Genomic DNA, 144,179 nt, shown 5'->3' with positions numbered 1-144,179 from the left:
TCAAAAAATACTGAACTAGATATATGTTAACCTATCTTTTAGCAAATTTCTAAGGCTCTATTCATAAATTTGAATGTTGGGGCATAAATACACTTTGACCCGCACATAGTCCTTTGTACATGACCTGTTTGATGTTGAAGGCAATTTTATAAGCCTTGAATCGCTCAAAATCACAAATGTTTAGACCAATTTCTTTTTAAGAATTCACAGATTTGAAAGAGGCAAATTTAGAGTTACTGAAAACCTCAAATAAAAAAAAGTAGAATATGGACCATTTATTCTGAATTCTTTCAATATGTTTTACAAACAAAACAAAGGATGTAAGGATATGTACGGTGTACTTATCAAAAGAAAATCAATCAATTCGGCCAAATGAAAGTGGATAAACACTAGTGCAGGCTTTGTGAATAGAGAAATAGATTACAATCATATTTTTGAACTTTCATTGAAAACCTTAAAAGAATCAAAGTTTCAATAGTTGCAATTCAAGACTTTACATAGGATTTTGATAACAAATGAATACCCTTTTTAACTCAAAATAATTCATTAACTATCATGCTCATTCTGTAACCATCATATAGAATCAATAAAACATTTGTTTGTTGGCTGTTTTCGTGTCAAAGAAATATGGTACTGTTTGGGAGAATGGTTAAGATGCAAGTTTAATTTTTTCATGACTTTTAATAAACTAACTATACTTTTTGGTATTTTTGGTAAGTTCAACACAGAAATATGAATAGAATACAAACCATTTTCATACAAACGAAAACAAGAGGCCCATGTGCTACATCGCTCACCTGAGGAACAATAGGTATGATAAAATCAGCTTAATGGAGTCATAATACAAACTATCTGGACAATGTACAATAATACATGTAGATCCTGTATAAATAAAATCCATTTTCCCCTGGATATCCTTATGTTTATAATCATTAGTCCCTTTTCTAACAGGATGATTTTATAGTCATATCATATGTTGAGTATTGCAGTTCTCAAAAAGATCCTTAACAATAGTCTATATATACGGGATATAAACGTACATCAAACTCTGAACCTTCTCGTGAGGCCAAAGAATTGTCCTGGGGCCAAAGTCTTAACAATTATAAAGAATCATCTGGCTGATTAGTTTCTGAAATTTTTTTTAAAGATTTACCCTATATATTCCTTTGTTAAACTTTGACCCCCCCCCCATTGTGGCCCCACCCTACCCCTGAGGATCATGATTTTCACAACCTTGAATTTACACTACCTGAGGATGCTTTCATACAAGTTTCAGCTTTCCTGGCTGATTAGTTTCTGAGAAGAAGATTTTTAAAGATTTACTCTGTTTATTCCTATGTAAAACATCGACCTCCCATTTGGCCCAAACCTACCCCCAGGGGTCATGATTTTCACAAATTTGAATCTACACTACCTGAGGATTTTTCAACACAAGTTTCAGCTTTCCTGGCTAATTAGTTTCTGAGAAGAAGATTTTTAAAGATTTACTCAATATAATCATATGTTAAACTTCGACCCCCCATTGTGGCCCCAACCTACCCCCAGGGGTTATTATTTTCACAACTTTGAATCAACACTACCTGAGGATGCTTCCACACAAGTTTCAGCTTTGCCGGCTGATTAGTTTCTGAGAAGAAGATTTTCAAAGATTTACTTTATATATTCATATGTTAAACTTCGACCCCCCCCCCATTGGGGCCCCACCATACCCCTGGGGGTCATGATTTTCACAACTTTGAATCAACACTACCTGAGAATGCTTCCACACAAGTGTCAGCTTTCCTGGCCGATTAGTTTCTGAGAAGAAGTTTTTTAAAGATTTACTCTATATATTCATTTGTTAAACTTCGACCCCCCAATTTGGCCCCACCCTCAGGTGAGCTAAACAGATTAAGTTTACAATACAATAAGTTGTTAAAGTTGGTTTCTGGAAGAACAGACTTCGAAAATTTTCTTAGTAAATATTGACGAATTTTTTACTTTTTTAATCTTTAGTTTTTAAGATCTGTGTACAAACATAGAATTGGGAGCAAATCTTTGTATCTTGCTTATAATTCGAAGCTTAACACTCAAATATGGTTAGTAAATAGAAATTGTAAACAATTAAACACAAGAAACATGCACTACATGTATAACAAACAAAGAACACAATTTATTTTTTTCGAAATGAATCATATATATACAAGTATATACCTACATTAATTCCGTCAGCGATATCAAACTCTATTTAAACTGAATAAACTCGAGAAAATGTCGAGCATCTCAACAAAACCTATTGCATTAATCTACCGTTACGCAAAAAATAATGCCGAATGACCGATAGAATGAATTGTATTTCAGTACCCCTACATTAGATTTTGCTTAATTTGCGCAGGTAAACAGTTAACTGCTTGATTTACCGAAGTATCTGTTTGATTTGATACGTAAAAATCACGAAATACAGACGATATTTCAAGGTTACAAAGCGTAAATAATGAAAACGAAACGAAAATCAGAACAAGCTAACACCAACGTCATGTGTGAAAACTGTCAACGCATTGAAATATTTAGCCTCAATTTACTTCACAAAATCGGCACCAATATATTTTGCATGTTTCAAAATTTCCCTTCATACGCGAACTGTTGCACAACAAGCAGATTCATCATAGTCAGATCGACCCTTTTTCGTATAAGGTCATGGCTGCTTTAAACAAAGAACCTCGTTTTAGAAGTATGGAATACGAGTCTTGGTAAAAGTGGTATGCAAACCCGGGCCGTGGCAAAGTTAAAGCCGGGGCAGATCGACAATCGTCAATTCCAAATACGCATTATTTTGCAACAATATTTACAGCGAATACAAATATACTAGTCCATCAAATATCCTGAAATTTTAATGAGATTGGCAGATTAATAACTGCCAATCTTTTGTTTTGCCCAGGCCAAGTCTTGCCTACCCATTTTACCGGATGCCGAACCCGAAGCTATTAAATTGATTGAAACACGCCTTTTCTTTATCATTATTTTCGTAATAACTCAGATTTGAAACAGAATTACCCCTTAATTTTTGCAATTTATTTTTTCCTTCCCATAAGGATAATTTATGCTAAACTACGTTGAATTTGCCTCGGTAGTTCTTGAGAAGAAGATTTTTAAAAATGCACCCCCCTGTTTCTACAGTTTCAAGGTTTTCTTCGCTTTGAATACAGATCGGACTTTTATTTCTGCAATTTATATTTGCCCTCCCATAAGGATGCTTTGTGCCAAATTTGGTTGAAATTGGATAAGCGGTTTTAGAGAAGAAGTTCAAAATGTAAAAAGTTTACAGACGGACAGACGGACGACGGACAAAATGTGATCAGAATAGCTCACTTGAGCTTTCAGCTCAGGTGAGCTAAAAAACCAATTCATTTTTTCCATTAATACATATAAGAATGTTCCAAAACTCTCTATTTCCATGTTTAAAAGCACACTAATTGGTAGAATACATATTAAGAAACTGTGTATTACTTAAAAACTGTGAATTTGCTGAGTATGAAAAGCAGTGACAACAATTTCCTTGTAGCTTTTCTGTACACATTATGACATATCATAATATTGTTATAATGTGTCCATGAAAGCTGCAAGGAAATTGCAAGCAAAGTATTTATTTAAAAATGAAATTATCAGTTTATATATATATATATATATATATATATATATATATATATATATATATATATATATATATATATATATATATATATGTGTGTGTGTGTGTGTGTGTGTGTGTGTGTGTGTTTGTGTATATATATAAACAATTTTTTGTAAAACGTCTTAGGAAGAAATGAATGCGCTTATATATATAATTTCGTTTATTTATTTCTTTCATCTTTGTTTACTTTTTTACTGTCTCTCTTTTTCCCTCTTTCATCCACTCTATCTATCTCTCTAACTAAAAAATATTTGAACTTTCACAGGAATAGAGTTAATAGCGAAATTATTTGACAGTGTTTGTACATGTACACTATATAAGTGGTGATTTATGCTTTTTGGACACTAGTTATGCAGTAACTGAAAACCACGTTAAATATTCCGCTCCCTCCCCGCACGTGTTGTAAATAAAACTTAGGAACTTTAGAGTGGTAAATCACGCTTCGGTGCATTCCCACGCGCATTGTTTCACCATTGAGAAACGAGCACTTAGCCACAGGTTTAAAATGCCACGTTTACAATATGTTTTTGTTGGTCTATATACTTGTCTGTACTTCTGCAAGGTGTGTGGCTGTGTGTGTCTCTGACTGTAATGAAGTGAATATGTAAGCATATATATGCAATGTCTAGAAAAAGGTTTGATATTACAATAATGAATGAATATTAAGAATATGAAAGTTAAGATAAAAATAAACATATTTCCATCGTATGTTATAATACCTTTATATCTTGTAACTGAAGATATTCATTCAAAATGATTTTGGTTTCCTTTTCCATATCTTCCTCTGTAAGCTCCTTGGCAGTGGATAATGATGATTTGCTGTTGTTCTGAACTTCTAATTTATTAAGTTTACGCTCCCTTCGCCTTTCTCTGATCTGATCCCTATCACAAATCAATGTTAATTTAAAAAAAATAAAACTACTTTAATAAAATAAAATCCAAAACAACAACAATATAACCTAAACACACGAAAAATATGTTAATGTAAACCTAAAATCTCACCTGACAGCTGCAAGGGCTTCTTCTTTTTCTTGCTCCTTTGAAGACATGGGAGTGATACCTCGACTTTGTAGGTGGCCAAATCCACCAGAACCCCGGACCCTGCTATCCCCACGAGCTGGGACAGTGCCAAATCTATCCCTACTATTATCTCCAGGCTTACTAAATGCAGAAAACCTAGAAACAAAACAGTTTGTTCTTCAAAAATCCTGAAACAAATTTATTATCTTCATGGCAAGAAAAGAAGAACGTCAAATCTAATCACATCAACATTATTTACCTGTTGCTTGGTGTGCTTTGTTTTTCTTGTTCCGTGAAATTTCTTGCTCTTTCTCCAGTGCTTCCTCTTTGCAGTTCAGAGAATTTGGTTGTGCCTGCAACAGGACCAAGTTGAATGTTGGACTTATCCAAGTTTTGCTGAAAATGTTAAAAAATATATCAGTGAGCTTTTTATCTCCACATCGCCTAAATAGTTAACATTTCGATTTTGATTATCTAGTACCTTGGTGAGTTTAAGCCTTGATGGGTCATTTGACTGTCTCTCCACTCGTATATTTGCTTTGCCAGTAGAGGTCAATCTATCATTATCTCCCATTCCAGTTCCAGGATCTTTTGACCCTTTTTCATAAACTAGAGATAATAAATCTGCCTTCAAACCCTTTTTTAAGAATATAAACTACTTCATATAACTGAAGTTACCTGGAAAATTTTCTTCACGCGTAGTCCACTATCATCGATTGTTACATCAAGTTCTAGTAACAATTAATTCTTTAATTTGTAAGTTTTTCTTTAAATGAATAGTAAAACAGACCTCGAGCTATGCGCCCTCCTCGTACATTTTGAACACCAGGAAACTGAGTCTTGGTCTTAGAATTTGTATTTTTGCTGTTTGAAATCCATTTGCACTGCAAATCGAACCACAAAATACGAGATAAAAAGATTTCACATATTTTTCTATATTTGTCGACAGCAAAAAACTTTACCCTCACCTTTCTGAGATCAATGACATCTTGTAACATGAATCTCACTCTTGAAGATGTCTTCTTTTCTTGTATTATCTTATCCATCTGATTGAAATACTGGTCCATTCTTGGCTATAGAAGAAAAAAGTAAATGAATGATTTATCTTATTTTTTATGCATGATGAATCCACGTTGTGAAATCAAAGTATAAAGAAACAATGAGTGTCATTCCTGTTTTTTTCAGTCTAATTATAATAAACCCCTTCCAAGTCCAATCGTTGCACAAATGACATCCTACATTGACCGTTTATTAACAAGTTTTGACCATCTACATGATAGTTAGTGATTCCTTAAGTGTTTCAGTGACTGTAGCTTTTCAATAATTTACAGAATGAAATAGATACAATAAAGACAAATGCGACACAAAAGATGATACAAACAAATGTAAGATGGAAAGCAACAATAAGATGATTTTATAACAAGTTATAAAGAAGCGAGATAATGCATGCATTCTGTAACCTAAATTTGCAAACGCGTTTTGTTTTTGTCACGGACACATGTACATGTAATAGCTTTGTTTTTAGATTACATATGCAATAGCTTTAAACTGGGGTTGGTTCTTGAAAGCCTTAAAATGATTATGTATGCATAGCTGAGAGACAATGAAAACAGACATACAAAATCATGCAGAGTGGTTTTTTTTGTAAATATATCAAAGGAGTCATTGGATTGGTTGACTATAAAACCTGCCAGAAAATACGACGTTAACTAGATGGCAGATATTTGTCATATAGTAGCATAGTTCTGCCAATACTTGTCAAATAGTTATGTCGATTATTCAAATTTTTATACTGTCTTGTCAGATCTGTTTGCCGAATTGTTACTTATAAACGTGTCTTGATATTTTAAACAAAAACGTGCACATCTCCTACATATGCCACCTAGTTAAATCATATTTTTCCGACAGGTCGACAATAGCATCTGACAAGACAAAATTAAGATATGAATATAAACATCAAAAATCGAAAAGTCATCACGTCAGATAATAATGGATATTGTTGAACACCTATATCGACTTGTCAGATATAATGATATTGAAAAAAAAATGATTATAGTCTTTAATCGATAAGTTGACTTGTCAGATCTTTATTATGTGTTGTCAGATCTTACTGTTGTCTTGTTAGATCTTAATGTCTACTTGTCCGATATCATGATAACAATTAGATGATAGTAAGTGGCAAAGCCCTTTTTAATATCATAATATCAATTTTTTTGCCCTGATGATCATTTTTTGACAAGTTGACATGAAGATCTGACAAGCTGACATTTATATCTGACAAGTCGGCTTTTAAATCTGACAAATCAACATGACTATCTGACAAGTGGTGGAATAACTAAACTAACTTCAGGCATGTACACGCTTAAGACACGTGAATAAGTATTAAGTCTGATCTGGTCAGACAGTATGAAAATCTAAAAATCGACATAACTCTCTGACAAGTGGTGGTAGAGTAAGAAAAAGGCAGACAACACATGAAATATTTAAATATATAGGAATGAATACTAAGATTTGCAAATATGTCAAGAGTATTAAAGTAAATTTAAAAACAATTCTAAATGTCTTTAGAGTATAACTGATACATTTTAACTTTTCTATATTTAAGTACACTGGACTCCCTTTCAGAGTTATTTTTAATTTAAGTAGTGCAAAAAAAAGTTCAAAATTTGAGTTAACTAAAGATATCTAAATATATCTATATGAATGATGATCAATCTTTTGCAGTTGCGAATGTTTATAGAGCATTAGAGAGAATATATTCAATATTTATTGTATAACATTGAAATCCAAATGTTTGTATCAAAAGTAAAAATTATGGATCTTTCACGCCATTTAAACAATTTCATAAAAAAATGATGGATCTTAAATTTGTATTTTTCACAACAAATAAGGATTCGGAAAAGGTTTACTTTTAAAAATCTGTTTCCCCAAGCGAATATACAAGTAGAAAATACAACATAAGTTGAGGAAGACATTCCTGATCCTGTTTTATTCACGTAGAAGTTTTTTTTAAATCAATTTTATCTAAACGCCAACTTTTCCCAAAACTCAAAAAAAATTAAAAAAAATGACATCTTTTATTTGATTAATTGACCATTTTTGTCGTGAAAACTTTTCATTGAACGATTTGAAACACTTCATTTTTGAAATATATACCATTTTGATTTGTCCTTTGGAAACTCATTTTGAATGATTTTTCAGAATTTATGAAATTAATATGAACAATTAAGTCTGAACTTCAATTGCTATGCTCACATTTAAAAAATATTGCATATGAGGGCTTATATCAACCTATCTAAATACCCCATTGTCAATGTTCAAAAGAGAGGTACGTCCTATTGAATTAGAAGCAGTGAGTACCGTTTTTTCACGTGATGCCCATATTTGGGACAACTTTAGTAAAATGTGCGTTGATATCTTCTTCAGGGACATTCATCAGAATGCTTTACGGACAAAATACTATATGCTGCATAGCTTGCGCTTCTGCGTTTGTATATTTATGCATTTCTACTACCGTGGCTATTCACGTATGTTGAAAATGTACAGATACCTGTATTTATTTCTAGAGCACAATTTTAAAGTCACTAATACACAATTGTGCAGTTTTTCTTATCAAAATCAGTTTGTACTTGTATGCGTATGGTTGTCAGTCGTTTGATACTGATCATTTTTTGAAGCAACAATTGATCAACTAAAACAACAGTATTTTTCAATGTGAGCATGGAACAAAGTTAATGGTTAATCTTTCCTTTTTTACCTTCTAAAGTAAAAATCAAGATGTACAAACATTCCGGCAAGCAATTAAATATCGTGAATAAAACAGACAAAAACCACGTGCGTTTGTTGAATCGTAAACACGTTGTGCATTGCAACTCATTCACTGGATCGGAGAATCTGTTTGACGTTAATACTGCATGTCATGTGTTAAATAATGTTATCCATATAAGGTAGTGTACCCGACCTGTTTATAATATAAGAAATCACATTAACGAGGAAAGTTACCAAACAACATTTATTTTCTTTTTTATAAAGTATCGTCATAACCTTAGCTCTCTCTGTGTCCAACGTTTTCCCAAATCTTAAGAAAAGTTCGCAAACACTTTTCAATCTTTCTTCATCCTTAGTTTTCAGGAGGTTGAATAAGCAATCATGCATGATTTTTTCAGTCAACATCTTCAGATCGAACAGCTCTCCAATAAACCTTAAGAAAACCTTACTCATGAAACAACATTTTGAAATGTAAAATATTGGATAGAATAAAAGATTTAAACTAATTTCATATGACCTGATATTTCCTATTGAACGATTTCTTGCTTTGACTTCGACCATTTTCAACTCCTCACACAATTCTTCACGTTTCTGTGGGTCCTCAAAAACACAAAAATGCATATCATACTTAAACTATAAATACTTATATATGTTTTGAGATTAGCTTACGATTATTTTCATTTCATTTTTGTAATAAATTTAGATGAAAAATACCTGGGTTTCGGCAATGACTTTTCTCATTTCCTCCATCTCCTTCACTGAATCCTTGTCAAACTCTTTCTGACATCTCGTCAACAATATTGCACGAAAATTTACATACTCTCCTTGTTTGGAAGTGGAAGCTACTTTGATCTATAACACAAATAATATTGCAGTAAGATATTCATACTAAGATTTTTACATTTTGTATCAATATTATTGCACCATTAGTGATGTATGTACTCACCATAGCTAAATAACGGCACATACTGGCGTATGCTACACAGAAGCAAGGTTCGCTAATAGCCTTCAAAGGGAATAATCAGTTTAATACAACGATTTATGAAAATGGAATCCCGAAAATCAATTATGATTCTGATAAGGACTACTATAATTCATTATTTCTAATTTCCTCTGTAGTTAACTTTAAGTACTTTTTAATCACTTGCCCTTTCAAATATCAGATCAGCAACACCTTGTAGTCTTTCCTCAGTGTTGATTTCCATTTCAGAAACCTGCTTTACCAGAGTTTGAAATTTCTTTGGTGCTAATTTGTTGAGAGTACTGCGTATTTTCTTGTAGAATTCCTTTTTCATGAAACATGGTATTTTAAAGGGTTTACAAGTTATAAACATTTTAAAACTTTTTTTAATTCAAAAATTGGCTTCCGCAGGATCTTTCAGAAGATAATTCTTTATAAAAATTATATGTCTATTGATTTTTTTTTACTGAGTACCAGGCATATTAAAGTGAATAACCTCTGTTATGTTAATAGTTTTATCAGTCTCTTGCATTCTTTTAGGCTTCCATGCTGACTCTGCTTTGTGTAAGGTAACATCCTGTGAAATAGAAGTTATATGAATTACCTTTATTGAAGTCACTTTACACTCTCAGGTCCCTCGATTGTTAGTAGAGAGTGATCGCTGTTTTTCTTAATATTTACCCTCTGAGGTTCGAGTCCTTTGCTGCTTTCTCTGCTTTGGCATGGTTTAGATAGATATCCAACCACGTCTCTTTTTAATAAAAAAAAAGTTAATACCATTATTCAACAAATTGCCTATGCAAGCTCACATAATTTCTATTTTCAAATGGTTATGCAAACATTGGTCTTATCAAAACACAAATTGATTCTTATATTATATAGCAAACAAAGATTGAAGAACACGACAAAACATCACCTGTAAACGTTTGTTCATCTTATAAAGAGTGTATTTTATGATTTTACTAACTCCATGACATTTCTGTTCAAGGTTAGCAAACGTGAAAAGATGGGACAAATCTCTTTCGCTTTACATAATTTATTTACCTTCTAGTTATTATTTACCTGTTTGGTGCATTAGAATTATCTTGTTCCATAGAGTTTCAGTTCCAGATTTTCCTCTTTGTCAGCTTAATTAAGAATCAATTTGCACCCTACCTAGACTAAGCTCGTCTAAGTTTTGCTGAAATAAATCTATTAAATTATAGTAAAAAAATTCTACATCATTCTATAAAGTTCTCCTACTTATTTTGATTTAAGATAAATACAAAAGGTCTTTGGATCGAACAACGCTCACCTGAGCAACAAAAATTACAAAAAAATTAAAAAAAGAAGTGGTAAGTTTCACCTCATCAAAAACAGTTCAATACAAAAACACATTGAAATGAACATTAGTTTCATGCAAACATTAAAATTATTTTCTGTTTTACGTTATTTTACCATACTTTGTCGTGCAATCTTGCTATCTGGTGAGATTTATTTGAAGAAAGATCGCTATAACAATCTGAAGAAAAAAATTATTTGTAATTCTATATATAAATACGAACATTTCTGTGTCCTCTATTTCTGTAATACGGAAATCACGCATTAAAAATATTACTTTTAATGATAACTTTTATTGATAACTAACAGGGTGATGCCCAGTTTGACTCACTATTACTCTTTATTATAGGAAAGGTAATTTATAAAGCTAATTAAAAAATAAAAAGGGAAAATGCTTGATTAAATATACACATAAAAACAGCTAGGATTGCAAACAAACAACCAAACACAATCCAATCATCCATTCTGAAAATGTAACAAGTTAAAGATCAGAAAAAAACCCATTCCTAATTAATGCGACATAACAAATCAATAAAATAGTATCGTGACCAGAATCAACATATCAGAAGTGATGATTTGGCAAGTAGTTTCGATAAAAAAAAAGTTATAGAAAAGGTTTATATTATTATTATAATTATGGACCCGTTTCAATCTAGTGTATCAGGAATCTAGTTACGTGGCATTAAATGAATGCCATAAAACCTTTCCACACTTGCTTTCTTGCAATGTTTAGAAATATTTAAAAATTTCCATGATTACTTAGAAGACATTCTACCACTCTAAAGTTTATCCGTTTCGACCCAATTTCAAGCCAGTTGGTCGTCGTCAAAACCCAAATTGAAAAATGTTTTTTTTTTCCTGATTCCATAAATAAGACTTAAAACCTCCTTTTCTAAAATTTAATTTATGGTGACCACATTGGTTCCCCTACTCAATTCCTTGAGGTCTAAATTTGTATACTTTTAAATCAACCAATTGTAAACTTATTATAAAGCTTAATATTGTTTTTGAACAATCCCTTAATTTGAACTTAATTCAAGTCCCTTAATTCCCTTCGAATGTCAGACAAACGATAGAACAAGGTGATCCTTATAAGTTGCCAATAGAGAATTTTACTTGTTGTACATGTATATACGCCTCTCCGATTTTTTGTCATTTAACAATCAACAAGTGTGTAATGGAATGGTACGTAATAATTTGGTTTCTTTCGTCCGTGTCGATTTGTACATAACAAAGATAAAAACAGTCATTTTACCCACTTTTTTTCTGAAAGACAGATATGCATGACACATCAAATTAAAGAGTATTAGGAACAGTCAAGATGAACATAAGGTGTAGCCACATGTGACTTTCTGTTTCGAATACATGTAATACCAACCAAAGATTGTAGCTAAATCTTGATTACAACTAATTGTGCTAATTTTCTTTTGCTGCAATATAAGCTATCTTCAACATTGGGAAATGAATCTACAAAAACATTCACTACATATTGAGAGTTTCTCCATCTCCTATTGAATGTAAATTAGAGACATCTATTTATTACAATTCTTGTGATCAGTAGTGGAGGAAATACTTCCCGATTTTTTTATGGAAAAGGAAGGCAAGAATACTCTTTATCAAGAGATTTGAGATTTTAATATGTGTTTAAAACAGAGAGTCTACCAACAACCTGCGTTTATACACTAAGACCTATGAGGTAGATTTGTTTTCGTTTTAGAGAAATAAAACTTGAGTATTTGAGCATCCTGTCTAATAGGCTATTCTGCGATCGCATCGACATGAACTGAAAGATTCATATAATATAACATAATAAATTAGTTAGTTATCTACAATTATCAATAATTTATAAAATAAAAATAAATCATTCAATGAACATTCTATACCTTCAGCCAATGTCATGACATACAAGGTAGTTTTGCTTTCGTTTTCAGAGAAAACCGAGTGGGGTCCATTGTGCCTACACGCAAATGTGACAGTTGGAATATCAGAGCAATGGATTCCGAATTGTTTTTCTATAGTAATTATGATTGTAAGAATTATGCAAATAGAAAAGTTGAATACAACATCCCATTGTGTGAATATTAAAAAAAAAATTGCAGAGATATCAAATCTCCTGTATGGTACGCCATGTTAGCCAAAATGTAACACATTTAGCAGGCGTATTGAAAGTCGATGTCCAGAGTCTTTAAGAAGAAATCATTCTCATTTCTAAGCATATATCCGATGTATGAATTGCCATAAATTCTTAAGAGTGATATTTACAGTAGATTAAACGTCTAGGTAAATCAGATACAGGATGTAAAGGACTGTTCCAAGTAAAAGAACGAAAAAAAAAACCCAACAAAATTTCTCTTTAATTTTGCATGTACTTAAAGGGACAAGGTGACTCACAAACACATGGTTAAGCAAATATCGAATTTTTACACGATTTCCACATATTTTATATATCATATGGAAATATGAACTTTTGAAAAATTACGGTGTTCCAAAGGATATAAATGAAATTAAAAAGAGAAAAATAGAATTTCGCGTTTGGCCAACACATAAATATTGAGTTTTCCTTCCGTTTTATAGCCATGCAAGCGTAGGGGAATGTAAACACTGCAGCGTTGCATACATCATGAGCCAGAAGCCTCTCGTTGAAACATAAGAGAGCTATATGTTTAGTAATATGCATTCTCTATTAATGCATATTTTTTATCACAGACATCGAATAGCTTCAAATTCAAATTCTTTTTTCAGTGTGTCAATCCCATTGTAACAATATTTAGACAGAAATCGCAATCACGTGACGCTAAACCAATGTCCAAAACAACTCGGTTAGTTTACATGTGCAATTTCTAGATGAGTTTTAATGACCTGTAAATTGATAGGTTATGACTTATGATGCATGAAACCTTCGGTATGATGAAATTTCGAGTACCTCTTTTTATTTCCGTTGTCATAATCAAAAAGTGAAACATCTATTTTGAGTCACCGTGTCTTTTTAAATTCGAGGTGTGTACCTTCACAGAATGCACTTTTTATCCAATACACTTTCATTTGTGATAAAGGGGTACATTTATTTCGTACAATCTCTGATTGACGTAAGTCTAACCACTACGTTATAATAGAGGAACATGCATCGTCACGATTTGAGTAAATAGATGTATTTTCAAAGTTTCTTTTCGAATTTATTTTTCAGTGATTCTTTTGTTACAAATGCATGACATAACTTTGATAACATAATGGAGAATTGTGAGAACTTTTATTTTCTAGTATCTGAGCCTTATCATTGTAATACTAATACTATTACTCAAAATGGATGGTAAGATCAACAAAATCCTTAACACTGAGCCTTCACGAGTTCCAATAATCCCAAAGTTTCTGTCAATGTTGCCTGCAATGTACTTCGTAGAGCTAGAATCAGAGTAAGGTGACACGCCATTACTACTCCCGCCCATTCATTTGTTAGCAATATTTTCGCATTATGTTTTCAAGATATGAATTCATTTTTATGGAAATATACATATAATGTGTACATTTACATTGTTCTATGTAATTATCTCTTTCTCGATATCACTAAAACTCATTCTTATTTTATTATTTTTTAACCCAATATTTTGCCAAGTATTGACTTAGCAGATAGCAAAAAAAAACTTATTAATCATAGTAAGAAAATTTAAATTATGTAAACTCACCCCAGTACAATGCAAAATATTTGCATTAATAAAACGACACAATTCATGTAGATTTTAAGTCGATATGACGATAAAAAAGTACGACAATGTATAAGTTATAACACAACAACTGTAAGCCCCGATACGCTTCCGTACATACCAAGCTTACACTCCTCGGATTCCTCCAACGGGTCAAGTGAACTCAACACGTTGTGTTTTCTTTTTTGCCAAATACATATATATTAAACAAATATTTTACTAATCAATTTAAGAATATGTTTTTATATATCACATTATTAGAGAAAAATTGATAAATCCATATCATTTTCAACAGATTCATCTGAAATTATAGTCAGGAAATATACAAAAACGTTGATCATAGACAATTTACTTTTTATTCTATTTTAGGTTGTAGGTCTTTAAAGTAAAATGAATAGATAATAATAATGAATTGCACGAAAAACTGCAATATTTAACAAACATACACAACATTCGTTCTTTTATTGTTTGTTAATTACCAAATGGTTGGTTTAATCTGCCTATGAGAGAGTCCAGAAAAATTTGATAGCTCCATAGATTTATCATAAATCGGTATATATAGACATTATCAATCATGCATTCATTCATTCATACACTTTTTTTTTTAGAAAACAACCAACAAATTAGATAAATAATGAGCTGTTTTTTACTGCAATAAAAAGATACAGTTTGCCCAGCTTTCATGCATGTGGGTTTTGGTTAACCATTGTTTATTTTTAATAATCATAAAAGGTTTGAAAATTAATACTCATTTATTTGAAAACAACCTGTGATAACATGATTATGAGCATATACGAATTTTAAAAAATGGTAAGATCACCATGTATGAAATATAGGCTAATGAAATACGTTGTACTTTTTTCATATTCGTTGCATATGATTTTTTAAGTAAATTTCTTTGTTAAGTCGATACACAAAAAGGTTTTTATTGAAGTGAAATGCCTGATTACTTATTCTATTGACAAAACCATTGATCAGAAATATACGCTCAAATTTCGCTAAATAAAAGAAAATTGATGTCCACTAATATCAATGAAATCAAGAAAATCGTTCCAAGAAAATGAAATCTACAAGAAACATTCGTTTTCACTTAATTATCACATGATTAATTAAAATATATAATCGTATTTAAATGAATTCCACTCTTCTCCATTTCTTCAAGATCTATGATTAAATTATCCTCAGCTGTCTTTGATATCATCCTCAGCTTCACGAAGCCAGGTGAAGAACTGTACAACTTGTTTCATTGCTACACCTTTTCCTTCTTGTTCATTAGGGTCTTTGCTTTTCTCCCACTGATTAAATCCATCCTCAGAAATAATGTCTTCATCATACAGTGTATCAAACAGTGTGCGCAATACTCCTGCAAAGGATAAAACAACCGTTAGCCTTTTTTCAAAGCAGACATATCTTAAAAAATTGAAATATTTTGTATTTGATAACTAAACTAAAACATATGTAGACAAAAAATACCTTGTGGATGTCCCAACTTGTGCACCAGGGATTGTATTGCATAAAGTGCTTGCAATTCCGATTCTGCTCGGTGGTCCAAGTATTTATGAAGCAAATCTCCTCTGTTCTTGATAACATCAGGTAACACACGTGCACTGCTTCCAAAGCCTATGTATAATGCAATCAATATCATTAGTAAGCAGACACTCTAAAGTATTTGTAGTGCTTCAAATAAATAAATAGGGAGAATTGATCACATACCTGTTATTGCACTTTCACAGACAGATGTCATCAAAGCACGGATAAACGTGTTGCTATTCTTCGTTGGATCATCAACACTCTCCTTTAAACAAAATAAAAAATAGCTTACATTGCATTCAAATCATTAAAGCCAAAATACAAATCATTCACTTTAGACATGGTGCTTTACCTCAATCCAGTCAAATATCTCTTCATTTTCAGCTTTTTCCTTGAAGAGGAGTTGATGCAGTTTGTCCCGAATAGTTTCCATGGATATGGAAACTATGGGGATGCTTGGTTGACTGTCATCTCCAGCAGTAAACTCAACTTTCTGTAATTCAGGAGCAATACGAACATGCAAATTAATTTGTTGAGTGAATTGTCAAATACATTTTATTAAAATGTATTATTTTGGGTCTTTTTTTTCAGGAAAGCTGAATTCTTCCAATTACTTTGTCAATAATGTATTTTGTCAATTTCTTCACATCACCAGCAGACATAAAGTATTCCCATTGTAGACCAGATTGTCTCCACAGGGATTCAACATTTTTCTGGCCCTAAATTGAAAAAAAAAATATTTATTAAACAAAAGATGTTTGTGAAACATTTTTGCCCCTCCCTTGAAAACATCTATGAAGAAAATGAACGGAAACTGCAACTAATTGGAATACAAAGAGTATAACTCTGTCAAATTTTGCTCGATCGGGTCCAAAATTGAACTTGACCTGAACAAAATAAACAGAAACTGCAAATCATTGGAATTTGTCTATGTCCCATAGGCATAAGTGTGTCAAAAATTGCTTGGTCGTACCTAAAATCAAATTTAATCTAGATATTATTATGATAAATCTGTATACCAAATTTTGTTTCAACATGTGCAACCTCTTCGAAGAAAATAAACTTCTTCGAAGGGGGCATAAAACTGAAAACAATTACAAAATATATGATATGTGACAATATGTCGACAACTAAATTATCAAAATTTAACTAAGACTTATGTAATATACAACTTCATGAACGAGGAAAACGTCCTCATCTGCATCAGAGTAAATAATGACTCATCACTAGTTTGATGTTATTGAACAAGAATACAAATCACTTCAATAGTAAAAATGTCACAAGGCATACCTCTCTATGGCTAGCAGCATGTAAAACCTCAGCAACTAAAAGTCCAGCTTTGTTGTTTTCTTTCAGAGGTTCGGCAACCTTGCGAAGGAAGTTTAGAGGAACACTTCCATTTTGAACCATTGGACCAATCAGCTCACCAAAATACTGCCAGATTTTTGGAATCCCAATTTCCATGTCTTCAGCATACTGAATTACTTCAGTAAGACTACAAAACAGAACAGAGTAAGAGTAACATTTCCCCAATATCAGATGTACAATTCTTTTTTCCTAGAATCAATGTTTTGAGTTTTCTCCCATGAGAAGTTAGTCAAGCTTACGCTTGAATATACACTGGGACAGATAAAACATTCTTTTTGACTAGATCATTCAATAAAAGGCCAGTCTGGTTCCTTGTTATGTCGGATCTCTCCAAGACATAGTTCACTGCTGAACTAACAAAGGTGTGCATCACAGATGGGGATTTCAGCTCCTCAACACAGAAAATGGCCTCCTGAATACAGAGAGATGATATTTAGAGATCAGACAAGAAATTCATTAGATATTCAAGAAAGTCTTATGAAATTTTCTATATTATAAACTGTTACCTTGATATCTTGTAAATGTAAATATTCATCCAAAATAGTTTTGGTTTTCTTTTCCATCTCTTCATCAGTAAGCTCTTTGGCAGTGGGTTGAGCTGGCTCGCTACTCTTTTCAATCTTCACTCTAGCTCCACTTTTTTTTGTTTAGGTTTGTGCAGTGCCTTTAATTGTTGCGAGAATATTTGCCTTTTTTGCTCTTCTTCCTGGACTTCTTTGTGGATCTGATCAATAGTCTTTGGAATGTTTTCAGCTCTCCTTGGAATCCATTTACACTGTGAAAGGACACATCACTTTTATAAGATGATTAGATTTCAACTTAATGCAGTTTTCAGATATTATACATTTATTGCATAATGGTGAAGGAAATGTGAAGAGTTTTTCCTCCAAGAAAAATTATATTTCCTGGGGGCTTTGTCCGAGAAAAATTTCATTCTTCGGGGGGAATAAATCTTCATATTTCCCAAACATTCATGCAATAAATTTTTTTATTATACCGAACAACATATGATCGAACAATTTAGATTTTTGACTTTTTAAAAGCGTCGACCTTTCCATTAAGGTGGAATAACACACCTGGAAATAGTCACTCAAATTAACAGGACATTTTTTGATAATGAAAGATATAATAATAAATAAACTGTACAAATTTCAAATAAGCGAAAAATTTGCAGTTTTGGGATAAAAAAGGAATATCTAAAATAATAAATACAGTAAGTAACAACAAAAGCTCCTGCAGGATTCGAACTCGGAAAGTATGGATCACAAGTCCGACATTTTATCCACTCGGCTATGGAGTAAGTTATATGCTTCAGTCCATAAAATCCTTTTAATAAAACGAAATGTCGTTTCGATCAGCGGTTAGCCTTTGTGTGATGATGTGTTATTCCACCTTAATTTGGAATGAAAAAATATCGAGATTTCCAAAGAGGCGGAATATGACATTTGGGTATATCCCTCTAACTATTTTTAGAATCGGTAGGACAACAAAGTAGTGCCTTTAAGCAAAATAGTTCCTATACGTTCAGAGTGTATATATACATTTATTGGGACATTTTAAATCAGAATGCTTGACACATGTCAGAAAAGAGGATATTCAATTTTAAAAACAAGTGTCAAAATTGAATTATCATTTGAAGAAAAGAAATGAAATTGTTTGATGTACACCCTTTCCTAAACTGAGAAAATCCCTACTTTTTCTTTCATTTTTATAGTTTTTCAATACAGACGCATTTTGTCGGAAAACGAATCTGACTTCAAACCACGAAATTTTAACAGGAAAGAGACAATTTGATGAGCTTTCATTCAAGAGGTCCCTCGTTGCTGAACGAAAATTAGGGCCGGAGCTATGAACCCTAACGTTAACATTACCGCCTTATATGGAAAATGCATTAGTGGACTTTACACATTTATTCCGGGAGACACAACGCTTTGTTCGCCCTGTCACGTGACTTTCTTGATCAATCAGATGACGCGTTATATAGAATAATCATATTGAAGTATAAAAAATTCTGTTACAGCCCGTATTATACTAAAAATAGAAAATGTATACACCTCCCTATACTCAAAATAGATTTTCATGACAAAATATGCGACATTGTTACGTCATAATAGCGAAAACAACACCTATACATTGCGAACAAAATTTATTTCTGTTAACCTATACGCTTGAAGAGAATGAATAAAATTAGTCTATGATTTATTATAATAAAGCAGTTATAGCCTTTTGATATCGGCCAATACATGGTTTTATAGATCTAACAAAAGTATATAAACTTTGGACTTTGTCCTTAGTCGATATACTCTCATCAGGTCTATACAACTTTATATTGACCTCAACAAAAGGTTACAATTGTATATTATTATAATTTAATTCTGGTTGTAGCGCTTTATTTAGTTGGCGAAATAAAGTCATATACATAAATTTACATCTAACATGTTTAATTTCCTCTCTTTCTTACGGAAAAATATAGTCAATTCATAGCTCTATAGAAACAGCCACACTGAAATTTACACGCCCCATTTATCGATTGGTCGAAATCTACAGCGGCTGAAAGTGACAGGACTGAAATTGACACGCCCTGTTTATCGATTGGTCTGAATTTACAGCGACCTAAGTAAACTCACGGACTGCACGAAATAATCATGATAATGCCAGACTCAAAGTCTCACAAGACACGATTTGGCTGTTTCTTTTAGCTAACGTACTATGCACATTAACAGGAGTTTAGTGAATTTTATTAGCTTTTCATAATCAATTTATTCATTAGTTAAAGAAAGATGTGAATATAAACAATAAAATGCTTTCTTTGATGATTCATGCAAGTTATGAAGGTAATGATCATTGCAGGAAAAATTAACATAACCCGCTTATAACGCTGGTTATGTATTTTTCCTGCAATGTCGCTACCTTCATATCCCGAATGAATCACCAAAGAAAGCATTTTATTGTTTAAGTATATTGTATAAAATAAATTGTCTAGTCATAATACGGCGCGCATGCAGAGTATTAATCCGCTTGTCATTTCGTTTCTACTTTTTCAAATTAACCTCATTTTAATAAAAAAAAAAATGGGCCTCATTTTCTAATTTAAGAAGTATAAGGAATAAATTTAATATAAACCTACTAAGTATGTTATACGAGTATAATATAACTTTGTACAGTTTCCACTTTTTTATAAACTGATTCGCGATTATTAGAGTAAGCTGTTCCTAGCTATGTTATATCTTATAGAATAGTTAAAAATTAAATTCATTCCTTAAATAATATTGTATTATTCCCAAGGATATGCTTAGTCGATCGCTGTCGGGTGATCGTGCTATAAATTCTGTAAAATTCTATAAAAACCTTTGTATACTAAAAATAGAAAATTTATAGACCTGACTATATAAATTTTTCATAACTAAACACAGGTATTGGTATGTTTGACATTGTGATGTCACAACAGCGAAATCGGTGCCTATATATTAAGAACCAAATATTTTACTATTATAGTTCGTTTTACATTCAATAAAATTAAACAATTTCAGACTTCGTCCTCAGTCGACATACTTTCATCAGGTCTATAAACCCATGTATTGACCTCTTCAAAAGGCTATAATTATATTAAGTTTAGCTAACAGAAAGAATTCTGGAAAAAATGACTCATCCATACCTTTCTGAGATCGATGACATCTTGCAATATGAATCTCACTCTTGAAGATGTCTTCTTCTCTTGTACAATCTTATCTATCTGATTGAAGTACTGTTCCATTCTAAGCTATAAAAGGGGAAAACATTAACGAGTGATAAATATTATTGATTATACACGATGAATACAAAACCTTATATGTATCATACTTAAAGATTCCAATCTTATTTAATTTACACCCTTCCCTCCTCCCCCAAAAATCCTATCATCGGTAGAATCTGTCAAATACTGCTTAAATGTAATTCTCAATTGACCATGTTTAATAAAGGTTTAATTTGTACTTACCGATTTCTAGTGTTACTATTAAAATTAAGCGGAAGTCTCAATGTCCTCAATATTATCAAAACGTCAACTTTTTAAAAATGTCTCCCTTTTAAAGCTCTGTAGTGGTTTTTATGATGAAAATCGAAATGTGTTAGTGGGAAAACCTTACATTTTTGCGTTGAAACTTTTCTTTTTATTTATACACTACATGTTTGATAGGAAATTGTTAGCAAGCATTATTAGCCTTCGTGCCGCCGAAGCTTTACATTACGTTATATATTTGAAATCTTAAATGTAATTCTCAATTGACCGTGTATAATTAGGTTTGTATTTACCCATTTCTAGTGTTACTGTTCAAATTAAGCGGAAGTTTCATTGTCCACAATATTATTAAAACGAAATTACATTTTTTTATTGATATTGACTGACATTAAGAAAACTTTTGTTATAGTAGCTGTCACCGCAAAAAAGTAAAGTGTTCTTGCATCTTTCTTTTAACATAATGTAGTTTACTCCACAGTTCTAAACTGCCGCTACATTCACAATCACATCATAATGCAATAGAGCAAATGTTTGTAGATTATGAATTCAAATTCATTTACAAAATGCATTGCACAGAAGTTCCTTTGTTTTTTTGCTCATTCTTTTTTATTTATCTACAAGGTGCAATTCTAACCCTGGCTTTGTCTGTGTCCAATTCTTTTCCAATGATTGAAAGAAGCCAGCAAACACACTCTAATCTTTCTTCATCCTTAGCCTTCAGAAATTTGAACACGCAACCATACATGATGTTTTCAGATAACATCTTTAGGTTGAACAGTTCACCAATAAATCTTTAATGCAAAATAAAATCATATCACAAATAAATTCAAAAGAAGAGCTGCCATTAAAGAAAACAAGACTTCACATGTGTCTTTTACCTGATATTTCCCAACGCACGATTTTTTTCTTTGATTTCTGAGATTTCCAATTCCTTACATAATTCTTCACGTTTCTCTTGGTCCTCAAAACAACAGAAAAACTTAATAAATACCATCCTTAAAATATAAACATTTATCTATGTTTTGCAATAAGTTAAGGTTGAAATCATTTTTTTTAAATTCTATATTGAATAAACCATACCTGTGTTTCTTCAATGACTTCTTTCCTTTTCTTCATCTCTTTTTCTAAATCTTTGTCTTTTTCGAACTCTTTCTGACATTTCATCAATAATATTGCACGAAAATTTACATACTCTCCTTGCTTAGAAGTGAAATTAACATTGATCTGTAACACAAACTTAATTATGCTTTAAGGCTTTTAAAACTAAGAGTTTGTATCACCATCATGCAACAAGTGATGTAGTTTTTGAACTCACCATAGCTAAATAACGGCACATACTGGCGTATGCAACACAGTAGCAAGGCTCACTAATATCGATAGCCTTCAATGTTTAAAAGAAAAATTACGAGAAATTAGATAAAATTAGAATATGCTTATGTTTCTGATACAGATAACTATAATTCATTATTTCTATTCACTTTTGTGCTGACTAACCCTATTTAAGGTACCTCACTACACCTAGACTTATACCTTTTTAGACACTACGTCACACGATGGCGATTTAAACGTTTTGTCAAACTGTTTATATCGTTCCAATGTGTTGTAAAACGTCGTAGCTCAGTGGTTAAAACATTGGGCTTCTGAACGCAGATCACGAGTTCGAATCATTCATTTTTACTGAATTAAATTTTCGAAAATGTATTTTTCATCCAAAATTGCACATTTTTTTGCTTATTGGACTGAAATACGTCTTATCCATTATGATATCTATCTTAATCAAGTAATTTTCTGCTGATTTGAGAAAATATTTTAAGGTGTAGTGAGACACCTTAATCACTTACTCTTTCAAATATCAGATCAGTAACTCCTTTTAGTCTTTCTTCAGTTAATTTCCATTTCAGAAAGCTGCTTCACCAGAGTTTGGAATTTCTGTGGTGCAAGTTTGTTGAGAATATTGCGCACTCTTTTGAAGATCTCCTTTTGATAAAATAGTTTACATGTAATAAAACATTTTGTACCTTTTTAAAAATACAAATAAATACTATTACCACATCTTCAGAAATATGCATTCTCTGCATCATGTCTTTTAGGTTTTTTTTCACCATCTTAGTACTAGACAAACATAAATGTAAATCACCGCTGTGTTTTTGGTAACTTCATCAATTTCTGTCTGATCCTGCTTTCTTTTAGGTTTCCACGGTGACTCTGCCTTGTGTAGGATGACATCCTGTGGGATACTACAAAAAGTGGCCTTTCTTTTACCTTTAAGCATTGCCCTTTGAGGTTTATGACCTTTACTGCCCTTTCTGGTTTGGTTGTGGTGTGTTGTAGTTGGATCATCAACACCGTGCACATCCCTTTAGAATTAAAACAGAAAACATTTATGAACTTATTCAACTTATCACTCTGCGAAATACACTTATTTTAATTTTACAACTAATTAAGTAAGCAGTGGCCTTTATCAGAACACGAAAAGAAAAAATTGAAGAACAGTACAAAACACTGTGGTGTCAACTTTCATTTTCCTTACGAACAACATAATTATATCAATAGAGCAAAAAACGAATGTTAACATCAACATTATTTACCTGTTACTAGGAGCATTTGAATTTTCTTGTTCCATAGAGTTTCTGATCCCACTTCTAGATCTTCCTCGTTTTCAGATTTTAAATCAATTTGCTCTGTATCCGGACTAAGTTCACCTAGTTTTTGTAATAATTAGTCTTATTAATTTATCTTTGTTAGATGATAATTACATTTCTCTTATTATTTAATCGTATGAGTATGCATTTAACATGTTATTCCTATCCGAAAAACTTCAGTTCGAAAACGTATCATTCCTATTCTGAAAATAACGTTCAAGGGCAACAAAAGTCCAGTTAAGGAGACAGAAATCTGAATACCAGGAAAAAAATAACTATGCATACAGGTACATACGAAAATGATAATACAGATCTATATAGAGATAACAATTCAAATTTAGTACTCTCTTTTCGTAGTATTTTGTGTTCTAAACCTCCAAGAAAAGAATGGTCTGCTTTGCAATCGCTCTGTAGATTCAACATAGAACAGTTGAATGAAAGATTCATATGATAATATATGATAACACGGTACTAGTAAGTTATGTTGTAAAACAGTAATAACACGTTCAAAAAACACAAAAACGAAATTCTCTACCTTCTGCAAATGTAAAGAAATACAAGTTAGTTTTGCTTTCGTTTTCACAGATAAGTAAGTGGGTCTATTACAGTAGCTAGCTGACATCTACGATAATATTATGACTGTACCCACACACAAATGTAAAAATTAAAAATTCCGAATTGTTAAATGTTTGTAACTGCAAGTCATTTGATTAACATACCCAATGTGTAAAACAAAAAGCAGAGATATTGCATGAAACGCCGTGTTAGCAAACATGTACACACTTACAAGCAAGGAAAATCGATACTCAAATATTAATCTCATTTCTAATCATAAATCCGATGTATGAATCACCATTATTGCTTAATAGTAACAAAACTACAATAGTTATTCAAACATCTAGGTAAACAATATGCAATACTTTTTTGTTTCATTTTATACTTAAATTTGATATGGATACACCATTTATCCAAAACACTTTCATTTATTATCGGATGTATTGTTTCTATAAAATCTCCGTATCTATGAAATGACTGACAAAATAACAGAAAAAAATTACCTAAAATCAGTTCATAATGCTTGTGTTATTGAATTCCATTCTTCAAGGAAGTGACAATCGGTTACTTATTTATGCGAAAAGGGGGTTTGTATAGGCTACACCTGTTTCCAAATCCTTATTGATATTTTTTAGTAAAACTACACAACAGTTTCAGTAAATATTGTACAATAAGCTGAATTAATCAGGTATCAATTGGTCGGCAATCATCCATTACCCATGTGTGACTTAATATCCTAATCCTATCCTTAGCGCCGTAGGGACACAACCTTTTTGCAAACCAGACAACTTTCAGACACCTTGCGCTGAACCCCGTCCCCCCGATCCCCCTTTAGATCTGCCAATGAACAACACCTCTACCCGGTCAAATTGACACACAGACATGTATAGACATTTTACATACTGCTTGCAAGAATATTGCATTTATTTTTAAAAGAAATATTTTACATATGAAAGCATAGTCATAAGCACAAAAAATCTTAGAATCTATTAGTTTAAAAAGCAAGCGTAGTACTTAATTATTGGGTATGTTAAAATATCACTCAAATCATCACTAAACAAGTTTTAATTATACCTTTTAAATAAATTGACATGAACTCAAAAAGTACATTGCCTTCCTGTCAACTGTCAGGGTTTTTTTATCTCATCAATTTTTGCTGAAAGAAACAGTAGTGTTATTTGTCATCAAACGTCGACGTCATTTCAGGGTCGGAGCCAATCAGTCAGCATTAAAAAAAATCAAAATATAAAAAGCAAAATAAGTTGTATTAATGCCAATATATCATCAAATACACAAAACGTCTTTGCGTTATGCGTATTTTTTTATTATTTGACTGAGGCCCTCTGAAATCTTGCGACGGTCTTTTATAGCTCAAGTCTGGAAACTCTGCCTCAATTATGCATTGATAGGAAATATCAGATTTCAGAAAAATGTTAAAAAATAGTGGTTACAATTTGTTAAATCAAAAGAGGAAAAGCAAACATTTGGTTTAGAGCTATTCTACAGAATCTACAAGGAATACACAAAGGCCGCAATTGCAGATGAGCCCGATTTTAATAATAGAATAATAATATCAATGTAGAACAAAATCAAAGGGGAAAAAAGCGTAAACTGTTGGTTTAAATTTCGTGGTTGTATTTACCTTGGCATATGTATGGGGCATAAACTTATCTATATAAGTCAATGCGTAGAAAAATTTTCTTCTAAAAATTATCTTTTTATGAAACATGAAGGAAGCAAGTGTGAAGAAGCATAACAAACACTTACTTTAACGGAAATTAAAATCAAAATGAAGTTCATGTTTGCAAGAAATTTAGACATGTCATTGTTAAAAGCGACTAGATGTTAACAATATATTCCGACAATCAGACAAGTGTTGCTTGAACATATTTTATTCAGTAAATCAAACCAGAAGATATTTGCAGGGTAATTACTATAGCGCTTGGTAACAAAAGTTGTAGGTACAGCAGGTTATCAGTTTTAAGAAGCAGATTCGAGCTGTATTGATATTCATTACTGTAATCACTTTATCGAGCTATAATCGACTGTTACGTTGATTACAATATCAAACTTTGTTAATTATTTACACACCTGTACACTCTACAAATATTGAATGGTAGTGAGATATTGTAAAATTTGAAGAAATATTTCCGAATGGATATTTGAGTAAAGTTTACAAAGTGATGTTTTATATAAGATGAATTTCTCATTTTGATTAATGACCATCGCATTTAGCATAAAATAGCTACAATAATGTAGCCCTCTCCGATTTTTTTGAATATCTGATGTTTACTGGAGAAGGCTACAATTAAATAGTGTCTCCGTAATGGTGCAAAATTAATTTTTTTTGCGGCTCACTTCGGTCTGAAAAAATCGTTTTCATATTTGACTTCTTTTAGATAAAATGATTTTTAATTCAGGTGGAACAAACTAACCGTATACAAATCAAAACCAGAAAAAACAAATCAGCATGTTTACCAGTAGTCTTTTTAGCAGCCATGACAGTTCTCGCGTGATGTTATGGGATTTGTGCTTGAAGATTTGATGGACTTGATAGCGTGATAGCGTGAATGTCAGTGTAAATAAGCGATCTAACCTCGTTTTATCACTAAAACACCATTCAAGGCAATGATATATTAATGGAAAATTCATATTTACCGCGTTAACTATGTTTAAAATAGGGGAATTCCTATATGCAGTTCAAGATCCGCTCCTTAATTCTCATTGGCTGTCCCAAAATAAAACCGATCAAGGTTAGTAAGCATGGCGGACAAATTCAAACTGCGTTGTTGACATACACGAAAAATAACCGATATATGGACTATACTTGATATTTTGGATTAATTTATGCCATACACAACTACAATGTTTGAGGTTAGGTTAAAAATGCAAATGTTATTGTCATTTATATACGATTTGAGCCGAAATCGTTGCGGGAGTGAATCACACCCATACTTGCAACACTACAGAGATCAAATGGAGTTATAGCCCTTTCCCAAAAAATAAAATCGGGCGAGGGTTACTTTATTGCAGTTTAGTATAAACAAGAGTAAATAAAGTATGTGTATTACATCTACATCACAAAACCAATACATGTGTATTATTCCGTAGAATATTATCAAAACCGATTTGGTTTGACTTTTCCTATAGCGTCACGATCATTTCTGTCAGCTACGTCATGCATAAATTATACACGCCGCCGGTGTGAAAACTATATGATTGGTTAACTCCTATTTTTAGGCCGAGTTATCAGTATACGCTTATGCAATGCCAGCGCTGATGGATTTCTCAGAACAGTTTATTTCCCCCCAATATTATTCATTCAAAATCGACTATCCCGTATGTTTAAATTCTGTGCTAAACTCTCTCTCTCTCTCTCTCTCTCTCTCTCTCTCTCTCTCTCTCTCTCTCTCTCTCTCTCTCTGTGCAAACGGGCGTTAAACCATAGCCTCAAGCTACGGTCCAGAGTACGGCGTTATAAAAAATATAATATTTAAAAGTTGCATGTGCTAAGCGTTCATTTCATGTAAATACCGTAAATGTATAATGCACATGTATTACCTACTAACTTGCCAGTCAAAGTGATAGGTATGAATTCCTCGATTTCTACACCTTTCGATCGGCAATCGACAGTCAATAAAAGTATTGAACGATGGTGTGAAAGAACGAGACGGAAGTGGAGAGTGCAAGGAGGTTTGTACATGTGCGTCTTCATTAGGCAAGTGTCCGATTCGTTTCTCTTCTGATGCCCTATCACTTTCGGTGTAAATATATATACTAAAATATTCACAAACCATTTACTGCAGATTTCTTTATTTTACCTGTCTCTGAACCCCCGTTCACCCGCTCCATACATGAACACTGGTTTGTTTACATACATAAAAAATACAGTTCTTGATCCGCTTTCCGAGTACGGTTAAAGGTTGTTTAATAGGAGAAAGTTTGGCCGGGTAAAGCTACAATTATTAACAGTAGTAAACTGAATGAAGAATTATTTAAATGGATTATTTGCACAAAATGTGGTATGGTATGATGTAAATATTTTTAAAAAATAGTGTTATTTTTATACGCGGTAAATTGCCGTAAAGTTTTTTTGTACATGTAAGTATTGTATGCACTGTAGCTTTATATTTTCTAACCCAAAATTTATACACAGAGCTACAGCTATATATGTTATGTACCGTATGTATTGTTTTGTCACAAGTGTACACTTTCGAAAAATAGCCCAATTTCGACAGTCACGAGTACCCATGTGAATTTTTCATTCTCTGATATGTTGTTGTTCTGTCCGTGCATAATTTAGTCTTAGTTAACCAGCAGCCAATCAGCGGTAAGCTGAATCCACCAATAAAAAAAACTGTGGTTAAGGTGCGGGTATTGTTTATGTATGACGTAGCTGAAAAAGTTGAACGCGACGCGATCGGAAAAGTCAAACCAAATCGGTTTTAGTAATATATTCTTGTTATTATCGATGTCCGTACTCATTTACCATAATTTGACTTTGACTTTAAACCAGCCATTATATCCCTCTTCTGTTGAATTCAGTGATTGCCAGTCTATAAATGACTTGGATCCCCAGCCTAGTTCACCTTTTGTGAAGAGATGGTGAAAGGTTCTTACAATGTCCTTTTTCCTGTCAACTTGGTTTATAAGGCTTAGCTCGAATGATATGTCAAGTGGCCAATCAGAATTTTCACTGGATACGAAGTTCAAATAAATTCCCAAGTTATTATTCATCATCTGCCATTTAATGTTCCATTTTGATTGAGACTTTGGATACAGAAATGGGGGACTGACCTGTACTGTGTGTTCCGAAGAGAAGAAGTGTTGAAACACTGTGTAACCTTTGAAACAACCTAACGAGCATAGAGTTTTGTTTATGTCTGCTAAAGGGTCATCTGCGTGTTGAGAATTCAGGGAAGCTAGTTTTGACCAGCTTTGCACATTTTTCAGATTATCTTCGAAATCTAAGACATAATGTGTACCAATTTCAGAAAAGCTGAATGCCAAACGAAGCCTTTCAAAGTGTTTTTCAATTGCCATCTTTGTCGTCTCCATTGTGACAAGTTTTTGTTTCACGCTTCTATGCTCCTCAACTGCTTCAGCTATTTTTTGACTGTGTATCAACATTTTCTTAAAAGCAGTCATGCATTCAATACCATATTGTTGACTCTGTTCAGTGTTTGTAAACGTCTTTTCTATCGATCCCTTTAGTTCTTCATGCAAGGTGTCCAAATGAGACTTGGTCTTGGTAATGGTGTCAGCTAAAGACTGCAGCATCGATTTTTTTCATCCTCAAGGTGTGTTAGCGTTTCATTTGCTTCTTTTAGAGCTATTGAAGTTCTGTTTTTAGCCCAATAAATTGTGTTTACAAAATTATCTACGTCAATGCTTTCTTCCTCGTTCTTTGCAATTTCATCCAAAGTTTTCACAACATCACAAGTTCTGTGTTCATTCGCAAAACAGATACTACAACAATTCTTTCTATGATCAAAACAAAAAACTTCCAGGACTTTGTTGATATGAAGAGGACACGGTTCATCCATTTCAAGAGGCTTCAGATCTGTATCGGGGGTGATACTTGACACAGAGTGCATGCAATTGTCTCTTTTACGCTTATGTGAATAGTTGTAGCATTGATCACACGTGCATTCCTTGCAATCTTTACAGTGATATGTTGCTACGTTTTTCTCGTTGGCATACTTACATGGCTCACAAAAATTTCCTTAGGTTTGGAATTGTTTGATATACGGTCAAGAAGAGACGTTATCAAATAATCGTTTGGCAGCTTCTGTGACCATTCTATACCAGACAGGTTTGTAAAGCCAGTCTCCAATCAGCACAGAGAACACCGAAAGAATCCAGTGTTTTCCTCCTCGGTTGCTGTCTTTTGTACTTGTACATAGCTTTGAATGCAAAGTTCGCAAAATGTATGTAAACAAGGCGACTTTTTAGGATTGTTGAACTTTCCTAAACAAATTGGACAGCTCAACTCAGAGTTCTCACCTTCAACGGTCGCCATTATTAGAGTCACGAAGTTTCGTTTTAGTTTTTCTGAAAAATAAAGAACGGCAACTCTTTTCCTTTTTATAACATGATCAATGGAATTTTGTTGTTTTATAAGATATTTAATAATTATGTCTTTTCTGTATGTTTTGTCCGAATTTCCATCTACTTAAACCCAAACTATTGTACTGTCGGTCAGTAGACTGCAATCTATTGAACCACCAGTCCAGTACTGGAATGGCAACTTATTTCGGGAAAACCGATCGGGATTCGAATTAACACGTAAATTTGTGCAGACGTCAGTATTAAATAAAATTGCTTTGATTTTGAATGTTAAGTTGCAGGCTAAATCGAGTGAATAATGTTTGTCACGTACAAGTCTTCAAATAAATTCTGCTTCATATGAATACAAAAATAGGCCAGCTAGCACTGGGGTGCAATTGGTACCTATAGGAATTCCAACAGAATGTTGGAAGACTTGATTTTCAATAGCTACAATCCGAATGGTTTTTAACAAAACTGTTTTGTATATGACTGAAGAGAAAGCAAGTAAATTTACGTGATCTATTTTTTTTTATTGAAAAAGCAGCTATCAATGATGTCAAAAAGCCTGGACTTTAATTCATTGGGGGATGCATAAAATGTAGAAAAGTCGTAAGTTGATGCTATTAATTTGGTAAAATTTGAGGGTTTTAAATTTTCTAAAAGTTCCTAGAAATTTTTAAGTATCCACATCTGATATAAACAGATTCTTGGATATACTGTTGCACAGTACTCTGAAGTTTACATTACTGCTGTTAATGATTTGGTAAGGAGTAAAGAAAGAAGTTTGAAGAACATTTACTGTAACCCGCTATATATCTTTCTTTGTAAGGATTTTTATCCTTAAGTTTTGGTATACAATATAGGTAGGGTAATTTAAATTGATTTTGGTTGTTGGGAACATTGAAAATATTTAAACTGACATATGATTTTGAAGACATTCCTCCTTAGAACGAGAACAATAAGTAAAAGTTGAATTGCCACTTGCAGAATTAAATTTATATATATAATTTACATTATAATTTATAATCTACAAACAAAGACAACATTGTTTCCTGCTTTCTCAACAGGGACCAGTACAAACTGGTCGTGAAATCCATCTTGTTCTTTTTTCACCTTTAAATTATCAAATATAAAAGCATATGATGTTTTTATACTTTAATCGCATAATGCAAGATTTTAACACGCATCGAACACTTTTATTCCATACTGACAACCTGTCGAGTCATTTTTCATGTTTGGCCAATCGTTTTGCGCATTCCTCTACAGAATTTATAATGTGTATGAAATTAGAATGCCAATTGAAAATCAGGGTTTCCTAAATTGTGGACCTTCAAGATTAAGTGATTTAAGGTCATCATTATTTACCATATTTACGTCACCAATAACGACATGTCCAGCAGGACTATAGTTAAAGGGCAAAGAAGAACAAGAACACGTTAGAGGACAACCTTTCAGATGCTCGATGTCGAGGCATTCTAGAGTTTTCTTGTAATTGAATAATTTGGATTCAATTATCCATGCATAATATAAGAAATACAAGGAGTAGACTTTAATCAAAATATGGTGTAATGTAAGACTGGACTTTTTTGTGTTTGAGGATATTGCTGATATTTACTACGTCAATGCCTTTGCTGACATGTTGAAGTTTAAAGAACAAACTTGGTTGTTAAGCTGTTTCTTTTTCACGTGGCAGTTTAAAAAGTATATGGTTAGCAATATTCATAACCACCGAACGGATTCTGTATTTCAAACTTAAAATATGACTTTACTAATGAAAAATATTTTATTCAGTAAAGCAAAGCAGAAGATATGTACAAGGTGATTACTCGAGTCTAAGTAACAAAAATTGTAGCCACATCAGGTATATCATTTTTAAAAGCAGAATCAAACTGTTTTGCTGTTCATTGCTGCAATCATAAACACAATATGGAACCATGGTCGATTGTTTAGTTGATTACTCTATCAAATATTATTAATCATTTACACATCTGTGCATTTACAAAATTCTAAATAGAGGCGTGATTATTGTAACATTAAAAAAATACTGGTATTTTCGAAATGATATTTGAGTAAAATATACAAAGTAATGTTACAGTCAAGGTAGGTTTCTCATTTTGATTGGCAATCGCATGCGTATACAAGGGTAAATTAAGCATGTGTATTACATCAATATCACAGAACGAATATTTCACAAAATATTTCACAAAATGATTATTTATTTATTAAAATGTGTCATTGTGAATGTACCTTCTCACTCACCATAATCTAACCTTGATTTTAAACCAACCATCGGAATTATATCCCATTTCTTTTGATTTCAGTGTTTGCAAGTCTATAAATGATTTGTATCCCCTACCAACATCACCTTCTGTAAAACCATAGTGAAATGTTCTAACAATGTCTTTTTTCCTGTCAACTTGGTTAATGAGGCTTAGTTCAACAGATACATCCAGTGGCGAGTCAGAATTTTCATTAGATTCGCACTTCATATAAATACCCATGTTATTATTCATGAGCTGACATGTAATGCTCCATTTCGATTGTGACTTTGGAAGCAAAAATGGGGGACTGACCTGTACTGTGTGTTCCAAAGCGAAATAGTGTTGAAACACTGTGTAATCTTTGAAACAACCCAACGAGCATAGAGTTTTGTTTATGTCTGCTAAAGAGTCATCTGATTGTTGAGAATTCAGGGAAGCTAGTTTTGACCAGTTTTGGACGTTCATCAGATTATCTTCGAAATCTAAAACATATTGTGTACTAGTTTCAGATACGTTGAATGCCAAACGAAGCCTTTCAAAGTGTTTTTCAATTGCCATCTTTGTCGTTTCCATAGTGACAAATTTCTGTTTTTCGCTGCCATGCTCCTCAACTGCTTCAGCTATTTTTTGACTGTGTATCAACATTTTCTTAAAAGCAGTCATGCATTCAATACCAAACTGTTGACTCTGTTCAGTGTTTGAAAACGTCTTTTCTATTGATACTTTTAGTTCTTCATGCAAGGTGTCCAAATGAGACTTGGTCTTTTCAATGATGTCAACTAAAGACTGCAACATCATTTTTTTATTATCATCAAGGTGTGTTAGCTTTACATTTGCTTCGTTAAGGGCTGTTGAAGTACTGTCTTTAGCACAAGATATTGTGTATACAAAATCATCTACATCAATTATTTCTTCTTCGTTCATTTCAACTTCATCCAAAGATTTTACAATATCACAGGTTCTGTGTTCTGTTGCAAAGCAGATGCTACAACAAATCTTTCTATGATCAAAACAAAAAACTTCCAGGACTTTGTTGATATGAACGGGACACGGTTCATACGATTCAAGAGGCTTCAAATCTGTATCGGGGGTGATACTTGTCACTAGGTGCATGTGATTGTTTCTTTTACGTTTGTGTGAATAGTTGTAGCATTGATCGCACATGCATTCCTTGCAATCTCTGCAGAGGTATGTTGCTACGTTTTTCTCGTTGGCATATTTGCACGGCTCACAGTATATTTCATTAGAGTTGGGGTCATTTGATTTACGGTCAAGAAGAGACGTTATCAAATAATCGTTTGGCAGCTTCTGTGACCATTCTACACCAGACAGGTTTGTAAAGTAAGTCTCAAATCGGCACAGAGGACACCGAAAGAATGCGGTGTTCTCTTCTTCGGTTGCTGACTTTTGTACTTGTACATAGCTTTGAATGCAAAGTTCGCAAAATGTATGTAAACAAGGCAACTTTTTAGGATTGTTGAACTTTTCTAAACAAATTGGACAGCTCAACTCAGGGGTCTCACCTTCAACGGTCGCCATTATCAGAGCCAAGAAGTTTCGTTTTAATTTCTCTGAAAAATAAAGAACAGCAACTCTGCTTTTTTTTTCATTACCTAATCAATAAAATATTGTTGTTTAGTGTTTTTCTCTTCTGTATGTATAGTCAGAATTCCTATCTATTTAAACCCGAACTATTGAACTGTTTGGGTCAATAGACTGCGATCCATGCCATTTGAATGGAAATTTATTATTATTTTTTAAATGATTCGATTTACACGTAACTTTTCGCCGACATCAGTAGTAAAGAATGGCGTTGGTTCTTCTGTTAGAAATGTTTTCATTTTAATAAGGGCTGTCAACTTTACTCGTTTGGTTTAGTCGATTAGTTGGAGCTTTAGTCGAGCGATAGTCGAGTACTCGATAATTGATTTGAAACTGTGAATCCTTTTCAAATCAAATAATGCTACTCTCACATACATCTTATCTTAAACTAAAGATAATTATATTTAAAAACTTATGATAATATATACTCAATGTATTTGATTTAAAATAAATTGAAAAGTATTTTTTTAAATCCGTTAGAAAATGTCCTGCCTTTTCCATTTCTTCCTGTGACGCTTACACATACGCAGTTGAGCTGCATATCAAATGAGACCTGTTCCACGGTAAGTCAATTTCATTTGTCCGTGACAAATCAACAATAAGTGATTATTGATTAAGAGAACAAATGCCTTCAGATACTTATTGATATGAATAATTTTTTTATTAAACAAACATCTAATCCAATAAATGACTCATTAGAAGAAATACAAATTGTTCTCAAGAACATGTCTGCTTAAGAAAACCAATTGAGATCAATTCCAGTATCATAATTCCATACCCATTGATACCTGGATGAAGTCGAACAAGTGCCATTGCGTTCTATGTGTTTATATCTATAAGTCAATAAATGGACATTTATCCTTGAGTAGACTCGGTCTTCATAGAATCTGAGTTCATACTGCCGGAAGTCCAAGCTCTTGTTTAAACAGCTCTATGTCTCAAAACGAACGCCAAAGTAAATTAAACCATAAAATTAAATTCATTAATATATACTTCAGAATTATTTTTTTCCTTGACTGCATTTTTACATTTTCATTTACTCAGTTTTAAAAATGTTTGTACCACTGAGAGGGATATTTCATGTTTTTTGTTAGGTGTTGATCTTTTTTCACAGGGACTTCTTCATTCAGGGCACATGCAGCAGCTTCCTGTGGAGTGTGCAGTCCGGTGTAATGAAGAATAATGACCCCCGTAGAATAATGACCGGGTGTCATTTTTCGACGTAAAATAATGACCCCCCGGTCATTATTCATCGCAGAAAAATGACCCCCGGTCATTATTCAACGTTGAAAAATGACCCCTTTGCCTGAAGAATAAGTGTCATTTTCATAAAAATGAGCACACTCCACATAAAGAAAAGTGACCCCGGTAGAATAATGACTCCCTCGTAGATTAAAGTTTTTCAGTATAGTTTTTAGTATTTGTGAAATAGTCTTTACAATATTGTAATTTTTACTGCTGCAGTTTATAGAAAGTAACAGAAATTATAATTCATATTCAAATAAACCTAAAGTGAAAGAAGGGGTATAGCTTAGAAAATAAAAATCCTTCCGTTATAACAAGACATTGACGTATTGCATCGGGGTATGGTTGTCATCTTAAAGGGGCATGGTCACGATTTTAGTCAAAAAAAATTCCGATCTTATTGTTCACAATGCTTTAGTAAGGCATTTTAATAGGCAACCAAAATTTGAGTGTCATTCGTTACATTTTGAATGTTGAAGTGAAAATTCTAATTTTAGACCTAATGAATGTGTTAAACGTAAGGAACTGTTTATTTATGCTTAAAATGAATAAGAAGATAGACAAATCAGCTTGAAAAAGATTTTTACTGGTATATTAAACCTATGTAAACAACAACAGGGCACGAGCCTTGTTTGCATGACAAAGAATTGTGAGCCCTGTATCTTGCTTATAACTTTACAACTGACCCTCAAATTTCATTTGATCAGTAGAAATGCTTTCATTAAGCATTGTAAATAATGAAAACAGAAAAATAGAATTTGACCAAAATCGTGACCATGCCCCTTTAACAATTACATTTACATATATCTATGGTGTTCCGATAGGGCCACTCTGACCTTAATATAGGGCGAAGATGCGAAGTTGCAAAGGCGATAGTGCGAAGGCGAAGGAGCAAAAGTGCGAAGATGCGACGACGAAGCGCGAAGATGTGATGCCTAAAGTGCGAAGGCGAAGGAGCGATACTACTATCGGATCTTCCCAACTTTGCACTCTTGCTAGCGCATCTTCGCACTTTCGACTTGGATTACATAGAATTTAATGCAGGCACCGTACTCGCCAAGGTTTTTCGATTAATCCAGGCTATTATTGGTACGCATGCACTAGGCTATCGCGCTTACTATGAATGTTTATAAATATTTTAATCTGTACATCAGACATATATGTTTACCAGTGCTGGCTATGCCTAATCATTATATACTCCACACAAAATTTAATGTCCACCATAATGTGTACATACATGTATGCACTTCCAGACTCCTATCACTTACCAGCCGTCTATTTACCGTGGACCAAACACAGTAACATTCTAATTTCATTATGCGACACTCCTTGCTCATGCATGGATCTAGAGGGGGGAGAGGGGGTCCGTCCCCCGGGAAAATTCAATATTTATAATTTCACGCAGAAAAAGGGGAGAGGGGGTCCGGACCCTATCCCCCTGAATAATTTAATATTATTAATTTTATAAAAATAAAATTTCCAAAAATGCCTTGAACCCTTAAACGATAGAGAGCTCCGCAATTATAAAACATAGGTAATAACAGATTACAAAGCTCACCGAGACGAGGCATCACCTTTATGAGGCATCACCTTTATGAGACCACCTTTATCATATTATATGAAAACCATCCTTTATGATCTTGGATATTCATGGATTCTGTTTTGACACATTATCATATATCATCTGTTAAAAAATTGTATGATAATCATATGATCATATGTTAATCAATACAATAATATAAAATTGAAAATTGCATCCTATCATACTTACAATATATATCATATAATACCATAAAATACCGTACAAAAATTGTGAGATATGGTATTGTAACGTATGATATGACATTGCATTTTGTTATCGGTATTGTATTTGATCAAGTAATACAATATCATAAAACATGATACAATATAGTATTATATGAAACAATATCATATTGCAATAATACATCATAACATTGAAACATGTGTTATTATATTGTATAATATATTATATGATATTGTATTGTATGATACTGTATCATATTTGATAAATAATATGATATTGTATTATATGATACAATATAACTTGATACAACATTGTATCATATCAAATTATACAATATCGTGGAATAAAATAAATATTATATAATACAATTATATTATACATGTTGTATCATATGAAACAATAATATATATAACAACATCATAAAATACAATTTCATGTAATATGATAATATATCATATAAACCAATATCATATTATACAATATCGCATGATACGATATTTTATAATATTACAATATCACATATACAATTTCATTTGATGTAATTCTATATTACAGAAACCAATATTATATCATACAATACTGTTTGATACAATATAATAGAATATACAATATCATATCATAGGATGCAATATCATATATTGCAATTTCATATGTAATAGTATAATGTGATTAAATATCTAATTAATAAAACAATATAACATTATACAATATTGTATCATAATATACAATTCTATACAGAACAATATCATGATACAATATCATATCATAAAATATTTAAAAAATGATACAATATTATATCGTATCATATAACGTTTTACAATATAACATATGGTATTATATTGTATTCTATTAAACAATAGTGTTTCATATCATACAATACTATATCATAGGAATCATGTTATATCATTTAACAACAACTACATCTATCTATCAAGCAGGTTTGAGTGAGGTAGAAGATTTCTTTAGCATCCTTGATGATGGAGATCACGCTCTGCATCTGAAGCAACCTTTGGGTTTCATTTATAATTTAGTTAAATCAACTATGCAAGCTATCGTCTATAAAACATGTGACCTGTTCCAAAAAAATCAACCTCATCAAGCATCATAAACCTATGGCTCAGATTCAGCATTCAAGTTGTCAGGTGCATCAGTGACGCACCTTCAATGCTTCAATGAAGTTGGGACCAGTAATAAGTAAGATATCATCATCAGAGGGCACCAGCAATTCAAACCTGTACCTCCTCAAGCATCCCCAACCTATGGCTCTGATTCAGCATCCATGCCTGTCAGGTGCATCGGTATCATAAGACTCACCATCCATTCAGGTTAGGTGAAGTAGTAATAGCTTAGATACAGGACCTGCACCAAAAACTTTAACCAGCTCTGGACGCCAACGCCGGGCTCCCCTTGACTTCTTTTCGGTAAGCTAAAAAGGCGAAAGCGCGAAGATTCGAAGGCGAGAGTGCGAAGTTCCAAAGGCAAAGAAGCGATAGTAGTATCACTTCTTCGCCTTCGCAACTTGGCACTTTCGTCTTCGCATCTTCGCGCTTCGCCGTCGCATCTTTTATATTCTTCCTATTGTTCATGAATTATACTTGCATTGAGGATTTCCACTATTACAAACTGCTGGGTATGCAAGTGCATCACGCGGAATTAATGATGGAACCAAAATTAACAAAAGTTTACTCCACTGTTAGGCATTATAACCGAGCTGAAGTTAGTTGGCACTGACAGCAGCCATTACGCCAGTAGAGGTTAAGGTCAGACGACACGTTCCTCAATTTTATATAACTTTTTCCAGGAATTTGTTGATGGTTTACTACTACTTTGACAAGCTTTCTTGCAAAAAAGTAGGGTACCTTACCAGGCATTTCTGCAAAATACTAGAGTATGCAATTTCCTACATAATCTTCTTGAAAATACACTTGAATTGTTGATATAAAAATAAATACATATACAGCACAACAAAATTCACTATATCGGAACTTTATCTATTGGGGCGGGGCTTTGAACTCACGACCTCTAGAACGTATACGCTTCTGACAGTGACCGGCCACGGTTCTAACGACTTGGCCATCTAGACACATAACCACATCCAATTAAATTTTAATCATTTTTAAAATGATTATAAAATTAATATTTTTTTATTGGAACTCTTTATTAAGAGGAGATACAAAAAAGATTCTCAATGAACGTGTCGTCTGACCTTAATTAACAGCCAATAAGGAAAATCGTCAAAGTACTGAGAGTACTCGTACAGAAAATATATTTTACTTTATCGTCAGCATACTTTAGTAAATTTAGTTAATATCAAGATGATTAATGCATCAATAGTTTGTATGAGCATTGGTAACTTTGGATACAATAAAGATCGTGTGATCAAAATCAAGGGGGATATAAACCCCTAACATGGGCCATAACCTCTTATCAACGCTTTTAGAAACAACCTTTTCATATTATAATCGATCAGTGTTTATTATCTATTAAGATTTACTATAGTCAGGTACTCTTCACACATTTTCTCTAAAAGAATAAAGTCTATTAATGATCACAAATACAACATTACAACAAATGTTTAGAATATTGATGTTCATGTATCACGTAGAAGAAAACAAAACTAACGCAAAATGATTTTTTAAAAATCACTTTCCTCAAGAAATGTAAATAAGAAGAATTCATATTCCTACGTTACTTGTCCCCATAGTCTTTTTCCATAAAGATATATAAATTTGTTTTCCCTTGGACTGAAATGTCACACTTTCATTGGTTTAAACATAGCACGTGATTGCCTCACATATCTCTTTATTTGTTCGGTGAGAAATAATATTAGGCAATATGGCCGTCATTGGCCGACGCCTCGCTTACTCATTTCGACATTTCATAGAATTTAATACATAAACCACATGCCGTAGGTTCTTAAAGTATTTGGAGTAGTTCCCCTTTGAAATTCTTTAAAATTAGAGAAGTTGCCCTTAGAATTATGACGTCACATTGTTTTGTCTGGATCAGAACAAAATGGCAGCGTCGAAATTTGCTCAAATCTCTGCAGAGAAAGGGAGACATCATTTAAAATTGAATAGCAACAAAACATTGTAAGTAAACATGGGTGAAGCAAAGATTTTTTAAAGAGTTTTTGAAAGGTGAGATTGAAAAATATGAAGAGTTTAAATGAGTTAAATTGGACGAGATGTTAGGCATCTTGTACATGGCTTAGCGTAGATCATCGCTATTTGTGAATATACATGTCGCTTGATAGTCCTTGGGAAAAACAAAACACATATTAGGTAAGTTACTGACTCACTAACCTAATAAGTAATAGTATCATTCTAAGATTAACAATTCCTTCACCAGTGAATATTGCTTATATTATTACAACAATAATTCTTTCATGATTATTGTTCGTTAATTTTCACACAATATCCTCATTGTGTATGAATCTGTCTTTATTTGCGTCATTTCCCGCCGTATGTCTACGAGAGAAGTGACGTAACTGTTAACAATCAATTTGTGGCAATATAAGAGTGTTTTGTGTGTGCCTGCTACGAATATGAAAAACTATATACAGCAATTTATTTACAAATTCGGTGTTTATAACTTCTAAAGCAGTTGAACAGAGTGAAAAATTAAGGAAATTTCAAAGTCATTTCTTGGATACAGTGTAACCAATTTCTATTCATGTTTATGGGGGGGGGGGTCATTTTTATATGGGGGTCATTTTTCTTCAGAAAAATCCAATTATTCTTCAGCTAGGGGGGTCATTATTCTACGTCGAAAAATGACCCCCGGCCATTATTCTACGGGGGTCATTATTCTTCATTACACCGGAAAACACGTGGTTTTGAGGGTAGACCTATTTGGAGCTAGATATTTTGAGAAAATGCCGTATCGCTTGCCCTTTTTATGGTGTTAGCTGATGAGATAGGTAACAAATAACATTTCCTCCGAATATTTTGTCATGAGAAATAGAAACTGATTTTTAAGATTTTTTCCCCTCTATAGTGCTATTTAGTGAAAATAATTACCGATGTGATACCTTTACTTTGGCGTGCGTATTGAGACAAAGAGTTGTTTTTTTAAAACAAGAGCTTGGACTTCTGGCAGTATGAATTCAGATTCTATGAAGACAGACTCTACTCGTGGATAAATGTCCAGTCATTGACATATATATATAAACACATTAAAAGCAATGACACTTGTTCGACTTTTTCTAGGTACATTGTATGTTTACTTCAGTTGAAACAGATGTTGACAAAAAACTTGCAGACTTTGACACTGAGTCTATGAATAATAATGAGCTTCTCTTAGCAAATTTAAAGAAAAGAAGTAAACAATTAACATCTCTTTTGATGAACAAAATAGTAACATTCTACCGGAAGTCCAATCAATTGTAAATACGATTCTAATTTATCTTTTTCAATCGATGCGCTGATAAATTATCTTTTAAAAATATACTTTTATATGTTAATATTTTTTTTATGAAACATGAAGGAAACAAGGATGAATTACCATAACAAGAACTTACTTTGACGAATTTATGTTTGAAATTAAGACACATCATTGTTAAAATATGTTCAAAGTTGCAATAAACAACTGTTAGACAAGTATTTCTCAGGTAGTAGCCTCCAGTTTATATATTTTGATAGTTCATCGTCAACTATCAGACGTTGTTTGTCTATAGCATGTAAGTTTCAATAAAATTTGACTCCAACAATGAAACCTAGCTACTTACACATTTTATTCTGTAAAGCAAATAAGAAGATAGATACAGAGTTATCAAACCAGCGTTTAATAACAAAAGTTGAAGCTACATCAAATGTATGATTTTAAAACGCGGACTCACGTTGTATTGATATTTTTACAGCAATCACTTGCCCTCTATCGAGCCATGGTCGATTGTTACGGTGATTACTAAATCAAAATTGGCTAATTATTTACGCACCTGTACACTCTAAGATCTTGGTAGTAAAATAATGTAACAATATAAGAAACGTTTCCGAAATGATATTTGAATTAAATGTTTCATTCTAGCTGACCATCGCACTTGGCATATGCAAGCGTAAATAAAGTATGTCTACCACATCGACGTCACAAAACGAATAATTTTCATCAAAATGGACTACTTGTCGTCAGTGTACGTTTTTCACCATAACCTGGCTTTGATTTTCATCCAGCCGTTAGAATTGTATCCCTTTTCTGTGGAGCTTAGTGATTGCCAGTCTATAATTGGCTTGAATCCTCTACCTAATTCACCTTTTGTAAAGAGATGTTGAAATGTTCTTACAATGTCTTTTTTCCTGTCGACTTGATTTACAAGGCTTAGCTCAACAGAAACATCCAGTGGCCAGTCAGAATTATCACTGGATATGCAGTTCACATAAATACCTAGGTTATTATTTATAACATGGAATTCAATCCTCCATTTTGATTGTGACTTTGGAAGCAAAAAGGGGGGAGAGACCTGAAGTGCGTACCCCAAAGAGAAAGAGTATTGAAATACTGTGTAATCATTGAAGCAACCTAACCAGCACAGTGTTGTTTTGATGTCTGTAAGAGGGTCCTCATCTGATTGTTGAAAATTCAACGAACTTATTTTTGACCAATTTAAAACATTTTTTAGTTTATCTTCGATATGCAAGTCATAACGTTTACTAGTTTCGGAAAAGTTGAATGTCGAACAAAGCCTCTCAAAGTCATTCTCAATAACCATTCTTGTTTTTTCCACGTTGACAAATTTTTCTTTTCTGCTTCCATGTTCCTGAACAGCTTCAGCTAATTTTTGACTCTGCGTCAAATTTGGCAAATTTGCACGGATCACAGTGTATTTCTTTTTGTTTATCGTCGTTTGTTTTACGATCAAGAAGAGATGTAATCAAATAATTTGTTGGTAGTTTTTTTGTCCATTCCGTTGCAGAAAGGTTTATTAAGTCAGTCTTCATGCGGCACAAAGGGCATTGGAAAAAGCTGGTGTTTTCTTCCTGCACAATTTTGTACATAGCTTTGGATACTAGGTTCACAAAATGTGTGTAAACATGACAGTATTTTAGGAAGATTGAACTTCTCTAAGCAAATCGTACACCTTAACTCGGGATCCTTACATACAGCAGTCGCCATCGCAAGGATTCTTATCTCTAAAAAAAGAAATAATCTCACGATTTTTAAATCAATAAAAATATGTGGTTTCAGACAGAGAGCAAGATAAAATATGTTTTTTTGTAAAATATAAAAGGCGAAGTTCCTAATTAAGGATGATGTTAACTCAGAGGGAAAAAATTCCGCTTATGATAATGAAAGCGGTGTCAGTAGAATAAAACTCAGACAGTGGTCACATGTTCACTTCGTCAGGTCTAGTACAATTACTAGATTTAGCTACGTTGCTTGAATTACCTACAAAGCTTTACTTACCTACCTTAAGTAGGTTTATTTAGCTAAATATACTCAATCATAATTTTGTCTTATTTGGGTTTTTGTACTAAAAGTACTCAGTCGCAGCAATAAATTTCAACTTTTAACTGATCTGAAAACAATTCTTAAAAATGCTGCCCTTTTTGCGCAAATGCAGTCAAAGTTCCATAAGTTTTGGGGCTATGTATAACTGTTTATGCGTCCAAACAGTTACTTCTTAAATGGAATAACGAAGAAGAACAGGTCTGGTTACCATGATGATTGATTGGTAATAATTCAGCACAATGTGAACTAATCACACTTATCCATGCCTCATCGCACACAAGGTGTCATACATAGAAAGCATGTTTTCCTTAAAACTGCTCAAAAGCAGCGATGTTTTAGCTATTTTTGCTCTGGGTTGCTTTTCTAAAACTACACAGTACAAATATAGGTTGACAGTTCCTTGCGACTTCTTGTCTGTCAGGTAAATATTGCTTTGTAGGTAATTCGAGCTACAGAGCTAAATCTAGTAATTGTACTGGCCATGCTAAAGTGTACTTGTTACTTTCAGCCAACACAGAATATAAACTTTCTAATAAAAAATACTCCAATATCGTATAAAATAGTGTAGGGAATATATATCTTTCTCTGAAAAACGAAACCATATTCGTGAACTCATAATTTAAACATAGTCAGGTAATAACAAATAAGCTTGCATTTCAACATATAACCTATTTAAGATAAACCATTTTTTTTTGTTTGGCAAGATGAAATAGTTTATTTTGTTATTTTGGTTGTAGTTTTTCTATATAGATATTTATCGCTTGATACATTTCATAATACAAAAGTATTTACAGTGTTCACATTCAATTATGTACAACGCTTACCATTTTACTGTGAGGTGTAATCACTCGATAGGTAACTTAATTACTAAATCAGTAAAATCGCCAAATAACCAACAATAAATCATACACGACAATACTCGGTCAGTCGAGGGATGAACTATGTAGGAGGAAGAAGTCAATGTGCAGATTTAAAAACTAAAACCAAACATAATAGTAATACATACCACTGGTCTTTGTCAAACACGGAGCGGGTTCAAAACACGTCCGACCGCCTCTTACTCCACCACGTGTTATAGTACAATCTTCAACAATGTTCGATAACTCCTAAAGTTCCCGGGGTTTATTTTTTTGTCTGTTCGGTGTTTTTTGTTTGTTTGTTTGTTTTTGTGTATCATTTATACCGATTTTATGAAGAAAAAGAAACTTTTATCCATTAGTATTTAAAGAAACTTATATTGATTTATTATCTTAGTTATTGATATCAATAATGACATTAGCTCATTAGTAATGCGTAATACATTCAGGTACTGGAAATCGAATGCTAATGAAACTTCATACTTTTGGCACACTCTTTCTGCAGAGTAACTATTTCCTTTGACTTCATTTTATATACGCTTATCAACACTTTACAAAAGTTGTGTCCCTTGGCTGTCATCTTTTGGGGTAAACCAATAGATTTCTCATTGTAGCCTTTGTAATTATATAAATAGGCACTATTCACTTTATTATACTGAATGTCTTAAATTCAAAGAAAACTTAACTGTTTTTATATAGAAATGACGTGAATTTTATGGCGAACCGTACGCGCATAATTTACGCGCACGTAACAATTCGTTGTGTTACCCGTTGCCATGGGTGTTGCTAACGCTGAGGGTGATAGAACGGATTATCAACTGCGTCTTCACCAATCAGATTGGATTTTTGTTATGTATTTTATAATTTCCCCAAGATGGGACACATCAATTGAATTGCTTTGGTGATTGATGCGGGATATGAGGGTGAGGACATTGCTGAAAAATTACATAACCCGTGTTAGCGGGTCATGTATAAAAAATTCGATTGCTGAATGATTGCTACTTTCATGACCCGCATGAAATATTGAAGAATGCATTTGGTTGTTTAAATATACTTTCTTTTAATAGATTAATGAATTGAAAGTAAAGAGTAAGTAAAATTAACTGAATTATTGTTATTGTACATCAGTACATTAAATAAAATAAATAACCATATACGGTATATTTAATTCACTGATAATACTCAAACATTCTATCAATTTAATGTGTATAACTAGATCTGAATATTATAATGTAGATCCTCATATATTATTATAGCTCTGTGATTCACAAATGATATACTTATGTTATTATTCAAATACATGATTATAGTTTCATATGTATATTTAAACATCACTACTTTTATAACCTGCAGGAATCATCAAAGAGAGCATTTTATTGCTTATATTAACATCTCTCTTTTAACTAATTAATAAATTGATTATGAAAAATAAGTAAAAATCACTCAATTACTTTTAATGTACATAAGTACGTAAGCTAGCAGGAACAGCCAAATCGTCTCCTGTGGGACTTTGAGTCTGACATCATCATGATTACTTCGTGCAGTCCGTGATATTTTGTAGGTCGCTGAAGGTTTAGACCAATTGATAAACAGGGCGTGTCAATTTCAGACCTGTCAATATCTTCTCAGTTTCAACTGCTGTAGATTTCGACCAATCGATAAACGGGGCATGTATATTTCAGTCTGGCTGTTTCTATAGAGCTATGAATTAACTACAAGTTTTCGTAAGAAATAGAGGGAATAATACTTGGTAGATGTAAATATTATCCTATATACTTTTAAAAATTTATGTAACTTGACCAATTATACAAGGAGAGGATATACATTGGCTATGCCTGTTGTCCAATCCTATTGAATTTATTCAGTAAAATATGTTTAAAACGAAAGAAATAGCCAATTTGTCTTAAATGAGAACTTCAGTCTGGTATTATTGTGATTATTTCTTGCAGTCCGTGATTTTGTTCAAGTAGATGAAGGTTTTGACCAATTAATGGAAGAGGCGTGTAGATTTCAGTCCTGTCAATTTCTACAGAGCTATGAAATAGAGGGATTTTTACTCAGTGTATACTTGTAAATATAAGTATATGTAATATAAGTAATTTGTGCGATTGGTCTTAATCTTGATTTAAATGTAAGCGCCCTCGGAACTTTTTCTTTTTGTTTTATAGTAATGCGTGTTTTATACGCAGATAGTGGGGTTAAATCAAAACTTTATTTATACGTTTACTGCCTCGTTTTTTGCACTTTCATGACTGGACTTGGACAACCTTACATTAAAAGTTTTATCGGTACTTGAAAACATAATTTTGGTGCAAAAATACCTTTTTTTATTTTCTTGCGATTTATAATCGTGATTTGAATATCTAGTACATAGAAAACGAAAATAAAAAACACGGACATGAAATGGTCAATGAATTTGATATTAAAGTAGAGCATTTTACCAACTTCTTTTTCGTAAAAAAAAAATTAAACTTTACTAGACTCCTAATCTTTTTAAAAAGATAAGTTTGTACTAGTGTTCAGATTAATTTGATCAATTGGTTAACATTTTATAGAAATATAAGCTTTGAACAGCACACAAAGATTCCAACGAAGTTATAAAATAAGCACTTATTTAGTAGTTTTCGGCTCCAAACGGATGCGTAAATCTTTATATAACGATTACGGAAATACTTATAAAAATTGATACCATATCCAGGACCTTCGGTATCTCCAGATCAAAGGTGTGTTTACTATAACAAAGAGGAACTGCAAGGTTACGAGGGGAATCGACAAAATAAGAATGACTTGAACATATAATTATTAAACTCTACTTACGTAAAAAAGATATTCAATATGTTTACTAATAAGTGCCATACCTATACTTATTAATTAAACATTGTGTTATGCGCTAGTAGTTATAATTATGAAACATCTCATCCCCTCTTAGGGCCTTTTATTTCGTTTACTAGAAATGTTCTTATCTTTTGTAACTCTTCCATTGATGGAACTTTGCAAACACGTGATTTCGTGGGAGAGGCGATATATAAGGGAATGAAATAATTTTGAACCTCATTTCGTTCAGAAGGATTATGCGGCACGTCGCTGTTCTTCTGTTTTTCGTTACCGCCAGTAAGGCGGTGACATTTTCGAAAAGGGCATCCGGAGGTAGGTGTGACCTTTTAACATTTGAACTTTGAACTGATGAAGATGCAACGCAAACACGTGATTAAACCACTTTAGAACAAATGGAATTGTGTGAATTACCCAATCCCTAAAAATCGGTTGAAGTAATGTCAATGAAATCATTTTACTGAGAACTTTCATAAAAAATACGTACTTGTTAAATAAAATCAAATGTTTATACTGTTACATGAGAACACATTGCAAACAGACAGCTGCGTTGTTATAATTTGAATTGTTCACGCTGATCGTAGATAGGAACTTTTGTTTTTATTACAAAATAAATGATGGAGAACAATAATGTTTCAATATTGATCAACAACAGCATTTAATGTTAACATATAATTTGAGTATCCTAAATTATCTTCAACTAATCTGTTAATATTTCATTCTTAGTCTTCTAATTTTAGAAAGGTCATCTTTTTGCTTATCTAATCTTTGTTGAAGACCATGTACTTTAATGAATACTGTATTTTCGGTCACTGAAACTAAGAAAAGAGATTAATAAGCACAGCAAATGAGCAAAAATTGACAGTGTTCAATCCTTTTTATAGCTTTTGCGAGAAATCGTTTAATAGCAAGACCGGCGTATCTCGAAGAGTTTTCAAATTTGACCTTTGACCTTTGCTAGGCACCCAGAGTTTTTTAACAAAAAGATTCCTAGTTACATGTATGTAAACGCCCATTGCAAGATGGAAGTTACATGTTTACAACTAAAGTTCACAATTGTCGAGAATTGCCATTACTCTTCTCGCTCCACTGAAGTCTGTTATCAATTCAATTTCAGTATTTAATTTATCAAGGATATAATGCAGTTATTACATACCAGTAAACTTCCTTTTAAAAAATACTAAACTGATGTCTCCAATGAGACTTAGAATTGTGATGAACAGATTGTCAATGCCATATTCTTACAACAATCTTTAAAAAAAAACCCCAAAACAGGAAAATTACTAAATAGAGATTGCTTACAAATTGTATAGTGATATACAATAACTATATCTCATTGTCATGTAAGGAATGTTATCCGGCGGTGTTGATCGCGATTTACGCAACGAATATTGTTCAATGTCGTGACTTACCGACGCGGTAGAGAAATCCAAGGTGTTTTTTCATGTACTTGTACTCAGTTGTTATTTTATTGTTAGTCGATTGATATGCAGCTTGCACTCATGATCAAGTGATATGCAAAATGAAATAAAGGATAATTTCTAGAGTGATATTTTGCCCCTACCCTTCCACCTATCCGTAATCTCATTCTAATTCTTTCGAAATTATGAAAAATCTGAACGCATTTGGAAAATAATTGAATTATGGATATATATTCTTATTTGAATTCATATTCTGAAGTCTTTCTTTTGCAAATATTACGGTATCAGGTATTGAGCAATTTTATTGACATACAGAAAATGTTCTGTCTGACTCTCATCAACACACAATTACTTCGATATTAACTAAACTGAGCTAAAAAATTTATAGGTCTAAATTCTTTAACAACTAAACTAGTTTGAACGTAAACGTCTTTAGTGCATTTATTAAGGCAGCAATTTCTATATATATAGAGAGAGAGAGAGAGAGAGAGAGAGAGAGAGAGAGAGAGAGAGAGAGAGAGAGAGAGCACGATGGCAGAACTGATTGAAGCGACCAATTTGGACACACTATTCTTTTAACCTGTTAAAGATTCTCATTTAAAAACCACCCGCGCTTGATCGTCAGGTTTTTTTTAGATCTTACAACGTTTGACTTTCATTACCTCTGTACGTACAAGAGAGACACAGATATCGAGCAGGACCTTGTGCCAAATGATAAATGAAGGTTTCCAAAGGCTTAAAAATATCACGATCATTGTTGCTGTACATATACCAAAACTGAATTACACGTACTTTTATATTAATATTGGTTATTCGAATGTTATTTACCTGAGCAATTGAGTGGCTCAAATATTCGAGCAATTTTTATTGGGTTTGCATTTCGAAAGAGGTGTAAATTTTTTAGACAAAATTCAATACTTACTACAAGACAGATAAAATTGTCAGCAACATCAATGTACATATTAGGAACGGACCTAAATTCTTTATGTGATAATATAATCATATATAAAAGATTGAAGGAAATAAGAATAGCGGATATCCATCACCTTTTCGACCTTATCATTGACTTTGGGAACTTGTTCATCTGTTTAATCGTATATTGGGAGTGACTAAACAGAGAAATTCAGGCTAGGAGATAGGACATGTCATTCTTAGAGAATCATTACTTTCACTCTGTGTAATTCAGAAACATTAATTATATACCTCAAATGCTAGAAAAGTATGCCTTGCAAGGCATTTGGATGTGAATGGTCAACATTGTTAAGATTGCCATTGACATCGTATACATACTATGTATATATCTCCTTGGCATATGTATGATACCTTTTCTATATGGTTTTCTTAGAATAGCAAAGAATCCTTTTTAAGACGATTTTTTTTGTTTTAGGATGCGACACACAAGCAGACGTTACATTTTTGTTAGATTCGTCCGATACAGTTGGACCAGACAATTTTAAAAAACAGTTAGAATTCATCAAAAGCACAGTGAACAACTTACAAATAGCTCCAGATAAAACACATGTGAGTGTTGTGACGTTTAGCAATGGCGTATACAACCAGTTCTTCCTAAATCAGTATTCTACGAAATCGGACATTATTAATGCCATTTCTGGAATACCATACCGAGGAGGGAGAACGCATACTGCTGACGCAATACGTTACGTCACACAGACGACGTACAACCCCATCCATGGTGCCAGGGGAAGTGTGCCCCATGTTGCTGTGCTTGTTACTAATGGAAGGTCTACCACACCCGACATTACAAAAGTTCAGGCACAGACCGCTAAGGACAACAACGTGATTCTGTATGGAGTTGGCGTTGGATCGGGAGTCAATATGCAGGAATTAACTTCAGTTACCAGTGATCCTGATTCAAGATACGTTCTGAAGGCCGATAGTTATGGCTCTTTAGATGCTCTTTCCAATGGCTTGTCCACCAAAATCTGCAATGGTAAATGCCAAGCAAGATAATCAATTATGAAGATTTGTTGAAAGATGAAAATTTAAAATTTTTAACAAAAAAAATGCTTCTTTTTGCCTTTTAGAACTCCCGCCAAACCCAAATCAATTACCTCCACCCAACAGTAAGTTATCTTTCTGAAAATAAGAACTTGAGAAAAACTCCAAACACTAATATTCTCTCCAAAATCAGAATCCTCATTTTGTTTCAGCCAATTGAATAACATATACGATATTTTTATACAGGTTGCTTGCAGAAGGCTGACCTTGCTTTCCTGGTCGATTCCTCTGCCAGTGTTGGTCCCGGCAATTTCCAGAAACTGGAAACATTCCTGAAAGGTGCCATAACGCGACTAGACGTTGGTGCGGATAAAGTTCATGTTGGCCTCATGCAATATGGAAGCTATCCATCCATAGCGTTTCCTTTAGACATGTACAGCAACAGAGGGGATGCTCTGAAAGCTGTGGAGAAAATGAACTTCATGGGCGGCAGCAGTGATGCTGCCGGGGCAATCCAGTACATGACTGACAAGATGTTTGGTTCCAGCAGTGGAGCACGAGGCAACGTCCCGCGCATTGCTATCGTTTTGACGGACGGGAATTCGAACAACGACGCCAGCACCACCAGCGCTGCTGATAAAGCCAGACAATCCAACATTGGGTTGATTGCCGTCGGCGCTGGACCAAATATTCAGACCTACCAGCTGAACCACATTGCTGACTCCCCAGACAAAGTCATCACCGTGAGCGACGTCAACAACATCGACTCAGTCATCGACCAAGTCCTGCAAAAGGCGTGTCAAAGTACGTGGGTTTCCCAACCATGATTTGTTATATTCTTATTTAAGACACAACATGAAAAGATAGCGATTGAAATGTTTTAAGCCATATTAGTCGGTTTAGTTTATTAGGTTGTTTAGCTATGGGACACCTATCAGTATTGATGTGGATTAAACTACTATAGTACATTGATATAATTAAAATACTTTTTCCGTTTTAATTTAAAAAAAATTTTTAACAACATTTGACCCCCAAATTTTTTTTTAAAGTTATTTGTTCATATTTACTGAATTAAATTTTTTGAAAATCATAATCATTTTTTATCCAAAATTGCATATTTTTCGCTTTTCACTTAGTTTTTATGCATCATGGTATTTTTAATTATCAATTAATATTCTGCTGAATTGAGAAACATTTCAAGAATAGAAAAAATATATTGAAAATATATTGAAAGTAATGTCCATCGCTTTCACACAAACAATTGAGCAAACAACAAGGTAACAAAATGTGTTAAATCGTTGTAGTACAAGCCACAATTCCACCCGTGACGACTTCGGCTCCAGGTGCAACCTCATCTCCTGACAACTGCAAGGACATGGTCAACAACTGCAGACAGTACGGACAGCAAGTGTGCACGAACTACAAGCCCTGGGCAAGAGACAACTGTGCTCTCTTCTGTGGTTTCTGCCAACGTAAGTATAATTATATATTTTCTAAATCACATTTCGTTATAAATTAGTTTATCCCAAAAGACAATTACATGTATGTACAGTGTATTACAATGCGGGAACCTTCATAGCAGAAACAAGCACCTTTGTATTAGAATTTAAATGACTTTTTAACACCCTCTTTTCATTGTAAGTTTCTTGTTCAAATGCAAGATTAAATAGGAAAAGCATTTATTTTTAAGCTCAACTTGTGACATGCAGTGACAAAATGAACAATTGTGCTGCCTATGGCCAGGGCGTATGTACGTCTTATGGCGAATGGGCACATGATAACTGCCAGCAATTCTGTGGATTTTGCGGTAAGATATATACATTCTTAAAAGCCGCGTAAGATATATACATTCTTTAAAGCCGCGGCAAATTGATTTTTAATGAATTTCATCTTGGACTATTTTAATCATGCATGTAAATGTTTGTATTTTTTAGGACCAACAACAACCTCCAACGGATTTTGTAAGTTTACCTTGGTTCTGGTACTTGTAGTTTACCGGAAGTGAAAATTTCGCGCCATCTTTCAAAGATGTAAAAGAAAATGCAGGTCCAATGAATTTCAAAAACTAATTATTACAAAAACTAATAAAGAAAAATATGTATTATTTATCGTAGATGGCAAATGTTCATACAAAGGAAATTCTTACCAGACCGGAGAAAGTTGGAAAGATGGCTGCGATTATGAGTGTGTTTGTGAGGATGGACAAGCAGGAAAATACAGATGTTTTAACAAGTAGGTGTCCTGAAATGCGTCGTGTTTAGTTTTTAGCTATTCGAAAAATAAGCAAAGAGAAATTTATGTGCTACTATATGCTTAAGTGTCAAGTACATGAATGCAGGTGAATATTCGTTCGATCTCGGTCTGATCGATTGAATATAATTTAATGTACGGTAAATTAATGATTTATTGTTTTGATTTTGTGTAGATGCCCAGTTTACTACAACCTGCCCACAGACTGTACCCTGGTTAGACAGACAGGAGAATGCTGTTTGAAACCAGTTTGTAACTTCCATCAAAAAATTGTTGCAACTGAAAGCAGTGGAAAAGGATCTACACCTAGTGGAATAAGTAAGAATTCTGGGTAACAATTCATGACTGGATTGGAAGGGGGTAGTGCAAAGTCCAGTCCACAAGCACCTGAGTAATTATTTACACCTTCTTTGGATGTTTAACTGAATAGTACGAAACAAAAAACTCTGTAATAGGAATTAAAGGAGGAATATTGAAAACATATGGCTGGACCTGGAATCGAACCTGGGACCCGTTTAACTCTAGTCAGGAGCTCTACCACTGAGCTATCGAGTCCATTTTTCCTTTCTTTTTTTGATTGCATTTTGTTATGAATTTATGATATATTTGGTTTGCTTGCCAACACAATGTGGATAAATTAACTCTGATTTATTTTGTCTATACCCTTGATATACTAATATATGACAAGAAAGCTACTCAATAAAGATAATGACCACCAGACAGTCGAAAAAGTCAGGCATTTGAAAGATTGCGTATATCCAGGCACATACTCTTTCTTTTAACAGTTATATATAGTTGATAGAATTTCCATTGTCTTGTGTGATTCACATCAAAAACATTAAGAAAGCTGAATTTAACAAAAGATATTAACTTTACTGTATACCAAATTTATTTGTTTGCTAGAAAAAAATGGAAATGTTCATGAGGACCTTGATGTTGAGACTATAATATTTCTTCCTGCAAAACAGTCAATTTATGTCCCTTAATTTAATGCTTTAAAATTTGTTCATTGTGAAAATATCTTGGCACTTGCCATTTTATTACTAATCAATCTTAAAAAAGTTGTCAGAAAGAAAAGTAAGATTACAGTATCAGATATACATTTATCATTTTTTTTTCCAGAGGTGTGTGTCTACAAGAACAAACAATACTTCCAGGGACAAACTTGGCGAGATGATTGTGATAAACAGTGCACATGTACTAACTCCACTGAAGGATTGTACAGATGTGAAACAATGTAAGATATGTCAAAATATGTGTCCTTATACACCATAATAAAACAATTAAGGATTGATTGCAATTTGCATGTCTTTTAATGGGGCACCTGCTTTACATATTAGTGCTTTAAAACTCTTTCCTACTCCATGCAGCTGTCCAGTCTACACTTCCATTCCAACATACTGTAAGCTGAAGAAAGAGCCAGGAGAGTGTTGTGAGAAACCAGTGTGTGAGTTCAGTCAGCAGCATGGCTCCTTCACAGGAACCGGCTCTACCAGTGGAAAGGGAACCGGTATGTAATTACCCACTTGCCAACTATCCAAAAAGATGAAGAGCCGTAACTTTTGTACATACCGGTACATGCAGTTGAACTTTGGTATCTTGAACACTGATATCTCGAATACAATGGATATGTCGAAGTGATTTGTAAGGCCCAACCTCCTATACTTTAAATATTTTACAATTGATATCGCAAGTACATGTACTTGGATATCTCGAAGCTTATAACCAGTCCCATCTAGTTCGAGATAACAAGGTTTTACTGTATATACAAATACTAAAACATGTATTTGTGTGTTTTTTATGATTCTTAAATTCATTTTGACCCATAGACAGTTAATTTAGGTTTTAAAGTAATGGTTTTAGATAAAAATAACTTCATTTATTTCCAAGATTTTGGCCATTTTAATAAATGTACATGTAACTCTTAGGTATGGCCCCTTCAACTCCCAAGCCATGTGTGGATCGTTTGAATGTGTGTGAAAATTATGGAAAACAGGTCTGCGTTGATTACAGAGAATGGGCTGGTGACAACTGTGCCAAATATTGTGGAATCTGCTGTATGTATTTCTGTGGCTGTTTTTTTTTTTTTTATAAATCTCTAAATGTTTAGATATGTTTTGAGCTTGGGTTGCATTATTTATCAAAGTATATCAATGTACTTTATTCACCTCATATTGATGAAATCAAATTTGATTCTTTACCAAAAGATCTTAATTATAAATTTTTGATATTTAATAAAAATGTTTAATTCAATTCCATTCAATAGCTATATATATATGTTGATTGTATAAGTACTATTGTGTTATAGGCACATCAAGATTTTGTCATTGAACCTTATTTTAATTTGTTTCAACAGCTTCCACACAAGCAACACCAGGTCCAAATGGTAAGACACTCACTGTATCTATGTTATTACACTGAAATAATAGTTTAAGTCTCATTTGATTGAAAGAATAAAATTTTCATGAAAATAGAAGATAAATTACTGTTTTCTTTTGATTGTAACTTTCTTCATTTCTGCTGTGTAGATGTGTGTTTGTATGAAGGAACAACTTATAAACAGGATGCCGTGTGGAATGTTGGCTGTGATGCCAAATGTACCTGTGAAAATGCCATATATGGTTACTACAGATGTGTTAGCAAGTATGTTTACCATGACAAGAAAATACATAACAGTAATTGTTGTGTGTGTGTATGTGTGTGTCTGAGAGAGAGAGAGCAAGAGAGAACTGTACTCATGTAGTTTTAAAAATAATAATGTACTGCAGGTGATTGTAGAAGGGAGGATGATAAAAGTAAGCTATTGACTTATTTACTATATAAACTCTTTGCTACCTTCATCTCTTATTTAAATCAAATTTCGCAGTTGTCCAACCTACAACAATTTACCAACTGGCTGTTACCTTATGAAGAAAGCAGGAGAATGCTGTAAAGTGGTGGAGTGTGACAGTGGAACATTCGTTAGTTCTACCACCAATCTGAACTCCCTGGCCAATGGAGGAGGAATTTACATCAAGAATCCCAATGGAGGCAGCCAGTTTGTTACTCCAACCATGCCCTCCGGAGGAACCCCAGCCCCTGGTTCAGGAGGCACTGGAAATAAGGCTCCCACCCTTAGTATGTGTTCACGATCATTGTTTTCAATTTTCAATTTTCTACATTTTGGGCCATTTAAAGTCTCATCACTGTCCGAATTATGTATCATTTTGCTTCAACAGAATATGTTAATTTTCCTCAATTCTCATAACCCCAGAACCTGAAAAGTATTTTTTTTTGTGTGTGGTATGTATTCGTAATTGAATGTAACACCCTTTACAGCATGTTCCTGTGTATTACAAAATTGTAAAATAGAAATTAAGAAATAAAAGCTTATTGCAAATCTACAGAAACTAAAATAGGATGAGTTTGAATGGATAAAGAATTTCTTAATATGCCCTTAAAGTGGTGTGTATTTTCCGTATTTTAATGGGCCTGGTCCCCTCCCTCTCTTTCCCAGTACCAAAATGGGGTGTGATGGCACTGGTTTGGCCATATGGTGTATTAACAATACCAGACTGTGGAAATTTAAACAAAAATTCACAATGTTATAGCTTTGAATCTATGAGTAATTTGAATTTGAGTTTGCATTTTTACAAGTAATATCTTGTTCAAATTTGACAAATAATTTAATAATTTCTGTTCTTTAAGAAGTTAATGTCAGATTTCATGTTATCAAATTTTTCCTGCACAGTTATTGATATATTGCAGATGGATGCTTGTACAAAGGAAAATTATATGTCAAGGATCAGACTTGGGAAGATGGATGTGAATTTTCTTGTATTTGTACTGATGAAAGTACTGGAGCTTACACTTGCAGACAAAAGTAAGGTTAACTCTATGATGCCATAAACATGTATGTGTAAAGTAAACTTACATATAAAGTAATTTTGTTGTTAATTTCCCCAGATCCATCTTGCATTATATTTCATCATATTTAGTCCTGTAAAGTGTATGTTAGTTTATAGAAAATTTATCAGTATTGTGAAAGTATGTAGTTTACATATTGCAGTGTATTTTACCATTGTTTTCTTAGATGTCCAAGCTATGCTCAGATTCCCACGTCCTGTCATATGGAGGCTGACCCTAACGACCCCTGCTGCCGCAAACCGGTCTGCCACTACGATCCTATCACTGGCCAGACCTATGTCCCTATCCCCGCTTTCGCTCCCGCTGTGACCGGTAAAGGAGTGGTGGAACCTCCCACCAGCTCTGACCTGTTAAACAACACACAGTACACTGCCACAGTGGCTCTCTTCCAGACAGGGTTCACGCCCGTTCCCCCCACAGTTCAATCAAACATCACAGGAGGAATTGGTAAGTGAAGGTGGTGAAGGATTGTAGGACATACGAATTGCAACAATTCTTTTTCTGAACATGAAATTGTTTGACAAATGTGCATCTGTGCCCACAGGCTACTGCGTGTACAAGGGAAAGCAATACACACAGTCGCAGAGATGGGATGATGGGTGTACATTTACTTGTGTATGTGAGGATTCTAGGATTGGAAAATACAGATGTTTTGAAAAGTGAGTCTGTACATGCATATTTATAATAATTTGTGCTTTGATGTTGACATGTAAATTCAAATGCTTGATAAAAATTTTCTTTTGCTGGCAGGGTTATTTTTGGGGCTTTATGTGGTTTCTAATTTTTTAGAAATAAAATTGAAAAAAGGGCTCAATATTGATACAAGTACATTTAGTACATTGTATATATTTGTTGTTTTTAGCTCACCTGAACCGAAGGTTCAAGTGAGCTTTTCTGATCACCCGTTGTCCGTTGTCCGTCGTCCGTCCGTCCGTCCGTCCGTCCGTCTGTCTGTCCGTCCGTCTGTAAACTTTTCACATTTTCAACTTCTTCTCAAAAACCACTGGACCAAATTTAACCAAATTTGGTACAAAGTATCCTTATGGAAAGGGGATTATAAATTGTTAAAATAAAGGGCACAGCCCTTTTCAAAAGGGAGATAATTGCGAAACAGTGAGTATAGGGTGCATGTCTTTAAAAATCTTCTTCTCAAGAACCACTGCATCAGAAATGCCAATATTTACACAAAAGCTTGTATATATAGTGAAGATTCTAAATTGTAAAAATCGTGACCCTCGGACCAAAACTGGGGCCCCAGGCGGGGTTCAAAGTTTAACATAGAAATACATAGGAAAATGTTTAAAAAATCTTCTTCTCAAGAACCACTGCACCAGAAATGCCAATATTTACACAAAAGCTTGTATATATAGTGAAGATTCTAAATTGTAAAAATCGTGACCCTCGGACCAAAACTGGGGCCCCAGGCGGGGTTCAAAGTTTAACATATATAGAAATACATAGGAAAATGTTTAAAAAATCTTCTTCTCAAGAACCACTGCACCAGAAATGCCAATATTTACACAAAAGCTTGTATACATAGTGAAGATTCTAAATTGTAAAAATCGTGACCCTCTGACCAAAACTGGGGCCCCAGGCGGGGTTCAAAGTTTAACATAGAAATACATAGGAAAATGTTTAAAAAATCTTCTTCTCAAGAACCACTGCACCAGAAATGCCAATATTTACACAAAAGCTTGTATACAAAGTGAAGATTCTAAATTGTAAAAATCGTGACCCTCGGACCAAAACTGGGGCCCCAGGCGGGGTTCAAAGTTTAACATAGAAATACATAGGAAAATGTTTTAAAAATCTTCTTCTCAAGAACCACTGCACCAGAAATGCCAATATTTACACAAAAGCTTGTATATATAGTGAAGATTCTAAATTGTAAAAATCGTGACCCTCGGACCAAAACTGGGGCCCCAGGCGGGGTTCAAAGTTTAACATAGAAATACATAGGAAAATGTTTAAAAAATCTTCTTCTCAAGAACCACTGCACCAGAAATGCCAATATTTACACAAAAGCTTGTATACATAGTGAAGATTCTAAATTGTAAAAATCGTGACCCTCGGACCAAAACTGGGGCCCCAGGCGGGGTTCAAAGTTTAACATATATAGAAATACATAGGAAAATGTTTAAAAAATCTTCTTCTCAAGAACCACTGCACCAGAAATGCCAATATTTACACAAAAGCTTGTATACATAGTGAAGATTCTAAATTGTAAAAATCGTGACCCTCGGACCAAAACTGGGGCCCCAGGCGGGGTTCAAAGTTTAACATAGAAATACATAGGAAAATGTTTAAAAAATCTTCTTCTCAAGAACCACTTCACCAAAAATGCCAATACATACACAAAAGGTTGTATATATAGTGAAGATTGTAAAAATCGTGACCCCCGAACAAAAGTGGGGCCCCAGGAGGGGTTTAGATATTAACATATATAGGAAAATGTTTTAAAAACTTCTCAAGAACCATCGTGCAACTGTTTGGGATATTACTATGCATACATGTACATCCTTAAATAATGTAGATTCAAAAAATTGTAACTCCCGGACAATTGATGGGCACCAAGAGGGGTTCAAAATTTAAACATTTTAAAAAACAAAGGAAAAGTTTAAAAATTTTCTTCTCAAGAACTACAATGTTTTAGTTAGTGGAATATCTATGCATGCATCCTTCGCTTATGTAGATTCCTAATTCGTAAAATCGTGACCCCCGGACCAATAATGGGGCCCCAAGATGGGGTCAAAGTTTATTATAGAAATATAAAGGTAACAGGTTAAAAAATCTTCTTCTCGAGAACTACAATGCTTCAATTTGTGAGATTACTATCATGCATACAACCTTGGATAATGAAGGTTCGACAGTTTTAAAATAGTGACCCCTGGACTAATACTAGGGACCCAAGATGGGTTTAAAGTTAAATGTAGAAGTACCGTTATATATGGAAAATGTTTAAAAATCTTCTTTTCGAGAACTACAATGCATCAATTTGTCAGATAACTACGTAAGCACCCTCAAATAGTGTAGATTCGAAATTATAAAAGCCGAGACCTCAATCTAATACTGGGGCCCAAAGAGGTGTTCAAAGTTTAGCATAGAAATATAGAGGGAAAATGTTGAAAAATCTTTTTCTAGGGAACTATAATGCTTCAGCTTGTGAGATAACTATGCAAGCATCCTTAAATAATGTAGATTCCAAATAATTAAAACTTTAGCACTGGACTAATACTGTGGCCCCAAAAGGGGTTCAAAGTTTAACATAGAAAGATATATTGAAAATGTTTTTAAATAGTTCTTCTCGAGAACTATAATGCTACAGTTTGTGAGATTACTATGCAAGGATCCTCAAATTGTGTAAACTCTAATGTAGTGGAACCAAGAGTTATCTTTCTTAATGTTCTGTACAGTCTGAGAGTTATTCCTCTTGAAGTGGAACTCTTCTACGTTCAGTTTTTCAGGTTGTGTACGTGCGATTCCACCGCAGTGCTGCACATTTTCATTCCTATGTTACTATTTATGTTGTTCAAGCCAACCATAAACCTTGGACCATTACTGGGTCCCCAGAAAGGGGTTCAATGTTTAAAATAGAAAAAGCATATGCTACGAAATGTAATGTTACAAGGAACTGCTGTTCAGGTGAGCGATGTGGCCCATGGGCCTCTTGTTTATTATTCAATACACAAAACAGTTGTATAAAGACCTACTCTTCATACCTAACTTAAATTTAAGCAATCTTTCATTGTCAGAAAATGCATCTAGATTGCTTTCTTTGTATGGACAGAACTATGTTATGAATAGATCTTTATTTGTTTTTATATTCATTTGTCTATTACAAAGATCCAAAGAACATTTGTCTAAGTGTAGCATGTCTATTCTGAATCTCACAGGTGTGTAAGATATGACAACCTTCCCCAGCCCTATTGTTTCTTGGAAAACGATCCTGATAATCCTTGTTGTCAGCGACCTAAATGTGTCTTCCCTGTCAATTACATAACCAACGTCGGAGAAATCACCACACCTATCCCAAAAACAGGTAGAAACCAATAATATTTTTTTTAGAAATAACAGCTAATGTAAAGTATGAAGTTGATTAAAAAAAATCATGCCGTTTAAAAAGAAATCAGATGTATTAATATTGCATGATTATCACTTGTCAATGTTGCTTGAACCGTCAATGTTTTAGACTACTGTGAATACCATGGACAGCACTACCAACAAGGACAGTCTTGGTATGATGGCTGTAGCTACAAGTGTACCTGTGAGGATGCTTTGGGAGGGAAATACAGATGCATTGAGAGGTGGGAAATACTCAGATGCCAGTAGTGTGTTGTGATTATACTTGGAAGTGAATGCTTCAGTGTTTCGTAACATGTTGATCTTCTTTTTTTATTATCAGACTGCAATTATTGCTTACTAAAGCATTTGCTATAAAAACCAAACCTTTACCTGAATGAGCCCATGGTCTACACATTTTTTAATAAATATATTTGGCTATATCTAGACCAAAAGGTGAAACAATCTAGTCCCTCAGAAATCATACTCATATTCATGTTTTAGTTGTATTATTTCATTATCTGGTCACCTGAAAGGTGTAGGCTAGGAATAAATGTGTGTTATGAAGGTGGTTTTTTGTTAGGGCAATATGTTAAATAGTGTTCTAGATTGAGTTAGCTTTATTGTACAAATATTGACTGTTTGTTTTTTAAGTTTTTTATATTAACTATGATATGTATCCTCACCAGATGCCCCTCCTATGCTAACATTCCCCCTACCTGCAAATTCGTGACTGACCCCGATGACCCCACCTGTTGTCAGATACCTCAGTGCCCCCAAAACAACACCTCAATCAATCAAGTGCCCACTCCTGCCCCATCCGGTGTATACTCAGGAGTGGATGGACGCAATGGTTTGTATTAATGTCTGAAAAGGATTTATTTTCCAGTTTGTATAACATGTTTTCATTTTTTACCAAAAATAAATGGTGCATGTATAAATCTTACAGTTTTCTCTGTGTGATGCAAATTTTGAGAAAATGAAGTTAATCTGTAATGTTTGGGCGTGTCTTTTTTTTCTTCATTTTGAAGGTTCATATTTTTATAGAACACAATTATTTAGAAATTTTCAGTATAATTTTTCAGATTATAAATTAATACCGTTTTAGAAACAACAGCGCTACATGGAATATGTTGCAAATATTGTAGGTCAGTGCGTGTACAAAGGTGTGTTGTATGGTCAGGACCAGCGATGGGAGGATGGCTGTGAGTTGAACTGTGTGTGTACAGATGCCATGCAGGGACTGTACCAATGTACAGACAAGTGAGTCTGTGATTATACTGTCAATCTAGAATCTTATTGTAAGAGTAAGAGAATGTGGAGTGAGCAGAAGATTTAACGCATTAAAAATCTTAAATTATTATAAAATTGTATCTGTGGACCATTAATTATTTCCATTAGTTGTCACTCATTGTGGGTCAGTAATTTGAAAATTTTTCTTTAGGTAGCCATGTACAGCTGTATCAGAATTGCTATTATATAGTGAGATAAAATGACGATGACAAAATTCTGTCAAATTTAAATGAAATGGAAACATCTTTTAATCTTTACACAAGTTTGATTGGCATATGAAGCAACTCTTTCAAAAGTTTTTTGTAATTTAAACAACCTTTTCATTCCTGGTTATTGTTGAACCATTGTAAGAGAAATAAGGAGTGTCTGATATCTTGACAGGTGCCCCAAGTACACCAACCTACCCCCCAACTGTCAGCTGGTCAGTGATTTCACCAATCCGTGCTGTAAGAAACCTCAGTGTGACTTCTCAGCCACCACAGCCAGCATCTCTGGGACAGGACCTACCAGCAAGCCTGATGTCATCCCAACCCTAGCACCTGATCAGAGTAAGGCTCAAACCCATGTATTAAATTAAATAAACAGTTATGTCACTGATGAATTTATACACTCATCTGGTTCAAGGAAATTGATGTGAAAGGAGCACACACATTTAATTTGCTAGACAGTTTCATGTGTCTATATTCATGTTTATAACATGCCATGGAAGCTAAACAAGAGTCCCATTAGGTAATTGACTAAAATTCAAAGGAAAATTTGGTTTAACAAAGATGCAAGATCTTATAGCTGATTGTGTTCATTCCTTTGTAATGTACATTTTATTGATTGTTTATCATTTTATGATGCCTTGCTGATTTGAAATAATTCATAAATAATTAATAACCTTGCTGGTTGAAAATAGTTCATAAGTGATTAATAACTGGCCTTGTTTATTAAGGGTACTGTGTATACCAGGGTGCCACTTACGTTCAAGGCCAGACATGGGATGATGGATGTCAGTTCCGATGCAGATGTGACGATGCTTCCCGTGGACTTTACATCTGTAACGACAGGTAGATTGTCCTTACAGCCACTGTGCTAAAGCTAAATATATGCACTATCAATTTTAATTAGATAGAAAGCTTTTATCAAAATGAACATGAATTCTATTAATAGATGTCCCAAATACGACAACCTGCCAGCTGAATGTAAACTTGCGTCTGACCCCAATGACCCCTGCTGCTTGGCCCCGAAGTGTAACATCACTGACCCCAACAAGATCCCCACCGCCGCACCTGGAGTGATCAGTGGAATCTTTAACATCCCAACCCCAGCTCCCATCCCTGGTGGACCGACCCTGGCACCAAAACTCTATAGTAAGTATGAAAGAAAAAAATCAAATTCATTGTTTACTTTTTTTATTTTTAAGTCCAGAATATGGTGTGTACAGTTCCCTTTACTAGTATTTTATCTAGAATAACATTTATGTGAACTTCCACATTCTGTTTCATCCAGAATTATATTTTTCTCCTTAGAATGTGTGTTTACAATTTAAAGCTGAAGATTTTCTTGATTCATGGTGATAAAATTTATTTTGCATCAGAATTTTTTGTTCCATAGCTGTTGCAATGTTTTCCTTTTCTTGCAGATTTCTGCGAGTACAAGGGCATGAGATACATACAGAACCAGACGTGGGAAGATGGTTGTGAATACAACTGTAAATGTGTGGATGCTGCGATGGGAAAATATGAGTGCACAGAAAAGTATTAATAAAGCTGTTCATTATCATAGATAAAGCATGAAAAGGAATATTGGTTACTATGTATGTACTATGTAAAGTACATGATTCAACTTGTAAAGCAGATTCAAAATTTAAGTTCAAACTGGCAAAAGCAAGATGCACAATGGGGAAGAATGAATTTTAAAAAGCACAGAATTTTAACTTTTTAAACTCATAAAAACTCAGAAAATCTGATTATAAATGAAAGAATAAATAAGACAAGATATACATGTATTAACAAAGAATCCATATTGAAGTTTATGCAGTTTGAGCTGTTTTATTTTCAAGGTGCCAGAAATACCTCAGTTTGCCAGCAGGGTGCATCCTGACCAAAGATCCCTCCAACCCTTGTTGTAAAGTGCCAAACTGTGACTCCCCCACACAAGCTCCTAACCTCACCCCTATAGCCCCAACCCCAGCCCTGCCTGGAGGACCCACTCTCCAGCCCCAGCTGCCAACACAAGCACCCCAGCCAAAAGGTGGGTTCTGTTAACTTTAACACACTCAGATTAAGTAATTGCTCTCATATTGCTTATTTTTTTTTTATAAAGTAATATAATTGAAGCTGAAATTGGACGATTTATGCTGGAAATAATGCAAAAATATACTACAGATAACTTTAACATTTACCATAATCAACCTATTTATTGGGGCTTTTTGTACCAGATGTGTGCATGTACAAGGGCCAGACTTACACCACGGGACAGAAGTGGTATGATGGCTGTGACTTCTCATGTATCTGTGAAGATGGAAAGAAAGGAGTCTATAGGTGTAGCCAAAGGTAGGGGCTATCTTTTTATAATCAATTATTCCTTGCTCATATATACATGTTTATATATTATAACTTCTTTGTCTTATCAAATATGTACTGTAATTATTGGGTTTACCTTTAGCAAAAGTGACAAAATGCTTAAATGAAACTATTAGTAATTATTATCAATTTTTTAAAATGCTACTGGTATTAAAGGCTTCACAAAGCATCCTTTTTCCTATAAATTTTTGTTCCTATAAAACGTCATGGAAAAAATACCAATATAACACTTATATAACATGTTTATCACTTTGTAATACTATGGTAAAGTTTAATATCTCATTTCAAATTTCTGTTTTAGTTTTTTCTATTTTTAGTGCTTGAAATTTTATATATACCACTTACTCAGGACATGGTTAAATGTCTTGAACAGAGACTGAATTATTTCTCTCTAATTAAAACTTCAGATGTCCAACCTACCCTCCTGTGGCCTCCACCTGCACTATGCAGCCTGACCCCAAGGACCCGATCTGCTGCAAGGTGCCCTATTGTAATGGGGTAGCTGTGCCAGGAACCATCAGTGGTGGAAGTGTTATCCCCACCCCTGCACCTAGCCTCAGCCCCACAGCATCCCCCACCCCAGGGTCCAATGTTGCCACACCCACTCCTGCTCCGACATTACCAGGTATGTCTTGAACAAGTTGTTTTATTTTTTATATCCAACTTTGTGGTAGTTTGAGAGAGGAAAACAGTCTAAAAGGATATTTAGAGATTTTTAATTTTTTTCTTTGCAGAAGTTTGTGTTTACAAAGGAAAGCAATATCAACAGGATCAGAAGTGGACAGACGGCTGCGATTATAACTGTGTGTGTGTTGATGCTAAGGCAGGAATCTACCAGTGCACAGAGAGGTTAGCATATCTTTAACATTTTTATGATTATGCTCTTTTTTAAACATCTTTAGCATACACCAGAGAACTTTAAGAGACATTGCTTTTGCCAAAGTTATTGTTAAGCAAAAAGGGACACTTTAATTTTAAACAGCTCATCAAAATTTTTGTTTTCTAAGTAAATATTTATAGACTGTCAGTTTTATTTTGTGCAAAATGTGTCAATATATAAAAACTGAAAATGATTAAAGATAAGGAATGTTCATAAGACCATGTTTAAATTTTCTTTCTTAGATATTTTAAGTTTGTTAGTATCTTTCAAAAATTACAATCCCTCCTCTGACCTGTTAAGAATTTTAAGCCAAAATGTTTCATATAACTTGTAAGCCCATCCTTTAAGTCAAGGAACTATTTTTATTAAAATGGACCACTTTCTAGTCCCACCAATACTTAAGATAGGCAAGGGTCAGAAGTGAAATGCTTATGACAATTGACAGACAGGTGTGAAATGACAAATATATGCACATGCTAATTTTGTTTCCATTTTTTAATGTTTTCTTCCTGAAGCTTTTAAGCGGATGTTTCAGTTTGCTAAAAATGTAAAACTATCTATGTCTTAAGAATGTTCTTGGCTGTTTTAGGTGCCCCCAGTTCTCCAAGTTGGATGACAATTGCCATTTAGAGAGGGACATTTTGAATCCATGTTGCATGAAGCGAGTCTGTGATCCTACCAAGATTACAGTGGCTCCAAGTCCAGGGGTTACACCAAAACCTGTTCCCCGTGAGTCCCATCTGGAAACTCAATTTTCGTTATAGCAATCTAAATTACTGGTAGCTTATTCGATGAGCACAAAGTACAAATGACAGATACAAAAAAATTGAGGAGTATTACAAGTATCAGGGATTATCCTTAATTCTGCTATGTATATTCAAAGCCTACAATATGAATTTTCTGTTGGAGATGATTTTTTTCAAAAATAAGGAAAAAAGGAAATGGAAGAAAAATTTTAAATGCAAAACAATCTTAAGATACACTTACCTTACACTTACCTATTCTCGCCAGAAAATGACATTGGTAGCCATATGCAATTTACCGTACATGGAATTGTGGGTACGTTCTGATGACTAAAAATTCAGAACGTCAAAAGGTGCAATAGTTCAAATTTTCTTTTAGTCCAGGCATTGTTGTTAGAGCTCGCAGTGCTTGCCTGCAAGCAGGTTATCGTTAATTGGAAGTGTAAATTACCCTCCTTTTGTACTGTAGATTGTGTGTACAATGGGGCTTTGTTTAAGGAGGGAGAATCATGGGCCGATGGTTGTGATCTAACATGTACCTGTGAAGATGCAGAAAAAGGTTACTACAGGTGTAATGACAGGTACGTATGGGTGTTAATTCAAATTAGCACTTTTAATATCAATTTTTTGCAATGAGATGAATATTTTTTAAAAGTGAGTGATTTTTACCAATTAAATTTTTTATCCAGGTATTTTGATATTCTTGCAAGAATTTAACTTTTGGAGTAACAATTTATTGGTGTATTACATTTTGTTTAGATGCCCAAGATATGATAATTTGCCAGCAGATTGTCCCATGGAGACAGATCCTAGAGACCCTTGCTGCAAAAGACCACTCTGCAGTCCAACCAGTGCTCCTTCACCACCCCCCACTCCATCCCCCCAGACCATTCCCCCATCTCCATTTGTCCCCCCAACAGCATCCCCTGGGGTGCCTGTAATTCCAGGCCAGACTTTCATACCCCCACATTTCTACATCACACCAGGTCCTGGTCTGACCTATGCTCCTGACCAGCGCCCCACCCCGGGTCCTGGCCTAACATATGCCCCAGAATTATTCCCTACACCATTTAAATTACCCACTTTAGCCCCAGGTCAAACTTTAGCACCAGGACAAACTTTAGTTCCACCTGGAATTTATTTGACTCCCGCCCCAGGGTTAACATATGCACCAAATGCAAGACCTACTCCTGCCCCAGGAATGACCTATGCTCCCAATGTCTTTCCCACTCCTTTCTTGTTGCCAACATTGGCACCAGGACAAACTCTTGCACCAGGCCAGACCCTAATTCCACCCTTTTATCTGACCCCAGCCCCAGGTATGACTTATGCTCCTGACCAAAGACCAACTCCTGCTCCAGGACAAACATATGCTCCTGAATTGTTTCCTACACCATACAAGCTCCCAACACTAGCCCCAGGACAGACACTAGCTCCAGGTCAAACTCTGATCCCCCCTGGAATCTTCCTTACCCCTTCACCTGGTCAAACTTATGCTCCTAACCTGCGACCCACACCAGCTCCTGGACAGACATATGCCCCACATGTGTTCCCAACACCATACAAACCGCCAACATTGGCACCAGGCCAAACATTAGCTCCAGGTCAAACATTGATCCCACAGTTTTATTTAACCCCAGCTCCAGGTATGACATATGCTCCTGATAAACTCCCAACCCCTGCCCCAGGAATGACATATGCCCCAGGATTATTCCCTACACCATACAAACCACCAACACTTGCCCCAGGGCAGACTTTGGCTCCAGGACAAACTCTCATTCCACCAGGCATTTATCTGACCCCTGGTCCATATCAGACCTATGCCCCAGGTTATCAACCCACACCAGGACCAGGTATGACATATGCCCCACATGTATTCCCCACTCCGTACATGCCACCTACCCTTGCTCCTGGACAGACCCTAGCGCCAGGACAGACTTTGGTTCCACCAATGTATCTTACACCAGCTCCTGGAATGACATATGCTCCTAATGCACACCCAACTCCAGCACCAGGACTGACGTACAGACCTGAGTTGTTCCCAACTCCTTTCAAACTTCCCACACTTGCTCCTGGACAGACTCTGGCTCCAGGACAGACATTGGTTCCTCCAGGCATTTTCTTGACACCTGCACCCTTCTCCACATATGCACCAAATGCTAGACCAACTCCTGGCCCAGGACAGACATATGCCCCATATCTTTTCCCAACTCCTTACATGCCACCAACATTGGCTCCAGGACAAACTTTAGCACCAGGACAGACCCTTATTCCTCCAGGAATGTACCTGACTCCAGGACCTTATCAAACATATGCTCCAAACATGCTTCCAACACCTGGACCAGGACAAACTTATGCTCCTAATGTTTTCCCAACACCCTTTAAACTGCCCACTCTTGCCCCAGGACAAACACTAGCACCAAGTCAAACTTTGATTCCTCCAGGAATCTATTTGACGCCATCTCCTGGTCAAACCTATGCTCCCAATGCTAGACCAACCCCTGCCCCAGGACTGACCTATGCGCCATATGTGTTCCCAACTCCTTACATGCCACCAACACTTGCTCCCGGACAAACACTTGCTCCAGGTCAGACCTTGATCCCACCAATGTATCTGACTCCAGCGCCAGGCATGACATATGCTCCAAATATGAGACCAACTCCAGCTCCTGGCCAAACTTATGCTCCAAATTTGTTTCCAACACCATTTAAACTGCCAACTCTTGCCCCAGGACAAACACTTGCACCAGGTCAGACTTTGATTCCACCAGGAATATACCTTACTCCAGGACCTTATCAGACTTATGCACCCTGGTTGCAACCAACACCAGCCCCTGGACAAACATATGCCCCACATGTGTTCCCAACACCTTACATGCCACCAACATTGGCCCCAGGTCAAACTTTAGCTCCTGGTCAAACTTTGGTACCTCCTCATTATTATCTTACCCCAGGACCAGGAATGACTTATGCTCCAAACATGAGGCCTACACCAGCACCTGGACAGACATATGCTCCCAATCTTTTCCCAACACCCTTTAAACTTCCCACTCTTGCCCCTGGACAAACTCTTGCTCCAGGACAGACTTTGGTTCCTCCAGGAATCTACCTAACACCAGCACCATTTTCCACTTATGCTCCAAATGCAAGACCCACACCAGGACCGGGTATGACGTACGCTCCAAATGTGTTTCCAACACCATACATGCCTCCAACACTGGCTCCTGGACAAACATTAGCACCTGGACAGACTTTAGTTCCCCCTCATATGTACCTCACACCGGCTCCAGGCCAAACATATGCACCAAATATGAGACCTACTCCAGCTCCAGGCCAAACATATGCTCCAGAATTATTCCCAACTCCATACAAACTTCCAACTCTTGCACCAGGACAGACATTGGCTCCAGGACAGACTCTAGTTCCCCCAGGTATATATTTAACTCCTGCACCTGGCTCAACCTATGCACCAAATGCTAGACCTACACCTGCACCAGGACAAACATATGCTCCACATGTGTTCCCAACTCCTTTTAAACTACCTACCCTTGCACCAGGACAAACACTAGCCCCTGGTCAGACACTTATTCCACCAAGGTTTTATCTAACCCCTGCACCAGGAATGACATACGCTCCTAATGCACATCCAACACCTGGCCCAGGATTGACTTATGCTCCAGAACTGTTCCCAACTCCTTTTTATTTACCCACACTTGCACCTGGCCAGACACTAGCTCCAGGACAGACTTTGATTCCACACTTTTACATAACTCCTGGACCTGGTCTGACATATGCTCCAGATCAGAGACCAACCCCAGGACCTGGAATGACTTATGCCCCAGAACTTTTCCCAACTCCATTCAAGCTTCCAACCCTTGCTCCAGGTCAGACAATTGCTCCAGGTCAGACTCTTGTTCCTCCTGGAATTTATCTCACCCCAGCTCCAGGATCAACTTATGCTCCAAATGCTAGACCTACACCAGGACCTGGTCAGACATATGCTCCGCAAGTGTTTCCCACTCCACTCATTTTGCCAACACTTTCACCTGGAATGCCAATTTATCCAGGCTTAACCTTTGTGCCTCCACAGCTTTACCTTACTCCTGCTCCAGGATTAACATATGCACCAGACCAGAGGCCAACTCCTGGACCAGGGTTAACTTATGCTCCATATCTATTCCCAACTCCATACATGCCACCAACTCTGGCCCCAGGACAGACCCTAGCTCCAGGTCAGACTTTAGTTCCACCACATTTCTATCTGACCCCAGCTCCAGGAATGACTTATGCTCCTAACGCACATCCAACACCTGCACCAGGTCAAACTTATGCACCAGAATTGTTCCCTACACCATACAAGCTCCCAACTTTGGCACCAGGGAAAACTTTGGCTCCTGGCCAGACACTTATTCCACCAGGCATATTCTTAACTCCAGCACCAGGCTCAACTTATGCACCCTATGCTAGACCCACACCAGCTCCTGGACAGACATATGCCCCACACGTGTTCCCAACACCATACAAACCTCCAACATTGGCACCAGGCCAAACATTGGCTCCAGGTCAAACATTGATCCCACACATATATCTTACACCAGGCCCAGGATTAACATATGCTCCTGATAAGCATCCTACTCCAGCCCCAGGACAGACATATGCTCCAGAATTATTCCCTACACCATTTAAACTACCAACACTTGCCCCAGGGCAGACTTTGGCTCCAGGACAAACTCTCATTCCACCAGGCATTTATCTGACCCCTGGTCCATATCAGACCTATGCCCCAGGTTATCAACCCACACCAGGACCAGGTATGACATATGCCCCACATGTATTCCCCACTCCGTACATGCCACCTACCCTTGCTCCTGGACAGACCCTAGCGCCAGGACAGACTTTGGTTCCACCAATGTATCTTACACCCGCTCCTGGAATGACATATGCTCCTAATGCACACCCAACTCCAGCACCAGGACTGACGTACAGACCTGAGTTGTTCCCAACTCCTTTCAAACTTCCAACACTTGCTCCTGGACAGACTCTGGCTCCAGGACAGACATTGGTGCCTCCAGGCATTTTCTTGACACCTGCACCCTTCTCCACATATGCACCAAATGCTAGACCAACTCCTGGCCCAGGACAGACATATGCCCCATATCTTTTCCCAACTCCTTACATGCCACCAACATTGGCTCCAGGACAAACTTTAGCACCAGGACAGACCCTTATTCCTCCAGGAATGTACCTGACCCCAGGACCTTATCAAACATATGCTCCAAACATGCTTCCAACACCTGGACCAGGACAAACTTATGCTCCTAATGTTTTCCCAACACCCTTTAAACTGCCCACTCTTGCACCAGGACAAACACTAGCACCAAGTCAAACTTTGATTCCTCCAGGAATCTATTTGACGCCATCTCCTGGTCAAACCTATGCTCCCAATGCTAGACCAACCCCTGCCCCAGGACTGACCTATGCGCCATATGTGTTCCCAACTCCTTACATGCCACCAACACTTGCTCCCGGACAAACACTTGCTCCAGGTCAGACCTTGATCCCACCAATGTATCTGACTCCAGCTCCAGGCATGACATATGCTCCAAATATGAGACCAACTCCAGCTCCTGGCCAAACTTATGCTCCAAATTTGTTTCCAACACCATTTAAACTGCCAACTCTTGCCCCAGGACAAACACTTGCGCCAGGTCAAACTTTGGTTCCCCCAGGTATCTATTTGACACCAGCCCCTGGTTACACTTATGCTCCAGATAAGAGACCAACACCAGGACCAGGTATGACATATGCCCCACATGTGTTCCCCACACCATACATGCCACCAACATTAGCTCCAGGACAGACTCTTGCTCCAGGTCAAACGCTAATTCCACACTTTTACTTAACTCCAGCACCTGGATTGACATATGCCCCTGACAAGAGACCTACACCAGCACCTGGACAGACTTATGCTCCGTATTTGTTCCCGACACCATTCATATATCCGACATTGGCACCTGGTCAGACTTTAGCTCCAGGTCAGACATTGATACCTCCAGGTATTTACCTTACCCCTGGACCTTATCAGACATATGCACCAAATGCAAGACCAACTCCTGCTCCAGGACAGACCTATGCTCCATATCTGTTCCCTACTCCTTACATGCCACCAACACTGGCTCCAGGGCAGACTCTTGCTCCAGGACAAACACTGATTCCCCCTCATATGTATCTGACCCCAGGACCAGGAATGACATATGCTCCAAATGCTAGACCTACCCCAGCTCCTGGTATGACATTTGCTCCTGAATTATTCCCAACACCATTTAAATTACCCACACTGGCTCCTGGTCAAACACTGGCTCCAGGTCAAACTCTTGTTCCACCTGGAATTTATTTGACACCATCACCAGGTTTAACTTATGCTCCAAATGCCAGACCCACACCCGCCCCAGGCATGACCTATGCTCCCAATGTGTTCCCCACACCCTATAAACTGCCAACACTTGCTCCCGGTCAGACACTGGCTCCTGGTCAGACACTGATACCACCAGGAATTTATCTGACACCTTATCCTGGTGCTACATATGCTCCAAATGCACGACCAACTCCAGCTCCAGGTCAGACCTATGCACCATACCTGTTCCCAACACCCTTTAAACTCCCAACACTTGCCCCAGGTCAGACCCTTGCCCCAGGACAAACTCTCATACCACCACATATATATTTAACACCTGCTCCAGGTATGACATATGCTCCAAATGCCAGGCCCACACCTGCACCTGGTCTGACATATGCTCCAGAACTATTCCCAACACCATTTGTACCTCCCACACTTGCTCCTGGACAGACTCTGGCTCCTGGTCAGACCTTGATTCCTCCAGGCATCTATCTGACACCAGCACCAGGGCAAACATATGCTCCCAATATGCGTCCAACCCCTGCACCAGGAATGACCTATGCCCCACAAGCATTCCCAACACCCTTCAAATTGCCCACTCTTGCACCAGGTGTAACACTTGGTCCAGGTCAGACCTTGATACCACCATTCCAGTACATAACTCCATTACCTGGCTATACCTATGCACCAGGTATGCAGCCCACCCCTGCTCCAGGACTGACCTATCCCCCCTACCTGTTCCCGACCCCTGCACCTGCCATGCCCCCCACACCAAACCCTGTACCCACAGCCGTGTCTGGAATCATCACTGGTATTGGAGTAGGTGGAAATGGAAGTAAGTGTAAACCATCTAAATTCTACATACAGTGTATTCCCATTTGCAAATATGTTTATCTAAATGGACCTTTAGAATAGCAAAAAAGTTAATTCTGTGTGAACTTCATAATGATGTCACATTGAATACCACATGCATTTTAAACACATAAACATGGTTATGTTCATGATTTTGAACAATTTACTTTTCTTAAACGAACATATACCATTAAGTAATAAACAGCAATGTTAAAAAGTTAACCAGGATATGAACTTGAATGGTCTCTAATCTTTAATCTTGATTAGCTATTACCAACAAGGATTTCTAACTGTACTTTGCATGATGACTGGTTGCATTATTATTTGTTAGTAATTTTTTTCCCTCATGTTATATAAGATGTTGTAAACTCTAGATATTCCTCACTTAGCAAAGATTTTTTCTAGGTGCATGCTTCTACCATGGCATTGCTTATGGACAAGGCCAGAAATGGGAAGATGGCTGTCAACTTCTGTGTGAATGTATTGACATGCACATTGGAAGATACAGATGTAAAGAAAGGTGTGTACAGAGACTGAGATGTCTATGTCTTGGGAAAAGTCTATGATTTAATCATACGTCTGGTCAATTTTTGTCAAACAAGCTTTATTTAAGATGCCATTTGTTTATGATATGAATGCTTCAGATGTCTTAGAAGTTTTAAGCCATCAGTACAAACGAGTTTCTGATTAAAAGAAAATGCTCTTCAGATACCTGAACATGTATTACATAAAGTATGATTAAGTTTATTAAAGAATTGTTTTCATAAAAGTTAAATTGCATCAAAATGAGGTCCATTAAAACGTGCTTAAATTGTTATACATGTAGATAAATCACCTACAATTTTTTTTTCACCATTTGTATTGGCTAGATGTCCAACGTACTTGGATGTTCCAAACAACTGTCGATTGGTTGTAGACCCTAAAGACCCATGCTGCAAGGTTCCAGAATGCTTTGACACCCCGACCCCAGCACCAGTGACCCCACCCACTCCTGGCCTGTTCCCCGCCCTCACACCAGTACCTGCCACTACAATAACAGTGGAACCCAAGATTAAAGGTATGACTGGTTCAGAAAGCTGTTTACCATTAGGATGCGTTCCTTGTTATATGTTATTGTTTTCAGTTGAAGGTCAGAGCAAAAAGCTAAAATACATAAAGAAATTTTATTACTGAATGGCCTTGGTCAGGTTAATTGTCAACTGACACTCACTCATGGCAGACCTGCAGCATTTCCGTGAATTCATAAAACCATTGCAGTAATTAAAAGTTTTTCTTTTTGTTTATCAGATATGTGTGTTCACAATGGTGTTCCATACACACAAGGACAGAAATGGTTTGATGGCTGCAGTAAGGCCTGTATCTGTGAGGATGCCAAGTCTGGATATTACCGCTGTGACGACAGGTCGGTTTACATTGGAACCTTGTTGTAACTTGTTTACTGACATATCCTGTCGCTTGAATCAGTTTGAATTCTTTTCTTTAATATTTTGTAGATGCACCACATACACTAGTATCCCCTCACAGTGTACTCTTGTGGCTGACCCCAAGGACCCAGAATGCTGCGAGGTTCCTCAGTGTATAACTGTACCGCCCAACCCAACCAATGGCACAATTGTTATCACCGGGGTTACAGGTCAGATTTTAGTGTCAGCCAATAAAATCTCATCCTTAAATCTACAACAAATAGATGTAGTGTTTTATTATTTTTTTGGTCTAGAATTTAATGAATTTAACCAAGATATATCATGATACCTTTATTTTCTATGAAATTTTACATCGTATTTTGCTGGAACAGGTGTGGTGACCGGTGGAGGAATCGTACCCACAACACCTATGCCAGGTTGCTTCTACAAGGGTAAATTCTACCCTGATGGACAGAAATGGCAAGATGGATGCGACTACAATTGTGAATGTATTGATGGCATGAATGGAAAATACCAGTGTTCACAGAGGTCAGATTCATGTTTACTACTTTAAGAAGGCTAAATGGTTGTGGTCATTTAGGCTATATTTACCTCCTTTAAAGGAAAAGCTCTATATAATGATAAAGGAAAATGTCAAATTTTAAAACAAAAGTGTTTTTATATTTTAGTTATGATAATAGTTAATGGGCAAAAATATCGTATTTTAAAAAAAATTTGGTCAGATTTGATGGGTAAGTTGTTGATTACTCAGCCACTTTAATCCTTTATGTAATGAATGCATGTACATGTAAAAAAATGACTGATGTTTCCGATGTTGGACTAATAATATTTTTGGAAATTACAGGTGTCCTTCTTATCCAATTATTCCACCACAATGCCAGCTGCAGAGAGATGAAAATGATTTGTGTTGTTACACACCAAAATGTGACTTCCTCAACCCCCCAAGCACTCCCTCTCTGGGTAAGTCTAATATTTTGTTCACACTAAATAGTAGTAGGTCCAATTTTCTGCTCACACTTTCTCTTTCCATAGTTCAATGTTCATACACATATCTTTTATGATGAGCTCAATATTCTGTTCACACTCCCTTATTTGAATGTCCAGTGCTCTTTTAACACTTTCTCTGTGTATACATGTAGGTACAATGTTCAGTCCACACTTCCTCTTTGTGTGAGTCAAATGTTCAGTCCACACTTCCTCTTTGTGTGAGTCAAATGTTCAGTCCACACTTCCTCTTTGTGTGAGTCAAATGTTCAGTTAACATTTCCTCTTTTTGTAAGTCCAGAGTTCAATTCACACTTTCTTTTTTGGTAAATGCAATGTTAAATTCACACACACTTTTGGGGTAAGTCTAATGTTCAGTTCATACTTTGTCTTAAGTTTGTACACTGTTCAGTTCATACTTTGTCTTAGGTTTGTACAATGTTCAGTTCATACTTCCTTTTTTTTATAGTCTAAGGGTAAAAATTCTGTAACAAAAAAAAAGTTTTTAGAACTCTAAACTTCTATAAACAATTGATCAAATTTTGTTACTTGGGGCCTATTTAATCCTCATACGGGGTTCTAGCTTCTTTTGACTCTTCATAGGTCCAACCCTAACTCCAACCCCATCACCAACACCAGTGGGTAAGTCTGGCTTGTTAAAAGACTCTAGAAAAAAGATTTGGATAAATTTTGGATAAATCACTACTGTAACTTTTATACCAATATAAACTGAAAACACAGTTTACCGAAATTTAATTGTGTATGGAAAATATGTTGATGTTTGAGAATCAGTTGATAGGACAAACAGTTTGATGATAAGTAATCCCCTCTGCTGTGTGTTACAGCTTTCTGTGTGTACAATGGACTGCCATACAGCCAGGGCGACACATGGAACAAGGGCTGCAGTCAGACATGTCGCTGTGACGACGCCCAGACAAACTACTACTCCTGTTATGACAGGTTTGTCTTTTTTGTGTTGGTTATATATGATGAATTGATTCAATTCTCCCATCTCCCTATCCCCATAATGCTTAATTACTTAAACTAGACTACAATTAGCAATGCCCATATCCGTCGATCTCTATCATATGGAATAAATAATATTTTTAGCTTTCTGACAAATATGTCTTAATGTCCTTTTGTTTTCATATCTAATTAGGCTTGTGAAGGGTATCTTTGAATAGAAAGTCTGAAAAGCACAAGCTACTCAAAAGTTAATCAAAAAGAAAAGAAATCAATATAAAACACAGAATTAGCAGTAACATGGGCTTCTTCAAGTTATAAAGAGTTAACATATAAGAACTGGATAATCTTTAGGTAGGGAATTTTACTAATGATGTTATTCTTATTTAGGTGTCCTTCCTTTAACAACCTTCCAGATGGTTGTAAGATGGTGGTAGATCCCAATGATGCATGCTGTGAGGTACCAGAGTGCCCCAATGTCCCCACCCCTGCCCCATTTGTCCAGCCCACCCTTGCCCCAGGGGTCTCTCCCAGCCCAACATACCCAGTCCCCACCCTGGCTCCAGGAATTATCTCTGGAAGTGGACCCAAGCCAGACCCTAACACTGGAATTGGACAATATATTGGTTAGTATCTATTAAATATTGGCAACCTAGTTTGAATGTAAACATATATACTGGTATTTTTAATCTCAGTTTCATTTACCAGTATTCTAAAAACAAGTTCAGTGTATTAAGGTATGGACTTTATAACTGTCATATTAATTCTTGATATGTATACCGACTAAGATATTTTTCTGCATTATAAAAAAGTTCATGAGAAAACTAAATTATCCACAGCCCATTTTATCTTCTATTAATTAAAAAAATGTAAACACATTACTTCTGGCTGTGAATTCTTTTTTAGCGTCTTTGGTTATTTTAATAAGTACATCGCTTAATGTCTTTCATATATTAATGTTAAATAGCACATTCAGAAATGTGTCAAATCAAACATATACTAACCTGCCAGAAAACTTATTTCTGACAGATGTCGTACATGCTTAATATATGTATAATACGTTTACACTGTGTAGTTGTTGAATTCATCCTTAAAAATCATTACCTTTACCCTAAATATTGCATTTGCTAAAATAATTTGTAAGAATTTATTACTGTAGTAGTGTAATGTCATAATTGATAATTGTTTGATCTTTGACATTGTTTCAGGATTCTGTGAATACAAAGGCAAGAAATACCACAAAGGAGACACCTGGGACGATGCCTGTAGCTACAAGTGTGAGTGTATCGATGAAGCATCAGGAGCCTACACTTGTACAGAAAGGTCCGTCTGTGTTTCCTTACGTTTAGTAGAATTTTCTAATATAAGAGTGATGAAAGCTGTTTGTAATAAAAAGTTTTATGTCATGATAACTCAAGAAACACTAGTTTCAATGAGACTTAATTTCAATATAAAAAATCAAATTTTGGGAAATTACCCTCTTGGGATGCCCCTGAATTCAAGCATGGGCTTTTATTTTTAGATGTCCAAGGTTTGCTACCTTGCCCCAGTCTTGTTTCATGACTACTGACCCCTATGACCAGTGCTGCAAGATTCCTACCTGTCCCAGCGCACCTACACCAGGACCACTGGGCCCAACACCATCACCCACACCCAAAGGTAATGATACACCTAATACGACCATATCCTACATCCTATTCCCTCTCCTATTTATCTACATGTATTTATTATGTAGTGCAGAAACCTTGTAAATGCATTTAAACTATAATTTTGTAAAGCAAACTTAAACTGGACTTCTTACATGTATATTGATGATTTGTTGTACTTTTGCTTGACCAGATGTTTGTATGTACAATGGCAAGGCTTACACCCAGGGCCAGAAATGGTCGGACAAATGTGACAAGAACTGTGTCTGTGACGATGCCAAGCAAGGCCTTTATACATGCACTGACAGGTACACCTTGTGTAATCATGCTTTATTTAATGTCTTTTTAAATTTTATACAGTACATGAAAATACATCACAAATTTTATTACCTTTCTTTCGTTTAATTGATGAAATTAATTTCCTCTATCAGAAACTGAGTTTCATAATTTTACTCATGTAAACCAATAAAGAGGATGGTTCAATATTAAACCAAATCCAGATGTGAAATCAACACCAAAATATGGTTTGTACTAATTATAGAAGACTAAACTTGGAATTTGCTTATCTATAACAGATGTCCAAAATACGACAATGTTCCAAGCTCCTGTGTGATGGTGGCTGACCCCAATGACCCCAACTGTTGCCAGGCACCACAGTGCAGCAATGTCACTGCCGGCGTTCAGGGAAGTATCACAGGAAGTGGTCACCCTCCAACGGTCAACAGTAAGTACAGAAATAGTTGACCTTGTGTACAGTACTCGCAATCAATTTTTCTACACAAATGTCTTTTAGCATGATTTGGCAATACTGGTAGCCTGCCAGGTTGAAGATCTTGTGATGATCTCATTGATGTCAATGTTATAAAATGAATTTCATTGAAAAGAGGCTAAAGAACCAAAATAAATTTTAATTAAAAGAAAAATCTATCTTCTTTCTTCAGATATGTGTTATTACAAGGGATCCCTGTATCAGCAAGGACAGCGATGGAGGGATGGCTGCTCTTATGACTGTGTGTGTGATGATGCCAACACTGGCAGATACACTTGCCATGACATGTAAGGACAGCAGAATCTATAAATTATGGTTTTCTTATTCAGGGTGTGAATGATACTTCTATTTGTACATTGATGTTATTTCAGCTGCAAGCGATTCCCCAGTCTCCCCTCCTCTTGCCGTTTGGAGATCGACCCAGCCAATCCTTGCTGTAGAAAACCCAACTGTGTGAACCCCACCCCAGCTCCAGGCATGACCCCGACCCCTCCCCTCACAGGTAAAAGCAATTTATCATTTGTTAAATGATGAAGTGTGCAAAGAATGGCTTTAGGCCTTTCTATAAACCAAAATTACCAGGGCATAAATCAAGTTACAAAAATTTGATGTATGCATTATCAAGAGAATTATCATTATCATGGGTATGCTAGTATTTTTGTCTGGCAAAAAAAATTATACTGTACACTGGGAAGATTTGCCCATGTTTAATTTTTTGCCCCTTTTGCAGCCAATGTTATTGGCAAATTTAAGACTGGGGGAACTCTAACATCTTAATTATCTCTCTCTAAACACAACTATCCATTAGTAAATTCAAGGCACGGCAAAATTGTTTGCAAATGTAGAAGGGTGAAAATTGCACTGGGCAAAAATAACATTGTATACACAATTCTCACTGTAAAATGATTTGTGGTACTAGAATAAACATTTTATTTTAGATGAGCGTTCTTTGTCCTGTAAAATTTAATTCTCATATATCTCTATTGACAGAATTCTGTCTGTACAATGGAGTCATAGTCAAACAGGGTCAGGTTCTACGAATGGGATGTGACAAGACCTGTCGATGTGATGATGCCAAGAGTGGACAGATCAACTGCCAAGACAGGTATTAATGAAATCGAGAGAGTCTTGGATAAAACACACAGATAATTATGCAGAATCTTAATATAAAAAAAGGCAGTTCAGTTATTCCTTCTCACATCTTTGCTAGCCAAGGGTTTTCGGTCCACTTCTCTCCCCATGGTTTATAGGGAGCGGAGTGGACCAAAACCCTTGGCTAGCAAAGATGCTTTTCCAGAGCTTATAACATTTTTCCTGAACTAAATTATATGATTAGATTTGCACTGTCCTGCTCATTAACACCTGCTTGATTTCTTTCACCAGATGTCCTACCTATCAGACCCTGTCCCAAGGATGCACTCTGGTGACAGATCCCAAAGATCCCTGCTGCCAGGTGCCAGACTGTTTGAATCCCAACAGCACTGATCCCAACACTATTGTGACCGGCGTTCCTGGAACAATAGTTGTGTCTCCTCAGACTGGTACATCAGTCAACGGAAACAGAAGTAAGCCATTTTATATTCAAGAGAGAGGAGCACCTTTTTCAAGTTGTAAACAATGAAATCTTTGCAAGATGGATTGTTCTTTTGTTCCCTCCCTCCACTTGACATTTACACCATCCTGAGTAGCCAAGACTAGTTAAATGTGTAAATTTTAGTATTTTGACTAAGCAGAAAAACAATTTGCAGATATTTGTATTGTCATTTTATGCAAGTTTTATAAAAAATGATGCTGTTTTGAAATTTTAGTTTACCAATGTAAAAGGTCAAGACTATTTTTCAAATGGTACGGAAACTAGAGTTAACATTTGAATGCAGATAAAATTACATGTCCATATCTTTTATTTCAGATTCCTGTGTCTACAAGGGTGTCTTTTACAATCAGGGACAGAAGTGGGATGATGGCTGTACATACACTTGTGAATGTGTAGATGCTTACAAAGGACAGTACAGATGTACTGAGAAGTAGGTTTTTAAGGACCAGTTCTGTAGTAATATATCACTTGGGAAATTTTATCCTCTTCTCTTATTGATAACATGAGAGGTGCAATGCACATCTTGAAGTGTGGAGTCAGTGTTATGTCATATCAGAGATATAAGAAATATTGTAGATATATGATGAAATTTGACAAAGTTAAAATGTAATGTATATTAAAATATCAATTTTCATAGCTCTATAAATGAAATCAACCTTTTATTCAAATTTTTGTTGTTGCTTATTTCAAAAGTGCATATGCTCGGTTATTTGATGGAGAACATGTTATTAATAAAGTATTTTTTTATTACCGGTAAATCTGAATGTGTTGTCTGGAATTCTTCAGGTGTCCGAGATACGCCAAGCTTCCCAGCTACTGCACCTTGGTGGAAGACCCAGCCGATAAGTGCTGTCAGAAGCCTTACTGCACCCCTATCTTCACCCCTACCCCACCTACACCCCTCCCAGGCAGCACCACCCCCACCCCAATTCCTGGACCAGCCAAGCCCAGTAAGTCTCTGTACTCAGAGTTATGCATAACCAGATAATGCTTACTTGTATTATTTATGAATGTATGCATAAACAATTCTGATTGCTAAATTTAATTGCTTAGACTTTATTGCCAGTCAAAAAATATTTTTCCTTTGATTAGTATATAAGCTTATTTGAGGTGATTTTAAGATCCTTGAAGTGGGATCTAAAATGACTTCGTTTTTCCTGGTTACAGAGTACTGCTCCTACAAGGGGGATCTGTATCAACAAGGTCAGCTTTGGTATGATGGCTGTGATTTGTCTTGTCGCTGCGAGAACTCTACCTCCAATTTGTTCCGTTGCCAAGAAAGGTAGTATATTAAGACCGTTATCAATACATGTACAGTTAAACACGCTTATAACAAAGTGCCGGGGATGGATGATTTTACTTTGTTATAAGTGCAATTCGTTATATCCGTCAAGTTTACAGCATGTAAAAAATTCACCGGGAATAAAAATCACTTCGCTGTAAGCATCAATTCATTTTAAGCATGTTTGTTATAACCGTGTTTTACTGTACATGTATTAGGTATTATTGAACAAGTAAGAATGATCGACTGATTCAGAAGAAAATTATTTTCTGATATTAAATAACATTATACTGATAAATCACATAATGTTTTATAGGTGCAGTCGGAAAAATCATGAATGAGAAATTTAAGAAATTTCATGTATCAACTGGTTAATAATAAATTTCATTTCTCAATCACAGATGTGCTGTATTTAACAATGTGCCAGTGTCTTGTTCCCTGGTTCCCGACCCCTCTGATCCTTCCTGCTGTAAGATCCCATCTTGTAAATCAGCCGGTACCACACCACTGGTAGGAATCAACACCCCACCAACCACCGTGGCCCCAGGAGTCATAACTGGAATAGGGAAGATCCCCACTCCCTCACCAGGTATGTATATCAACCACATGTACAAATATTTGGATTGACCCAGTTCCAAAACTAGGACATTTAGAAAGCAGTTGAAATGACAATATTATTTTGACTTAGAGTTTACTTATTTATTTACAAATGCAAAGATCAAATGAAGAGAGGTAGATTATGATTATCCAGTCTTATGTAATCGTATAGTGGTTTTAACTTTAATTTATACCAGGAGTTCCATGATATTCTTAAGTCTTTAGTCGCTTAAGTTAAGTCAGTCTCAGATCCGTCTGTTTTCTAAGTCTAAATCCAAAACTCCGTAATAATGTGAAGGTTCTAGAAATTTATATCAACGCTCAATCACTCTGTCAGATATTTACGAGCATTTCAAAATCACACTAACTCTAGCCCAAGTTCCAGCTACATGTAAATGAAAACAGTTGTTATGGTACCATAGATTTATTAATGAACAAATGTCATATACACAAATATACAGTTATACAAACTTCCCGTTATCACCATCCTTACCAAGTTACAACGTATATGTAAGCCTGCCTTAAAGTTAATTTAAAGTCCAAGTTACCCAAACCTAATACAAACCCACTTAGCACGGACTAAACGCCTTGCATGCTACACAATGGAACTTTACGGGACAATAAACAAAACACTTAGCGAAGCAATGAACGAGACGAGAAACGGAGACTGAAGCAATGAACGAGACGAGAAACGGAGACTGGGGCCCACCCATCTACCCGGGGAAGTGAGTTGACTCGAACCTTAGAGAAGATTCCACGTCAACTGCCGGACTAAGGCGAATCCTGAATTTATATACACCGCGCTCTGGGGGTGTGTTTCTCTTAACCAATCAGAACGACATATGTATTATAACTCGAACCAGCTTTTCCCCACATCATTATGAATAACACAGACACTTTCCGAATGATACTTAAACAAATACAGCCAATCATATTTATCGATACGTTTTGCTTAAGCAATAGACGAACACGTGCTTGACATGTGACCATGCTAAATATAATCCTATCACACTCCCCCCACCCCAAAACCGAAATATCTTGAATAAGATATTGAGGTATGGTAAAAAAAACGTTAATATAATAACAAAGACAAACATCATTAAACACAATCTTCACAGAATTACTTTCACTTCAAAGTCACTGAAATCTCTTAAAATCAAATGCATCATGCTTGAAGTTCACAAAATAATGACGTATGTCTTATTCAAAATCACATATGTAGACTACGACGGTATTCATTTTTCATAAATACTTGGTACATTCATTATATTACAACACACAGATATTTCATCACTGTTGAAACTGAGGACATCACTATTTTTCTCAATCCGTATAATTCCGCTCCCGCAGTATCTCTACAGTACGTCGTTATCGAACTCCTCGACGGTTGAACCTCCAATTCACGAGTCTTTAAATCAATTCAGGCACTGGTATTTTTTTTCCGTGGTATCTGTTTACTATACATGAAGTTTCTTCTTCTGTCTCCGTCAACACTTGATAAGCGAAGAGAATCTCCTGATTTCCGGACCTCCAGGCAATCTGCACGCAAATCAAGGTTTAGGATATACCGTATGCTACATCATCTAGGACACCCGTATAGATATAAAACAGAATCTGGTAATAAAAAATATAGAACATGTAATTAATACATAAGTATCCTATAGAGTATACATATCTATCTAATAATCAGTTAGTAAAATGCAGATTACTTATGCTGTCAACAGAATATACATATGCACTCGTATCATGGCCCTGCTTCTCTACGGCCTCCTGCAGCATAAGAATATACTACATTCCGTTTGTTTGAAGCATTTTTCAATAACTTCCTCCATAGTCCACCTGACCACAATACCATCACACAGCCACAGTAGTGAACAGTGATCAGCATATCGAAGATACAATGTATACCTGGGGCGGATACAGGTTCTCTAAATAAAAACTTATCCCACGACAAGCTGTACAATATTTTACTCACTGGGGCCCCTAATTTCTCCACTATATTGTACTTACACCTCAATCAATTCCCGAATTGATTCGAACCTGTATTTAACTTGAAATTTATCAAATTTATTGTCAAAGAGAACGAACTACTAATCCAAACAGTATCTCACACTGTATTTCTACACATAAAAATTCTCTCAATAAACCTGACAAATTCCAATAGTTTTGCAATGTTTAAAACAAATATTAATCAAAAATATTTCATAGAAAATCAAAATTTCAAAAGTAATCGATGCCTTCCCTAACTGATGAAAAAATCGGCATTAATGAAAAATAACTCGTACTACAACAAATTCCAAGATATTTTAAATGCCAAAGTACTGCATATTTACAAATTAAGAAACACGAATTCCTTTTCTGAACCATATGAACTGCAGGGCAGTTACTAGACGGGGACAGTAAGCATTACCTTCCTTAAGGTGATGATATGCAATAAAAATAATTAACAATAAGGGGCCCACTAATGAATTTATTTATGTTTACTTCTTTTTAATTACGATTTTATTTGGTTGATGTTACTATAGGACGGCAATGAGTTATGGATATACAGGGGAAATGCCACCAGTCTCCTCTCCCGTCTCAACCTATGACCATGTATCTAGAGCAAATAAACTTTAAGAGCCTAAATACACTATACATGTAGATCACATACTTCACTGTCATTGAGCATGAATAACGCTAGACCTGTATTACATCTGCTTTAAGAAAAGGAAAAGCTAGGACTTTCAATAACACCAGTCAAAAGTTGTCAGTGTAATGAATACACTCCCCAACTTTCATTGAAAAACTCATATCTACACTCTACATTATCTGGGGTTACAACAGGTTACACGTTTTCCTTGAAAACGTAGGACCATATGTATGCATGTCCAAAAAATTCTAATAAAAGAGTAAAACACAAAATCGAAACAAAATCAAATTATGTACTTCACCCAGGTTCTACTATAGTTCTCTGGCAGGAACGAGCCTGTCGGTTCCAGAGTTAAGTCACGGCACCAATGTAATCGTATAGTGGTTTTAACTTTAATTTATACCAGGAGTTCCATGATATTCTTAAGTCTTTAGTCGCTTAAGTTAAGTCAGTCTCAGATCCGTCTGTTTTCTAAGTCTAAATCCAAAACTCCGTAATAATGTGAAGGTTCTAGAAATTTATATCAACGCTCAATCACTCTGTCAGATATTTACGAGCATTTCAAAATCACACTAACTCTAGCCCAAGTTCCAGCTACATGTAAATGAAAACAGTTGTTATGGTACCATAGATTTATTAATGAACAAATGTCATATACACAAATATACAGTTATACAAACTTCCCGTTATCACCATCCTTACCAAGTTACAACGTATATGTAAGCCTGCCTTAAAGTTAATTTAAAGTCCAAGTTACCCAAACCTAATACAAACCCACTTAGCACGGACTAAACGCCTTGCATGCTACACAATGGAACTTTACGGGACAATAAACAAAACACTTAGCGAAGCAATGAACGAGACGAGAAACGGAGACTGAAGCAATGAACGAGACGAGAAACGGAGACTGGGGCCCACCCATCTACCCGGGGAAGTGAGTTGACTCGAACCTTAGAGAAGATTCCACGTCAACTGCCGGACTAAGGCGAATCCTGAATTTATATACACCGCGCTCTGGGGGTGTGTTTCTCTTAACCAATCAGAACGACATATGTATTATAACTCGAACCAGCTTTTCCCCACATCATTATGAATAACACAGACACTTTCCGAATGATACTTAAACAAATACAGCCAATCATATTTATCGATACGTTTTGCTTAAGCAATAGACGAACACGTGCTTGACATGTGACCATGCTAAATATAATCCTATCACACTTACATCTAAGTGATCCTGTTATTTTATCTCTATTTCCAGGTCTGCCTCCACAGTCAGGTAAATTGAAAACTTAATTCTGTTTTACGAATAATCAAAAGACACGTTCTTATTCATGAACTTAGAAAACAAATTTTGATTTTTATTGCCAGGATGTATTTACAAGGGAACTAAGTATTCCGCTGGGCAGAAGTGGGATGATGGCTGTGACTATTCCTGTGAATGTGTCAATGGAATGACTGGACAATACAAATGTACACAGAAGTAAGGCTTTTATCTTAATCAAGCAAACCAGAGCAAAGAAAATCAAATATTTTTTTCTAAAATGTTTTTTACTTTACTTAAATCACAGGATATGTTCTCTTTAAATAAAGCAGATTTTTACAACTTTTTTCAAATAAATAAACTGATGTCTTTTAAAGAAGTAAAGAAAGATTGGGGAATGGTATCCCTTTAAATTATTTTGTCTGTTCTAGAAACTAGAGTTATAGGAACTTGTTACATTTTGTTTGACAGATGTACAAGATACATAGGACTACCTCCTCAGTGCCAGCTGATCACCGACCCATTCAACAAGTGCTGCAGGATCCCATACTGTGACTACTCCAAGAACCCCACACCCAGGCCAATCAGTAAGTGGCACACCTTTCTGGGAGCAGTAACCATTACTGTAAACATATTGCCTTAGTATTCATGTGTATATTATTAAACGTTTTTGGCAGAATGTGGCTTCTGCAAAATCAAGTACTATACACTTGTATATCAAACATGTACGTAAATAAATGGGTTCATTCAGAAAATCCACGCTAACCTGTCAAAAATCTTAATTCTGCCAAATGTAGTACATGCTTAATATGAATAAATATAATATTTTCAATATATACTTGCTTTAATTGCATGTAAACGTGTATTTCTATGCTTTAAACTTTAAATAATTTGATAATTTTTTCTACCAGTTCCTCCAACTCAACAGCCTGGACAGCCCATTCCAATAACAGTCGCACCTGAAACAGGTAAGTTATTGTTGACATACCTGACACAGGTGAGTTGTTATTGACACACCAGACACAGCTAAGATATCACTGATCAATCTGAGACAGGTTAGGCCAAAAAAAATTAATCATTAGTTTCTCGGGCCAAAATTTTGAAATTTTGATGAGGCAGGCAGGTTTTTTTTTTTTTTTTTTTTTTTTTTTTTATTCATCATGCTGATACATTGGCTAAGTTTAAATATTTCTTTGAATTTGTTCTTTTTGGTTAAAACTGTCTCTGTTTCCTTTTCAAAGGTTAAGTTTTTGCAGATGAACAAACAATGGCAAATGGTGTGTGCCCCTGCTTCATTTTGCAGCCCATCTTTCCCCTCCACAGTAATAACACAAGTCTGAACTGAAATAGGGGACTTCTTATGGCATTTCACTAGCTGAATTTGCCATATAAAAATTGTCAGAAATCAAGGAAAAGTAAATAAGTCATCAAAAAATTTTAAAACAATAGAAATGTCCTTTATTCCTGCTACTAGGCATAATCACAGAGGCTTCAATTTCTGAAGATAACAGAAATTTCAGTGGTAGTGTTAACAGGGACCAACATAGGGCAAATTTAGTTTATGGAGACTTCACTTCTGAAATTTTCCCTCACAGAAAGAAGTTTGAGAAATTAGGTGGCCTTCCATTCTTTGACAATGGCATAATGCTAAAGATAATATTTGTATACACAGATTCAACCTTAATTTAAATTGGATTAGAAGCAAGTCAATAAATATAGCTCCTAAAAAAAATAAAATCTTATCCAATTTTTTAAATTTAATTTATTAGGTGTATTCATACATTTTGTAGATGAAATGTTTCGTAATTGTGTTGGCTAAATGACAAATAAAACCAGTCTATGTGTTTCAGTGTATTTTGGAGGTATTAGTCCAACTCTTTGACCCAATTACAACCGTCATATAGTTGGATCTGTTTAAGAACTTTAAAGATAACTGTAGACAAACGGTTTTATGATTATTTTAGCATTAATTTGGCAAAGTTATTAACTAATTACAAGTTACCAACTAATTATAATATCAGCACCTAATGTTATAAACATCGGTTTTAATTTTCAGTGCACAGTAGGGGTCTAAGTGCTTGCATCAACCTTATTTATAACCTCTAAAGATAAGACAGTCGCTAGTTATTAATCACAATAGGGGTTAACTTAGGCTATGAAAATGTCTTTTAAATTAGATAATTATCATTTTATTGCATTAGGGGTTAACTTTCACGATCGTGAAATCAGAATACAGGGTAACTTCAACCTCACTTTCTGAGGAAATTCTGGCGAAGTTACCGACCACAAAGCGAGTACTTATATTTACATAAACTTGTATTTAGCCTAAGTAGTTCCCTAGGTTTGTCACTGGGTAGATGTGTCAGATAAAATAACGTTTTCACTGACAGAGACAAGCATTTATTCTCAGCGTTTGTTTACATTCATTCCATAATAGAGAAAACCGATAATGATAAGATATGAAAAATCCGGAAAAATAACGATAAAAAAGTTTGATGCGGCGATAATTTTACTGATGCGGCGGTGCCTGAGAAACAAATCATTAATTTTTTTTGGCCTTAATCACCTGTGATGTTTGAAAAAGTTTTTGGTTATCTGTATACCTGAAAAAAGTTCTACCATCACCTTGACATAGGTTAGTACTCCAAAGTACTGACTACACTGTATTGTTTGGATATTGTGGGGTTTTTTTGGGGGGGGGGATAGGTTGGTGTGATTGTTAATCAAATTGAGGACTGTTGTTATCTAAATTGATTACATATGGCCCATGTGAATTATTACAGGTTTCTGTAGCTACAAGGGAGTATACTACACTCAGGGTCAGACCTGGTCTGATGGCTGTGACAGAAATTGTCGCTGTGAGGAACCTTCCAAGGGACTCATCACCTGTACCAACAAGTGAGTCTTCTATGGGGTCTGGCTCAAAATAATGTCAAGTATACATTATAGCAGTTCTAAGATTATTAAAAAAAGAACACGAAGAGAAGAATATGATGAAGATCCATGGTTGATTTGTTTAATTCATATGACAATTGGCATTTGAATAGTTTCAGATAATATTTCTTTTATTTTTCTGGTAATTGTAATGTATTGAAATCAGAAATATACTTGAGTATGTATAATAATGGTCTTAAATCATCTGCTCAAAGTTTGTACTCGCATAAAATAAGGAATCTACAGTACATGATGTGTGTCATAGGTGCAAGATATTCAACAACCTGCCAAGCACCTGTCGTCTGGTGACGGATCCAAAGGATGCCTGTTGTCTGGTCCCCGACTGTAACAGGTACCCAACCCCTGCCCCACCCCTCCCACCACAGCTGGGCATCACCACCACACCAGTTCCTATTGTGGTTCCCACCAGCGTGGCTGGCTCCTTTACCGGATCTAACCAGTATCCCAATGTAGGCTTTGGTGGAACAAGCAAACGAAGTAAGACAACTGTACTTTTATTGCTTCTCTGAAAGATTTGGGAACTTTGTACATTTTAAGTTTATTAACTGCATTGTTATCCAGTTAGGTTTGACAGAAGCCAGGGCTATTCTGTTATGAAAGTTACACTTGTACTCTCAACTGAAAAAAAAAATTAATAATTTGCATAGCTGTGTGACTTTCATTGTAAAATGAGGAATCTGACAGATTGCTAGGAACAAAAAGATAAATGTAACGGTATTCATGATGTTATCTTGTTTTTTTGTTTTCATTCTCAGCTTGATAGAAAACTATATGGTAATGTGTTGATTTTTTGGTATAGATGTATGTGTGTACAAAGGAGTGATCTACAACCAAGGCAACACTTGGACTGATGGATGTGATTACAGCTGTGAGTGTATTGATGCTGAGAAGGGTCTCTACAAGTGTACAGACAGGTAAATCTTAAACAAAAATCTCTCTTAAATAAGGGTCTCTGCCAGTAGGTGAATCTTATACAAGCCTCTTTGCAAGTGTACAGACAGGTAAATCTTATACAAGGGTCTCTACCAGTTTACAGACAGGTAAATTTTAAACAAGGGTCTGTACCAGTATACAGACAGGTAAATCTTAAAGAAGGGTCTCTTCCTGTATACAGACAGGTAAATCTTTTACAAGGGTATCTAGCAGTATACAGACAGGTAAATTTTAAACAAGGGTCTGTATCAGTATACAGACAGGTAAATCTTAAACAAGGGTATCTAGCAGTATACAGACAGGTAAATTTTAAACAAGGGTCTGTATCAGTATACAGACAGGTAAATTTTTAACAAGGGTCTGTATCAGTATACAGACAGGTAAATTTTAAACAAGGGTCTGTATCAGTATACAGACAGATAATTTAACAAAAGTTTCTACAAATGTACGGACAGGTATATCTTATACCAAAGGTTTCTATAAGTGTAGGTAAATTTTACCAATAAATAAATAGATATTGATTAATGTCTATTACTATGCATTGATGATCTTGCTTATCACTTTTTTCTAATACTGAGATTAGAAACTGATTTCAGTATTTAAACTGTGATGTTACAGATGTCAGAATTACTACAACCTGCCACCACAGTGCTACAAAGTGTACGACCCCAATGACAAGTGTTGTACCATTGCTAAATGTGACTTCAACTACAATGCCACCACCCCGGTACCACCCACCACTCCTACCACTACCGCTACCACTGTCCCAACCATCTCCACCATCAAACCCATGGGTGAGTCCACCACATCGCAACCATTTTGAAAATATAATTTTGTCCATAACTACCAGTATTGTTAGAAAATACTGGAAACCTGTTACATTTGACTATGTATTCAATTTAGCGGTTTTGATGGTAAATGGCTTCCACTAAATCAAGTACATTGACAAATGTCTCATATATATAATTATATATATATGTATATAAATACATGTAAGTACATTAGGAAATGCACAAAATAGAATCTGACTTGTTGAAAAAACATATTCTTTCAAATATAGTACAAATATAATACATGTACTTTAAAATACACATACTCTTGTATCTGAATTGTGCATTTTAATGTTGTTAAAGTGATATATCACTGTATTTTCAGACCAATGTCTCTATGTTGATGGCAGTCTCTATGCTAAGGGAGCCACATGGAATGTGGGCTGTGATTATGTCTGCACATGTGAGGACCCTACCACCAACAAATACAAGTGTAATGCCAGGTCAGTATCTAGCTGTCTACATGTGCACATTACAGTGTAGGATCATTTTTATACAAGTTAAATATCAAATGTAAAAAAGGTCAGTATTCAGAACTATACAAATGTGATCCTGGGTCAGTATTCACTTTATGATGACTAAATGTCCCTCCTGTTTAACAGATGCCAGGGCTATTCTGGTCTCCCATCTGTGTGTACACTTCAGCCTGACCCCAATGACCAGTGTTGTGAGAAGCCTGACTGTGGATCCTACACACCTTCCATCGATGGACCCATCACCCCCTCACCGAATGCACTGAACATCTTCCCCATCGGAACACATAACAGCTTCACCGGTACAGGCTGGCAGCCAGGAACCTTCAAACCCCCCACCTTTGGAGGACGCAGTGAGTTTGTCTCCCAATTAATATTCGTAGTTCAGTTGTTGTAGGTTATAAGGTTAGGCTGTCTATACTAATATATGTGTTAAATTTACAGATGTGTGTATTTACAATGGCAACATCTACAACCAAGGCCAGTCCTGGGATGATGGCTGTAAATATGTCTGTACTTGTGAAAATGCAAATTCTGGTGTTTACCGCTGCACATCCAAGTGAGTACATTTTGGGAACATCAATGATGTTAATTAAAGTTCCCTTTTGGCCTAGCTTAAAAACACAATAATCTATTACTATAATTACATATTGAATGATCAATAAAAAGCTCTCAGTTTTAAAATTTATATTGTAATCTTCATATATTTAAATGTTTCTTTTTAGACAGTGATTTCTACTTTTCATCAAATGCTTAAATATTCTATTTTAAAGATATATGCTCCTAACTACTTAGTTTTTATGGACACTGATTTTCACTTTCTGATCTGATGCTTTTGCTCATCGTTCCAGATGCCCCCATTTCTCTCAGTCCCTCCCCAGTTACTGTCGCCTGGTCAATGTACCCGGTCAGTGCTGCCAGTCCATGACCTGTGACGTCCCAGGCTATGGAACATACAACCCTATCCCTCAGCTGAACCCCACTCCTGCCCCAGGAAAACCCCCCGGCTCAACCATGCTACCTCCAAACACCAACATTCAGATTACAACTCCGGCCCCTGTTAATGTCTTCCCGGGACAAGGATACCCAATCAACTCCGCACAGATTCCTCAGGTCACCAGTGAGTCATATTTGTTGTGCTCATTTCTATTAAAATGAAATAGTGGATAAATACTGAGAACAAATGTATGTGTGAAAAAATTAATCCATTTCATAAGATCAGTCAAACAGAATCAACAGTATGCTCAGTTCACTTCAAAGTTTAACACTTGATGATAGTTTCTTGGATTACAATTAGATAATATTTTAATGAAATGTTTGCATAGAAGGCAATATACTTGAGAAAGTTGCATAAATGCAACTCAGACATGAGTCATCAGCATATCTGGATTCTGTTGGCCATCAGTTGTACAACATCAGAAATTGGAGTCTTGCATGGCTTCAATTTCCCTACCCACTTGTATCACAAAGTTCACAATGTCTGTTTGCTGATTCCTGGAAACTTATCCAAAGAGTTAATCCTGGTCTGTTTGGTAATTTTCAGATCAGTGTATCTTCCAGAACAAGGTCTACAACCAAGGGGAAACCTGGGATCAAGATTGTAAGTTCTCCTGTGTATGCAAGGATGGTCGGTCAGGATACTTTGAATGCAAATCCAAGTAAGCACTCCTTTGATCCTGCAATTCATCTTTTGTGTGTCAGCAAGTTATGATAATTTGCTCTTCAAAATAACAGATAATTGATAAATAATGTATGAAATTGACACTTCATCGAATATTTTGTAGTGAAAAAACCCTTTTTCTATGCTTGCCTGCAGATGGTATTCATTTTCATCAAGATTTCCATTTCTGTTAACAGATACTAAATAGTGTGTTATGTGTGAAACTTTCAGATGCCCGACATACAAAGACATTCAGAAAGCCAACTGCTTCAGTGTTCAGGCGACTGGTTTGAATGGAGATTGCTGCGAGTCCATTAAGTGTCCAGACAGCAATGGAAACATTGTTAGTGTGGATCCAAATCATCCCAGCCAGTTCCCCATCTATGGAACATTCCAGCCTGGCTACTCCGGATTCCGACCCAACTACAAACCTCCTTCCTCTGGACTGACTGGAAATTCTAGTGAGTGAAAAAAAAAAATTACCAAAAACATAAATGCACCGTATAAAGCTGAACTAATCGATTGTGCAGTGATTGATGGTGTCCCGATAGGGCTTTTTGCAAAAGTGTATCAGCATTATCATGCTAGTGCATAGTGACAATGTGCTAGCGTGTAGTGACAAGGTGCTAGCGCATTTATAACAACGTGCCAGCGCATTGTCTACGACACGTCATCAAGCTAACACAATGCCATTATGCTAACACATTAATGCAAATTCCTTGATTTGGTTGTATATTACCAATGAATTGGTGATCAATTACGATTGAATATTATTGATAATAATTTATCATTAGAAGAGGACCTCATCCGAGAATGCCTCTTCACCAGGCTGAAGCTAGCAGCCACTAACAGCTGCCACTTAACCGTCAAAGCTAGCAGCCAATAAGAAAATTCACCAAAGTACTGAGAGTACTAGAACATGCTAGGGTGTTGTTCTTAATGCGCTTTTCCCACTTCGCACATGCTCAATGTATTTTTTCCTGTCACAACTTCCTAATAAGATGAATATTTGTGTTAGTGTGTTAGCATGATGGCGTGTTGTGTGTTAGCTTGACAGCCTGTTTTAAAAAACGTGCTGGCGGGTGTTACAATTGCGCTAGTGCAATGTCACTAACGTATCATTATTAATGCACTAGCGCATTGTTTCAAATGTCCCGCTAGCGTGTTGTTCCTAATACACTTTTACAAATGGCCCTATCGGGACACCATAGTAATTAATATTTTTTTCTCAATTTTAGCACTGAAAATTTTTTTTTAAATAATGTTATACATTACTTCTAAATGTTCTATTTATAAAAAAGTTATTGATATATTTACCTCATACTGTTCATCATTCCCTGTAGTTTACCAATAAAAAAATGTTCATATTCTGCTCATATGTGGTTGTCGCATATGGTACATTTGTGAAAAGTTATGTATAGGTACAAATGGTTTTCCATTGTAGATGGCTGTGTATACAAGGGTGTTTCATACGCTGTGAATCAGAAGTGGGACGATGGCTGTGACTTTAGCTGTACATGTACAGACAGTTCAGGCCTCTACACTTGTACCTCAAAGTAAGCCACTCCTAGTGTACAATTCTTGTTATTGTGATTTTAATATAGTATGTGACCAATTGCCAACAGATTAATACCGGTAAATAAAGACAAGCCTGACTTCAAAGATATATGCATGGAATCTTTTAAGTCCCGGTATCTGGTTGCTGAGAAAATGTTTTTTCAACCTGTTTATGTCTAAAAACTATAGTATAAGTTAATCCATTAACTTATGCTGAACTTGGTAATTTATTTGTACAGACATTCAAAGTTATGAATGAAACCAACACAAAATTAGCATATCATGTCAGGACAAAATTTGACAGAAATCACCTTTTGACATTTTTATATGGGAATGGAAGTCATTTATCTCACACAGAGAGCTATCTTTCTTGTCAGGGGGATAACATACCTTAAACTAACTGACTAGTAACAATTGATTTTCTACAGATGTCCCACTTACACTTCTCTGCCATCGTACTGTCATTTGGAGGCAGTGACCGGACAGTGTTGTAAAGTGGTTCGATGTGGCCCCGCAAACTCGGTCACCACCACCCTCACCACACCACACCACGGACACACAGTGGCGGGCTGCCAGGACCTGGTCTCGGACTGCGCTTCCTATGGACACTCAGCTTGTACAGGGACATACAAGGACTGGGCTCAGAGAAACTGCCCTGCCTTCTGTAACATGTGCCGTGAGTATTCGCTCTTAGAATATTGGAGTGTATATATTGAGATCTTTTTAAGTTTAATAGTTGTGTGATTTTTTTTTATATCATATACTGTAATACATTTGGCTGTGTATTCTAAATACCATCTTAGGCGGAAAACGGCGTCCGCCAAATCAAGTACATCGCCAAATGTAAAATATATAAGAAGATAAATAAGTACATTCGGACATGCCTAAATCAAATCCACGCTAACTTGTTGAAACATTGTATTCCGCCAATTATCGTACATGCTAAATATGATAAGTTTACAGTAGTTTATTTCTGTTTTTGATATTCAATACTGAAAATTGTTAAGTAAAGGTTATAGTTAGTGGTGATTCTTAACATAATAATCCTGAAACCTTTATTCCACTTAAACACTGCACAGTACTTTTGATGTTATATTGGTCCATACAGACCACAGTACGGTGACTACACCTCCTCCCCAGTGTAATGACAAGAGCCTGTGTACCAGCCTGGCCTTCAAGCCTTGGGCTCAGCAGAACTGTCCAAACTTCGACCAACTTTGTCAAGGACCAAGTAAGGCTTTGTCTGTCTGTTTCACAATTTTTTATGTCAGGAGCATTTACAGTGGTACCTAGAGCTGTCCAAAAATGACCATGACTTATGAAATATGAAGTTTTATCTGAGAGCACATTATAGCTTGGTGCATTCAAAACAACTACACATTTAACTATCATTAAAACTTATTATTAAGGAGCATACAAATTACCACTGAGGAAAATATTTAACATTCAAATGAAAAGTTTCTTTTTCTCTGTAACAGATGCCAGCAGCTTGCAAAAAAAAAAAGCAGAAAAATAAATGATAATAGTATTATCTGATGTAATGATATATTAACTTTGTGGACTTGTGTGATTTTGCAGCAACAACATCTGTACCATGTGTAGACAAGGACTCACCCAGCTTGTGTCAGTCAGCTGTCACCAATGGCTTCTGTTCTCAGTTCGCCTCAGTCAGAGACAGATGTGCCAAATCTTGTGGAGTTTGTACAGGTATTCATTGTCTGTTGTGAATACCTATAATCAAATGCCAGGAACTGATATCAGATTAAAGAAACTTTTATTTTTTGTAAACGTCGAGAAGTATGTGATATTATAGCAAAATTTGATGCTTGCGATTTTCTATCCTTGCTTGTTTGACACAAAAGAGTGTAACGGAGAAATTGAGTAAATTAATGGAATCTACAGTATTTGAATTACCGCAAACCAACTTTTATTCATGATGAGGTTATTTTGCAATTTACCGGAGATACTAGTTCGCAACGACTATTGTTTGTGACTATGCTTTATCCACACTCTGTTTGATATAACAACCATACATGTACGTCAAAGATTAGTTTGCGGCAAGAAATATTTGCAATGTGAAACATTTGCAATGAAGAGGATCTCGCAAATATTTCTTGCACAGACTAAAAGTTGGTTTACAGTATCAATTAATTTATGTGTTTAGTGGTTTCTTTGTGGGACTTCAGAATCAATACTGATATGTTTTGCTGATAATTAATGTTATGGTCTTAAACATACATTGATTTCTTAATTTTCAGTCGCTACTACACCCTCTACTAGTACAGGTATGTATGATTTATACAAATAACAAGGATCGTTGCAAATGTATGGTTTTCTAGTAATGCAATAATTTGTATTATTTATTTACTTATCAATAATTTACTGGTAGCCATCAAAATCCTACACTTTGTCCTAAAGAGCGGTAGAATGACCATAAAGCCCTCACAATTACTATTTATATGACCATGTCAAGTGACCTCAAACCACATAGATCCACACCTTTTACCACACAGCACACAGAAATATACCCAAAACGAACATAATTTGATTACATTTGTATAATGGGTTAATGAAATATAACAAAGAGAAGATAGCTAGTGTATTATAAATTGATATGTTTACTTTATGGATTAGCCCCTCCCAGTGGCTGGCAGTTGCTGTTCAAGGGTGTGGAAAACATGGGAGGTGATCTGTTCCAACTGTGGGCCGGAGGTCAGACTATCAACCCCTTGGACCCAACCGCTGCCAATCTGTTCCCCCAGAAGCCCTACAAACCAGACTTGTCCAACCATTGGAACTCTCTCTGTCTGGACAAGGTGCGATACAGCGTATTTTATTTTTTCTTGAAAAAGATGCCACACCCACACTTTGTTTAATGCATGAGTGGATATGTTTAATGACCAATGTTGTATCACACTGCCTGATAAAATAATGATAAAGTATTATATCACATTACATGTATATTCTTGATACTAACAGAGAGTTTCCCCTTTGGATTGTTTAACTTGTGAAACTGTGCTTTCAGATCAAGGTCTCTATATATAAGCACGGCGTAGAAAAAGCCTACATTGTGTTTGATGCCAGAAACTCTGACAAGCTAAACTGGTTCTCATCTGACAGGATCATTGATTCCTCTTGGGGAAATATTGCCTCAATTCCCAAACAGTTTATCGGAATGCAGACGTAAGGCTTGATGCTTATAAATTGGATGTAGATCTACATTAAATTAATAATACATCTAGAATTATTGCAGTGACTTTGTTGCAAATATTGACTACCTATGTTGTTTTACTAGTTAATTTGTGAAAACTTTATTTCATCATTAACAAGCAATAAACAGGTTTACTGTGACCAAATATAGCAATTAAGCTTATGGAAAAATCTAAAAACAAATCAAAGGGCATTTAGGGACCAATTTACAGCAAGAAATTCTCAGGACAACAAGCTTCTTAAAAAACTAGAGGGAATTTTTCACAAACTGCACAAAAGTTGGTGTACATGCAGTACTTGATGAATGGCGGTGAAGTTTGATGATGTTTTTTGCAGTGACCCAAGCACAGGGCTCCAGTTCTCGGTCACACAGACATCCCAGCAGTGCAGCACCACCGGTTGGATCATGGTCACCTCCCCTCAGTCCAACTGTTTCTACGAGAAGGGTCTCCAAAAGCCATCCTTCTTCTACTCCATGACAAACACTGCTGTCAACTGGGGATCAGGTAATGTACTCTGCCGTGGGATTTTACATGTTAAGGGAAAAGCGTATAGAATACAGCTCTCAGCTGTGAGATTTTTAAAGAATGAGACTTTCTTTTGAATGTAAAACCTATCATATATTAGAGGAAGGTCATTGATCAATGATTGTAATGTATCATTTCCAGTTTCATTGCTTTCTGATCTAAATATACATTGATAGACATGCAAGCATTCATATGTCAAATAGGCAGGAAAATACTTTTCAATTTATGAATTTGAGATAAATTTAATGCATGTTTCTCTTTTTATACAGCTCAAAAGGGCATGGGAGATGTATTTGCAATTCAAGGACACAGTACATGTAAGTTTAAATGTTTTACCTGTTAATCAAAGCTAGGGTATTTCCAAGCAAGATATTCTGCAAGTGCAGAGTTCAAGAAAATGATAAAGTGTACATATCTATACTACTATATTGAAATAATAGACTCGAATTTTTTAGCTTTAATACCGAGAAATCGGAAGACTACTGTCTTTTGTTTTATATATTTTTAACATTACTGGTACTTGGAGTTTACCAATTTGTTTTTATTTTTTCTCAATCAGGCTTCGCTAATTAATAATCAAAGAAAATTCCTTTAAAAAATCCGGAAATCGTCTGAATTTTTCGGATTTTACAATCTTGCGCATGCGCATTACATTTAAGCTAAATTACGGGATGCTCTTTAGTTTATCAAATTTGCATGGATAAACTAAAAAACGATACACATAATACAAATATGTGTAAATTTTCATTCAAAATTCACTCAATATTCTGTTCATAAAAGAAATTACGGGAGATAACTCTAACTCAGCGCGTTTAATATGAAAAATTCCAAGATTTCTGAATGTCAACATGGTGTGCAAATTTGATGTATCAATTTCGTAAATGCCCGACATAATATGCAATGCCAACCCGTGCACGCACGGGTCAAAGTCTAGTACATTTATAAAGTTTTTCTTTTTGTTTTTTTTTTTAAAAAAACAGGCTCCAATGGCTCAACCACTACACCAGTGCCACCACGTAAGTTTGTTATTGACAAAAAGATACATATATTTGTATGTTTTATAGAGAAGAAACTGATTGTTTATATTTTTGTTTTGTAAGTTGTCTAATGGTAGTAAATAGTTTCTTTTGACTTTTAACCATGCTGTTTGAATGGATATAGCCACAGGTTGTACATACAAGGGTACATTACACCAAGAGGGAGAGATGTGGACAGATGGCTGTGAAAAGAACTGTACCTGTCCTAAGGATCAGTCTGGAATTGCACAATGTTTTCCCAGGTAAAAACTCTTCAGCAGTTAAAAACGTTTTGAAAGTTTCTTGCATTCATTTCCTAGAAAAGGAACATTATACCTTTACATATTGTATTGTAAATCTGACTTCTCTTAAGGTAGCTCTTCAGATTAAATATGGTACTGACGTAAAACTTTTTAAAACTATTTGATAGCCAAGAGCCCATTGGCATTTCATAATGAATGGCAAATATAACCAAATGGCTACTGCTACAGTTTAAAAATGAACTGACCGGTCATTATGTTGGAAATGGAGCAATGATGCCTTCCTTGTTTTGTAGATGCCCTGTGTACCAAGGACTCCCCTCTCAGTGCCACGTGGTCAAACAGCCAGGACAATGCTGTGGACAGGTGTACTGTAACTTCACTGGCATGATCAGTAAGTTGGTGACCTTGCTGACTTTTGTGCCTTATTAAACATTTGAACCATTTTAACAAGAACTTTATGTAGTTGTGTCAAACAGCAATGTAACATAGGCCTGTGTGAGTGGCCAAAATTGAAATAGACAGGCCTATGTCACATTGCTGTTTGACACAACTACATAAAGGTCTTGTATAAAAGCTCTTTAAAGTTAACAAGATTTAAACCAGCATAAATTTAACTTGTTTTGACACAAGAAATTAATAGTTATGTCTAACCAAATGTTCAAGGTTTTGTTACAAATGTTCTATCATTTTGTGTTCTAACAGGTGCTTACATATGTCATTAACTCCTGTAAAACAGCTGATATTTTCTTTTTGGATGCATTTCGTAAAGCTTCGTTTGTTTATTATATGCTAATTAAGTATTAATTTAATTTCTACCCATGTTGTATGATATAACATAACTTGGGGTAGTTTACACTTTATTAACTACAAAGTGGTTGATAAAAAAGCATGAACTGTCTGAAGTTATGTTATAGTTGTTTAACATTGGTAGAAATTAAAATTTAGTCCTTTTGTTGTAATATTCTAAATCCAAATTTTAAAAAATAAACACATTTTTTAAAACAATGGGGTTTATTTGTACAAAATTCAAATGTAAAATATAGCGAATTATTAAGTTGTGCAAGCATGTTGTATTGTGACGTGGGCAAGTTACCTTTTACAATAAAATTGAAATTGTTTAGCATATCTAATTTGGCGTTACAACCAGAATTAAATTATATTTCTGTAAATTCTTATGGTTTTCAGCTTGTAACTACAAGGGAAAAGACTATGTAGTGGGAGATAAATGGGACGATGGCTGTGACTTGTCTTGTGAATGTTTGGCGAATGGTGCCTACAGCTGTAAACAAAAGTAAGTACCAGAATTTCTGAACACGCCAAAAGAGCCTTGATGATCATCAAGGTCAAAGGTAACCAAAGCCAATCATATCAAAGCCGAGTCAAAGGTAAAGGGCAAGGTCATTCATCAAGTTTGAGGTCAAATTGTAGGACATTATTTGGTTGATGAAGTCGATGTGGCCACACTTGAAGATATACATTTACCAGTAGTGGTTGTTGGCTGAATGAAAGTTTAGTGCTTAAAATGGCTTCACAAGACTTCATTCGAAGTTCTTTTTAAAAATGAGCTTAAATGCTGCAAAAATAATTATTACTAGCTTTGAACCTATTGGGATTGGCTTCTATCGATGTATACATTTGTATTTGCTTGTTCTGCTAAAATCTTTTCAGTACTTTCGTGGAAATTTTAATACACCCTGCTGAGCAATTGATAACCTTTGAGCTTTTGATGCATATTTATAGCTTTGAGCTTCTTATTTATTCCATGCAAATACTTTTAGCATTGTTGTATACAAGCTTTGCCAAAGATTTACATAATGAATCTGCTTGCTTTTGCTTTTGAAATGAATGCTGCTTTGCTTTTAGGTGTGTGACCTGGAACTTGCCCAATATTTGTACTCTCCGTGATCCTGCCCCAGGAAAATGCTGCAAGACGCCAGACTGTCCATCCTATGTTGTCATTCAATATCCTCCAGGATATGGCCCCGAAACTTAATTGTTATCTTTGTTATTATTAATGTATTGTTTGATGAATTGAACAATACCATACTATTTCTTTGTATTCTAGTCTTTCATTTTCATTTGAAGAGTCAACTATCTTTATCTTACAAATACACATTAATCAGTCAAGTGAGGCTTCTGTTATGTGACTGAGTAAATCCAGTCGGATTTCTTTCATAGCATGTATTCATTTCGGGCACTTGGATGCAAATTTAACAAGTTTGAAAGGATAATACACGAATTAACGTGATTTTGTAGTACTCAAATATCGTTGCTTGAAGTAAACAAAAAAAATATTAGGCATGGTATCAAAAGCTTGTGCTCAACAGACATGCTTGCGGAACTTAAATATTATAATCTTGCTTCATTTGACAGACTTGACTGCTTCATAGGGCTACATGTATGCTTCATATGAATTGATTCTGTTGTACTATGCTTCTTCTTGAAACAAAGCAGTAGGACTTCATATGGTCAGCAAAATGCCATATAGGTGGATTCTCTACAACTACACATCAATTTTGATATTAATACAATAAACCCTTTTCATCTTATTTACCTTCTCCCTGGGAAATTAATTTTTAATCATAATATTGAAGTATATTATTCAATTATAGCAATTTGATGGGGTTAATACATAAATATCAAAAAGCTATAATTGTTTTATTAGTATAGTAAGTTTAAGCATCGTCACGTGACAGCAATCAACCAATTGTGATTAAAGGGTGTATGATCAACCAATTATACACTTTGGAAAATACAATATTATAATAACAGAATTTATAGCATAATCACGCGACAGCAATCGACCAATCATATACTTTGGAATGATACGATAGAATATTGTAGAATAATGAGAAAAAAAAACCCATTGAATTTCTAAAGGGGGAGATTTAAATGAATTTGTACATGAGAAATCTAAACAGTGCAGTGTTTAGTTAGTTTGGTTGAAGTCTTTTCTACACAAACTAGTATCACAAGATGCATACGTGTACGTTTGAAATGCCCATTTATTTAATATACCACCGAAACGTCTGTCAGTGCCGCTCCTCTTAAACAACAGAATTTCGAGAAACATTGTAGAAAATACTGCGTATATTTTATTTTCGCAAGAATTTTGATTAAATATCGGAGAAATACCCCTTTTAAACTTAAATTTTTGTCCTATGTCATCCTTTTTCTTGTCATTGCAACTTTTTAAAACCACGTACGGAATATCACTAAGCTCTGTAGATTATGAATATATTATACACATGTACATTTATTTGGAAGTACATTTACATGCCGCGAGGAAATTCTAAGAAGTATAGCCAAAACTACCACTTAAGCATCTTGTCACAGTATTGACTTGCTTGCTGGATGAACTTTGTTTTGCGCGAAGAAATGCCGAATGGGTAATAAGTTTGGATTTTCGAAATGTTATAAAAACTTTTATATATTGGCATTTCTAACCCATGGCTTATGGCTCAATATTCTCAACGAGAAATTTTCTGATAATCACAAGTCAGATTTCTAAAAGAAAACATTTCAAATTATATCTCCATCACATCCTGTTGTCGGTGAGTAGAATGTGATTTCTTTTTTTTTTTATTTCCAACTTTAAAATTATCTATTGTCTAACGAGATTCCATTAAAATAAGCGTTAATACAGACCTTAGTTCCTTGGATTAGAGGACAGAAAGCTGTACATCAGAATGAAACGTAAAAAAGTAATGAGGCCATTGGCGTCGGAAGCAAACTGAAAGGGATGGGGGGTGGCCGGGGGGGGGGGGGGGGGGGGGGCGCTAGACTCATAAGAAATCTTGACAAGCTTAAAAAAAGGGGAGGATGGCTATGGTTATATCTTCCTTTGCAAAAAAGTAGGGGAACTGAGAACACCCGGTTCCGACGCCTATGAAGGCTAAACAGCACACTATGAACATCAATCTTTACGAGGCAACAAGATAAGTTTGTGGAAATGAGATTCATTAACATTGTGTATCATCCTCGGGCATTGTTACCGCGATCATTTTCTTGTTTAGAGTTCTATTTTGTTTTAAATGCAAAAGTTTTATCACACAAATTTGAATAACTTTTCCGATTGAACCATTTTTTTTTTCATCATACCAATTCTGTACAAAGTATATTTTAAAAAGAATTGCCTCTGGAATATTATTTTGAAGCTGCCTTATTTAATTGAACCTGTTGTGTTGTAGGTGCGTGAACCATTGGAACATTCCTAAGTCGATTTGTTCACTGGCTGAACCTGAACCAGGCTGCTGTTGCCAGGTTCCCAAATGTCCGTCATATGTCGTCATACAGTACCCACAAGGCTACGGACCAGAAGTCTGCACACCTACCAGATGAAGCCATCGATTTATTTGAAAATCTACTTAAATTTTTAAAAATACTTTTATTTTCTTGTAGATTTTGTGGTGTTTTGATATTGATCTTATATGCCAAATGATAAATGTGAAATAAATATACAAAACAGTATTTAAAGACCGTACCTATTGTTTTTATTCACAGAGCAAGAATTTCATTTGATGGAGTTTAAGACTGCACAATGGCTACCTGTATGACCATATAAAAAGGTTAATAAAAACGATTACTAGCTTGTAAACAAACACCATTAATATGTTTTATACACTGTCTGATCTATGTTCACAGCGGGGGTGACAAATATTATTGTTACAGTGAAAAACGCTAATAACGAAGTACTAGGGACGGGCGATTTGGCTTCGCTAAAACGTTACTCGTTATATCCGTTAGCTTTGCAGCATGTTTAAGACCCATTGGGAATTTAAAATCACTTCACAATAAGCGTCAATTTATAATTACTGTATACACCTACTCGAGAATAGGTAGACAGTGAGGGTTCTGTTTGGTATTTTACATCTCCATGTACAAAACCTTTGTCAGTTTCAAAGTCAAATAACTCTATTTAGAATTGTAAAAAAAAAATGGTGAAATACGCCGTCATTATATGTGTCTCATTTTAAAGCCATTTCCTAAACACAACACAGAGGTTGGAAATTCCCCAAACAGATATTCTGTTAAATTCTTCCATGTTAATCAAAGTATTGATCATAATGATAGGTATATATTTTGTGACATCATTGCGATACTTTTTTTTTAATTCTTAATTAAATCATATAGTAGAGCACAAATAAACAGATCATTGTGAACTTTAATTGAGATATAAAATGAATTAAGCTATAGCTGAGTCATAACTTCTTGTCATGTTTTAATTCCGTGTGTGACTAGTATTGATGCCTCAGCGTAGCCATGGTCCGCGCGCCCATTTTGTTGAGAATCCAGGAACACCTCTAATTCTGTTTCTTGTCTCCTATTAAAAATCCTGATGCTTCATTCTCAAGATATTTGCAATATGGAAGTAGTTTGCCAGAAAACAAGTTTTAAAGGGAATGTGGCTGAGTTTTGCTGGTTTTTACTTCCATATAAATTTCATTTAGGTTGTTTAATTTTATATTTTATAACATACTCTGGATAAAGTTGATTATAGTCAAAAACACAGAAAATCCGAGGCTTAGACGGAGAATCCACTGCGCAGTCGCAGTCATCCGGAGGTCTCCGTAGCTCTGGAGATCCACAGCCCATTTTACCCGCCAGAACACGAGCCATTAACATGTATTTTAGTCCATCCCTTTCTTTTTCTGAGCAGTAGTGATCGGAGAGAGAGGATTCGGCAGCAAAGTATACTCCTTTGCCATACATTGGACTGAGATTTTCACCCGCAACTTTAAAATCGAAATTTTCTTGACATATTTTGAATATATTGTCTGATTTGGTTCCATGGAGAAGCTTGACCTCGTTTTCATTTCCTCTTCCGTACTTCTTTGTAAACTTTGCCTTTGTCCTGTAATTTAAGGATTGAAATCACACACACTGACATATATTCTTTGGAAGAATTTTCTAAAATATCACGTTTCATTGGTAATATCCTTAAGAAATTAGTACAAGAGTGTATTTTCAGTTTATCCAGTCAATGTTGCTATTTTTTAGTTATTTAAAATAACATACACGGAATACAGCTGCCATAGATACTCATTCTGAACTCGGATGATCTCCGTCACTTCTGCATTAGGGAGTCCATTAACTATCATAGCGGATACACTGGTAAACTCTGCCTTCTCCTCCAAGCTGTCGCGGTTCAAGCAGACAAGTTCGTAGCCCTTGCTTCCCATTTCAGACCAGTGCAAAGGAAGAAACAAGCCTCCTCCAGAGTTAGCCGCCCGTTTTTCTTTCGCCGCCTTTGAAATTCTAAAACAAAGACAAATGTACATTATTTTGAATTTATGGGACTTGTTTGTGAAATAAAAAACACCCGATTCCTTAAAGGAAATGTAATTATGGAAAATGGTGCAAGTGGTTCATCTTCACCTTTCCAAATACAAGCGCGACTGTTGGCAGGTGAAATCAAAGGGAGTCTTTCCTTGCTGGTTTTCTAGGTTAAGTTCAGCACCGTTTTCCACCAATAAGCAGGCTATTTGCACATAGCAGTGTGTTTTCTCAGAATTAGGTTTCTATAAAACGTATTCATATGTATTGAGTAAAAATTTGTTTTGAACTGAAAATATTGAAGTTGGAGGTTTATGAATAGAACTTTACAATGAAAATTACCCTTTTCTGCAATTGAGAGTGCTTCATCTGCACAAGGTGTAGAGGACTATTCCCATCTTTGTCTTGCGCATTGACTGTCAGGTCTTTAATAAAGACACGAGTTAATTGACTTGATAGTTTAATTGCATATTAAAGTTGGCTTGTAGCAATTACTAATCAGAACATCCATAATACTGGAGAGACATTTTGTTTCCAAGTTCTCCTTCCCGAATAAATTCGAAACATTGTAACTAGTTTGAATCGATAGTAGTATGGTAGATGTGAACACCAATGCAATGACATGTATTAGCCAAATATTTTGCAATTTGCCTGCGAAAAATTTGGGAGGTATCTTGGTGAATTTAAACAATTTCTTAATGTTATTTTGATATACAAACTTAAGTATTGATCCATAAAGTTTGACCTTTTCATTTTATCCATACACCTAGAAGTCTAAATGGAAAAGCAATATGCCATATTGCATTGCATTGACCAATCCAAATGCATATGAAAATACAGTTAAATGTAAAGGTTGATGACTGCGAAATTTTCTGTGCGTACTCTGGGCAACAGCCAATGTACTAATGCTACTAACCAAATTCTAACAGAAGCTCTACCATCGGCAGGTGCCCTTCTTTTGCAGAAATATGAAGAGGTGTTTGTAACTGATCATCAACTAAATCCAATTTCATTTCCCCCTGAAAACAGTATTTTAACAATGAGAATTGCTTATACACTGTACAAATCTTCAGGAATCAGTAATTTAACGCTCTCAAACGATTTATTCGTACAAAGTCAAAACAAGTTTTAAGAATTTAAATATATCTATTTAATACATATCTATTAAAAATCACATATCATGAGAAGAGAACAATGAGCCTTATTTACCTTTGTAATGAGAAGGTGGGCACATTCCCTGTAGTTATTGTAAGCTGCGAGGTGGAGGGCGGAGTATCCATTGATGGCGATTTGCCGACTGACCAGCTCCGGTAAGCAGTGGCTACATCTCGTCAAAATAACTTCAACAGCACTTTAATAACACAGGATTATCAAATTTTTCATTTAATTCATACATGAACATCTCTTTTTCTTATATTGTAACTGTTTTCTTTATTCACTTGAGTTCAAGCATGAAAACAAGCAAATAAAGCGATCAGATTTTGGTTAAACACTTAAAAAAATTGATTGTATTACATAATTAGCTGGAAAGGTTTCTATAGTAAGTAAAACAATTTTAGAAAAGCCAGAAATCCAAAAAATAAATAACAAATTAATATCCGCTAACGTCATCGATACACACGTAAATTACCTCTTTAAGTTTTTATAGACTGCCCACTGCAGCATGTCATATCCTGCTGTATTCTCCGTCTGGAAATTAACTCTGTGAGTTCTGAGTACTGCATGGAGGAGAGCCTCCTGTCGTGTGCTTATTGCAGCATGAACTGCAGTATCTCCATTGCCGTCCTAAAAATAAATACCCTCTACTCCATTACTGTTCTATAATGAAGTCCAATCTATTACTACAAATATACTCAACACTAAAATATTTTGTACGACATCATGAAATTGATTGCTAGGGTAAATGTGCCCAATTCTACAATAAATTAATTTGAGCTTGACCTGACACAACTCTGACCTTTACATGCACATCACATGAGGCTAGGACAAGTGCCTTTATACTTTCTTTTTGTTCCTTTGCTATAGCCAGATGTATTGCTGTCTGACCAGAGCTATTTAGTAACGAGACGTTTGCATTATGTTCCAGTAGAAGTTTGATTACGGCAGTCTTCTTTCTGTAAAAAAGGTATCAAAATGATATACTGGCCAGAACAACAAAAAGGGCACTTCTTCAAAGTAATGTTAAAAAAAGTATTTAACACACCCTTGCACCGCAAAATGAAGGGGTGTGTTGCCATCCTTGTCTGCTATGTTTATATTACCCCCTCTCTCCAAGAGCAGTTTGACCATCTTCTCATGACCTCTGTGACTGGCCACTTGTAAACAGGAGACCTCGTTCTCTACCTCGTCAACCTACACAAAAATAGGGTATAATAATCTACATGCAGGTCGAAGGAGCTGATTTTTCTTTGAGTCAGAATGCAAAAGCAAAAAAAAAAATCATAATTTCTTTTTTCTTTTTTTTTTTTTGAAACTAGATATTACCTTATTTAATCTTTCATGACTTAACGAAGACAGATCCAGGAAATGTATATATACAAGTATTAAACTTTGTAGTTACTCTGAATTTCTGAAATCGTATCTATTCCCTAATTTAAAAAAAAATGTACTTTTTCTTCAATGATCCAGTGAAAACTACTTCATAAGTTAACAAACCTTATCTTTGTTGTTGCTCAGTATTTCTTTGACTATCTCTAGGTTTCCTTTGGAGGCTGCCTTCACAATAGAGGTTATCGGAGGAAGAAACTCTGCTTGTTTGGGTTGTGTTAGATCAAATACTGTAAATGTTACATACAGGATAAAGACTTCGGGAATAAAGAAGGTGAAACAAAAATAACCATTTAAATTCAAACACCAATGTACATGAAGTTGATGAATAATGTATCAATTATTTTAAAAGAAATTTTGAAGAAGTTTCATTCCAACTTCTTGGGAGTTTGACATGCTAGTTGCCAAATACAGGTATTCGAATATACAAAAAGAGAGCTCTTTCTAAGAGATAATTCTTAGAGAATGTTACAGTAATTATATCTGGTATATTATTTATTTTGAAAACAACAAACGATCTTTACATACAAATATAATTTATTATTTTATCTTTCTCTTACGTCTGAGGGAGTGTAGGTTGTTTGGGATGGATGGTACTCTTGCCATGGCTGAGAGAGAATTGGGATCCACCACATCAAGGCAGACAGGACTGAACAGATACTGACTGTCTCCAAACTTAACGGAAACGTCTCCATCGTCATCAATGTGTACAACCCTACCCAGCTGACCCAATGTCTGCCGGTGAAAAAAGCTCCAAGTTGGAAAACAAATCTAGTTTTATTCTACAGTCATTGTTTTATTGTTTCAATGTGGTTCATGTGCATGGTAATTAAAGTTTTTAAAAGTACAGTAAAACACGCTTATAACGATCGAGTGCCAGGGAAGGGTGATTTGGCTTCGCTTTAAACGTAAATCGTTATATCCGTTTGCTTCGCAGAATGTTTAAGACCCAGGGGGAATTGAAAATCACCTCACAATAAGCGTCAATTTATAATAAGCGTGTTCGCTAAATATTAACGTTTTTTTCTGTAAGTACATGTAGATGAAGATAGTGCTTGTCAATACTTGTCTTTTGCAATGCGACGGTAATTTTAAAAGTTCAAAGCAAACACATCTTATTTTTTTAACAATATTAATGATAAACATTAGCTTAATTTTAGCGACATCATTTTTTGCAATAAGTATGGTTCGCGAAATTCTCGATGGTGAGAAAAACATAATTTAGCAGTTGATAACTAATGCATTGGGCTGTAAACTATGTATACTGATCATTGACAATATATAGTTTACAACCTTCGTAAATATTTCACATCAGTAGTTTATCTTTCCTACTTTTAATTTACAAGTTTTAACTATAGTTCACGTTTGTTATTTACAGTTTATTGATAAAATGGCATGTAAACTAGGCTTATCGACTGCATGTAAACACTAATTTTTGGCAACTATAATTGACGATGGTTAACTATTTTGCACACCTGTAATTTATCTCTCAAAACTATAGTTTACAATTGTTAACTATTGTTCACGTTTGTTAATTACAGTTTATTAAAAAAATTACACCACGATAGTCGAATCTAAACTACAGTTTACGGACCATTGCTATAGTTATAATAGCGAATGTCTATGTTGTGTATCGATAACTATTAATAATAATTAACGCGTGAATCAATGTTTTCTAAATGCAAACTAAGCATAAATAACAAATATTTAAAATTGTAAAACATAATTTATCTGATGAATACGGTATGGTTTAAAGATTTGTAAACTGTGGTTTACACAAATCAAATGTAAATTGAAGTGTACAATTTATATACGCCATAATCACATACATGTTCCAGTAAATTCCGCGGTTCTACATGTACATATGATCAAAACTATAGTTAACAATAATTTGTGCGTAAATTATAGATACGTTCTGCGAGATTTCAAATTTAAACATGCAAATAACTGATTTTCAGATTTACAATCTATCTAATAACTGTATGTTATAGTTAACGAAAGTAAATTAAAATTTACAAATGTAATTCATAGGTTATCTCAAAACAATAGTTTTTTATTGTTAACTATTGTTCATGTTTGCTATATATAGCTTATAAATATAAATGACTGTAAGTTATCTATAGTTAACGACTGAAAACTATTGTTAAAGAATGTAAAACATAGGTTTTTTTATGAATATTATAAAACTATTGCAAACTATCGTAAATTATGGTTTACAGATGTGAATTAGCATTTATTAATTTACATCTACTGAGTATGACTCCCTCTATTTCTTACGGTTAAAATTTATTCATAGTTCTATAGAAACAGCCAGACTGAAATCAGTACGCCCCGTTTATCGATTGGTCGAAATCTACAGCGGCTGAAACTGACAGGAAACTGACAAGACTAAAATCAACACGCCCCTTTTATCGATTGGTCAAAATCTAACGTGACCTAAGAAAAATCCCGGACTGCACGAAAAAATCATGACGATGTCAGACTCAAAGTCTCACAGGAGACGATTTGGCTGTTTCTTTTAGATAACACACTGTTGTACATAAACAGTAATTTAGGGAATTTTACTTACTTTTTTTATAATCAATTTACTGATTAGTTAAAATAAGATGTAAATATAAATAATAAAATGCTTTCTTTGTTGATTCATGCGAGTTATGAAGGTAGCGATCATTGCAGCAAAAATTTAAATAACCCACTAACGCAGGTTATGTATTTTTTTCTGCAGTGTGGCCACCTTTATATCCTGCATGAATCATCAAAGAAAGCATTTTATTGTTTAAATAAACTATTGTTATTGGTATCCTTTTTTTTACATGCAGTTGAACTTCACAACCTTTAAATATCATTTTACAGATATATTCAGGTATAATAAACGATCGGTTAACCAAAGTCATCTTCGCTAGCTAAGGGTTTATAATTCACTCTGCTCCTCTACAAGATGACTATAGTGAACAGTTCGTACACTAAGTTTACTTAAAACAAGCCTTTAAATTAGTTTATCAACTTTTAAACTATGTTTAGTTCCATTTTGTGAAACTGGCGTGCAACAGATAAGGTATTGACTGCCAAAATAAACCAACGAGCCACCTGCTATATAGTATTATCCATATAAATACAGTATATAATACTGACTGTATCCTGGTTCTGTAACCAGCCCCCGTGCCCCTGTTGAAGCTGTAGGGCTATCGACCTGTCCCTCATCACTCGAACCAGGTCCCCTCCCTCCAATCGATGTACCTGGAGAGAAAAGCTAGGTGTATTGTTTAAAAAAAGAAGTTATCATTTTGAGTTTTGCTGACTTTAGAAATAAATTTTGCTTCCTTTACTTGGAATAATATAAAACTGGGCATTTTAAAATGCCAGGTTAGTAAAATTAATTTAATGGTCTTGATACGTATATTATTAGTATATTGTTACATAGAAGAATCAGTACATACACGAATAAATTAACAAGCACATTCATCTATCTATTGTCAATCAATGTTCCTAGAATTTATGCAAATAATGGCTCAACATTCATCACCAAAACTCATTTTTATGTAGATAAAGCTATGAAATGTGCTTCGGTTCCATGCTATATTGGTTTTGAATCGAATACAAATACAGACTTTATTTTTCAAGACCATTGAAATTATCATGTTCAAAAAATAATTTAAAATACTAATAGTTATTTGCATAAATTAAGATTCGTTTGACTTACTTTTGTAAGCACAATTTTCTCAAAGTGAAACACTTGTCCGTTCTGGTAGTGGACCCTGCTTTGACTTGCTGAGGAAATGTGGGTAATGGTCCCAATATTGTCTATACACTACAACAGATGATAGTATGTGTACATTTTCGACATATACACGTGAACATATACATGTATCAATTCACCTGTAATGCACGTATCTTTGGATAACCTAAATGATATTTAATCATTTTGTACATCAATGGATTCTGGAGGCTCAATAATTAGTACATTGGTCTTCCATGAGAACAATTAAAAAAAAATAGTTCCAGTCTCTTTACATTACTTAAAGGTTTTTATACATTACTATTAAAGAATTTCTCATTTGATGGAATCTTACAGAAGCCATCTGATCTTGCCAACCACAACTGCTGGACAATTGTAAGACTCTCAGTTCCGACGTGCTGAGATTTATCTGGACTTTGTCACCAATCCTGTACTCACATGGAGCCACGTGCTCAAGATCTGTGCAAAATAAATAACACAAAATTAATTTACAAGACGATTTTTGAGATTATATCTCTCCCATTGTGCAAGTGTGTGCAGTTTTGAGGATTTTTTTTGGGGTAATATATCATTAATACGCAATTCAGATTTTAACATAATCGTGATAAAGAGCCCCACAACAACAGTACAACATCGTAAAAATCCTAAGAATAAAAGAAAAATACAAAGCTTATCTTGAAAAACGAAAAAAAAAATGCAAGAAAAATGTCAAAATGCACAAACCAACATAGGGTAAATGGTCAGGGTAGTAAGTGGGCCCGTCTGCAGGCTTAACTGCTGTTAGATCCACCTCTCCATCGCCCCCTACTCGGTACTGTTCCACGGTGCGCTTCTTGTTCTCCCAGCACACCCTGACCGCCCCACGGTATCCTCTAGGTCCCCAGTCACAGATGTCCCGTACCACCCCATGAACCTCCTCCCCTCCTGAAAGTTGAACAGAGTAACCGAGGTAGATTTTCTATATCCAGTGTGTAAGAATATTTTTTAAATATTTTAATAAAATATTTTTTTTTGGGGGGGGGGGGGGGGGACTGTTGTTTGAAAAGCCCTTTTTCTATAACTTTAAAGATTTAATTTTACATTGGTGAGGTCTGGAGCACCCTCCCTCCTCCCCTCTAGACTCGAAAACAAATTACCATTAGAGTTTCCCCACGTCCAGTGTGGACCTCTTTTCACTTTAGCTCCAGGAAAAAATCCTCTACATTTTACGCAGCTGCTAGTTTTCCTTTTTCCGACTTTAATTCTGTAGTACGGGAATATATTTTAATAATAGTTATTGTTCATATATGCTGTATGCGTTCAAATGACATCAGTGTTGCGTTTTACTATAAATCCATGCGTCGATCTTTATTCTTGCAATGCCAGATGTTCGAACTCCACCTGCACACAAGCATGCGTCTAAATGGACTCGAACTTTCAACATTGTGAGGATGACAATTAACTTACACTGAAGAATCAGGGTGAGTGACCCTTCCAAACTCATGTTCTGTGTTGTGTTTCCTGGACATGTAGCAGATGGAACACATGTTTACTTCCTGGCATTGCAAACACACCCACCTCATCCCCGCAATCTCTGATTCTTTGCATCCTGTGCAGCTTATGCCTCTGTGACTCACACCTGTTACATTAATATTGGATAAGGAAGTGTTGATAGGAATGTTAAATTTTAATAAAAAGCATTGCAAATCTTATTTTTATATTAATTGACAACAGCTGTGGTGTAGCTTGTTTAGACCTTTTTACCAACTTCCCCAATTAATAACTAGTGGGTATTGTTTTTTTATACAAAAAAACACATGTCTCCCCTTCTCCCCAAGGATTGTAATATGGGGCAAATTTAATAAGTGAAAAAGAATGAAGTCAGCTATATGTTAGATATCATCCATATATGATACAGTTTGGAAAATGAATTAACTTGAGACACAAGATTGGTCAAGGTCAAAAATTATGGAGGCGTGCGCTCCTTCTCAATACCATCTACCTATGTTCCAAGTTTGAAGCCTTAATGTCAAAAGGTATCCAAGTTACCACCCAGACAAAATTTAATTATTTTTTCTCAAGTTGACCTTGAGTAAAACAAGGTCAAGGTCAAATGTTTATCAATAGTACACCTCAGTGTATTATAACTGTTCTTTGTGTAAAGTTTGAAGTCCTTCTGTCAAAGAATATTTAGGAGGTGAACAATGAAGTTTTTTCTAATTTGACCTTGAAATAAAATTTTTAGGTCAAGGTCAAAAATTTTGGTAAGGTTGAACTGGACTATATACCATCTATGTATGATACAAGTTAAAAGATTGTATGATTAAGGAGTCTTGTGTTATGGTCCGGACTATATTTTTTATAAAACGCTTGACCTTGAAGAAGATAATAGGTCAAGGTCAAAAATTTTGATGGCGTGCACTTCTTCTCAATACCATCTACCTACGTTCCAAGTTTGAAGTCTAAATGTCAAAAGGTATCTAAGTTACCACCCAGACAAAATTTAATTATTTTTTCTCAAGTTGACCTTGAGTAAAACAAGGTCAAGGTCAAATAATAATCAATAGTACACCTCAGTGTATTATAATTGTTCTTTGTGTAAAGTTTGAAGTCCTTCTGTCAAAGAATATTTAGGAGGTGAACAATGAAGTTTTTTCTAATTTGACCTTGAAATGAAATTTTTAGGTCAAGGTCAAAAATTTTGGTAAGGTTGAACTGGACTATATACCATCTATGTATGATACAAGTTAAAAGATTGTATGATTAAGGAGTCTTGTGTTATGGTCCAGACTATATTTTTTAAAAACTCTTGACCTTGAAAAAGATAATAGGTCAAGGTCAAAAATTTTGATGGCGTGCACTTCTTCTCAATACCATCTAGCTATGTTCCAAGTTTGAAGTCTTAATGTCAAAAGGTATCTAAGTTACCACCCAGACAAAACTTAATTATTTTTTCTCAAGTTGACCTTGAGTAAAACAAGGTCAAGGTCAAATGTTTATCAATAGTACACCTCAGTGTATTATAATTGTTCTTTGTGTAAAGTTTGAAGTCCTTCTGTCAAAGAATATTTAGGAGGTGAACAATGAAGTTTTTTCTGATTTGACCTTGAAATAAAATTTTAAGGTCAAGGTCAAAAATTTTGGTAAGGTTGAACTGGACTATATACCATCTATCTATGATACAAGTTAAAAGTTTGTATGTTTAAGGAATCTTGTGTTATAGTCCAAACTCTATTTTTTTATAAAACGCTTGACCTTGAAAAAGAAAAATAGGTCAAGGTCAAAAATTTTGGGGGCGTGCACTCCTTCTTAATACCATCTACCTATGTTCCAAGTTTGAAGTCTCAATGTCAAAGGGTATTTAAGTTACGGCTTGGACAAATTTGGATGAAGAAGAATAAGAAGAATATGAAGAATATGAAGAATAAGAAGAATAAGAAGAAGAAGAATAAGAAAGTCGACAAAAACAATATGTCTCCCCTTTGAAAGGGGAGACATAATAAGATTTTTTTCCAAAAATTAATACATTTATGTAATATTTCGCCATAAAAGTAGTTATTTTAAAAGCATTATGTATAGATCGATGCCATGATTTGATTGTCATAGTCAATAGGACTTTGGGAAGAATCAAAGAAACACTACTCCACTCACAAGATGTGAAGGTAGAAATGCAATGCACATGTATTACGACTACTGCATGTGCATTTTAATATTGGTGTGCACGTGAATAGAGCTACATTAGTCTTTATACTTTATAAGTTGTATGGAAGCTGATTCCCTGATTTATACGGAAAACTTTTTTCTACATTTCTAAAAAGTAATCAAGATCAAACCAGATAAAAGTGTTGAATAAAACTAATTTTCGCAACTAGCAATGAAATGTTTTAATTAAAGGAAAAATGAGCGCCTAACAATCTTTGATTAGTACACGTATTTTTGTTATAAATAATAATCATTTTAACAGGGAAAATTTTTATTCGTGGTCATATTTTTTATTGCGAGACTTGTCAAATTGAAGATTTTTCCTTCTGAAAATATCGATAAACAGCTGATTTTTGCCATGAATAATCCAAAGAATTGCGTTTGTTAAAGGCTCTGTCCCCAGGACCTCTGCTAGGACCCCGGTCTCCGCGATCTGTACCCTTGATCGAATTACTGGCTTCTATCTCCGACCCAAGGGCTCTATGATATTACCTCACATACATGTACCGACATTGAAATTTAAGCTACATCACTGCACAGACTTACCTGTGGGTGCATTATCTAATATCTTTAGACAATGGTTGCCCTCTGTACATGGGTAGACGGCTTCTCCACCATCATCCCAAAATACTGTTATTGTCTCCTCATTATAATTCACCTAAGGAAACGAAACAAAAGCAAAACAAACACTTGTATCTTTTTTTGCTTTTCATAATTTTGGGGTAATTTTGTACATTTAATACACACGCCCTTTTAAAAGTTATTATAAAGTTAATTTTATCAAGGTTAAGGTGGTTATACCTCAGTTATTGTTCCTACAATGCTATCCCCTCCCTGACTGTTCGATACCTGCACTACACGGATTCCTCGCAAACTCCACATTGACAACTGAACAAAAAAAAATTAATGAATACGATTTTTCTCAGAGAGAGAGAGATTAAATCGAAAGTAGAAAATGCATCATGCCTCGTTAATCAAAATAACAAAATCAACCATATCCAATGTAATGATAACAAAGATATGTGATGTTTTTTTTTTTTAAACGACATAATGACAATTTTCTATACCTGTCAGTTAAAATTGTTCTATCCACCTGCGGCAACATGTAATTCTCCGGTAGTCGTAACAATATGACAAGGTTAGAACGTGTATTTTAAAAATAAAGAAACAGTTATTTTTGTAATAGTTACCTCTCTTTGACCAGCCACATAGTACCAAGGCACGCGGGCATGCATCACAATCAGAGCGTCGGGGGGGGGGGGGGGGGGGTCTTACCATGATCCAAACAATAAGTATTTCCTAAAACACTAAATAACTTAATTATTCAGATATTCTCAAAATCCTATATTACACTCGGTAGGGGTGGTGTTTAATATCTTTAAATTTAGTCAATATAAAAAAAAAATTCCCTAAATTATTTTCGCAATGTCTGAAAAATATTGGGCAGTTCGTAAAAATTTTCATTCCTATATATATATATACGCGTTTACAAAAATTTCATCTTCAGGTTCAAAAATGGACGGGGGGGGGGCAATCCCTTCTCCTCCGTTGCTACGTGCTCGAGTACGGCACGTATGTTGAAAACTAGTGATCCATTTCTTTAAAAATTAATATTCGATTTTTCTCGATTAATACGATTTTTCTCGATTAATGTCTATTTCATTATTGTTTTTTGTAACGCTGTAGATTTCTTAAGGTTTTCTGTATAAATGTATCTTTCCATTTGTACCATAGCTTGGCGAAACCGTGTTTTCTAATGTTAAAAGTGTGGGTTATATGTACTTATATTACATTTTTTACCAACATGCAATTAAATTCAAGTGATGTTCCTACTAAAGAAAATAGTATTCACTTCGATGCATTGTTTTCAACAGTAAAATAAAAGCCAACATTTAGGAATTTCAAGAGAGAATAAGAACGATTCATGCTTTTTTAAAGTTGTTACATCTATAAACAGTCAAATACACTTGTAACCTGTGGCAAAATTTTCAGCACAGCTTTTGTAAATATCAAAAAATTTGGGTTTAAAACATGAAAATAAGTATTTCGCTGCTTTATCCTGGTTTTAATTTATGTTTGAAATACTTGGTGCTTTTAAGTCTAATGGCAGGTCACTCTTTACCCTACATTACCAAAGAATTAGAGCTCTTCATTGGGTAGTGTATTGTATAGTGATGGCGTTGGGTCCACTTTCATTTCAAGGAAAAAATTAACACCCTTTAAAAAAAAAAGTAATTTAATTAAAAGAATTTAAACTAAAAGGCATGACTTAGTCTTTTATCGTCATAGCCAAAGGGTTAGAAAAAACTACATTTTTATCAAATAAACAAACAATTGCTTAAAGAACAAATACATATCATTTTTTAAAATATGTTTATATAAATTCACTTTTCAACATAGTTTAGTATCTAATATATAAAAAACATTTGTGTTTGGCCAGTTTATCGCTCTTGTATTCCGAGTTGTTGGACACCTGCTGCCACAATGCCACTGTGAATCTCGTTGGCTTCACTCTTTGTCAGACTTCTTTCCATGTGACGATAGGTTATACGATAGGCCTTGCTTTTCCGCTTTGTTTTAGGATGGACAAAGTCGTCAAACAGTTCTACATTTTCCACAATGTCACCACCGATATTCCGCACAATGTCATAAAAATCATTTTCAGAAAAGTCATCTGGCACCCAAAACGAGACATCATTGATAACAGGGGACTGCTTACTGAACGGCTGAAATTAAAGAACATAAATCAGACTTTTCCTCATAGGATAACTCACCAATACACAGACAATAGAACCTTGATTTCTTATCAAATGTTCATGTTAAAACAAGCTTCATTTTCAACGGTGTAATTAAATATATTCTTTGGGCATGGATTCTACCTTGTATGTGATCTTTGTGTTTGGGTCCTCTACATTAAATTGGTCAAGAAATCTGGAATCTTCACTCCAGAATAGTCTGATATCTGGTATACTATAAAGCCTCATGGCTAGTCTTTCCAGGCCCAGTCCAAAGGCCCAGCCCACTCGACTATCAGCTCCAGCTGTATTAAAGAAAAGAAATATGGTCATCTTTAAAGGAATTTTATCATCTGTTTAACAGAAAATAATCTGCATATTCAGTGCTTGAATGTATGTATATAACTGCATGTAAGCAAAGCCATTTCCCCAACATTTTTTTTTTATCATACAGAACTAATCATATCAAAGTAGATATGAAGGCATGGAAATATCACATTTCTAATAAACAAATTACATTAGCTATTAAGATGGATTATCAATAAATTTAGATTACCTGATGAGAGAATTTCTTGTTCTACAATTCCACACCCAAGCACTTCCAACCATTCTCCTTGGTACTTGATCTCCAACTCCCATGACGGATGAGTGAACGGGAAGTAGGCATCCACCCACTGCATCTCCACATCTACAAGGAGAGTGACCTTTTCAATTATCAGCTGTTTCATTACATTATTAACATATTAGATTCATTTCTGACCACTGCAAATTTTATATATGCATTTATAGTTTTCTTAGTCAAGTTACACAGTTAACATACATGTATACTTGTTTCCTATCATATCGTGGGTTCTATGGTATCACGGTATTTCTGTTTACGCATAGTATCATGCACTGAAATTGACATTTGACGTCGGGATACTTTTAGACATAATAAACATTTTAGACATAATAAACAGAGACACGCAAAACATCACTGAGGTATATAATAGAGGAAACTCACTATATTACATTAGTATCTGGAAATATTTCCATATTGATAGATTTTTTTGACAAAATGATTTAATTACCGCGATATCGTAGGAACGGCACATATGACATATATCTTTTATGTTTAGGACTTATTATGGTGCAACAGTATTTCTTATTTACAATATACATGTAAATCCATGAGATATAGAATACATAAAGTCTTCTTGTATGTTTTAGAATAGTGAAGAAATTACTACTGTGCATTAAAGGATTTATTCATTATGTCATTCTTCAGATATACTAGTATTCTGGCACTACAAGGTTACACATTAACTTTATTCCAGAACCCCTGAATTGGATGCACAGTGACAAAGCATCATCCAGAACCTTCCAAGTAATTAAAGTCTGAAGAGTCTTGGATGCATGTAAACAATTATACCTATAACATGCTAAATTTCTAAAATTTCAGTACCATCTCCAAATAGATTGTTTGCTAGATTCCTCAATGTATTCTTCAGATTCTCTTCTAAGCACAGAGATGTCTCAATAGTGTGCCTTTCTTGTTTTGTTGCATCTCTTGATCCATTTTCAAAAAATGTCACCCTTGAAGTATCTCCTAAATGACTGAAAAGCTATGATGATAAATATTATGTAGTAATTTCATACATAGCTAAATGGTCTGTAATATAAATTTCAATAAAATATGCTGTAATTTGTAACAATAATCATTTTGCTTGTACACATATTTCAAAGAAAAGACATTGGCAAGAAAAATTGAACAAATATATGCTGGTGAACACCCTATTATCGACGTATCCACATTCGATCATTACATGAAATTCATGTGGCATTTGCATACTTATATATACCATACTTACTTCTTGTTTTGAAAAAAGCCGGACTCCTTCCATCTGGTGAAACACAGGATAGTGACTGGCATCAACAGTGTCTCTGCGATACACGTCACCCAGAACCAGAAAGGCGTCCAGTCCCTGTTTAATTAGGTCACTCTGATGAGCTGAAGTGTGTGCCCTCAGCATGTATTCAGAATTCAGGTAGTAGCTTTCTGATAAAGCTCTGCTGGGGTGATCTGAGGGGACCAGTAAACTGTCAAAATTCTGTGTCAAGGTCACTACTGGACTTATTCGATCAAACTTGCTAAACATTGGAGCTCGCCAGTTATTCCTGTAGTTGTTGTTGAAATAATTTTCTATTCTTCGAGTTATCAAATTCAGAGGATGGTTATGTTTACAGTGCAAGTTTTTTCCCATCTTTTCCAAAATCTTTGGAGTAACATTTGTAATTTTATCAGTGTTATATGAGTTGCCCAATACAGTCAATGTGTCCACATCACAGCTGGTTTTAACAGAATATTTTCTGGATAATGAAATAGGAAGACTCAAAGAAGACTGTCTTTCCCATAAATATATGTGATATCCATTTAGTTTAGCAAAGCATTGTATCCTCTTCCACATCATTTTCTCTTCACAAGAAAACTGAAAAAAAAATGCATTTGTTAAGTTATCAGGCATAATTCAGCAACACATCACACTGTAACTGGCAATATCAGCATGCAATCATCTTTTGGAATCACAATGTCTACTGAATCATTCATTATCTATACATAGAGCATATATCAATATTTTAATTTGAGAGTGAAGGGATGTAAGTCTTTAATAATTACAGTAGTTAATAATTCAAGAAAGGGGCCCTGCACTTGATTCTCAGCATCATTTCATCATCCTTATCTATTGATATGAACTTGCATGCTACAGAAATACATATTTTATTTAAGACCTGATTTAAAGATCTGTGTTGTATATCTTTGAAGACAAAGACTATCTAATTAAGGCAAGATAATTGTGATATACTGAGCAATATGGATAGTGAAAAAAATCCAGATTGGTTTTGTTACATTTTCCGCTGACTTTTCATACAGGTGTTTTATGTATAGTTTTAACCTTAGAAAACATTCATAAAATGGGTAAGTAGAAATTCTATTTTACCACTGTAAACCAGTTAGCAGGTTAGTAGAAAAGTAGTTCTAATCATAGAAACTGTACTGGCGTGCGACCAGTTCTCGCCGAGTACCATTTCTCGCCAGTACAGTTTGACGTCATTTTTCGTCTATAATTTTATGTGTTGATAAAATGACGTCACAATGTACTGGCGATAAATGGTACTCAGCGAGAACTGGTCGCATGCCAGTACTTTTACTATGTTCTGATATCAGTTTATTATTGTTAATGGTGACAGTAAATGTATTCATATTCTACTGTTCTATCTCAGTTTATTTACAGTATTACAAAGGATCCTAACAAGAGATATATTTACAAAATTCGTACAGCTTCAACATAGATTTATTATTGATTTCATTATTAAATATGATGTATGGTGGCATTGATGTGCAAATTCGAACTTTTTCAACTTCAATGTAACATAAAATACATATCCGATTAAATATGACAAAACAGCAGGATTATGAAACAGTCCATCACTTAATTTTGTTAGTTTACCATAAATTTTATTTAAACTTACTTTAGACAATTTGTAAACTGTTTTGATAATTTTTTCTTCAAAATATTAGAATGCACAAACTTCACTGGGCGCAGCCATATTTGCTGGAAATTGCTTATTTTACGACATTGCCAAGTCTCAAAAGAGTCTAAACGTGAAATGTTTAAGATAGTGTCTTAACAATGTTAAACGGGCATCAAAATTGTTACATGATTAAAAAATTGGATTTTATAAAATCTAGATATTTTTGTTTACATAAATCATTCTAGAAAGGTCAAAGGTCACATCATGGCAAGCCACAGAAAAATCATCCAACTTTACAGGAATTTATTGCGTGAAGGCAAGAAATTCAAGTCATACAATTACAGGTACGAAAAGGAATACTCCATTTACGCTGTCTTATTAGTTTTATACGTTTTAGTATTGAGAATCAGGGACATGCAACGTCAAATGCAAACCGAAACGTACTTATCATGCTGATTGTCGAATTTCCTCTGTCTTTATTATTATCTTTTCTAGTGAAACAAAAATGTGTACTTGCCACAGTGAATGACATACATTCATCTTTTAAAACTGTCAAGTCAAAGAAGAATGTTTATATGCACTTACATGCACTTAAAGGGTGAACAATTCATGGGAAAGATAGGGTGATATAATCAATGCAATTCATTATGCATGGCGATCTAAATACTCTGTTTTATGAGTAACAACCAATAAGAGTTACAATGATATACTATATCAATGTCTCCTTAATTTTTGAACTTATAGTATAGGAGTGGTCAAAAGGTAAGAAGACATTGAGACAAAAGTCTGTAACAAGCCCCTGTGATTTGCTCCCAAAATATTATGTTGCTACTGATCTTGTAATATAGTCTGATTAATCCCCTTCATACATTTCTACCCATGAAGTGGAAACAAAGTCTTTCTATCTGCTTCTATCATTTGCAATTCTGGTTTAAATGTTGATCCAGACATATCCTTTTTCCTTCATCCCTGTCTTGATGGTCTCCAAGTGCCCTTTCATCTTCCAGGCTTCCTCTATCCAGGTGAAGTCCATTTCAGAGTTCTTCTTGTAATGCTCTCCATATCGTATCAAAAGACATGGTCCATGTTGCAACTGATCAAAGATATAATATAATATAACAGATTGGTCCCATTAGATATTACAATGTACATGTATTTCCTCTCATATTGAGAATACATGTAATCATCAATAACACAACTATACCGTATACTTATAGAAAATATACCCTTTCCCGCCCTGTTCAATAGAAACCGAAAATTCGCCTATGGGTGTGATATAAACCCTAGGGGTGTGATGTAAGATTTATATCACAACCCTTTCCGTCAATCTTTGGATTTTATATCACACCCCTTTCCGTTAATCATCGGCTATTGTGACGAAGAGTTCGGTATGCACCTTTCTACTCCGATCTCCGAGTATGACGTCAAATAGTTACGACAACATCAACTTGGTATACAAACAGCTGACGCAAAATTTTGGAGATGGAATATATAGACACGGATCGATTTGTCAACAATAATCAATCATAACATGGCAATTTTTATATCGCATCCTGTATTAGCCCTCGGTCGCTGTATATCAGCCCTTGAGCCTGACGGCTCCTGGGCTGATATACTGAGCAACCTCGGGCCTATATAGGATGCGATTTAAAAATTGCCATGTAATAATCTATATAAGTCATTCATTGGGCTTCTGATCAAACTTTTCTTTTAGCACTCTGAACCAGGAACATATATCTGACCAGTAGAGTCATTTTGGGTATTCTGTATCACACCCCTCAATCCTCCCCTTGTTCGTGTTTCTTGAAGGTTTAAATTATTGCACTGAATTGTACAAAACAACAGATGATTCTATCTAGTAACATCAAATTCAACACTAAATACAAATATATCATACAATATTTGAACAGAAAATATCAGGAAATAATTTAAATCTGGTAAGTTTTGGAAATTTTTTCCAGCTGAATATATTCCGAGGATTAATGCACATGCAAATACATTACTAACATAATGACGAAAAATTTACCAGTATTTGTACAGTAAGTTATGTATGTACAATAAAAGAGATCTATAGACAACTGCCAAGGGTGACGAATTTATTATTCAGTGTAAACATAATACGTTTTCATAGTTATTGCTGATCAGTTTAAAATAGGTTTTAAGACTGGAACAAAACGAAAGGCAGGTGAGCATTGTCAGAAACTCTGTTAGGCCCAGTTGATTCTATGTATGCTTCATTTTTCTCTCCATCGTGGTATTAATAATTAAAGAGAGGACAAAGTAAAATCAAGCTTGGGTTCACGATGATGATGGGTCAGCTACCTTGCTTCACTTCTCCCCTCCTACATACGAGTACATATAACTAATATAATTACCTATAATCGATATAATTATCAGACTTCTGGACTATCTGTTATTTTTATTAACCAGGGAATATGCTGTAAGGAGAACTAGAGATGCCTTTAAAGAGCACAAAAATGAGCAAGATCCTAAAAAAATCGCCTCCCTGTTGAAGTCAGCTGAAGAAAACTTGGACATAGTCAGACGCCAGGTTGAATATTTTTTACTTTAAATTCAATATTTTTTTTAGAAACGGATATCTCAACAGAATTAGAATGAGATGATTTCTGTACTTGAGGGCTTATTCCTGAATCTTTTAAGAAACTTAGTCATATTAGAAACCTTTGTGTTTTCAGTTTATAATATCATTTTACATTGTGTTTTAGGTTTTGATAGGGGAGATGTATGGTGATGGAAGGCTAATCATTGAATCAACTATCAAGCATGCCACCTGAGAGACCCCTCAAGAAGATTCTTATCACTAAATATGTCAGAATGTGTGTCTTTTGTTTTTGTTGTGAAAACAAAAATAGACATAAAGGTCCATTTGACCCCAATGAACTTCTTGAGACCATTATTTATTATATGATATGAAAACATGTGTGCATAAATCAATCAGAACTCGGAAAACTCATGAATCCGTCTTTTTGTGTTAGAATTTAATCAAAATAATGATATACATGTATTGGTTTTGAGTACTAAGAGCATAATAAGTTTATGAAAGAACTAAGATTTTACTATTGTGCATCTCATTTTTCTTCTTTCTTCCATTTACTCTCCCCCCTCCCCCCCCCCCCCAAAAAAAAAAAATTATGAAGATTAAGCATTATCTTCTTTCTTAAATTTTAAAATAAGACAAGCTGGATTATAATTATGTTTAGTAATGAATATACTTATGTATATGTTTTAAAATAATGTGCTATATAGTTAATTTAAAAAATCTGGATAGATGTTATTGAAAAGCTTATCAGATTTTAGAGAAAAAGAGTGGGGACTATTTTGTGCTCAGATTATGATGTTATGATCTAAATTACCTTGCATGATTAAAAAAAATCAGGATTTTCCCTCAAAATTAATACATGTACACTGTACATGACAAGTGTACTTAGACTTTATACAATATTAGAAATCAATGTTTCATAATGCTTCGACCAGTCAACTTTTATATTTCTTCACATACTATTGTGCATGAAAATATTATAAACCCTTGTAAGGAGTTCTCTGTGTATATAGTCCCCTGTATTTAGTATTAATTTCATAAATATGATTGTAGATAACTTGAAGAACACAAAACTTTATAAACATATAAGTCTAAGTTGTTGAAGAATTATCAAACTGTTTATAGTCATTAATTTTTTTACAAGACTGTAGGATTTGTGTTTTCTTGTTTTAGTTTTTGAAAACATATTGAAATAAAGGAAAAATAAACAGTTTATATTGAGTCTTACCGAGAGTTTGTCATTGTTTTATGGAATAATGTGAGGCTTTTTTTATTTTAACTATTAGAACTATTTAAACACCTATTGATTTACAGTTCTATGGACAAATATCAATTCTGCATTTCTTACAAAAAACTTAGTATATTCATAACATATTCATAAAATTTATGAGATTTTCTGCTCTTCACAAACAAAATATTTATGCTCTACATTTTTTGGACTGGACTGTTTGATTGAAAATATGTACATGTAATATAACAAGAACCTGTTATAATATTTATAGTTTTTTGAGAGAATAGATAAATAGATAGTTGACATGTGATATCAATTTGATTTTGGTTAGTAATATCACATATTTAACTATTCAAATGAGTGGTATCACAAAATCAATAGTTGAATGTAGTATGTAATACATGTATAACATATTTCGAAGTAATGTATTAGAAAAGAAGAAATCACCAACTTGATCATGAATAGGTGATAAGGCCAAATAATTTAACGCCGTGTTGATGATAATTAATAGTGATGTCTTAATCAAGTTATATTCTTTTAAGTGATATTTTGATTTATGTCTCTACTTAAAAAAGTGATGGCTAATTTGCAAAAAATACAATACTGTGCCTTCATATGTACATATCATTTACACTCTGCTGAATTTGTTAATAACAATTGCTGATGGTTATTTATATTATATATAATTTTATTATATTACGTTAACTTTTCTTTATCCACATTTCATGATAAAACTCTTCCTTTTATACTTGATAAATTGATAGCTATAAAGGGGGGGGGGGGGAGGGGAAGAAATACATTTGTAATTAAATTGTCTTACGTGATGATCCTATAAATACAAATGGAATGCACGCAATGAAGAGGATAAGATTGTTGTGTCAATTTTAGGCTATACATGTATATAAAAGACCTTTGTATAATGATATCGAAAAATATTCAATTTGTAAAGCTAAATTATTTGGATTTTTGTCTTCACTAAATTAAAAAAAAAATTATGGCTAAAAAATATCACTATCTTAAATATTAAGGTAGTTCTGATGGTTGGTTTGTTGACAACAAAGTCCCCTTAAAATATAGTTAGTATGGACAGTTGTAAATAATGCAATGTGTTGGAAACATTCCAACAGCTTTAATATCAATATTTAAAAATAATAATATATTAGTACTGGATTTTGATTATTAAATATATAAATATATTTTTAAATAACCAAAGAAATCTTTTCAGTCAATTAAAAGTTTATAACATCTTATATTGGTGACACCAAACAGTAAGGTTACATTGATGTATGTGTTATGTCTTTTAAAGCAATATGAGCTGCAATTTTCATGCTGAAATTTAAAAAAAAATAATGTAATTTTCAACTAAAATGACAAAAAATATCATGGTTTATTAATTTCTGTTAGCCTTATTTTTGTTGGAAAAGCTGTTAAGAAGCCTTAATTGAAGCGAACTTGAATTATTGTCATCCTGTACAAAAATTGAACTGCTATATATTCCTTAGAAGAGAAATCTTTCTTCTGACAAAAATAAATGCTTTTTTAAAAAAAAATTTTATCATAAAAGTTTTAAGTTACATGCTAACTTAGCATACTAGCAGGGTTTTGCAGCAAAATAAAATTCTAAGAAACACAGCTCATGTTGCTTTAATTAAGGAACGGTATCCCCCCCCCCCCCCAAACAACTGAAACATGTGCATTTTCTTTAAGGAGGCTGGATGGTCAACAAAACCACCAGATCCGGCGGAAACTTTTAAATATAATTATTTTGGCCATATAGATTTTTACATCAATATTTTGTTGATATGAATAATACTGTGAGATCTTTGTAAAAGCTACCAAAAATGGGATTTACATTGTTAACGATCGACTTCTCCTGAATAAGAAAGTTAGTTTATAGCATACCAGTTTCGTCTGATATAATCTATATTTGCAATGCAATGGAATGTACTGTATTTTGAAAAAAGAAATAAAAACACATATTTCCCCAATGAGGTATTTTTTGTTTACGTGTATAATTGTACAAGTGCTTTTAACTTTGCTTCTGACCTAAATACATATTTTCTTTAACCTTACCATTTTGAAAGATTTAGGCCATCAAAGAATTCATGAAATTTGCATATTTATGCACAACAACATTTCTATAAAAATACCATCTTTTATTAAAAGTATTTTATTAGAATGATCAACAATAAAAGAAACAAATAAATTAGACAAAAAAGTACCAAAAACACGGTTATTTTTGTTTCTGGTTGTGCATCAAAATTCAATTCATGTGTTCCCTTTTAAAATCATTTTATAATATTATGTCGATCTTATGGAAATATATATAATGATAGAAATAACATTAGGGATGCATACATATATTTCAATTTTCTAATACCACACTTATTGCATGTAAATTGAATGCTTCATATGAAATTCCAGAGTTTTAAAAAGCTAAAACAAAAATAAAAACAACGCGCTCCGATATCTAGGCCACGAAAACAAGTAATTTGGGTATGCCCACGAGAACTTTCAAGATTGAACCAAGCATTGTGATAAATAAATTCAACTAAATGGCCCAAAATATATTCCCTAATAGCATATGAACACAGTATTTATATGTACACGTAGATGCGCAATTATTGCATTGCTGAACTCCAAGTGGGTACAAAGACGTACTGTTGCACATTCTACTTACAGAACACCTAAGTATAATTAAGAAAGGTAAGTTATGGAATTTGTCAAATCTGCAAATTATTTAAGAAATATTTACTAATTTTAGTCGCATGTACATTTTTTTCACATTATATCTTGCAAATGTCCTATTTTTTATGATGGAAAATTCCAGTAACCTTTTTGCACCGATTGTTTACCAGAAATCATCAAACAATCTGAAATAAAACAAAAACAAATTCAAACTCAACAAGCCTAAGACTGAAAATGACAATGGTTAAAAGAAATTTTATATCTTATTTTAGGGGGGAAAAAAGTAAATTCTGAAGTCATGTAGCCAGAATTATGAATGCGAAGGGACGCCATCTTGTTTTGTGGTTTTTGTTTTGTTTTGGTAATTATTACAAAGTAAAGACCATTTCTTCTTCAAGAGACTTTTACGAATAAGTATTATTTTTATTCTTGGACAAACATTATTAACAAAGATCGATGTTTTATAATAGTATACAAAATTTTTATGCGTATAAACAGAGCAATTAATACATAGGCCAGTAGTTGTGTTTTTTTTCCGTTGTAATAAGATTATCCAACATCATTTTGTCAAGGTTTGGTTGAATTATTATGAGTTACTCTTTAAAATGAATCAATAAACAAAATCCATATTTTATAAAACTTATAAATTGAAAAGATTTTCGTTGAGAAAATCTACTTCTAAAGTTTAATGTACTGGTACTATATGGGTACTATTCTTTGCGATGGGGTTTTGTTAAATCCGTAGACGTATCTTGGTCTAGATTCCGACTTTCATTCAAGTCTTTTATTTTATCAACTATGTTGTGCGTTGCATAACCAAGTCTTTGCCATATCTTTTGGTTCTATTTACAATTTATACACATGGGAAAGCAGTGATATCTTTAAAACAGTTACAGTGTATATAAATATAAACCATATATATATATATAACATTGTATTTAACCTGTATAAGTAAGCAATGTAAATAGATATTGACATTATTCATACATCATATATGAAATAATCAAACTCAAACAAGTTAAGCACCGGGCCGTTTTGACATGTATAAACTAAGTAAAAAATTTCCATCAACATTTTGCAAATTTAATTCATCTTGTATATATACTGGGTAGAAGATATCAAGTTAGTTTACAGAATTGTTAAGTCTTGTGTTAGAGTGAATAATACTGCATGAAATTTACGAAGGTTACATGATAAACAATAAACATGTTTTACACAGTTGAATTCAGAGAAGCCTTTTTCATCCTACTAATATCATAGGTTCTAGTTTTTTCACAGAGAGTGAAATAAATAAAATCTTCCCTAATTTTTCAGAAGAATTTTGCAATTGTACTCAGGAAAAACATTATGCAACAGGAAATTTCGATTCTTTAAATCCAGGGAAAAAATAACTCAATTCGCTGGGTAGAATATTTTTGATTTGGTGGTTATGATTATTACATATATGCACATCTATTTATAAGTTTCCAAAATTAAAAGGATTGTAAATGAAAAATATATAGAATGCTAGTGATAAAATGCACGTCTTTTCGTGTCTATCAACTACTCATCTGATACAATAGAAAACCAGTGTATAATAGTTTTATCCTTTCTACCCCCACTTCCTGTCGTGCAATCGTATAAGGATTTTCAGAAAGCGGACATAAAATTTATGTGCACACTTTAAATAATCATAAAATATCTGCAGCGACAGCTTTGAAAGAGACTCCTTGTTTTAAAGGATTGGTGTGCATATGAAATGAAATCGTGATTTACGCCGACAACAAAAACTCTTTTCTGTGAGTTTATACCTCGTACACATTACGTAATAATTCCACACCTTTAAGGCACTGACATAAAATACAGACACTGCGTTAAAATGGGTGAGTTAATTAATTTTTTTTTGGTATAAAATTAATGAATTTTAGACCTACAAAGTTTTAAAATATTTACTACTATTCTGGTAATGACATACCAGGCATTGCTTTAGTAAGTACTAGTATCTTAAAGTTCAATGCATGACGACATGACTTGCGAGTTATGACATATTCCTGCTATTTGGTAAGGCGGAGACATATACGTTAACAATGAAGATTTGACAAATTCGTCACTACATTTCTTTAGGGAAGTTTATAAACACATTTCATCGATTTAATGGTTTTGCGGAAAAAGATCCTTATATAGTGGTTAAATAAATCTATGGAGAACAAAACCGGTAATACTTGTATGATAAAAAACTAAGTAAGGAAAGTTACCTCAGGAAGAGCAAAAAACCTCGGCACCCCCGCTCCCCCTCTTTTTTTCTATCGTGAATATGGTTAAAAAAAAATCAATGGTAACTTCGAAATCGGCTGCTTAAAGAAAGCTTTAAGTAAGTATAAGTACATAAACATATTCAAAATATAATTAAAGACAAATTAGGGTATAAATCTGTACAAACAGGTCAAAGTTTAGTACCTGTGTTTATAATCGTTTGTCATCCGGGATTTATTTTTGGTTGTTGGGGGGGGGGGGGGGGTATTTTGGTTTTCTAATTCGTCTAGTAGACTAATTTAGCTAAGACGGAGAAATGTTTGTGCATCATACTTTATCGCTATCGTTATAATTCAATAAAAGGAAAAGGATAAGATGGCGTTTTAGAACAATAACGATATTGGATAAGCACCGAAAGTGAAAATAAGATTAATTGATTTTACAACCCAACAATGATATGGATTCAGTAATACAACTATACTACGTTACAGCACTACAATGTATTTACTATGCAAAGGCAACATACATGTAAGTAATTTCTACTCTCAGAAGATTTTACTCATGAAACATATAAATATCAAATATACATAAAAGATGGTTCCTATAACACATGTTATAGTTAACCAAATACACAATACTACAAAATATTCGTCGAAATAATACATCTCTATCTGCCGCTCTCAACAAACACTTACCATAATGATTAATATTAAATCCATTTCAACTATTGAACATTGGATTGTCACATTTTCGAACAACGTCTTAGAAATGATAATCCAAAATAAAGCATCACCAGAAGAAATTGTGTAGTTCCAGCACAAACCTCCTCGGACAATTCAAAGCAAAGAATTTGACGCAGTATATTTGACTCTGTTTTTTTACGTTGTAAATAAATATCGAAAAATGCGCCTCTCTTTTCATTGATAAATTTGACCACGTGGTTTGGAACTTGGTAACAAACAACATCAATTCCTCACTTCCTTTTTTTATAGTAAAAGGGGACTTTTCCTTGAGCTCTGTTCACTTTTGTCTGGTTTTGGTGTTGGTCTTTCATAAATGATCCCATGATTGCATCATTAAAATGATGAAGTATGTAGTGCATCATTTTCGAAAGGGATTTATACAAGTTTCAATCTTGTGTGCAGAATTCGGTGTCTGAATGCCATTCTTGCTCATTTCATGAATTTTATAATCATTCTATCTTTGAAAATAACGACAAAGAGTTTTAGTGAAATTTTTCATTTCTAAGCTTCATTGTCATACGTCAATGTGAGTGGATGTATTATAACGCCATTCTTAGATTCATAATGATGTCAGGAGCTTGCTGAAGGTAGGATAGGTCTTTTAAAATATTTCAAAGAAATTTACCAATCCAATGTAAATTTGGCCCTCTACCATGGGCTACATATCGTGTGGTAGAGAAGCGGTTATACACCAGTTAGATTGGGAGTGTATCGGTATGAAGCGGCGATCCTCACTGTCTTTTGGTCAGTTTTTTTTCCGACTCTTTCTCTAATGCTGTCTGTTCTAATTTGAATAGTATTTTAAAATGCATTGGTATTACCTCTGGCTGCTGTTCTTAAGAAATTGTATAACCATACTCATTTACAATGTTATGCATTGCTTTCCTAATGTCACTGTTCATTTACATACTTGCTATTTAGTTTCTATGGTCTCATAGGGATAGCTAATGTATTTTACAGTGCTTGCTCTGCGTTGCTTTATTCTCGAGTGTAAATATTTCTCTATAAAGAGAGCGGTTTAATTTTACTTGAATCACATATTTTCCATCTCTCTTTTTATTTAAATTATGCCTGCTGGTTTTTTTTTTTCATTTCACTATTGGTGTTGTTTTCTTACCTCATGTACTGTACAGTGCTTTGTACTGTACCATGATTCAGCATGGTCCATACTCGGATTCGGAGTACCCAGTCAGTTCTCCTTTCTGATCGAGTTGAACTATTGGTAAAAAGATTTTTACTGTCTGTTCTGCCAAGTAAGGAACTTATCTGATTCGCTTGTGACTTTTGGTTTGAGTGAAGTTAACACATTTCTGTGGTAACGAAATGGCTGGTCCTTTGGTACCCCTGGTACTGATTAACTCCTATATACCGGTATTGTTTAGAGTAGGATACAGTATGGTTCGAAGCGAACATTTAATTTCTCATCGCTTGAACATATTTTTTTTTTCCAAATTGACGTTAACTTCTTTCTTGGAAGTAAGACTTTGTGAAATCGAACATTTTGCAACCAATTAGGAAGAATTATATTTTACGAAGAATTTATTTATTTCCAAACACAATCTAAGACGGACGAGATAAAAAAAATCAGTCCTCTCAACCGCAAGATTGCTTAAATATTAGTTTTTACGTATGTAGAAAAACAATAACATAATTCATAGGATATGCTCTAAACATTACAATATCGTCATGAAGTTGATGATTCTTGACCGATATTACGAAACCTAGGAATCGGCCTTTGAATTACCCAATATTTCTGAAGAGTTATGACAGTGAAATTGAAATCTCATCTTGTTTTTGCAGTTGTAAATTATGCAAAGTTAGACTCTTTAACATTTTTGTTAAATACAATTCATGATATTAAAACTTTGACTTACCGATAGGTCCGCTCTCGTTAATTCGTTCAAGGACCAGGTACAGCATCATTATGACCTCTGCCAAGTTTGCGCTTTCTGTCTGTCCCGCACGTAGTACATGTAGTTATACATACATGTTTAAGTCCATAGCTTTTAGCTTAATGATTTGGGGTCAATTTGTTTCTTTAAAATACGTACTATGTCCCTGTCACCACCCTAAATTGAAAATCGTTTGTTACATTTTATTCATGAATTTCATCTCAGTGTATCTGAAGATGTTGTAGTTTGTATGATTCCCCGAGATTTCATTTTACGGTAAAGTAACAAATCATGCGCGGATCTAGAGGGGGGGTCGGGGGGGTCCCGACCCCCCCTGGAAAATGAAAATTTATTAAATTTACATAGTAAAATTATCGCGAAAATATGCCTCGGACCCCCCCCCCCCCCCGGCAAACACAATTATCCTTCGGACCCCCCCTGGAAAAAATTTCTAGATCCGCGCATGCAAATAAAACATTTAGTTACATTTTCGGTGATAACAATAACTGTTAGTTCGTGACATCATGCGATAATATCATTATTTTGTGTGTGCTTGTCTGTGTGTGGAGAAGGGGGGGGGGTTATTTTTTGGGTGATGGCCGGTTGCCTTTATTTCAAAACCAATGCAAAACAACATACACCGAAACAATGCGCATGTGTGAAATCTGAGGGACCAATCAAAATGATAAAACATGTGTATAAAAACAACGTAACAAATAAACCTTGAAATTGCAAGTAAACATAACCCAAAATATCTCCCACGGCCTTGACCCTTTATCACATCCCTGTTTTTCCGATCTGCACTAACATGCAGCAAAGACGCAATATATGTTGTTAAACGTGACCCACACGAGAGAAAATATTTCTTTAATGTTTATTTACATAATGACTTTGGCATTCGGGTCTTAGATCCTTAGTAAAAGCCTATGTATAACAACGGACGAAAATGTAACCATATAGTATGATGAGACATTTATATGTGATAAGCATGTAATCAAATACTCATAATTAAAGTCTTAGAATAAAGAAAATTATATCCTGAAAATTCTGTAGATAAAAAAAACTGCTGCGTTAGGTATATATTTTTTATTCATTATTTTTCAATCTATTTCAAGATTAATTCTCATCTGAGGCGCGTCTGAAAATTTTTACAATCTGAGAATGCTTTCTGTCACATGAACTTATATATTGAAATTCTATTTTAATATTTCTGTACAAAATATACAAATGTATGTATATGAAAGTATATTCCCAAGCATCCTCCCCCCTAAAAAAGTTAAATTAATCAACAATGTTTTTATATTTAGCGGTTCAAGATGTTCTAATCGTGTTTTTGTACTTTTAAATTTTGGTCAGTATTTTGTGTATGTATGCAAAAAATGTGTCAGCAATTCTTTTTGGGTTGTTTTTATTGTAGATGGAATCTAACCGCGTTCTTATTGATTGTTTACGTTGTTGCGGCTTCAAAAATATGTCTACGTGTCTTTTCTCACGTATCATGAATGAATGTCTATTTTTAGCAATGACCCACATACTTGACATCAGGATGATTTAAAAAAAAAATGTTTGCCTTTGGAGTAGACAATTTTAGTAAAACATCGTAAATATGTTGTTTTTAGTGTTGTATATCAAGCGAAATGGTCGCGAAAACAATTGCAAGGTTCATTCACAGAGGACGCATTTTAAGGCAGAAATCGACCTGCATTGTTTGGAAAATGTTTTTCTCATTAAAACAAATCAATAAAACTGAATGCATTTATATTTGACGCCGATTAATATTTTATGCTCATTTATTTCATAAGTGGGACAGACAAAAAAGTACCCATGTTAATACAAATACATTTCTTTGAAAAGTAGTCGGTTTACTTTTACAACAACGATAGTAATCTTATAAAATAACTCATTCAACAAAAAAGTTCCCATTGTTGAAAAATGTTCTGGTAATACCATTTCTTTACAGGTTAAAAATGTAATTATAATTTCTCTTTAATAATTAATTGATGATTATTAGGTACAAGTACGCAATCAATAAACATAATAGTATTTTACTTGCCTAATATTCATCAGGTTCCGAGTAATACAATCGTTCGACATGCATAATTTATATTGTTTGCTTGGACATTTTTTCAAATACTGCTTGTAACACTTTTTGTTCGTTAGAACTATATTATGAGCAATTCATACAATGTATTATACTCAACAATAATGGATGTCATATCAGCAAACAAAAAAAAAAACAAAAACAAAAACAAAATAAAGGAAAAAAGTCTATAAAGTACCGTTGCATTTACTAGTAGTTTATCAAATCAAATGTCCATCCAATCCATGTTTCTCCTTATCAAATTTAATGCGCATAATGACATATTTCACATAGATGTAAGATGAGATGTTTATTTCCGAACAGTTTTGAAAAAAAGTGTGTTTAATATATATATATATATATATATATATATATATATATATATATATATATATATATATATATATATATATATATATATATATATATATATATATTCTACATGTACATATATTTCTATATTTCTATAGACGACAAAATCAGCGAATCCTAGACGGCAAATCTTGGTGACTTAGGTCTTTTCAGCTGAATTTCTTTTTCTTTACTTTAATAACAATTTTATACAAAAGTTTTGGTCCTCGACAGAGCAATACAGTTCTTAGATTTGTTACTACAGTCCACATATTTCTGTAGACAGTCCGCAACATACTTAAAAAGTGTTTTATATTTTGTCGTTCATACATCCATACACCCTACAGGGAATCAGTCTAAGACATAAGTTGGAACGAACGCATTTTTATTTACAGCTGTCTGCGTCATCAGACGCAACCAGGGCGAAAAATATTTTTATGCTTACTAATGGTTATATTCTGTATTTTTGGTTCATTATAGTTATATAATATATAGCCTGTTTCTGACACTCGTGTCTGTGATCGATATTCTTTTAATTAAGCAGATGGTCTGATCAGTCAAAGAACTTTCTGATCGAATTATACACTTGAACAAAAGTACTTTTGAATACATGTATTTGGGAAGTCAATTAGGTGCTGAATTTGATGGTTTATGATAAATGGTTTTAAATATAACTATCGATTCAATATTCATTTATGGATAAGATGATTCTACAAAGTATGATAACGCTAATGAATTATTATATTAAGACCTTTTTTTTAATGTAATAGTTATAATTGGAGAGTTTATATCTGTTAAGCAGGCACGTATCAATAATCCGAGAAATCACGTACACTTTATTCATGAGCTAAATGCCACATGACACTGTTCTAATTAATATTCATGTCTTTAAATTGTCTCCCTTACGAATGAAAATTACATAACTTTTATGTATGAAATTTGTGTGATAACGTCAAAACTTAATTTTGTTAGAATGAGAACATGTGTTTGGGCAATGCATAGATTATCTGTGTTTTTGTCACCACAATCAGTGAATCGCGCTTCGAATTAAATTCACTTTGAATGCCTCTCTATCGCTAAGCAAATTAGTAAAATGTACACCATTTCTCCATATGGGCCATGCTTAGAAAAACACGCTTGAATAGGGGGAAAAAAGAAATTAAGCAGGAGCATTTAAAAAACCGTTAACGAATTGATTGATATTAATTCTTTTAATATAGAATGGAAATGAAAAATGAAATACATTTAAAACACGTACAGATAACCATAAAGTATCCAATATTGTTCCTCAAAAGATTCTTTGTATGTGACAAGAGCTTATTTCGAAAAGGACTTTAGTGACAAATCGAGTAAAATTGACATCCCTATTATTGTGGGGTTTTGTTTTTTTTTTGGGGGGGGGGATAAGTATTCGACATATTGACACTGCATTAGTTTGAAAAAAAAGTCATGTTTTAGCACTACCGGTCCTCCATAACAAACAACATGCCCTTCTTTCAATGACAAATTTTGTAAATACCGGCTTTCCATACTCGGAACAGAAATTTCCCGAGGAGTCTCGAATAGTCAATATACAGAACGTAAACATAGAAAGGAAGTTATTTATAACACCGGCTTCTTGGACAATATTTGTCAGACTGATAGTTTAGGGTGATTGTTTCACTTCACCTAGGATGAACATATTTTTAATGAGGATATGTAGTGAAACCCCCTTAAACTGTAAGTGTATGAAACCTTTTAAATCGTTGCGAAACATATAAAAGTCATCGCCCTATTGCGGCGATTTGGTTGAAGTCGGTTCAAACCAAATTTACATTTACTCGTGATTTTTGAATGAACACAAAGAAAATTTAATAAGACACTTGTTGTGTTTAGACTAAATATTAGCTTGTCATTTATTTTTTGCAGATTCTTACAAGATAAATTGTTTGTGCAGTCTGAATAGTGGTACACTATCTAGATTATGCACGGCAACCTGACAGATCCAGAGGCATCCATAGGGGCAATCTTCTTGCCAAGAAATCTCTCTTATACAGAATCCAGCTATCTTGATTGTTACAGCGTTAGTAGTAAATTTGTGTACAATCCACGAGTCGACAAACAATTACATTATGACAGAGAAATAGCAGCAACTGAATATTTATTGAGAAAAATTGTGAGCATATCAGTGAGCATGGATGCTGAAACTGATATCGATTTTGTTCCGAGTGTCTGCAACGGTGTTGATGAACTGAATAGGAATCAAAAGTCGGATTTAGACGACGACAGTGAATTGTTTTTTGTAAATGAAATGGACGATTTGAATTCATTGGAATCTGCAACAGAAAACCTGAATTTGAATGATGGTGGTAACGATGCAAGGATATTAAGTCCATTATCGAATGACCTTGCAGGGACATCTCAAGGATGCGAAGGCTCTTTAGGGGAAGCTCTGGTAAAGGCTATGCAATCTAGAGAACATTCAAACAGGTTGAAAAAATGTTCACCTCCTTCTTTCGTGTTCACGGAAGTCTCGGTAATGACCACACAGGATGTCAATGACGTCGATCCGGATTTGGACGGGGAGGATGATACAGAAAACTCGTTGAAAAAAGATCAGTCATTCGGATCTCAGAAATCGCTTGACAGTCGTGTGTATGAAGAAAGTGAATTTAACATTGACAGGTCAGAGTTGAGAAAATCGTCATCATTAAAAGCTAAGAAGACTCCACCGGGTACACCCAGCCGAAAAAAGATGGTCCGATTTGCAGATGCCCTGGGTCTGGACCTGGAAGACGTGAGACATGTGCTTAACGCGGAAAACCCGCCAAAAATACCAGCATCAGCCATGGCCGATTTGAAAGTTGGTATCGAATCGGATAGAAAAGAACTTGGCAAAAGATTCCTGACACCTTGTTTTCAACAACCAGGTGCCTCCGAAAACTTTTTACAGAGGGTCATTGCGCAAAAGGTTTGTCTAGAAAACGCAATCATTACAGACCTGACCATCACGGGGGTTGTGAGAGTGGCCAATATAGGATTTCACAAGATAGTACGGGTAAGATATACATACAGTAAGTGGTCGTCATACCACGACATTATGGCTTCTTATGTGCAGAATTCCTGCGATGGACCCACTGACAGGTTTTCATTTAGCATCTGCGCACCTGCTGATTTTGGAGTGGGTTCGAAACTGGAATTTGCCCTGTCCTACACGGTGGGAGACGTTGTATATTGGGACAATAATGATGGAACTAATTACGGTTTTGAGTGCTTTGCGAAAACTACGCCGACAGAATCTAGGGATTCATGGTTGCATTTCGTTTAATGATTACTTAAACTGGTGCTGTATTTTGCTACTGTAATTTTTTAAAATTAAAAACTAGTTAAAGCAATACACATTTATCTTAATTCAAACAAAGCTTGATATTATCATTTTATTGACGTGCATTACAGAGGGGCTTTTACTAGATGGAAAACAAACTATTAATAATAAAAAAAATATTTTTGTTTTTTTCTCCCGGTGTGTCTTTAGAATAGAGCATAATAATGGTGCATGCTGCAAAGTATAACTTAGTAGTGGTGCATGCATGTGATGCAGTTTTATAATAATATACTATTTATCTTTAGCCAAGCTATCGCTTTCCTTTAATAAACAACCCTAACGTTTGTCGTGTAGATAGTTAATGTCCTCATGTCCTGACCCAACCTTGGAGGTTGGAGTTTGTTCAGCGGGCATTATGTCTGTGTTATAAATTAGTTTTATTGTGCTTGCCATTTCTATACCCCCGTCATTTCCTGCATGTTGATGTACAGTATGCAAATACTTTTATCGAATACGCTACGAGAGATTAAAAAGATACGAGGTTTTGTACATTTATTCGTCCATGTGTAATGTTTATTCCCTCGTTCAGAACATATATCCAAATAGTGTTTGTAGAACTTGGAGAAGTCACGTCTACCTCTCACCTACACATAATTAACTAGATTAATTAAAACATGCAATTAAGGAATGGCCCTGATCCGATTCCTCTCTTTTTGATCGTATATTTAAATCCATTTGTTTGGCACCGATTTCCATCTGTTTGAAATCCATACGGTCTCCTACCGGGTCCAAGGCAGGTCTTTCACATAGGTTATTGTTCTGACTTAACAAACAAGTTGGCGCACTTAATGTAAGAAGGACAGTGATACCGTTGGTCTCTCTGGATGCTTTAACACTTATGACAATCTCAATCTTGCAGAATTTGGCACAAAGTGACACCGAAATAAAGACACCCCCCAACAATAAAAATCAACCTGATGAGTTCATAACAGTGTGTAGAATCTTGTTTTATGCAACAAGAGAGTTCTCGTGTTGTTTATATCTGTTTTAGCATATGGTACCTTTAATGTTTGTATTTATTGATGTTCAATTATTGTCTGAAAGACGTAATCCTTTTATCATTCCCAGAGACAACTACATTAACAAGAAATGTTTTCAAAAATCAAACTATAATCTTGTAAGATTATTGCAAGTGTCTGCATTTAGTAAATAGACATACATATTTATCTTTATTTTACGTGAATGATAATATGAAGAAAAAAACAGCCCTTGTTCAGTTTGTTTTCCGTTTTACAGGGGATAGTGCATTTATTTCTTGTTATTTGTTATGTTTGCATTGTGTATTAAAGATTTATCATATTTTGCTTTCGTTAGTTGTGTATAATGAAATGATATTTAAAAAAAACAGTCACCATTTGAGTGGTACGGGTATATTACCAGCGCTGTCGAGATTAGAGATTAATACATTGTACACTCAAAAAGGGAACCGTGGTGTCAGATGTATGTGTAATGCGAATTAACGCAAAAGCCAATTAATGATTGTTCCTTCATTATAAATTGATTTTATTTATTAAAATTGATCCATCACTGTATCCACATTTTCTCTTCTTTATTTAAGCCCCCCCCCCAACCATTGGACAAGGTAAATAAAAGCTTGTCTACCATTTGTTTGCCATTTAAAAACCCCATTTACCTTTTGATGACCCCTTGCTTGGGTGCAGGCGCACTCAGTCTGGTTCCTTGTTCACGACAAGACCATGTGCACTGCATGTACATTTACATGTTTATCTTTTCTTTGGTCGGCAGTGTGGGATTACAACAGACAACATTGCTATGTCAGAGGAACCATCTTCATTAGCTTCATTAGTCTATGGTAGTGACTAAGTGTCCAAAGAACATTCGTTGAAATGTTGTCTCTTGGAAGTTGGTATTCTGAAATGGAGACAACCATAAAAATACAACAATCTTGGCGATGTTTATTACATTTAACAATGGGGTTGTAGATATTTTATTTTATCTTATGTAACAACCAACTTAAAACATGCAAACGGTAAATCTTGATGATTTTTTTTTATCTATTTATTCAACTCTTTAAACGGAAGGTTCTAATCTTTATTAACGAACCTCAATTCATTGAAAACTGTAGAACGCATAATGTCTAACGTTGCAATACAATGCCAGATCTTTCCAGAAAACTATTGCACGTATTTAAAGAAAGGTGCGAATTATGTAACACTTGATGCAAATTAATCTTTTAGTGGAGGTTACTAAACAGGAGTTCGATGTTTGTGTCCCTTTTTTGACTGTATTGATCTCCTTTGAACGAAGAGCGCTAAATAAAAATAAAGAAAAATATCCAAAATTCAAAATAAATGGATGTTTCTTTACTATGAATAGTTTATAGCTATAGCAAATCATGTCTTACAATTTCTGATAGATCTGATAGTTAATTTGTTGACCAACCAGCCTCCTTAGTCCAAAAACAAATCCTAATCGACCAAAGTAGTAATTATTGATAAAGAAAGAAGCAATTTCTTCGTTTTTTCAAACACAAAGTTACAGATCGTAATAATATCCTGTTTCCGCTACGTTTCAGGCTCATTTCCGGTCCAAAATTGCGGATCACTCTAAAAACATCATCGGAAGCTTTTCTTGCACGAGTTTCCATGGTTACAGCTCCTGGGGATTTGAAATGTTCATGTAATTGTTAGCTGTCTGGTCTCGCCAAGAATGTGACAGGGGGCTTAAAAGTGTGGAACCATAAATATTCTATTATGTAAAATCTTGGATAAAACTTATTCTAGAACTACTCAGTATTAGAACTTGCACCTATATATTAGTATGGTTTGTCTATGATGTTCAGAATTAATCAGAAATAAATTTATGGACCTTTCTTTGAAAACAACGCGTTTTTTTCTCTCAATTTCATATTGATAATGATATTATACACTGGAAATAATTTAAAAGTCGGTTCGTCGCATTACTAATAAATGCGTACTGGTTATAATAATGACAACACTATCAGTATCCGAATGTCCTGGGCATACAGACGGTCCAGTCAGTTTCATTGCAAATGATTCTCAAGACAAATGCGTGGGATGCTCTGATATTTGGAACAGGTAGCTGTACGGGATCTATAAACAACCCATATCAAATCATTTTTACTACATAATATACCCGTATATCGTAAAAGTGTTATTATATAGCTTACTCAAATATTAATTGTTACAAGTAATCAATATATTTTTTTGGTACGTCTAGTATGAATTTTATACAGTCATATCGATTAGATTGAATGAATTAAAATAAGACAAAACTCATAGCATAAATTTGAGTATAATCAAGAATTTATTTACTTTGGTAGACGTCATCTGTAAAAATGCTGCTAATTAAACTGTACAAATATGCAATTATGCTGATCAATATCTGCGTGACATAATTTCTCTTTAATACAATGTCACCAAATTTGTATACGAATATTGGGAGGTATCCGATAATCTAACAGCCCCCCCCCCCAAGACTTAAATTGCATGTGTATATCAAAGTTCTGTTGCTAGCAATTGTCAGTGTAATTTAAAGGAAGTGAACATGAAAAAAATAATTGTTGCTTAATAAATTTTAAAAGCCTTTTGAAACTTAAAAATGAGGTCTGTTACCTTTTTGTTTATTTCTATCAAGAGATTTTATCAATTTAACACTCTCAGTGAAAGGTTTATGGAGGTAATCCATTATTCCCCAGCATGCATCTGTTCTCTGACGTAGATAAGCCACATTGCTGCTGGTGACTGGGTCAATGTTGGAACTAGGCCAGTGTTTATGTACAGAGTTGATAAAAGTTACGAAGAAAAAATATGCCTTGATGTGAAGAAAAATTTTGTGTACTGTCATGAGAAGACAAGGATTTAGTACATTTCTATAAATGAACCTCAGATAACTATTTATGATTTGTACAAAAAATGAATAGATAAATTAATTTGTGAAATATAAGACCATCACATTCAAGATGTTTGTACAGAGATGTGGCAGTCAGTGTTTATACATAAATAAAATGCTGTTTTTAGATTTCAATTTAAATTAATATAAAATTGTAATTTCATTCTTTTTGTGGGGTT

The 144,179-nt window shown here is 34.7% G+C and overlaps 9 protein-coding genes and 1 pseudogene across 27 annotated transcripts in view; 3 read left to right on the top strand and 7 right to left on the bottom strand.

Moving 5' to 3' along the window:
- Positions 1-12,761, bottom strand: part of LOC128189131 (eukaryotic translation initiation factor 4 gamma 3-like) — a 20,196-nt gene extending 7,435 nt beyond the window's left edge. The window contains exons 1-14 of one of the 10 annotated variants that reach the window (XM_052860606.1): positions 12,623-12,761; positions 10,482-10,610; positions 10,101-10,170; positions 9,916-9,996; positions 9,607-9,744; positions 9,405-9,464; positions 9,173-9,310; positions 8,735-9,058; positions 5,659-5,763; positions 5,481-5,574; positions 5,172-5,299; positions 4,950-5,086; positions 4,673-4,846; positions 4,390-4,552 (exon numbers count right to left, since the gene is read on the bottom strand). In XM_052860606.1, the coding sequence (XP_052716566.1) occupies positions 4,390-4,552; positions 4,673-4,846; positions 4,950-5,086; positions 5,172-5,299; positions 5,481-5,574; positions 5,659-5,763; positions 8,735-9,058; positions 9,173-9,310; positions 9,405-9,464; positions 9,607-9,744; positions 9,916-9,996; positions 10,101-10,170; positions 10,482-10,513 (1,644 nt within the window). In that variant the 5' untranslated portion in view covers positions 10,514-10,610; positions 12,623-12,761. The other 9 variants (XM_052860607.1, XM_052860608.1, XM_052860612.1 and 6 more) reach the window with 9 other exon arrangements.
- Positions 12,762-14,851: 2,090 nt separating this feature from the next.
- Positions 14,852-24,724, bottom strand: LOC128189132 (eukaryotic translation initiation factor 4 gamma 3-like). Its single transcript, XM_052860617.1, is given in 18 exon segments — positions 14,852-15,800; positions 15,911-16,057; positions 16,151-16,232; positions 16,320-16,460; positions 16,582-16,686; positions 17,258-17,462; positions 17,575-17,747; positions 17,842-17,972; positions 17,975-18,110; positions 20,991-21,095; positions 21,967-22,123; positions 22,211-22,293; positions 22,413-22,556; positions 22,648-22,713; positions 23,174-23,216; positions 23,218-23,309; positions 23,470-23,689; positions 23,921-24,724. Coding segments are annotated over 18 exon segments (2,247 nt in total). The 5' UTR covers positions 23,956-24,724; the 3' UTR covers positions 14,852-15,618.
- Positions 24,725-27,643: 2,919 nt separating this feature from the next.
- Positions 27,644-30,572, bottom strand: LOC128186772 (probable E3 ubiquitin-protein ligase MID2; annotated as a pseudogene).
- Positions 30,573-32,371: 1,799 nt separating this feature from the next.
- On the bottom strand, positions 32,372-34,387 carry LOC128186771 (probable E3 ubiquitin-protein ligase MID2). Its single transcript, XM_052856658.1, has 2 exons — positions 33,154-34,387; positions 32,372-32,948 (listed from the first exon to the last, which is right to left on the bottom strand). Exons 1-2 carry the CDS (start codon positions 34,378-34,380, stop codon positions 32,913-32,915), a joined length of 1,263 nt encoding a protein of 420 aa, XP_052712618.1. The 5' UTR covers positions 34,381-34,387; the 3' UTR covers positions 32,372-32,912.
- Positions 34,388-42,195: 7,808 nt separating this feature from the next.
- On the bottom strand, positions 42,196-43,319 carry LOC128187395 (uncharacterized; the record flags this gene model as incomplete). The annotated part of the gene is made up of 1 exon (XM_052857844.1): positions 42,196-43,319. A coding segment is annotated over one exon (726 nt), but the record flags the coding sequence as incomplete, so codon positions are not given.
- A 4,509-nt stretch (positions 43,320-47,828) lies between these two features.
- LOC128190785 (uncharacterized) lies at positions 47,829-104,968 on the top strand. Of its 3 annotated transcripts, none has more exons than XM_052862977.1 (82): positions 47,829-47,904; positions 50,398-50,961; positions 51,056-51,094; positions 51,216-51,773; positions 52,274-52,441; positions 52,660-52,776; positions 52,904-52,930; positions 53,084-53,201; positions 53,395-53,537; positions 54,342-54,456; positions 54,590-54,729; positions 55,148-55,276; positions 55,576-55,605; positions 55,748-55,862; positions 56,086-56,336; positions 56,967-57,081; positions 57,292-57,572; positions 57,670-57,784; positions 61,019-61,164; positions 61,315-61,429; positions 61,874-62,037; positions 62,333-62,447; positions 62,859-63,025; positions 63,415-63,529; positions 63,633-63,832; positions 64,105-64,219; positions 64,525-64,715; positions 64,903-65,017; positions 65,455-65,672; positions 65,782-65,896; positions 66,517-66,656; positions 67,140-67,251; positions 67,430-73,902; positions 74,325-74,439; positions 74,789-74,976; positions 75,207-75,321; positions 75,413-75,552; positions 75,715-75,871; positions 76,188-76,303; positions 76,931-76,969; positions 77,173-77,287; positions 77,681-77,916; positions 78,499-78,613; positions 78,813-78,949; positions 79,130-79,244; positions 79,512-79,660; positions 79,878-79,992; positions 80,077-80,207; positions 80,696-80,810; positions 81,089-81,270; positions 81,615-81,729; positions 82,086-82,249; positions 82,467-82,581; positions 82,983-83,170; positions 87,072-87,089; positions 87,182-87,293; positions 87,546-87,661; positions 87,986-88,042; positions 89,858-89,972; positions 90,274-90,506; positions 90,829-90,943; positions 91,581-91,756; positions 92,118-92,235; positions 92,395-92,618; positions 92,710-92,824; positions 93,117-93,385; positions 93,809-93,923; positions 94,157-94,386; positions 95,370-95,481; positions 95,911-96,158; positions 96,591-96,713; positions 97,061-97,189; positions 97,741-97,767; positions 98,117-98,298; positions 98,508-98,665; positions 99,029-99,198; positions 99,489-99,536; positions 100,200-100,235; positions 100,381-100,498; positions 100,792-100,889; positions 101,684-101,789; positions 104,689-104,968. In XM_052862977.1, the coding sequence occupies exons 1-82, from the start codon at positions 47,829-47,831 to the stop codon at positions 104,837-104,839; spliced, it is 18,183 nt and encodes a 6,060-aa protein (XP_052718937.1). In that variant the 3' UTR covers positions 104,840-104,968. The 3 variants fall into 3 exon arrangements, with proteins under 3 accessions (XP_052718937.1, XP_052718938.1, XP_052718939.1); XM_052862978.1 differs by lacking the exon at positions 104,689-104,968 and adding an exon at positions 102,362-102,549; XM_052862979.1 differs by lacking the exon at positions 76,931-76,969.
- Positions 104,969-105,648: 680 nt separating this feature from the next.
- Positions 105,649-117,953, bottom strand: LOC128190786 (E3 ubiquitin-protein ligase MIB2-like). Its single transcript, XM_052862980.1, has 20 exons — positions 117,806-117,953; positions 117,540-117,626; positions 117,285-117,396; positions 114,504-114,675; positions 114,194-114,300; positions 113,781-113,981; positions 113,392-113,516; positions 113,022-113,129; positions 112,454-112,558; positions 109,882-110,056; positions 109,430-109,551; positions 108,978-109,126; positions 108,732-108,888; positions 108,405-108,559; positions 107,984-108,125; positions 107,691-107,793; positions 107,117-107,199; positions 106,877-107,019; positions 106,517-106,756; positions 105,649-106,352 (listed from the first exon to the last, which is right to left on the bottom strand). Exons 2-20 carry the CDS (start codon positions 117,618-117,620, stop codon positions 105,941-105,943), a joined length of 2,892 nt encoding a protein of 963 aa, XP_052718940.1. The 5' UTR covers positions 117,621-117,626; positions 117,806-117,953; the 3' UTR covers positions 105,649-105,940.
- Positions 117,954-119,001: 1,048 nt separating this feature from the next.
- On the bottom strand, positions 119,002-132,582 carry LOC128190769 (phenylalanine--tRNA ligase, mitochondrial-like). Of its 5 annotated transcripts, none has more exons than XM_052862954.1 (7): positions 132,393-132,557; positions 123,856-124,079; positions 121,324-121,941; positions 120,918-121,077; positions 120,030-120,161; positions 119,618-119,778; positions 119,002-119,464 (listed from the first exon to the last, which is right to left on the bottom strand). In XM_052862954.1, exons 2-7 carry the CDS (start codon positions 123,865-123,867, stop codon positions 119,180-119,182), a joined length of 1,368 nt encoding a protein of 455 aa, XP_052718914.1. In that variant the 5' UTR covers positions 123,868-124,079; positions 132,393-132,557; the 3' UTR covers positions 119,002-119,179. The 5 variants fall into 5 exon arrangements, with proteins under 5 accessions (XP_052718914.1, XP_052718916.1, XP_052718913.1 ...); XM_052862956.1 differs by having other exon boundaries at positions 123,864-124,079; positions 132,393-132,554; XM_052862953.1 differs by lacking the exon at positions 123,856-124,079 and having other exon boundaries at positions 132,393-132,582.
- Positions 123,220-126,773, top strand: LOC128190772 (LYR motif-containing protein 4-like). The gene is made up of 3 exons (XM_052862962.1): positions 123,220-123,330; positions 125,417-125,537; positions 125,713-126,773. The coding sequence occupies exons 1-3, from the start codon at positions 123,251-123,253 to the stop codon at positions 125,779-125,781; spliced, it is 270 nt and encodes an 89-aa protein (XP_052718922.1). The 5' UTR covers positions 123,220-123,250; the 3' UTR covers positions 125,782-126,773.
- Positions 131,116-142,871, top strand: LOC128190770 (glycogen-binding subunit 76A-like). 4 transcript variants are annotated; one of them, XM_052862961.1, is made up of 3 exons: positions 138,323-138,482; positions 138,672-139,800; positions 142,664-142,871. In XM_052862961.1, exons 2-3 carry the CDS (start codon positions 138,727-138,729, stop codon positions 142,769-142,771), a joined length of 1,182 nt encoding a protein of 393 aa, XP_052718921.1. In that variant the 5' UTR covers positions 138,323-138,482; positions 138,672-138,726; the 3' UTR covers positions 142,772-142,871. The 4 variants fall into 4 exon arrangements, with proteins under 4 accessions (XP_052718919.1, XP_052718921.1, XP_052718920.1 ...); XM_052862960.1 differs by lacking the exon at positions 142,664-142,871 and adding an exon at positions 140,987-141,426 and having other exon boundaries at positions 138,324-138,482; XM_052862959.1 differs by lacking the exons at positions 138,323-138,482; positions 142,664-142,871 and adding an exon at positions 131,116-131,327 and having other exon boundaries at positions 138,672-141,426.
- The last annotated feature ends 1,308 nt before the right edge of the window (positions 142,872-144,179 follow it).

The sequence above is a fragment of the Crassostrea angulata genome, chromosome 6 (assembly GCF_025612915.1).
Source record: "Crassostrea angulata isolate pt1a10 chromosome 6, ASM2561291v2, whole genome shotgun sequence".
NCBI lineage: Eukaryota > Metazoa > Mollusca > Bivalvia > Ostreida > Ostreidae > Magallana > Magallana angulata.
The sequence above is the reverse complement of the archived record's forward strand: the minus strand, read 5'-3'. Positions and strand labels throughout refer to the sequence as shown.

What these genes read in the sequence shown, in the direction of transcription:
- LOC128186771 (XM_052856658.1), bottom strand. Translation starts at nt 34,380, where the DNA reads ATGGCGACCGTTGAAGGTGAGACCCCTGAGTTGAGCTGTCCAATTTGT. An exon ending in CTTTGGAACACACAGTACAG is followed by an intron (nt 32,949 to 33,153) that starts GTCAGTCCCCCA and finishes ATGGTTTTACAG; the next exon opens with AAGGTGATGTTGGTAGGGGA.
- LOC128190785 (XM_052862977.1), top strand. Translation starts at nt 47,829, where the DNA reads ATGCGGCACGTCGCTGTTCTTCTGTTTTTCGTTACCGCCAGTAAGGCG. An exon ending in TTCGAAAAGGGCATCCGGAG is followed by an intron (nt 47,905 to 50,397) that starts GTAGGTGTGACC and finishes TTTTTGTTTTAG; the next exon opens with GATGCGACACACAAGCAGAC. An exon ending in CAGATCAACTGCCAAGACAG is followed by an intron (nt 80,811 to 81,088) that starts GTATTAATGAAA and finishes TTCTTTCACCAG; the next exon opens with ATGTCCTACCTATCAGACCC.
- LOC128190786 (XM_052862980.1), bottom strand. Translation starts at nt 117,620, where the DNA reads ATGTGGAGTTTGCGAGGAATCCGTGTAGTGCAGGTATCGAACAGTCAG. An exon ending in AGAAAATTGTGCTTACAAAA is followed by an intron (nt 112,559 to 113,021) that starts GTAAGTCAAACG and finishes TTTTCTCTCCAG; the next exon opens with GTACATCGATTGGAGGGAGG. An exon ending in TCGCGCTTGTATTTGGAAAG is followed by an intron (nt 106,757 to 106,876) that starts GTGAAGATGAAC and finishes TCTTTGTTTTAG; the next exon opens with AATTTCAAAGGCGGCGAAAG.
- LOC128190772 (XM_052862962.1), top strand. Translation starts at nt 123,251, where the DNA reads ATGGCAAGCCACAGAAAAATCATCCAACTTTACAGGAATTTATTGCGT. An exon ending in TTCAAGTCATACAATTACAG is followed by an intron (nt 123,331 to 125,416) that starts GTACGAAAAGGA and finishes TTTATTAACCAG; the next exon opens with GGAATATGCTGTAAGGAGAA. An exon ending in TGGACATAGTCAGACGCCAG is followed by an intron (nt 125,538 to 125,712) that starts GTTGAATATTTT and finishes ATTGTGTTTTAG; the next exon opens with GTTTTGATAGGGGAGATGTA.
- LOC128190769 (XM_052862953.1), bottom strand. Translation starts at nt 132,416, where the DNA reads ATGGATTTAATATTAATCATTATG. An exon ending in ATTTAATATTAATCATTATG is followed by an intron (nt 121,942 to 132,392) that starts GTAAGTGTTTGT and finishes TTTTTTTTTCAG; the next exon opens with TTTTCTTGTGAAGAGAAAAT. An exon ending in ACAAGAAATTCTCTCATCAG is followed by an intron (nt 119,779 to 120,029) that starts GTAATCTAAATT and finishes TCTTTAATACAG; the next exon opens with CTGGAGCTGATAGTCGAGTG.
- LOC128190770 (XM_052862959.1), top strand. Translation starts at nt 138,727, where the DNA reads ATGCACGGCAACCTGACAGATCCAGAGGCATCCATAGGGGCAATCTTC.